The sequence below is a fragment of the Ochotona curzoniae genome, unplaced genomic scaffold (assembly GCF_017591425.1).
Source record: "Ochotona curzoniae isolate NIBS_2020 unplaced genomic scaffold, NIBS_Ocur_1.0 scaffold_461, whole genome shotgun sequence".
Taxonomy (NCBI): domain Eukaryota; kingdom Metazoa; phylum Chordata; class Mammalia; order Lagomorpha; family Ochotonidae; genus Ochotona; species Ochotona curzoniae.
In genome coordinates, this window is record NW_024467120.1 from 818991 (window position 1) to 942759 (window position 123769).

Below are 123769 nucleotides of genomic sequence, written 5' to 3' on the forward strand. Positions count from 1 at the left end.
TGTACGAAGGAGACAGCTGAGAAGCTTTCAAATGAACTGCTCAGATAAGCTTGCAGTCACCCTGGCCCTCTCAGCCTGAGAACTATCTCTGTAAAATAATGGTGGGCTGAGTGATGAGGGAAGGCCCTCGAAGGGGCCACACAGTACTGGGAGCAGGCAACAGACCCTACTGCTGAGTCTCTCACCAACCCAGAGAAGCGAGCCCCTGCAAGGTGGGAAGGACTGAGCAGCAGTTTTCCCTGGTGTTTAACGGGGAGCATGTGGATAACTTGCCTGGATCACCGAAGCCCGTTCAGTGAGGAACTTGCCATGTGCCCTCTGTCCACAGCCAGGTCAAAGCACTCCCTCCCTGGAACATTAGCATTCTCTGTGACGTTTATTGAGCAGGAACTGAGGGGATCCACCTGCGGACAGGCTTCTGAAGGCGACAGACCTCCAGGGTTGGCAGGTAACATCCTTCAGTAGATGTAATCTGAGGTATTCAATGTTTGTTTTAGTTCCCATGAATGAGACTGCTTTTTTTCCTTAGCAAGTTGGCTGTGGGTGTATTTAAATGCTGCTGATGAGTTCTCTTGGAACCTCTAGGTTGTATTCTCTAAAATCACATAAAAATGAAGAAGGGATTCTGTTTCATTCTCCCTGTTTGCATGCCTTTCCTTTCTCTGGACCAAGTGCTAAGACTTCTGGTGCTATATTGAATTGAGCAATGACGATGGATCTCAAAGACTTTCAGCTTTTCCCCGTTACATATCATGATGACTATGAGTTTGTCACAGATTACTTTTCTTGAGTGAATACATGTTCCCTCTATACCTAATTTGCTCAAGGTTTCTTGTTCATTTGTTTTGGTTTTTTAGTCATGAATGTAGTTGAATTTTATGTATGTTGAATGTTCCTCCACCCTCACATCTATTGAGTCGGTCATGTAATTTTTTTTTTGGTCCTTTCCTCTGTTGATGATCACATCAGCTTCCTGTTTATTGGCTTGCCTATACTAACTCATCCCTACTCCCCTGGGATATATCACACTGGGGCAAAATGAGTGATCTTGGTTAAGTGTTGTTGGGTTCGATTCGCCAGTATTGTGCTGGGTGGCTTTTTGGCACTAAGTATTCATCAACAATGTTGGCCTACAGTTCCCTATACTGTGCCTCTGATGGGTTTGGGGCCCAAAGAAGTGGTGTGTGAATGGGTGGAAGACAGAGTACTTCAAGTCGCAGGGTGCTGTGTCTCAAGCTGTCAGGTTCACAGCATCGCACTTGGGAAAATGCGTTTTTGCCAAGCCTCTTATCTGTACCAAAGACAGAAACAACAGTGGCTGAATTTATAATGATGCTTTCATGCACAACTCCTGGGTGACCATGAGCATCTCTGGCATCAGGAGCTTCAGCCTTATTTCCGCGATGCTTTCCACAAGGAGAGGATAGGAGGCCAGGAAAGAGTCTATCCACTGGGAGGCAGACTGAGGCAAGAAACCTTTCAGGTCCGCCCAGGAGAGAACTCTGCTAACTGAAAAAAGGACATACAATGCACCCTGTGTTTAGCTTCTGGGGCTCACAAAAGGAGAGGCGTTCCCAAAGCAGCCAGCTGCCCGCCGGGAAAGGCACCAGGAGAGGGCGCTGCAGCTCTGTTATCTGAGGAGCGTTAACTTTTTTGTTGTTAAATACATAGAGAATTCTTAGCACTTCTTAACTGTGGAGGTCAATGACATTCAGTGCATTCACGTGACTGTGCAACCACCACCACTATCCATCTCCAGAACTTAGATTAAGAAAAAAATGAGAATCTTTAAAGGCAGATTTCATAAGGCTATGGGAATTTATGAATGAGGACCATATACGTTGATGTAAAAAGATGTTTAAACCAATGACTTACTAAAAGAAATAGGGCAAGTGTATATGGTATATCCACGGTGTATATGTGTGCATGTGTGTTTGCATATCTAAACTTCAAGAAGGGGACAAAATGCTCTGCTTGGCTTACCTATAGCAGGAAGATTGAGGGGTTGGGTCATGCGGGATTCAAATTTTCATTGTAGACAACTTTTTACATGTTGAGCTTTCTCGTAGACGTCCATGGTGTGTGCATTTCTTCTTTTTTTTTTAAGATTTATTTTTATTATTTTTTCATTGGAAAGGCGGATATACAGAGAGGAGAGACAGAGAGGAAGATCTTCCGTCCGATGATTCACTCCCCAAGTGAGCGCAACGGGTCAATACTATGCCGATCCGGGGCCAGGAGCCTCTTCCGGGTCTCCCACGCGGGTGCAGGTTCCCAAAGCCTTGGTCCGTCCTCGACTGCTTTCCCGGGCCACAGGCAGGGAGCTGGAAGGGAAGCGGGGCTGCCGGGATTAGAACCGGCGCCCATATGGGATCCCGGGCGTGCAAGGCGAGGAGGACCTTTAACCACTTGCGCCACTGCGCCGGGCCCATGGTGTGTGCATTTCTAAAACTCTGGTCACCTGTCCTATCTAAAGATGAGTTGACTGCTGTGGAGTGGTATTCCAGAGCTGTGTAAGCTGGGATGGCCCTTCGGGTTAGCTACATAACTATATTTGGGAAGGAGCTCATGAAGTGAGTTCTGCTTTTTCTCCAGGTGTTGAACACCTTGCTTAGCTTTTTGGCTCTCAGTGTATCTGTTTAAAGCCTTTGGATCGCATTCACTGAGCAGTAGGAGGATTTTCTCTGGGGGAGCAGGCTCCTGTGAAGGGTGTATCAGCTAGACCTGGAGGCTCTGCTTCCTCCAGGTTGTTGTGTTTGCTCTGTCAGTCTGCTGAAGTACAGGACTGATTCTGGGAATCGTGGTTCCTTCCTCTCTCCAAATAGGGTTTTACAACGTGTAAAACAGCATTCTGTGGATACAGAGTAACTGATCAGAATATAGTTATCCCCATCTTCAAGAACTGATAGATCCATGTGTGAACTTTTTGTAATAAAAAGTGGGTTTTTAAAATATTTTTTAATTTATTTTTCATGATACAGTTTTATAGGCATAATAGATTCATCCCTTCCCCTCCCCTTCTCCCATCCCCATTTTCCCCTCCGACCATTTGTCCTTGTGTTGTCATCACATTAAGACCATCTGTGCAAGGTACAAGCTTAACTTTGCTATTTAAATGTATCAATACATGGTAAATATGGAAAAGGTAGAAACCCTAGTACTGTAATGTAAAAGTATATTTATAAGTTTCATTGGGAGTCTTAATTTTAGGAGTAAAGACGCATACGGTATAGCACCTTTTCTTCTTGATATGCTAATCACTCTTGTACAGTTCACATACATACATGCACGCATATATACAGATTTTGTACTCTGTGCACTAGCTGTCTTATCAGACAATACGATATTTGTTCTTTTGGAATTGACTTATATCACTAAAAATAATGGTTTTCAACTAGAATCATTTTGTTAAATGGTAAGATTTCATTCTTTTTATGGCTGAATAGTATTCCATAGAGTAGATATATCACAATTTCTTTATTCCTCAGCTCATTGGCATATGGTTTGTGTCCATGTCTTACCTATTATTTTTTTTAAAGATTTATTTATTTTTATTGCAAAGTCAGATATACAGAGAGAAGGAGAGACAGAGAGGAAGATCTTTCCTCTGATGATTCACTCGTCAAGTAATGGCCACAGCTGGTGCTGCACCAATCCAAAGCCAGGAGCCAGGAACCTCCTCCAGGTCTCCTGGCACACGGATGCAGGGTCCCAAAACTTTGAGCTGTCCTCAACTGCTTTCCCAGGCCACAAGCAGGGAGCTGGATGGGAAGTGGAGCTGCTGGGATTAAAACTGGTGCCTATATGGGATTCCGGCATGTTGAAGGTGAGGACTTTAGCTGCTAGGCCATTGTGTCGGACCCTTACCTGTTATGAATGGTCTGTTACAAGCATATGGCTGCAGGTCACTCTCAGAGATTTCATTTTGTTTATATACATTCCTAGAGATAGATCAGCCGGGTTGTACGGGAGACTGATTTTCAGTTGTCTGAGAACTCTGCATTCTGACTTTAACAGTGGTTGTACCAGTTTACATGAACACTAACAGTGCATTAGCAAACCTTCCCCCCACCCACCCCATCCTCACCCAATTGTCTTTGGTTGATTTCTGTATGCAGGCCAATCTCATTGGAGTTAAGTGGGAACTCATTATGGTTTTTATTTGCATTTCCCTCATAGCTAGAGAATCTTAGCATTTTTTCAGCTGTCCATGAGCCTTTTAAATTTCATCTTTGAAAAATATCTGTTCATGTCTTTCACCCATCGCTTAACAGGATTGTTTGTTTTGCTATTGTTCAGTTTCTGAAACTCTTTGTAAATTAGTCCCCTACCTGTTGTGTAGTACATAAAATTTTCATCCATTATACTGATTGTCTCGTCACTTTATTGACCATTTATCTTGCCGTACAAAAGCTTCTTACTTTGATTTAATTTTTGCTTTAACTGCCTGTGCTTTTTGCTGTCTTCTCTAAGAAGTTTTTGTCCACATCTACATCTTTAGAGTGTTCCCTGGCTTTCCACTAGTAACTTGATGGTATCTGGACATAGATTTAGATCTTTGATCCATTAAGAGCTAATTTTTGTATAAAGTGAAAGGTAGGGATTTTATTTCTTACGTATGCAAGCATATATGCGCTTTTCCCAGTAGAATTTGCTAGAGACTATCTTTTCTCACTGGGTTGTTTTCGGTTCACTTGTCTAAGATTAATTTGTTACAGATGTGTAGCCTCATTTGGGGGATTTCTATTCAGTTTCATTGATCTTCTCTGTTTTTGTGTCAGTATTAGGCTGTCTTGATTACCACTGTCCTGCACTATGTCATGAAGTCTCGTATTGTAATTTCTCTCGCTTTGTTGTTTTTTATGATAGCTTTGATTATTCACATCTCTTGTGTCTCCATATGAATTTTAGCATCACTTGTTCTGACTCTGAGAAAAATGTCATTGGAATTTTGATTGGGATCACATTAAATTGTAGATTAGTTTCAATAATACAGGCATTTTGGTAATGTTGATCTGACCAATCCACAAACATGGAAAATTCCTCCATCATTTTCATGTATTTTTCTTTCTTTAATATGTTATACTTTTCATCACAGAGGTCTTTCGTGTCTTTGAGTAGGTTTATTCCAAAGATTTTCTTTCTTACTGTTTGAATGGGATTGATCTTAAAAGTTCCTTCTAAGACATGAAGTTGCCTATCCTAAGAACATCAATTTATGTGTATTGATTTCATATCCTTTTAAATTTATGAATTTGAATAGTGTCTTTGTGAAATCTTTTGATTACCCTTTACAGAGAATCAATGTAGTCTGTAACTAGGTAATTTAACTTCCTCATTTCTAATTTGTGTTCCTTTAATTGATCTGTCTTACCTAACAGCACTGGCTAGGACTTCAGTATTATATTGAATAGCAATGGTAAGAGTGGGCATCCTTGTCTGGTTTCAGCTCTTAGTGGGAAAACTTCCAGCTTTTCCCATTCAATATGGTGCCAGCGCTGGATTTTTCACATGTTGCTTTGATTGCATTGAGAATGTTCCTTCTATGCCTAATCTGGCTTAGATTTTGTAGAATGAAGTGAAGTTGAATTTTAGCAAATGCTTTTTGTGTATCTGCTGAGGTGACATTATGGTTTTCATTCATTTGGTTGATGTGCTGTATCCCATATGTTGATTTGTATGTACTGAAACATCCCTGCATTCCAGGGATAAATCACACCTGGTCTGAGTGAATGATCTGTCTGATGTGCCGCTGAATTCTGTTGGCTAGCATTTTATTAAGAATTCATTATTCAGGCCCGGCATCATGGCGTAGCAGCTAAAGTCCACACCTACAACGTGCTGGGATTCCATATGGGAGCCAGTTCTAATCACAGCAGTTCCGCTTCCCATCCAGCTCCCTGCTTTGTGGCCTGGGATGGCCCAAAGCCTTGGGACCCTGCACCCGTGTGCCAGGAGGTTCCTGGCTCCTGGCTTCAGATCGGCATAGCACCGGCCATGGCGGTCACTTGGGGAATGAATCATCGAACAGAAGATCTTCCTCTCTCTCTCTCCTTCTCAATGCATATCTGACTTTGCAATAAAAATAAATCTAAAAAAAAGAATTTACCTATCTATGTAAATCAGGAATATTCATCTATAGTTCTCTTTTGCTGTTGTGCCTTTTTCTGCTCTTGGAATTAAGATGATATTGGCCTCATACAAAGAATTTGGAAGTATTGCCTTCCTTTGTATTGTTTTGAATATATTGTAGAAGATTACAGTTAGTTCTTGGAAAGTTTGGTAGAATTTGGAAGTGAAGCCATCCAGCTCTGGGCTTTTCTTTACTCGGAGGGATTTGGTATTACTAATTCAACCTCAGTCATCGTTTTTGGTTTATTTAGGTTTTCAGTGCCCTCATGTTGCAGTTTTGGTAAATTGTATGTGCCCGAAAATCTACCCATTTCTAGGGTTTCCAATACGTTAGCATATAGTTGTTGATAACAGCTCCATATGATTCTTCGTATGTTGGTGGTATCCACTGGTATTTCTTTTCTCATCTCTAATCTTATTGACTTGTATATTTACTCTTTTTAATTTTTACTTTTTTTTTTTTGGATTAGATCAGCCAACAGTGTATCTAGTTTAAATTTTCAAAGCATCTCTTCAATTCATGGATTTATATTTCTTTTGGTTGTGATTTTGTTCATTTCATCCCTAATTTTCTTTCTTTCTGCTAATTTTAAGTTTATCTTGCCATTGTTCTTCTAGAATCTTCAGTTATATCGTTAACTTGTTTACCAGCCTTTCTAGTTTCTTGATATAGGCACTAATTGCAATGAATTTCCCATTGCTTATGCTGCATCCCATAGGATTTTGTATGTTGTGGTGAAGCCTTCATTCATTTCTATGAATTTTATTATTTCCTTTTAAAATTTTACTTATTATATTATTTCATGATACAGTCCCTTAGGAGCCCATGATTACCCATATCTCCCTCCCCAATTCCCATCTACCCCCACTAGCTTTCCCCAGGTCATTGCAATAGTATAATGCTTCACAATCAGTCATATGTCCATCATTCTGCTATTTAAGTGTATCCTGACACTGTAGGCAGAGAGCTTAGCAGCATCTTATTGTCAAGATACATTCAACAGTTTCATTGGGAGTCCATCTGTGATTTGGAAGTAGAGATGCAAATTGCATTGTATATTCACATCTGTATGTGATAATCTCTACTACACAGTTACTATGCATCCCTTTAAATGAAAAGCCATAAAACAAAATCAACAACAAAGAGAAAAGTAGAAATAGAAAATTGACAACAATATGAAGTGAAATAATATGCTGCTGAATGACCAACATGTCACTGAAGAAATGAGAAGGAAAATCAAAGACCTTCCTGAAGCAAATGATGCAATTATGTGACTTGTAGGTCAACAAGGAAATTAAGAAGAAATACAAAAACTTTGTTTTGAATTAATGAAAATAAAAACAAAATATCAACCCCCCTGAGATGTAGCAAAAACAATATAGGAGGGACTGTTGATTTCATATTTTACATGAGAGATCATTGTTGGATCCTATTGGCTAGTATTTTGTTGAGGATCTTTGTGTCTCTGTTCATCGGGGATATTGGTCTGTAGTTCATCTTTTCTGTTGCATCTCTATCTGGCTCTGGTATTAAGATAATATTGGCTTCATAGAAAGAATTTGGAAGGATTATCTCCCTTTTTTATTGCTTGGAATATCTTGTGAAGAATTGGGGCAAGCTCTACTTGAAACCTTTGGTAGAATTCTGCATTGGCTGGGAGATATTTAACTACTGATTCAATACCAGCATTTGTTATAAGTCTATTTAGATTCGTAATTGCCTCATGATTAAATTTTGGTAGATTGTATAAGTCCAAAAATATATCCATTTCTTCTAGGCTTTCTGATTTGTTGGCATATAGTTGCTTGTAATAGTTTCTAAGAATTCTGTGTATGTCTGATGTATCTGTTGTTGTATTTCCTTTTTTGTCTCTGATAATATTAATTCATATCTTCTCCCACTTTGCTTTGATTAGTTGGGCTAGCAGGGAATCTATTTTGTTGATTTTCTCCAAGAACCAGCTCTTTGATTCATTGATCTTATGCACAGCTCTCTTGGTCTCTACTTGCTTTATTTGCTCCGTTATTTTGATTATTTCTTTTTTCTGCCTATCTTGGGAGTGTTTTGCTGCTGTTTTCTAGCTCCTTTAGTTGTAAGGTTAGCTCATTTACTTGCTGTTTTTCTAATTTTTTAACATAAGCATTGATTGAGATAAACTTTCCTCTTAACTCTGACTTGATTGTGTCCCGAAAGCTTTGATATGTTGCGTTGATGCCTCCATTTGTTTCAAGCATTTTTAAATTTCGCCTTTGGTTTTCTCTACAACTCATTGTTCATTTAGCAGCATATTATTCAGTCTTCAGGTATTTGCATGTCTTCCTGGGTGTTTTGACTTCTTGGGCTCTAATTTTACTTCTTGATGTTTTGGGAAGATTCATGGTATAATTTTGAGGGTTTTTTTTTTTTTTAATTTGCTGAGGATCTTTTTGTGAGCTATAACATGGTTAACCCTGGAGAAGATTGCATGTACTAATGGAAAAAAAATGTATTCTCAATCTGTAGGATTAAAGGTTCGATAGATGTCAACTAAGTCCATTTGCTCTGATGTCTGGGTGAACTCTGTTGTTACTTGCTGAGTTTCTGTCTGTTGATGTTAATGGGATAATAAGTTCCCCGGCTATTATTGCATTGGAGTCTATTTCTCCCCTTAAATCCATCATTGTTTGTCTCACATAACTACGTGCCCTGGCATTTGGTATGTATACATTTATTATGGTGATCTCTTCCTGCTGAATGGATCCTTTGATCATTATGGGGTGTCCTTCATCTCTCTTAATGTTTTTCACACCAAAATCTGTATTATCTAAGAACGGTTACATATTCTCATTTTTCATTTCCATTAGCTGGGAATATCTTTTTCCATCCTTTCATTTTTAGGTTCCACCTATCTTTGTTGGTAAGATGTGTCTCCTATAGGCAGAAGACAGATGAGTTCTGTTTTGGATCCAGTCTGCTCATCTCTGACATTTGATTGGTGAGTTTAAGCCATTTACATTCAGGGATAATATGGATATGTAGCATTTTTTAAAAAAGGATAGGTAGTAATTTGGTCCTGTCATCTTAGCTATGAGTTGTTCATTGTTTGATTTAGTCTTCTGTTGTCCTTTTACTGGGATATTCTTCAGGTTTACCATTGGTTTTATTATGTGCTATTCCTTCTCGGTTGAGAAAACATCTTTGAACATCATTTGTAGAGCAAATCTGAAAGAGGCAAATTCTTATAGCTTCTCTTAACTGTGGAAGAATTTTATTTTTCAAAGACAAACAAAGGAGACCTTTGTTGGTAAGTTATTCTGGGCTGTCAGTCTTTCCCTTTAAAATCTGAAATATGTTACTCCATTCTCTTTTGGCCAGAATTTTCTCTGAATAGTCGGCTGTGAGTCTGATTGGAGTGACTCAAAATGAAAACTGATTTTTTTTTCATGTGCATATTTTAAGGATATTTTCCTTATGTCTGACTGAAGAGAGATTGATTATCATGTGTCATGGTGATGTGCTGGGGTCCGTGTGATGGGTGTGGAAGACAGGAAGGTGTGAAGAGTATCATTCTATTGCAGGCAAGGTCGCAAGGAACTTCCCGCTGTGTGGCAAGGCCTGGCGGATGTCTCTACAACACCTGAATGCAGCTCTGCCTCCCTTTGCATGGACACCGTACAACCCCACTGAGTATTCTGTAATCTATGTAGGCATTGCCTGCCTCTGCGGAGTTACTGTTAAATATCAATAGGAACTTAGAAGCTAATGTTGCTGGTGCCGTTTTTAGCCAAAGAGCTATTATCGCTGTTAGGGCTGCATCCTGTGGCAATATGTTAATCAAGAGTGTTAAATCCCCCTTTTGATCCTATGCTAATCAAGGGTGCTAACCACCTTTTTGGTCCTATGCTAATCGAGGGTGTTCTGTCTTCAGGTGTAGTGGGAATCTATTCTTTCCCTCTTTCTTTGATCTTTTAGGTCCCTTCCTTCCTTGACTATCTCAAGACCAAGCTGTAAAGTAATTGTGGTAGGAATGTGTTAGTGACTGATATGCACCATCTATTGAGAATCTTTTCCTAGCCAGACCCAGGTGCCAGGCACCAGGTGGTTAACATTCTAGCCTTAGGTGAAACAAATGGCAGAGTTATCTTTGGAAACACCCACTTGACCATGACGTAAAAAGTCTGAGCCAGAGTTTGACTGATTTTGTATAAATAAAGCGGACAGCTTTTGTGCGTGGTCCATTATGATGATGAAGAGTTACTAGTGGTCCATCTCTTTCTTTCTCTTTCTTTGCACCTCATCCACGCACCCTTCGCGAGTTCTGAACTCAGCTGGAGCTGGACTCCAGCAGTGATGATCACTTTTGGTTAACCCAGTTGAGAGTTCTGTGCCCCTGCTGTATGTTGTTTCCTAATAGGGAATTTTTCATTCAATATTTCATTGAATATATTTTTAAATCCAGCTTCTCTTTATGTGCCTTCTGGAACTCCCAGGGCTCTTACATTTAGCCTTTTAAAAGTGTCTCTTAATTCTTGAGTACTTTTTTTCAGTCAGATTAATTTCTGATTTTTTAACTGTTTCCCCACTGTGGCAAGAAATATCTTCCAGTTCTGAAATCTTTTCTTCTGCCTCACTCATTCCATTATTGAGGCTTTACACTGAAATTTTCATTTATTGCACTATTATTAATTTCTAACATATCAACTCTCAATTAATTCATTGCTGCTATTTCCTACATAACATATTCCTTAAATCCCTTGAACTCCCATATGTGCTTCTTATTGTTGATAAGAAGCTTTATAACAAGTTTTTTAAATCCTTTATCACCCATTTCCTTGATGTCTTCTTCAGTTTACTCTGGGGTTTATAAAGTCTTTTGCTCCTTTGCAGTGGAGGCATCAGTAACATTCATTGTGCTTCTGGCTCCTCTTTTGCTCTTGGTCATTGAAATTCTGGTTAGCAGATTCCTCTCCTTAGGGCTGGTTTCTAAGCTGTGTTTCCCACTGGTTTGCAGGTCAATCTTATTGATTACATTTGGTACCCTGTTCTTCATTTGCAATCTCTTGCGCCACTCCCTCCAGCAAGTTTAAGTCCAGTTCTTATGCTAGGCTTCTATCATGATCTCCGTAATCCCAGCTCCTGGCTCTCCACTCTCCAGCCCATGTGATTCCATGATGTGGCCACACTCTTGCCTATACAATCTTTCTCCCATTGCTGGCTCCAGCAATGTCCAGGATTAGAGAGATACCAGCTGTCCTAAATCATGGGGTGCTGGTCTTGCTAAAGCCTGCTGGCTTTTAGGTGTGAGGGCCACCCAAACAGATTTTCATTGGAACCTGTAGGATACCAAATCCATAGTGATTTCCCTGTGGGACCAATGCAATGTGCTGAGCCAGAATTGATTTTGCTCCTGGCTTAGCACTTATGCAGCTTGCTGTTGTCCCTTCAGTCCCTCAGCTTTAGCCACAGGGCTTCTGATCACTCCTGGCTTTGGACATGTGCAATTCACTGAAGTTTTTGCCACAACATGATGCCTGATGTGGCACCGGTGGGGTTCGGGCCATGAAATCCACCTTGTTTCTGCTCCATCTCTCGGGGTGTGCTACTCTGTCTCTGCTCATGGTTTGATCACACAAATCACCAGGCCAGGCAGTTCTTTGCCTTGGTTCACCTCCTGATTTTGTGAACTCCCCTTGCCACCTGGTCATCAGTAGAGTTCTAATCACCAATTGCCAACAGTGACACTGCTAGGGTATCTGGTCACTGCAACATCATTCCATTGTGTCTGTTGTTTCACCATGTCTGTGGGTCTCCAATGTCCCTCTACCATAGGTCTGTCCCCTCCTATTTCCTGAAAGCTGTCCTCGATGCTTCATTCTGGCTAATTATTCTCCATCAGTTTAAACCTATCCTCATCCTATACTGCCATCTTGAGAACCCCCCATTTCATCTTTTTCTTTTCTTATTTCCTTTTTGATTTTTTCTATGACCCATTTTTGATTCAGAAACATTTTGTTCTGTCTCCAATTGTTCGCATATTTTCTCGAGCCTTTTAACTTGCTAGTCTGATGGTCTGAAAAGATAACAGGATATAATTTTGATCCTTTTGAATTTGATGGACCTTACTTTATGTCCTCTCATATGTTCTACCCTGGAGACTATTCCATGCACTAATGAAAAAAATATATATTCTGTGTCTGTAGGATGAAATGTTTTGTAAACATCAATTAAGTTCATTTGACCTATGGTATAAGTTAATTCTGTTGTTTTTTTTTTTTGAGTTTGTTTTGTTAATCTGTCCCATGAAGTTAGTGGAGTCTTAAGACCCCCCACTTATTGCAGTGATAAATAATAAAAATATAGTTGTGATCACTTTAAAAGAGTGATAAATCTATACTCTTTAAGAGTATAAATATAGCTTCAAAATATCTGTAAAACCATCAGTGAAGTCTGAAAATAAATGTGATTCTGCTAAAGTCACAGATACTACCACAACAGTTATATTCAATGTCCTTGCTTTCAGAACATGTTGAATTTAATTTTACATTCATAGAAAGTAGTGTGCATTTCGTATCCCACCTTCCCCCATCTTAAATTTGGAGACCCCCCTGAGTTCATACTTATTCAGATGCATAGCTGAAGGACAGTGAGGAAGAGCCCAAGCAGCAGCGAGAGGTTCTGGGTGGTGAGGAAGGTATCAGGAGGGAAACACAGCTCTGACTCAGTTTCCCCATGCAAGGATGAGGCAATAGGTAGATAGAACATATATTAGGCAATCAAAAATACAGGTAGAAAAGCTCATTCCAGTGACCTCAGTTTGAAAGAAGGGATGACTGAAAGCAAGAGGTGGTTGTGAGAAAGTGAAGGAGAAACCCAGATGTCCCAGAAAATGAACTGAGAGAGAGGAGATAAACTGGGGAAAGGACTAAGCCAGAGAGTTGAGGAAAGCATAGGCCAGGGGCTGGTGGAATCAGTGAGCACCCACTTCTCTGGCAAGCCAGCTTACCCAGGAATGTTTGCACATGCTATGCTGTCGGAGGAGAAAAAGCAGTTGGTGGTCTTTTGGGCCAGGTCTTTGAGTCCTGACAGAGGTGGGAGCTGCCATGTACATACAAAAACAGAAGGCTAATCCACAGGAGGTTCCTGAGTAGAGAGCCCAAGAAGGGACCAACAGATGGCAGCTCTTGAGTGCACTTTTGAGGTTTGCAAATAGGAAGAGCAACAAGAAAGAAGTGGTCCAGTATACAGCTCTCATCTCACCATGGTGCTTATTTAACACAGTCGCTGGCATTGAAACGCAGCAAATACCAAAGTCTGGTAGCTTTGGACAAACCTGGAAGTGAATCAGCCAGATTGTGAAAGTTCTTGTGAGCATCCCTCCCTCATTCTTTCTCATCTGTCATCTTCCTATTTCTCCTCCTCCTATTTCCTCCTCCTCATACAACCTGTTCCCAGAGTGCAGATTTAGCCTGTCAGCCACTGATAGCTCATGCCATCTTTATTTACCTTCAGAACCTTCCATATCAGCACATAGCTGTCTGACCTTTCATCTGGTTTGGTTTTTAGCTTTGTTTTTTTCTTCCATTTTTGCCCTTGGTGTGAGCTACCATTGTTGTTATTACTCTCTCCTCCCCTGCTGTCCCTTAACTGCCAGATCCTTCCTCTGTCTCCTTTCCTCCCACTCCTTCCCTCACTCTTGCCTCCTGTCAGGATTAATTGAACAGAAAACAAGAAGAAGCTTAACAGAGAAATGATTCTATTATTCTACACTGCAGCCATCATCCACATTTTCAGGATGACACACTTTGAGAATACAGAGACTTTTATACCCCAAAAGAATGCAGATGTCACACAAAGGCTTTCATTAATTCTTATGTGAAGCTAGCAATTCTTAATTATTCTTATGTTAGAAAAACTAAAAAAAAAAGTAAGAGAGAAAACATTAACACAGCATCTTGGTATGCTTTGGTCTGTTATTTACAACTCAAGGAAAGCATAAGAAGAGATAGTATTGAGGTCAGGGACACTCTCTTCTGTAATTTTTAACCAGAGGGAGGCACAAAGGAGAGATAGCACTATGGATTTTGGTCTGCTACTTGGTGTTCCAAGGTTAGACACAAGCCCAGGTGTTCCTGGCTTGTGAATTGCTCCTTGTCCACTGATGCACTCAGCTCCTTCACCTCCTCCACCACCCAAATGGCTTAGCACCTCTTGGCCAGGATGGCAATCTTCTCCCTTTTGTAGATGAACACTGCCTTCTGCTTCACAGCATAAAACCTGAAAGGCAAGTCTAGAGTCCTTGGTCCAGCACCACAAAGGGTCAGCCTCACCTTTTAGCTGCTGCATCCTAGGAAAGTGATCTTGAAAGATCTAGGAGGGTGATTGAGGTCCTCCTTAGTATCCCTCAATCTATGATGCCTTCTTGGTCTTTGACTTTTAAGGGATCTGGAATGATTCCCCATCCCTGAGGAAACTCAAACAGCCTCTGAGAACTCTTGGTTTTGTCTAAGAGACAGTTAGTGACTTGGGGGAGCCCAAGAGCATGAACCTGAGATATTCATATACTTATTGTGATGTACATGTATTCTGTACATCAGCTGCAGCCACTAAGGCCTTCCTGGGGATTATTACTCTTTCCTGTACCCTGATGGCCAAAGAGGAGCGAATCAGAGATAATGGAGTACACAGATATCTGCTTTCAAGGCTGTGTTCCTGGAATAAAGCCCATCAGTAACCCAGAGCTAAATTAGTCCAGTTTAGTGATATGTGATTCATATCTGTGGGTTCCATGTTACAAATGCAACCAATTGTGCATGCCATGAAAGAATAACCTAAAGGACTTGCTGTGCAATTGTCATATTTTTTCAACACCAGTTCAGAGACCCTGAATGCAACCCCTGTGACTTGGTAGGAGGTAGTGAAATCTCTGGTGTACAAAGCAAGAAATTGGCTTAAATTAGGAGAAACCAACTTCCCAAAGAGAATCTAAAAGCTGTGAAGGAACAATTACCTCCTGGTTGGAGACTTCATATCAGTACTCCAGAGATCTGAGCCTTGCATTGAGCATTGACTGATTCCCAGGTCACTCTTTGGAGAAAATCTTCGAGAACTGAATCTCAATACAATAATAACTTTTGTTTTAGGTTGTGCTATGACATAAACATGGTTTGGCTTCTGAATTCATGCAGATATTAACCCTCAAAGTCATAGGTTAATGGTACTAAGTGGGTAGGAAATCCAATTATGCTAGATAGAAGGAAGGCCTGATAGGAAATCCTTCAGTCATTTGGGAGATGAGTCACGAGAAGGCAGTTCTTGCAACAGGGTTGGTTATTAAAAGCTTAGCCGCTCTCTCTGCTCTCTACCTTGCTATGTCATCCTCCTTCTAAACATGTTCCACTATTGTCATCCTCACCATATACCTAAACCAATGGGTTGCATCTGATTTTGGTCTGGGAACTCCCTAAATCTAGTTTAAATTCCTTCTTGAAATTCCTTCTTAAGAGTGGGTCTTCCTTGGCTTCCTCCAGGACCCAAGAGAGCTCTTCCCTCTGGGCAAGTACACCACGAGGGAACTTGGGAACTGGATTAAATACCTAGCTCCACCCTGCCACTAAGATTTTGTGGCACAGTGAGCCTGTGAGGGGTTCGGGCCTTGGGGTTGGGGCCAAAGGCAGCTCCCTGCAGTGTGGTGGCTGTGGGGGTGGCCCTGCCAAACTGGACCCAATGCTTGGGATTCAGGCCAAAGACACTGCTGGAAGGCAGTGAACGAGTCGTCAGCCTTGGGTGGCCAGTTCACCAAGTGGTGCCAGGCTTTGCCTGCTGGCCGCCCGGCAGTGAACTCCAGGGTTTTTAAGATATGTAGTTGCAGCCTGGGGACACCCATGAATAAGGCCAGTTTTAGCATAGATGAGAGATAAATTCTGGGTGATTCCCAGCAACAGAGTCATGAAACTTTTGGGCAAGCATGGGAACTGAGACCTGGTGGTTTGGAGGGAAGTATCCATAAGAAAATTTGAGTCAGACTGATTCACCAGCCCAATTAGGAATCCTGAGATGGGCTACTGGCATAGAGCATCACTGACTGCCACACACCAGTCCACACCAAAGCTATGGATGGGGGCCTGTTTGGCATGGCTAGGTACCATTACCAGACTGGGTGGTGGAATAGTGGACTGGTCTCATTTCACATGGTCAAGACACTATCCAGCACGTGAGAGAACTTGGTCTGGAGATAGAATCTGTGGGGTTGTGTGGGCCCAACCCTATGGAAATACAAGTCTTGCTGGTTAGCTCACAAGCTGTGGTTGCGCTGGACTAAACTAGGTGTGACCATGGAAACTGCCATCACTCATGGGTAAAGGAACCCACAGCAGTCTGGGCAGGTCAAGGCAGCAGCACCCAAATATACATCCTAATACAGGATGTGGGGTGGGCCAGGCTGCAACTGGAAGGGGGAGGACTGGGCAGGGCTGAGCAAACTTTAACTCACGAGAAAGAACAGAAATCAGGCTGGAGCACAGGTCATGCTGAGTAGGTATCTGCGTGAGCCAGGGACACTAAGCCGCAGCAGCTAAGGCAGTGGCCAGAACAGGTGAGGGGCTCTTCCAAGCTGAGTCAGAGCAATCACTGGCCTGCACATAATCTAAGGCTGGGAATAGGCCCAGTTGTGGAGCTAAGGGGACACCAAAGCTGGGTTGAGGTTCCCACCAAGGAGCACATGGGCTGGAATGGGGGCTGTGTTCTGATTAGGATATAGCACAAGTGTGGATGGGGACTGGACGCACCAGGCCAGGCCATATCCAACACCTTCTGGTGTTCTGGAGGACCAGGATAGATGTGGGACAGATTAGGCTAGGTCTCAACCCCTACTGAGCCATGTGTGAGCTGTACTTGGGTGTGGACGAGCCATGGTTGGGCTGAAACATCCAACAGCAAGAACCAGATTGGGTCGAAGGCCAGTCAGGAAAAGCCACTGTTCCTGTTAGGACAAGAGGTGAACTGAGTAGGGCTGGCTCATGGACCCACTGGTATGTGCAAAATCTGGCATTGCGAGAGGTTCTAATGGAAGAGCCTGGGCAACCCCTCTAGCAGGACACAGACCCAGCAGGTAAGTGCAAGCAGTACAATAGGAAACAGCCCAGAACAGGCTATGGAAATTATCCCACTGGCATACATTTGGCATGGGTTGGGGGCAGACCAGGTTGAACCTGTTCACCCGCTGGCGAATTTCAGCACCAGAATAGAGTGCAGGTCAGGCCAGGTTCAGTTGTAACACATACCAGTGCACATTAAGGAATGCCAAGGTGAGATGAGCTGTACCAGATGTGGTTGCAGCACCCAACCAGCACAAGTGAAAACTGGAGGGAGAAGGCACAGCCAGCAGGGGAACGTGGGCTCCCCTGCTGGACAACCACTTCCATTGGAAAGCGTGAGTCGGGATGGGGGCAGACCAGACCTGGCAGGGCTACAATACCTGTGGGCCTCATGTGAGCTAGATTAGGGAAGGGCCAGGTGGGGCTGACTGTTCCGACTGGTGCAAGCAAAAATTAGAGTAGGTGAGGGATGGTTGGGCTTAGCCACAACATCAGATGGCAGAGACTGGCACTGGGAGCTAATTCCGTCAAGTTAAATGCCAGAACCACCTGGAGAGTGCAAAATCCAGAAGTTGGAGTGGCCTAGAAGGGAGATAGTGGGCACCTCCCTCGTGGGTTACCACTCCCATGGGAGGGCATGAAAACCAGGACAGGGATAGGGGTGGCTAGACAGAAAGGCACCTGCCAGTATGTGTTTGGGATGAATAGTAGGTTGGTTGGGTTGAACTAGGCTGATTCGGTGACAGACTGTGCCAGACCCAGTATTGGCAAGCACACACAAGAATCAGGCCTGGGGTCACCTCAGATAAGGTATCTTTGGGGATTTCTGTCTCCACCCCCCGCACCCCACCATTCCCAATTGAACCACTGGACTCAGAATTCTAACCATGGAAATAATTGCATTTTTCGTGATCTGACCATCGAGTACATGTGTCAGAGCTAAGCCTCTTCAGTGGCTTAGATGGAGCAGTAGACAGTATGTCCAGCTGAACAAGGAGGATACGGCAGAGTATTGGAGCCTGCAGAGGACACCTGGTACCATAACAAAGGACAGAGGACAGAACAAATTGATCAACTACCCTGAGTGTTTGCAGTAAATATCTGAGCAAACAAAGACTCCAAGGTGAATTATATCAGCCAGTGGATTCTGCAGAGATTTCATCATGACTGGAGAAGAAGATCGGTAGTAATTCAAAACTGTTGAACTATCAAAATCACTTTAGCAGGACCTTCAGAACATGCCCCACATTGGGGACGCTGGGATGATTGGGAGACTGGACATGGCTTCTCCCCTATCTCCCCTCTCCCTCTAGATACAGGAAGGAAAAAAAAAAGAGAATGTGGAAATAATGGTCTCATCTATTTTCCTCTAGCCCTTGACCCTTCACACTTTAATCAACTATGTAAAAACCAACAAAAAAATTTTTTTTTTTAAAAGTTGGTCTTAGGAAGTTCATGGTGGTAATGAAAAGCTGTTAGGGGTGGACAGTGTTTTGAGCTTTGACAACAAACTCTCTTGTTTTGCTTAGCACTAATTTTATATCCCACTACAGAACCCTAAGGTATATGCATGTTAGATGTGTATAGTAATAACTTGCGTACACAAAGTATTGCTGTAGTTTCATATCATTACTTGATTTTGAAGGCATTAATAGGAAAACCTGCCCACTAAGGCAATGAGATCTCAGGTTTTGTAACAGTATTGGCTTTTAAGTAAAAGGAAAGTATGAACTTGGTGTGCATTCTATTAAGACTCAGCAGACATTAGAAAGGCAATGCTAGTTCTTCCCTCTCTCCCCTACTCCACCATCCCTCCCAGTGTATATAAACTCCAAATCAGTGTGGGCTCAACTGAAGAGAGTTGACAAACACTGCTAAGAAATAAGCAGAGAAGTTCTTTGAAACAACCAAGTGAGCCTGACAACAACGAATCTTTCAATGTCAGTGTTAGCCATTGAGTTGCCATCTTAACATAATGGAGAGTAGATGTGTTCCCAAAGCATAGTTATTTTGTTATCCCTTCTTTGCCTGGACTAGCATTTCTACACACTGTGCACACTCACACATGCACACACACACATATTCTTTCACACAGGTACCAAAGGTCTTAGGCTGATAGTTCCTCTCCATTTCTATATTTTAAAAATGAGGATATGAACCAAACAATGATGAAGTGCCTCTGGTCTCATGTTCAGTGGTTCTCAGAGGCAGGAGGCCAGTAGATTCCCACTGCGTAGTTTCAAGGACGCTATCACATGAACACTCCCTCCGGACAACACACACACTCTAGCATTCACCCAAAATGCTTCAGGTCCCACAAGTGGTCAGGGGCCTAAATAGTGAGCATCTCAGTCTAGAAAATCAGAAAGAACCAGCATCGTTATCATTTAAATATTTATTTGCCATTTTCATTCTTTTTATCCCATCACTACAAACTATGGAGAATGGCTGGAAGCCATGTGTGAACATGCAGCTGGCTGAGTGACACCCATGGCTCAAGCAAGGCAGAGGTCACAGTGAGCTTAAGCTGCAGAGTCTGGAACGACAGCAAGTGATCCATTGGAGGATCTCAGCAGAGAAGGTCACCTCCCAACTCCCAGTCATTTTACCTTTAAAACACTAAAAACTGCTACATTCAATATCTTTTTTTTTTGCTCTAATAATAAAAAACCAAAACCTTCTATAATTTATAGGTTATCTTTTTGCTATCTACATTATATATAAAATATAAGACTCTGTTTACTTTATAACATACACCTTTTTTCCCTTGATAAATAACTCTTTAAAATATCTAGGATACATGCCTTGACTTTTTATATATGTTTGGTTTTATACATATATTTACACACACATATATATACTCATGATTGTAAAACAATAAATATATACTCAACAATGACAACCAAACCAATGCAATTTTGGTTTCAAAGCACAGCAAAGTAAAAAAACAAAAATGAAGTATGTTAAAATCACCAGGCAGTAAACAGGAAGTTGTAATGACTAGAAGCTTCTCCCTCCCCTGGCAAAGCGTAGGGCAAAACACTCAGTCTGGATGCCTGAAAGAGAAAGAGGGCAGCAGAGGGGACAGGGAAGGTCACAATCTCTGTCCTTTAATCTGAGGTCTAGTCTCAGCATCACAAAGAAGCTTGAATAAGGGGCAACAAAGTGGCTCATGCACTAACTTAGTCCCTGTGGTGGCTGCTGAAACATGGATGGGGAAAGGAGACCAGTTATTGAGCCTCCACAGACTAGCTGCTAGTCTCTGGCCAGGCAACCTTTGGTTGCCATGCTAAACATCAGGCCATTGTGTGTAGTATTTCTTATCACTCTACTTCCAGCTGATGCAAACAGAAAGGAGTGCACCCCATTCAAGAGTGGTCAGTAGTGTAGTATCCAAGCTTCTACAAGCCTGAAGGAGGCTCCTCAGAGGCTTCTCGAGGGTGCCAGCAAGTAGAGACCATGATATACCAAGAGAAAGCTAGTGGGCCTCTGCCTCCCACTCCTAACAGATATGATCACTCACCCACAGTACTGTTTCTCCTCTGGATTCCAGTGGGACCATAAAACCAATCACCTTCTGGAGATGCACTGGAGGTCTTACCTCCTTGGAAAATCCCTAGTCAGTCTGGCTGTCCCAAACCTCCTGGTCCCCCACCTGTTGGCTCCTGTGCCTGGGATGACACTGATGGGCATATGCACAACACTAGAATCACACTGCACATATACTCATGGCTCTATCACCCTCCTCCTGCTTCCAAAATGGGAAGTGAAATGCAAGGTTCTGAGGTTGCTGTTTGTTTTGTTTTTGTCAATAAGTTCCCCGATGTCATGGCCTCTGTCCTATTAACTTCAGGGCTAGAACGGACAAAGAAAGTAGACGGTGGGGAGGCCCAACACAGTACCTTAGCAACTAAAGTCCTTGCCTTGCTCACACTGGGATCCTATATGGACGCTGGTTTTACTTCCGGCAGCCCTGCTTCCCATCCATCTCCCTGCTTGTGGCTTGAGAAAGCAGTAGAGCACGGCCCATTGTACCCATGTGGGAGACCTGGAAGAGGCTCCGGGTTCCTGATTTCAGATTGGCTCAGCTCCAGCGGTTGTGGCCGCCTGGGGAGTGAATCAGTGGACAGACAATCTTCCCATCTCCCCTCCTCTCTGCATATCTCACATTCCAATAAAAATAAATCTTTAAAAAATAATAAGTAGATGGTGGGAGTAACTGGAGTTGTAAAGTAGTTGGAGCCTAATTTTGTGTATAGGGGTAGAGTTTAGTGGGAAAGAGGCAATAGAAGTATAACAGGCCTCAGGAAATTCCATAGATAAAATCCGAATGTTTGCACCCCACTGGAATCCTTGCCAAATAAAATATAAATTTGAGGCCAACATTCACCTCATAACAACACAGCATTTTAAATAGCTACTTTCCTGAATATCGTCAAGGCATAACTGGTTTTGTAATACATTTATCTTCTCAAAATGACTGGTTTGCAACAGCTCAGAGGAATAGTATCCCGCAGGTATGAGTTCCAATTCCAGCTTCTCTACTGACAGCCTAGGGACAAGCCATTCTCCTTGGCAGAGCCTTCTTGCCCCACCCAAGTATGCTGAAGTTGCTGTATGAAGCAAGGTACCACGTGGAGTTAGAGAACTCGGCTTGTCATCCAGGATCCCCCTATGAGAACCAATCCTGGTGATACACCAACAGGTTCCCTGGCGGGGGTGGTAATAAAACTGAAAGGAAAGCATGAAGACTGGACTTTGAGGCACATTGCCATGCAACTGGATTTATTTCCCCTCCAGGAACTGTCAGAATAGAATCCCCTTCCCCGAGAACAGGCACGTTCCTATGTCACATCCAGGTGGCCCTAGCACCATGTTCCAGAGACCACCTACAGCAGTCGCCCAGCAATGTTTCTGAAATCCCCAGCCCTGAGGTATGCGTCATCACCTGCATGTTAAATCCATTTTAAGGAAGCCAAGTGGTAATTTCATTGTGGAAGGGGAAGGAAAATTGACTGCTTCTCTTGGAAGTCCCATAAGGAAACTTGCAGCAGACAGGAATGGGAACCATGTTCTGCGGGAGAGTGTCAGTCAGCTGTGTGGCACTGCAGTCTCTGCTCATCCATACCCTATGGTTCCATGAGGGCGTTAGGGTAGACTCCCTCCCTCTGCACCAGCATCTGATGAGAAGCACGCATTGAGTCTTTCCTCTTGGGAGGCAAGTGTGATTTGGAGGAGTCAGGGTTCAAGTGACCAATCCCCCAGTCCCAGCTTCTGGTGAATAACTTCTGTGCAAGTTATTTTTCTCCTGTGTTAAAGGAGAATAACAATACCTGATATTGCGGAGTTGGTTCATAGGCAGAAGGAACAGACTTTAAATACTGTATACAGAGTAAATGAGCTTTGGAGATGGCCAGTCTCACAGTGGTCACAAACTCTGAACTGCCTGGATAAGTGCAAAGCATTCCCAAGTGGACTTTAACCAACGCTGTCACTGAGAACTTGGAATTTAGGCCAGCTGCTACGGGTAACCAAGGGCATGCACACATGATGGGAATAAGGGAGGAAACTCATGAAGAACTAAAATGCTGCCTCAGTTACATCAGGCCTTTGAATACATTAAAATTTCTGTGATTCAACTTGATGGCATCACAGCCCCCGAAGGCACAACCAGGGGTGCTGGCCTCAACAAAATCCCTCTGCTGTGTGGTGCTGACAGCTCATGATTTCAGCTTCCTGTTTGCAATCAATTCCACTTTCACGCCGAAAAATGTTGGAAAACAAAGGCAAAAGAAGCACTAGAGAAATACTGTGCATCTGTTGACTATGATTTCTTTTTAATATTGAACAAATTAACTGCCTAGGCCTGTCCTTATATTCCTACATCTACTTACCACATGCATGTCAGCAGGTAAGAGTTTAATACACATATTAAAATGTCTCATGCTTCTCAAAGAAATCTATCCCCTTCCTGTCTACCCTAGTCCCACATGAGAATATTTGTTTTACACGCTGCATATTTATCACTGCACTGAGAGGCATTTGCATGGGAGAGAAAATCCTCCAAAGTGGTGTGGCTAAAAGTACAGAAAAATATCCTCATTTGTGTTTTAATTGACTCAGAAAAATAAGCCTCCTTGACCTTAATTACAGTCATGAAGGCTAGCTAGTAAAAAAACAACCATTCTTTCCACTCACTTTTCACAGAAACCACTTCTGCAGAGAATAGAAAAAGAACCACAAGGGCACAGGACAGGACTTCCTGTCCAGTGCTAGGAACCTTCCACCCCATTGAGCCTCCTGTGTGGAAGCAGCAGTGGCAATGCTGGGACACTGAACGTGATGTCTGCCACCAAGTGAGGGACAAGAACAGGCCAAAGAGTTTCAGCTCTCGGGCCCTCCCATGTGACAGGCAGACAGGCAGGACATAGAGCGAGAAGTGGTTTCTCCAAGGAAGCCTGGAAGAGGACACTTACACCTCTCTGCTAGACACACGTATCCAGCAGTCGAGGTATGTGTCAGACACACCTCTGGGTAGCCAAAGGGAGGAGGATATGATTCGTGGGACGTTTTGTTCTCAGATGTCACCTACTGTGAGGCTGGGGGACAGGGGACTCCAGATATCTCAGATTCCCTCTAGTTCTATATGAAGATAAGTCTGATTTGCAGCTGCCTGACTGAAAACCATGCAGGCAGACACAGGAGTTACGCTGCACTGGATAACAAAAGGCTCACTCTTCTTTCTCAAAATGGACCTTATTCATGTGTTTAAGTCCCAATTTTTTTAGAGAATGCTTTTAGGGATACTGGACCACAAGACCCAAGTGTGTGTATGTGTGCGTTTTGCCATCTGCCTTTGACTGCCCTGGCCTTCTACTTCCCCATCCATAATGAAAGCTCTGTAAATAGAGGGTGAAAAGACAAGTGAGACAGGAAAACCAAACAGAATTGTTGTCTACCATCTGCCTTCTAACCCTAAATGTACCCTTGCTTTGCACACACTGAAAAGTCACACTCATGGTTATCCTTCAGTTTTAATACCTATTCACAAAAGTGCAGGCTCCAGAACCCTGAAAGCAAAGGCCAACCCAAGAAAAAATATATTTGTCTGTCTCTCTCTCCATGAAAGAAGATTCTGTCGAGTGTAACAGAAGGTTTCCCTTTTAAATCCACATTGATGGGTATGTCTCATCAGAACCCTCCAGCGTAGTTAAGAAAAGATGGGTTAGTTAGTGAACACCACCAGTACTGAGGGCTACACCATCCTGCTTTTGGTCTTTCTGTTCACTCTGTAACACTGAGGCATGGGATTGTTCCCAGCCTGGTAGCCTCCTTGCTGTGGCCCAGAGTCGCCTCCAAGCTTCCACAGCAAATCCCTCTGCACCCAGTTCCACCCACCCTGTGTATTGGGTAGTTAAGGGGGTTCCTTGCAGGTGCCCACTGCTAACAAGCTCAGAGGCTAGCTTAGTCTCTGTCCCACCTGTTGTCACACGGCCCATGCTTGCTGTCACCTTTGAGCTTCTGAACCTTGCTCATACTCCCAGACCCATTCCAGAGGAGAGGTGGCAGGTCACTGAAGCAGGGCTTCCTTAGAGGAGGCCCAATCTATCACGAGAGCTGTACGCTTTGCTGCTTGGCGCTTTTCCCTTCTCAGACTTAAAGACAGCTATAGAGGTAGCTTGCCCCCTCCTCCACCTCTTCCCAGATGGGCAGGCTTGCACAAGGGAGTGGTGGCTGACCCAGCTCCCACTGAGTGCCATTTGATCTAGTGCCTTGACCTTACAGAATTTGTCCCACTGTGTGTGGGTGGATGAGGTAGGGAGGGAAGCATGCCCTCCTTGCTTCTCACAGTAAAGGGCAGCAGAAGCAGCTAACCTACCTGTAGGGTGTGCACACCTCCTACCCTGCTGTACTCCCAAGCCAATAGCCTCAGCTTGCCTTCCCCACGCACTCCTGTCATCACCCTCTTCTCTGGGCACCCCACGCAGGAAGTCCCAATCCCCTCCCCAGCCAGCATCAGCAATAAAGGGACATCCGGCTGCGGCGCATGGCCTCGCTGATCAGGTAGGCAGGGCTCAGATCAGGCTCCTCAGTCATGACGGCAATGTTCTGCCACTCCCCGGTCTGGCTCGACCGCTTGATGGTGTCCACCACACACAGAGCATAGAGGCAGTCGTCGAAGGTGGCGGCCATGGTGAGCGGCCGGCCATCCCACGTGCGCCTGTCAGCCTGATCCTGGAAGGCCTGGCGCACAGCCTGCATCATCTTGATGGTGCCTCGCAGGTAGGGTGACGGGATGTCACTGAAGGCCTTCTCGGGCAGCAGTGAGTTGCTCACCGGCGTGGCATCCTGTAGCAAAAGCTCCTGGGCGGGGGCACTATTGCGCTGTCCATATAGGTCAGTGCCCATGGCCAGCAGGCGCCCAGCCGAGCCTACCACTGTCACGTGCTGCTTGAACTCACCCGGCACGTTGAAGTTGAGGGTGACAGTGCAGCAAACGCCACCCTCCAGCACCATCTGGAAGGTGCAGAAGTCATCGCTAGTGATCTGACGGATGCCCTTGATATGGTCCGTCTGCTTGACAAAGGTCCGCAGTAGCCCATGCACCTTGACCGCCTTCTGGCCTGTGAGGAAGGTAAGCAGGTCGATGATGTAGGTGCCCACCGAATGCAGGCCGCCACCGCCCATCAGATCGTCGCAACTCCAGTTGTACTTGGTGCCCAGCAGGCTGCCACTGTGCACCTGCACCTCGCACACCAGCAGCTCGCCCACGTAGCCCTCCTCCAACAGCTGCTTCATGCGCACAAAGGCCGGCAGGAAGCGCAGCACGTTGCCCATTATGCTCATGAGTTTAGGGTAGTAGTGGGCAGCCGACATCATGCGGAAGGCGTCCAATGGTGTGGCTGTGCGGTCACAGATGACGTTCTTGCCGATGCCTGCGGGGAGAAGGGGGAGGAGAGAGAGGGTGAGTGAGGCCGACACCCCGGTGCCTGCTGCTTCACAGGGATCAATCACCTCATGTCGCTATAAGCAAAGCCCACATTTTAGGCATTTCAGTGTTAACTGCTTAATATTTCTATCCATATTGAGGAACTTAGACTCTCACATCTAAGTAACCCACACGTGGGGACTTTAAAAAATTGGCAAGAAGATGAAGTTTTGTTTTGTACCCTCCTCCCCCACGTACATTTTGGAAGACCCTCCCGGGATGCATGGGTTTCAGGATTGAGGAGGGAAGAGTGGGGTGTAACCAAACTAAACTTTTAATTCTGCTTTCCATTGATAATTTTGAAGTGATCTCAAACTTTACAAGTGTGTTTTTAAAATATTTGCCAATATTTAAAAATATATAAAAGGCTTCATTTGATAACTATTGACACCTATGGTATCTTAGTTGCAAACATGTTTTCCTTAGAAAATATTTCAACTTGCATCACTTCTAGGGCTTTTTAGCTAAGATAAAGTGTAGTATCTGTTATTAGTTTAATATTTCATCTATTAATATTTGTTAATATTTTATATGTAATTTACACAATGTGTGCAATTATGTTTTATTTCATAGGCAAACAATTTTATTTAAAATGTATTAATATATGAGATAAATATGATATGTATAGCATATGTACATACATTATTTCATACTAGCATATATACATATATATTGTACCAAATATGCTGTCCATATCTGGACAGAACCACAATACAATACATAGTTTAAATACTAGCCAAGGGGAATGTGACTTACAACAGAGAAGAATGTCTTTATGATAGCTCCGAAGCTCTAAGCTGTTGGCTGTTTTATTCCGCACCCTCTCCTCTCCACCTCCCAGGAATGTATTTTTGAGTGTTATCTCGTGTTTATTTTGCATTCTGGATTAGGGCTGGCAGAACAAGGATGTATTTGTTTGATGTTTTCCTCAAACTTGCCTGCCTCTGAGAGGGTGGGCAGCACCTGGTTCTTCCCCAACTCCCCCTGCCCCCAGCGTGGGATTTGCTGCTCTTGGCCCACAGAGCTCAGATAACATAAACATTAGTCTAACACCGTAAAGAGTAGATAGTATACAGTCCCTCATGAGGCAAAACAGCTTGGAGCCTGGAGTGAATGGGATCAAAGGAAAGGAGGGTGGCAGGGAACAAGGGGACTTATGCTGCAGAAGCTGGAGAAGCAGGAGAGAAGGGAAATAGCTCTACCTTGACAGAGGACCCCTGGAACTCAGAGGTAATAATTACAGATTTTCCAGCAAGCCACAGATGTTGGATACTAGAGAAGACACAGGGAGCCATTGAATCCAGGCATGCACCATCCATGCACTCACACAGACCCTCTAGCTCAGACCTGGGTACTCCAGTCACAGATGAGAGATGCCTCAAAGGCTACATATCCCTGCTGTACCCAATCAACAAAATCCATTAACCCCTGCAAGAAGCTGAGCTAAGCTGGTGTGGTGGAAGCTGCCTGTCCAGGGAAGGTGCCTGGACAGGACCGCGGCCTAATACATGGCAATCTCATTCTCGCATTGAAAGAGGTGGCACTAGCAAAAGTGACAGAAAAGAGACAAACCATGGCCATCTATTTTCATGTGCACTTCTAGTGCTGGCCCTGAGCACAAGGTGCCAGTGGCTACAACAAAACCCACATCCCCTTGCTGCCTCTTCTTTTATTGGGACAGCATGACCATGCATGAGCTATGAGCAGCTCTCTGAACTCCAGCAACCAGGTGATAATGGAGGTTCTGATAGGGGGTGAGGCGTCACAGGTTTGCATTGCCAGGACAGACATGTACCTGCACCAAGTAATGCTCTAGTAGCAATGATCTGAATGGCAACAGGACAGGTAAAAGGTTTTTATGTAAATAGACTGGTGTTTCACTGCAGGTACAGGTGACAGGTACTGCCAGTATCTGCTTGACCCCTGATGGCTTTAGGCTACTCTCTGTGACACCTTACCTCAAGGTCTGCATGATCAAGATGACTGACTCCATCTCCTTAGTGTATTCTAGTGGTCATATTACTGGCACTTGTCTATTTTTTCCATTATAGATATAGATTATAATCTCTTGATATCTAATTCTTGATCTCTCAATCTCTGTATTTTTTATGCAATAATATCTGCCTCTTTACCTCTCCATCTCTCTCTACATATATAATCCATAAGTCTGGATTTATTATACATATAGTATCTAAAATCTGTAGCTCTGTCTATATCTTTCTCTAGAAAGGGAGATACAGAGAGTGAGACAGGGGTAAAGGAGAGGTGAAGATAATAGAGAAGGAGAGCAAGAGACAGATGGATATGGAGACAGAGAGAGCGAGCTAAAGAAAGATACAGACAGAAACAGAGCAAGAGAGCCAGGCAGAGCAAGAACGCCAAATAAAAAGATACCGAGACAAACAGATAATACAGTGAGAGACAGATGCAGAGAAAGACACAGCGACAAGCACACAGTGCAAGGACAGAGAGCAAGACGAGCTAGAGAGAAAGGAGAGATACACAACAAGAACACAAACAACACACAGAGACAGAGTGAGAGGGTAAGACACAGGAGTACAGCGACAGATATGCCCCCTCCCAACAAGTAGCAGAAAGTTTCTCCTAACCCCAATTCTTTCTAGGCAATCTTTGCAATATCCATGCTACAGAGATGGGACCAGAGCATATATGACACACTCCAAAATCATCTGTGACTTCCAGGAATCTATCTCAAACAAGTCACCTAAAACACAGGTGCAGCTTCTTGTCCAAAGAGCTCAACCATGCATTATTTATTAAAGCAAAGTGAACAGTGCAAATGCCCAACAATACAAGAATGGACAAGTGAAATGCCCACCAGCCCTATAGTAGAACACTGTGCAATCAGAGAAAATACTTATGAAGATGGGGCCAACGGCAAGTAGGATGACACTCATGTCATATTCCATGAGAAGGGCTCTATTCATAAATATGCTATGACCTCAGCTCTCTATTAAAAAAAAGAAAGAGAGAAAAGAAACAAACAAAAAAAGCCTGGAAGGGAATCTCTCAATATGTTTACAGTGACTAAGGAATAAAATCAATTTTTCAATTCTCCTCGATATACTTTCTCTGTATTTTCTGTTTAGATTTTTGCAAAGGGGAAAAAAAAAATCAAAATCCTTGGATTAAAAAAAAAAGTTAGGAACATGCTTCTTTAAACGCAGCATTCACGCTGGTGGTTAAAAGAGCTGCCATGGTCCAGGAGATAGGGGAGAAGAGGATCCCCATCTCCTGTGTCCTGGGGAGCCCGCCACCGGCCCAGCGCATTGTGCATCCAGTGGCTTAGGATCCCTTTAGGATCTGGGTGGCAGCAGTGGCCTCCCTTCAGCACATGCAATTCACACATACATACACCCCACTTAACCCCCAAGTTTCTTTACAATTTGAGCTACAGGCATCTCCAGTGTCCTTCTTAAAGCTCTTGGGACATGGTACTAAGCTTAAGTCAATGCTCCCAATTCAAAGGACCCTGTCAGGAAGCACCAGCAGACCCTTCACAAGTTAGTAAGGCAAAGTTCTGCCTTCTCCTTGCTGTATAGACCATCCAGCCAGCCATGGTTCTGGCTGTGCAGGATTCCTGCACCGAGTAGCCACTTGGATTGTTCCTGGAGGAAGCAGACAACTGTTCTGTGTATCACCTATCATGTTCAGCCTGGGTTCTGGAGCTGGCTCCCTAACAGATACCAGGGGTCTTCAAGACTCTTCTGTCCCAGCATGCTGCCTTTCTTGCCACCACCAGAGCAAACATTGCAATGGATTCTGTTTCAAAACCCCTATCTCTATCTCTAGCACTGGACAGAATTCAGTCAGGACAGTGTTACCCTCCCCCCCAAAGCACATGCTGTGACATTTCTAAGGCAGGAAGGTTGCTAGGTTCCACCAGGGAGAAAGAAAATGAGGGGTCCTGGAAGAGGCAGAGAGCTGCTGTTATGAGCCCTGGGGGAAAACCAGGTCTAATTCCCAGTGGGGGACCCCAGAGGAACTCGCCTTGCCTTAACTAGAAGCTACCACCTGGGCTCACTGTGTACTGTCACGGGGGAGAAAAAATGAACTTTCTCACTCATGGATGTACACAGTTGCCAGCAGAGACAAGCACACGCCTCTGACACCTGCAGCCATGTACCCATTAGAGTGCCAAGCCAAACAAATGGTTCTGGATCAGACTCGTGTCCTCTGTGGCTAAAGATCCAAATGGCAGTATTGAAATTGGAAGTAAACAAGAGATGGAAAACGTTCAGGCTCTAGTCCACTCCAGAGTGAGCCCATGAGAAGCACAGGGGAAGAATGAGTGTGAGAGGGGGGCCCGGCACAGTAGCCTAGTGGCTAAAGTCCTTGCCCTGCATGCGTCGGGAACCCATGGGTACTGGTTCATATCTTTGGCTGCCCCACTTCCCATCCAGCTCCGCGTTGGTGCCCTGGGAAAGCAGTCAATGACAGCCCAATGCCTTGGGGCTCTACACCTGCATGGGAGACCCAGAAGTGTCTCCAGGCTCCCGGCTTCAGATTGGTTCAGTTCCAGCAATGGCTGCCACTTGGGAAGTGAACCAGTAGACAGAAGATCTGTCTCTCATTGTCTCTGTAAATCTGACTTTCCAATCAAAATTTAAAAAAAAAATCTTAAGGAAGAAAAGAAAAGAAAAGAAAAGAAAAGAAAAGAAAAGAAAAGAAAAGAAAAGAAAAGGAAAGGAAAGGAAAGGAAGGGAAAGGGAAAGGGAAAGGGAAAGGGAAAGGGAAAGGGAAAGGGAAAGGGAAAGGGAAAGGGAAAGGGAAAGGGAAAGGGAAAGGGAAAGGGAAAGGGAAAGGGAAAGGGAAAGGGAAAGGGAAAGGGAAAGGGAAAGGGAAAGGGAAAGGGAAAGGGAAAGGGAAAGGGAAAGGGAAAGGAAAAGAAAAGAAAAGAAAAGAAAAGAAAAGAAAAGAAAAGAAAAGAAAAGAAAAGAAAAGAAAAGAAAAGAAAGAAAAAGTGTGAGAGAGATTCAGTGAGGACCTCTGCTGCTTGCTGGGGCGAGGAAACTCCAGAGCTTCTCTGGGCACACCCAGAACACTGCAACCACCTATTGCTTCTATCCAGGGATTCTGAGCCATTGTCCTGCCACTCCACACTGGTGGATCTGTCCCTGACTCCAGAAATGGATGTCTTGCAATGTTGCCATTTTTGTTGACATGTTGGGCAGCAGAGAACACATCAAGGCTGATGAAGCTTTCTGAAGTCTCTGTTGCCACCCAAGTGGGCACTGATCCCTGTGCACAGGGCAAGAACTTAAGCTGGGTGTTCTGGGGACCTCAGGGCTCGAAGTAACTTTAAAACTATGACCCTGCGTCCAGCATGGTGGTGTAGAGGCTAAAGTCCTAGTCTTGCATGTGTCAGGATCCCATATGGGCATGGGTTCTAATCCCGGCAGCCCCGCTTCCCTTCCAGCTCCCTGCCTGTAGCCTGGGAAAGCAGTGGAGGACAGCCCAAAGCCTTGGGACCCTGCACCCGTGCGGGAGACCTGGAAGAGACTCCAGGCTCCTGGCTTTAGATCAGTTCTGCACCAGCCATTGTGGTCACTTGGGGAGTGAATCAGAAGAAGATCTTCCTCTCTGTCTCTCCTCCTTTCCGTATATCTGACTTTTCAATAAAAATAAATACACCTTTTAAAAAAAAAACTATGACCCCTTGTTATCAAATGAAGCAGGAACCACAGGTCCACATTCAAATGGGACCAACACCTTCCCAATTGTGCTGGTTGCGGAGGAGGAAGAAGGATACAGAAAGAACTCTGAGGCAGGACACTTGCTCTCCAACTGAGGCTTCCAGATGATAACGGTTTACTGCCTCCATGAAAAGTCCCCTGGAGAAATAAAACTCAGGCGCCTCCCCTCCCAAAGCCTATCATGTGTGCCACGGAGCCAGAACAGCCCTGTCAGTGCCATGGGGGGCAGGCATCCCCAGCCAAGACACCTTAAGACCCTTTCAGGTTGCAGATCCACCTTCTGGCACAGGATCGCCAAGCAGGGGCCTAGAGCCCAGTCACACAGCTATCGTGTTATCACCAGGAGAGACCAGGGCTTCTGCAGGGGTGGGAGGGTTAGGGGAGAGGGGTGCCCCTCTATTTGAGCCAAGAGGCATCTTCCAGGAGCCTAGGCAGTGACTTTTCCACAGACCGCTTCTTAGGAATGAAAGAAGCTTCTGCTGTCTCACAGAGCAGGTGTCTTCAGCTGCCCTTGATCAAGAAACTGGTCCCTGGGTACCCCGGAAGATGGATGTCATGCCAAGGACAGAGCCCTCCCCATTGGCTTCCTCGGCCCGAGAAAGCCTGCACAACTCCATCATTTATTACCTTATCTAATCCTAGTTGGGATCTGGGGCTGGAGCTACTTTTCCTCCCACTCCTTGCCCCACTGTGTCGACAGCCCCATGTCTTCAGGACATCAGAACAGATACTCGTTCTGCCACCTGGCACAGTCCCTGCAGTGTCATCAGATAATGCTCTCTGCCTTTCAAAGCCAGAGGCTCCTTTTCACACACATTCTGTTCCATCAGCACTTGTGTGCAAAGCTCAGGGACACAATCCAAGTACGGAAGACCAAGGCGAGCTCATCACGGTTTAGCAGGGGAGGCCACCCAGGAAATGGGTGACAGCAGCATGCAGACCAAGCAGCCAGGGACGAGGAGAGCTGGGAGGAGGGGCTACCCGGCTGATCGGGAGCTGGCAGAAAGCTCTGCAAAGCAAGGTTCTGAAGTCTGTGCAGGAGTTGGCCCATCCAACATTTAGAAAACAATTTAAAACTTCATCTGGGAGACCGGCATGCTAGCTTAGTGACTAAAGTCCTTGCCTTGCATGTGTCAGGATCCAAACTGGGTGCCTGCTTGTGTCCTAGCTGCTGCACTTCCCATCAAGCTTCCTACTTGTGCCCTGAAAAAAACAGCTGGGGACAGCTCAAAGCCTTGGGACCCTGCACCTGCGTGGGAGACCCAGAAGAGGCTCCTGGCTCCGGGCTTCAGATCAGCTCAGCTCCAGCCACTGGCAGCCACTTGAGAGTGAACCAGCAGGTAGAAGATCTTTCTCTGTGCCTTTCCTTCTCTCTGTAAATCTGACTTTCCAATAAAATAAGCAAATCTAACAACAACAACAACAACAACAACAACAGCAAAAACCTTCTTCTGGGGATCTGAGAAGCTGCAAACCATGGACTCTTCATAAACATTATCTTTCAAAACTTTACTTGGCAAGACAGACACAGAGGTCCCTCCTCAACCAGTTTACTCTCCAAATGCTGGCAATAGCCAGGGCTGGGCGAGATGGAGTCCAAAAGCCTTAAACCCAATCTGGGTCTCTGCTGTACATGGCAGTGACCCAATTACTTGAGCCACTACCTGCTGCCTTCCAAGGCACAGATTGGCGGCAAGCCAACCAAGGCACTCCAATATGGAATACAGGTAATACAAGCAGCTCCTTACCCCATGTACCAAATATTCACTGTTGTACGTATGCATCTTGTTCAGCAGTTTTCTCAAAGGGTTCCAGAGCAATCTATTTCTGGGCCCAGCACTGTGACATAGTAGGTTAAGTCTCTGTCTGGGGGACCAGCATTCCATTTGGACACCTCTTCATGTCCCAGGGCTTCACTTTCAATCCAGCTCCCTGGGAAAGCAGCACAAGATGGCTCAAATCTTTGGGAACCTGCTCTCATGTGGGAGATCTGGAGGAAGCTCCTGGCTCTGAATTGGCACAGTTCCAGCTGTTGTAGCCATTTGGGGAGTGAGCCAGCAGGTGAAAGACCTCCCCTCTATCTTTCCTTCTGTCTCTGTAACTTTGCATCTGTGTGTGTGTGTGTGTGTGTGTGTGTGTGTGTGTGTGTGTGTGTTAGTTTAAAACAGAATCTGTTTCAAAAAAGATCAAGCAGAACTGGAGTATAGCCTGAAAAATAAAACAGGTCCAAGACAAGTATGGTTTGACCAGAACTAAGCATAGTACCAGCCAGAGTCACTTAACATTCCATCCCTGTTCCCCAAAGACCAGGGACGCTGAGGGGGGGGGTCTACCCTCTCCTTGAACTGCAGTTCAATCCAGCTCTGTCTCCTTCCTCAGCTCCCTGCCCTTGCCCAACACTCACACTCATTCCAGCTTCACACAGAATAAGAAGTGGTAGGGGCCACAGGGAGGCTACTCCTAGTCTGTCCTCCAGCCTGCCTCCCATCCCTCATACCACATGGGAGGAGGGCCCCGTGATTGAGCTGAAATCCACGATTCTTGCCTATTTCTTACATAAACACCAATTTCCAATGGAAAAGACAGGTGTGATCCCTAATAGCCACACACTTAAGACAACAGCAATAGCCATAGTGGAACAGTTATCTTGGATCAGAGGAGGCTGAGAATCTTGAATCCATTCCTATGTCTTGGTCCATACAATCCCACGAGGCAGCTACTATGAACCCTGTACCCATCTGAGATGTAACTCTCTTACTGCCTTGCACCTGTGTGCCCCAAGAATGACACCCTAATGCAGGCTCCCATTCTCACTGGCTACAGGTGCCTGTGTGTACTGGTGTCTGCAGCACACAGTCCAAAGAAGGCCCTGCACCAGAATCCAGTGCAAGCATCTGACATCTCCAAGCTGCTTGATTAAGTTTCTGTCCTGATTTCAAATGTGAACAGAAAACAGGTCAGGGTAACCCATATTCTTCCTCCCTTGCCAACTCCCCCTGGTCATCAGTGGGCTTAGAAAGTGGGTCATAAGCAATGCAAGAAACACAGTCTTGCTGGCAGTGATAGAATGAGATACTGAACTAGGTTAGCTGTTCAATGCTTTCAGCATCCAGGCCTCCCATGCGGCCTACCCCTGTCCCACTGAGCCCCATGTCTCCAGGTCCCTCTTGAGCTTTCCTTTTGCACAGGGACCCCTCTGAGCTCTTGGATATTCTCAAGCAAGTCCATTGGTATTAGTACTATCTAATGACTGAGCCCCTCACATCTGCAATAGGGACTGTCCTTGTGAAACACTTTTTGGTAAATCCAATTAAGTAATGTCCATCATTGCAGCTCCTACAAGGCTCAAGTTGAGAAGATGTCATTCTGGCAGGTCACTAAATCAGCTCCTCCCAACACAGGGAAAAAGTAGGGGTGGAGGTTTAGAAGCAGCAGGTAGGGATATAGAAACCAGACACAATCCAGGCTATATACCTTGTTCCCAGGTAGGAAGGCCAAGAGCAGAGCTTCACTGCACCAGGGTGGCACTTACAATCTTAACAGCTATGAGTGTCCATGCGGGCATGCAGGTGTTGGTTGGGTACAGGGGGCCAGGGTGACAGTGACTGGGGACAGAGAGGACTTAAGAGCCCCTGTAATCAGGCTACCCTCATCCAGACACTCACCTACCTAGCAAAGACCCAGGCCCAGAAGGAAAATTGGGAGAGGGTGCCATCTTTGGAGTCTGCCTAACACAGGTAGCCCAGCCCAATTTGCTCATTTCCAGGACGTGACCAGGAGATCCAGAAAGCCTGACAAAAGAGGAGGAATCCCAAGTGTTCCTGACATACAGGAGCTCAGGCAAATATCTATACCTCCTTAGCCCTCCCTTTGTAAGTAGGCTCTTTCACTACTTCTTACTGCATTGAAAAGAATCAGTGAAGTCCTCTAAGGTTTTTTAAGCATATTATTTGTCTCCTTGTTGCCAAGGAGATTGTGTCCTCAATTCTGGACTCTGTAGTAGGAGCAGGTACAGGGCCAGTGCCTCATCTCTGGGGACCAGAGAGAACACAAGAAATGAAAGAGGAATTAATGTGGCTGCATATCTGCTGTATATCCAGTCAGGGACTTTCCATCGGTCCATTTAAGAACCACACCAGGGACTGGTGCTGTGCCATATTGGGTAAAGCCACTGCCCATTCTGCCAGCATCCTGTATAGATGCTGCTTTGTGTCCTGGCTGCTTGACTTCTGATCAAGCTCCCAGTTAGGAAAAGTAGCAGAAGATGGCCCAAGGACTTGGACCCCTACCAACTGCTTGAGAGACCCAAATGAAGCTCCTGGCTCATGGTCCAGACCCTGCTGATGTGGCCATCTGGAGAGTATATGAGCAGGTGGACAAATAAAAAAAAAAACACACTCTTTCTCCCTAACTCTGACTTTCAAACAAATAAATTTTCACAAGAGTAAGAACCATACCAGAACCATTGTCCTTATTTCTACAGAATGGGGAGACTGGGGTTTTGAGATTACAGGAACTCAAGATGAGGTATGTGTGACAGGTCCAGGCTGACAACTTCATTGCTACAATCCCAAAAGCTCAAAGAACTCCTCTTTCATCTACAGCATGGCTACCAGAGGAAGGACACAAGCTACCAGATGGGTTAGCACTGGGGATTCCTCGGACACTGTATTGAGAAATGACTTGGGATGGCCACCGAGAGTGCAAAGGTGACGTGCATGGAGACAGAAGAGCTAGAGAGCAAGAAAGGTCAACCCCATGGAGCATGGGGCAGTTGTCCCCTGCAAAGGTCAATCTCTGCTCCACACTGTGGCAGTGCACCAGCCAGAAACTATAAGGAGCTCTCCAGCAAGGCACATGGCTGGGGAAGCCAGCCACAGTGGAGTCAGCTGTCTTGGCTAAAGATACTGGGTGGCAAATGGCTTGCCACAGGCTTCACTGCTACGAAGCAGGGTGTTGATGGGAAAACACTTCAAAGTTATGCTTGCCATACATTGGGCATCCCAGGTATGCAGACCCTTGGTGGGTGGCAAGGATAAAAAATACCCTGGATAGTCAAACCCTGTCCAAGAAAGAAAAGCAGCCCAGTACCCCAACCAACCAGGTGATGATCAGAATCAACTGCAGTCGGCAGAGTTCAAGTTCCAAACGCTTGATAGCTTACAGCTGGTATGTTCCAATAGGAGTGGCAGGCCTGCCTTCTCTAACTGCTGACCAGAGATAATCTGGTTACCTAGCAACCAAGCAGCAGTGATGGGTGTCAAGTGCTGGGAGGCCAGCTTTGACTGAGCCCAGGCATGTGCCAGTCTCTCATGTGCATGTGTGTGTGCGTGTGTAACTTACAATGGGATAGGCAGAAGAGATTCCACCTCGACACTGCCTCCCTGAGTTCTGAACCTGGTAACCTGGAGATGCTATCAGCAATCTGCAGGGGTCACTGGAAATGACATGAAGCAGTTCACGGAACAGTCATGTCAAAAACTAGCAAATGATGATGGTGGGAACATGCCCTAAACATTCACTGGTTTGCATAAGGATGCCAGGATGGTGGGGGTCAATGAGAAGCTCCCACATCTGCTAGGAGAGGGTAGGAAGCTCTGAATCCTATTTCTTTCTCAGTACAACAAGTTGAACCAATTCATCAGGTTCAAGAATCAAGGAATCAAGGATTGCCTATGTGGGGGTTAATGTCTACTAGTGACAGGGAGGGAAGAATGAAAAGGAGATGTAAGGGGGAGAGCATCAGGGAACAGTAGGTTAAGTCAGTTTTTGTTGTTGACATCCCATACTGGAGACATGGAGGGAGTTCCTGGCTCCTGGCTTCAGACTGACCCAGCCTTGGCTGTTGCAGGTGTTTGAAGAATGAACCAGTGGATGGAAGACACTGTTTCTGCCTTCCAAGTAGGGTGTAACACCCCCTACCTTCTCTAGTACAGGTCCAATGGAATGACATTTGGACTTGACCAAGTTACCTGTGATTTACCTCCCCCAAGAAGATCCCCCATTTCTTTTCCTCAGTCAGCTTCAAACAGGTCATCCTCCCCAGGCACATTCCCACCCTCCTCACATATCCACTCCCTGTTGTGTTGTACTAGCACCACCATGCAGGTCCAGCTTAGGTCCTACCTCCTCTTAGACTTCCTCCCAAGGACCCTAACCCATAGAGCTCCCTGCTTCTCTTTCACTCGCTGCCTGAGCCCTCTATGGCCTACTGTGCCTTTATCACAGAACACTGGGAATGCTTAGTTATATATTCTTGTATACAGTAGACACTCCAAGCCACTTGTGAATTCTGTGACAGCAAGCAAGCTCCCCTAGACCTGGGCTCCAATTCATTTTTTGTTTATATAAAATAACAGTCATAATAGTTGGTGGGGCCATTGAATGAGACCATGTTGAGTTCCTAGAAGTGCTATATGAATGCCAGCTAAGACTAATCGGGTGGATAAACCCAATTAGGATACTGTCTATGAGTTTCTTAAAAATCTTAATGAGTTAGCTAATTAATTAGAAAGGGCATCAGCAGAAAAACAAGAGCAAGTGTCCATTCCCTGATTCACTTCCCACTGCCCACAACAACCAGGGATGGGCCAGACTGAAGCCAGGATCCAGCAGCTCCATCCACTTCTCCCACATGGGTGGCAGGGACTCAACTCTATCTTATCCTTTATCTGCTCCCTTCCAGGCACATGAGCAGGAAACATGTTCAGAAGTGGAGGTAAAGGTGGGACTCCATCACAAGCACCGTGAAACAGAATGCAGGTGTCCTACGCAGAGGTTTTAACCTAAGCCCACAAACCTGCTCTGTGTTTTCAAGTCCTCCAATGACCTAGCACAATGACCACTCAATACATCTTTGTCATTTGAAGTTAGCCCAGCAAAGAAAGGAAGAAAGAAATCCAGAGAAGGATCAAAGGCTTACTTCATTATCATGGTTTTCAAGGATATAAAGGGTTATTTCACAAAGGTTGGTGGACTTTGAGATTCTTTTGTTTCTTTGAAGGCAGAAAGTGTGAAAGGAGCTTAAATGTCAACAGTTTTGACTAGAACTTCCTGCTGGTGCCAGCTTCAGTAAAGAACACTGTCACAGGCAGGGAGCCATATCAACAGCTGAGTCTTACTTCAGAGTGTACACAACCATCATGGTTGTGTAGCAGGTAAAGCTGGCACAATGTACACTGGCATCCCAAACAGGTGCCACTTCACAGCCCAGCTGCTCCACTTCCAATCCAGCTCCCTATTAGCAGTCAGGGAGAATCAGTGGAAGATGACCCAAATGCTTAGGCCCCAGTCACCCACATGGAAGACTTAGAAGAAGCTCTTTACTTTAGCCTGGCCCAGCCCTAGCCATTGGAGCCATCTGGGGGTAGAGTAGTGGATGGAAAATCTCACCTGTCACTCCCTTTCTCTCTGTATAATTCTGACTTTCAAATACATAAGTAAACTTTTTTTTTTAAAGTTCCACCACCTGTTCAGACAAGTAACTTGGCCTCTCTAAACCTCAACTTCCCCATCTTCAAAATGGGTGTCAACTTGAGAACCACTTGAGAACTTAGGAGTCTGGCATATAGAAGTGAGACATTGTGACCAATGGAGTTGGCAGCTAATAAACAGTGACTTGTAGGAGGAACTGTTGGGCATGTGGGAACACTATTTGAAATTCAGAAATCCATTAGTCCAGAAACCACTGCAGAGAGCATAGCTCCACCACTGACTGGCGTGGCTCACTGCTCCTGCTCCTTTAAGGGATGCTACTTCTGGTCAGTGTGCTTGGCTCCCCTCCAGGAACTGACTCTTGCTGTGGCCTTATTGGGGCAGTTGGGACTGAACAAATGTGGTGGTGGGTAGGAGCTCAGAAGTCAGGGAATGAGGTGGCCATGCCCCCAACCTGCCATCTTGGTGAAAGGCACCTCGAGCTGGTCCGGGGGGCAGAGGGGTACCTGAGGCAGGGTTCTGTGCCTGGGGGTCCCTCTGATCAGTCTCCTCCCTTTCTTGAGTCTTTGACACCAAATTTAATAAAATCTGCTTGCTGTTTGTTTTTGAAATTCATTTGAAAGGCAGCCAGATGGCTCCCATCCATGGGTTCACTCCTGAAATGCCTGGACCAGGCCAAGATGGAAACCAAGGACCTCCAGCCAGGTCTCCCCAACGGGGTGGCAGGAACCCAACTACTTGAGCCTTCAACTTGCTGCCTCCCAGGGATGCCCCCAGCAGCAAGCTGGAACTGTAATCAGAGCTGGAACTCAGAACCTTTCAAATGGGATGGTGGCATCCCAACAGGTATTTTAACCGTTGTGCTAAACATTTGCTGCTGAAATATTTCTTCTGAATAATGTTAACCAATGCTTGAGTCTTTCAAAACTATAAAGTCACTTGAAAACAACTGTCCTTATTTGGGGAAAAGGAGATAAGAAGTTACTCAACTAATTTGGACTCCATAAAATAGCACATTCTCTTCAGCCAACTTCCTTTTTAAAGAGTTATTTTTATTGGGAAGGCAGATCATATTTATGAACAGAAGGAGAGACAGAGAGAAATATCTTCCACCTGCTGGTTCACTCCCCAAATGGCCTCATAGCCAGAGCTGAGCCGATCTGAAGCCAGGAGCTAGGAGCATATTCCAGGTCTCCCACACCAGTGCAGGGTCCCAAGGCTTTGGGCCATCCTTTACTGCTTTCCCAGGCCACAAGCAGGAGCTGGATGGGAAATGGAGCAGCCAGGACAGGAACTGGCACCAATATTGGATCCCAGAACTTGCAAGGTGAGGATTTAGCCATTGAACCATCATGCCCAGGCCCTTTAGCAAACTCTTAAAAAAATCATGTGTAGGTATTTTGATAGCCATCTTACTGACAATGTCAGGTCCAAAGCTATTTGCCTTCTCATTAGTCATACATTATCTTTTTTGTGGTTTTACAGAAATGATTTAATTTCATGTGAATAAAGGAGAAAACACCAGATGCCTGAAATGCATACCTAACCTACAAGGGGTGGACACAGCCCAACGTACATGACACGCTCTCTCATCTGTTAGGAAGAAAGACAGCTGACTCATATTTGCCTGTGTTTCTGGAACACATTTCTGGCAGGGAACCATGATAGGAGAAAGCCAGTGGAAAGGCCCTTGCCACTCTGAACCTGCTGATGATGCAACATGACCTACCAGCTCAAAACCAAACAGAATTAAAATTTGCTTTGCAAAAGGAAAGAATAAACCCTTGTAGTGTTCTGTGGGTGGGGAGTGGAAGTCCAAGTCGCAGGAAGGAAATCTGGCTGGAGGTGCCCAGGAACTGCTGTACCCAACAGACTGACAGCAGCAACCTTTGCAGGGCCCTCTCCCACAGGCACTGGATCTGGGAGAAGCAGCCTATAAGACATCCATGAAGCCCAGGTATGAAGAGGTCTGTGTCTCACACTGCAGAACCCAGTTCTGGCTCCAGCCCCTGATTTCAGATCCCCACCAGTGCAGTCATTGGGAGACAGTGGTGATAGCTCAAGCTCCCATCCATGTGGGTGTCCTGGGTGGAGTCCACAGCTCCTGATTCTGACACTGGCCCAGTGCCAGTCAGTGTTGACATCTGGGAAGTGAATCAGCAGATAAGAGCTTGTTCTCTCCTTCTGCTCCCTCTTCCCCCTAACCCTCCGCCTAGAAGCAGAAACTGGAACTCATATGTCATTATTTCACTTCTGATAGGGCAGTCTGGTTTTCTGTTTTCTTACATTACAATAGAGATTCGTGAATTAGCAAGAAATTTCAATACTGTGGTGTCACAGAATGGTCGGCTTAGGTGATGGTAAGATGCCAGACCTGCTCCAGTGGACCATGTGAATGCAGATAAGCGCTCTCCTCCCACAGTCCTTGCTTCCTCTTCAGCAAGACATGGACATCCTGATGTCAAGACAAAGATAATGCAGATAAAGTAGTCAGCCTTCGCATGCAGCCGTTAGCCCCTCCTGGCTGCAGTTAAGCCCCACAGCCACCCAGTAAACTTCCTGGTCTCTGCTTCTGCTGGAGATACTTCTGAGTATCACTCCATCCTTTCAGAGTCATTTCCTGGCAACAAGTAAGAATTCCAAGAATTTCTGGGGTTCTACTCAAGTGTAATCTGAGCAATTCCAGATGCAATTGCAGCTATTCAGTTTCAGGGGGAACCAGACCTGGCACACACAGGGGAACACAGGAGTGTTGCCCTTAAATGTCTCTGTCACCTTCCCTTTCCACAACAGGTTTTGGCATATGGGAGCCTGGGGAACAGCATGTCTGTGTATCATTATTTTGTATAAGGAATTTTGAAGACGCCACCCAATGTGCAAGCTAAACGAGAGACAATTTTCCAATTATAACTGTCCCTTTTGTTTTTAAGATATATTTAGAAGGTAGAGTTAGAGAGGGGGGAGAGAGCAAGATCTTCCATTTGCTAGTTCACTCCCCAAAAAGGCTGCAGTGACCAGGGCAGTGGCAGACTGAAGACAGGACCTCGTGCTTCCTCCAGATCTCTCATATGGGTGCAGGGGCCCAAGCACTTGGGTCATCCTCCCCAGGTATGTTAGCAGGGAGTTGGATCAGAAGTGGAGCAGCCAAGACTTGAACAAGCATGCATATGGGATGCCAGTGTCAGCAGCAGTGGCTTAACTCACTGTGCCACAGTGCTTGTCCCAGGTACTACTCATTGAGCACCCACAGTGCTGGATGCTTTTCCTTCCATGTTCTCTGCCTAATCAGATCTCTACCTCTATTGCGTGCACACACATAGTTGGTTCATTGAATCTGCATCAAGTGAGTGCTAACAACTGGGTCAGGATCTGAATTCTGGTCAGAGAATCCACATACTCCCAGCGAGTATCACACTGAGTGACAGAACTCTACCAGCAGCAGCAACAGCAGTAGCTCTGGCTAGACTCCATGTCCCCCTAGGCTAGGCAGCTGAATGTCAACATCAGGATCTGTGCAACCCGTCAATGTTCCCTTATACACAGACTTTACAGATGGGGTTATGCTAAGGCTTGAGAGGTGGGGAGATGATCCCGGATTATCCAGGTGGGCCTGATGTGATCACAGGCTCTCCATCAGATGGAAGCACGAGGCCAGGATGGGTAATAACAGCAGCATAGTGGGATGTGGGAGGTGGCAGCGAGCCAAGACAACAAGGGCTGCATCCAGAGATGGGGGAAGCACAATTAGGAAACACAGCACCACCAATATACAGAATCCTTACCCCAGAACTGTTGGCAGGACAAAGCTGTTTTGTTTCATGCTGTTTGTCAGGACAGCAAGAAAGCCCATAAACCTGGGGACATTTTGGGTCTTGACTTCCCAGGAGGACAGTGGGGAGAGATTCTGAAGTGGCTGACAATCACAGGCAGGCATGACTGACTGGACACTACCCAGAGATCTCACAGAGCCACCTGGAAGCAGACTGCTGGGCACTCAGGAGGGCCGTTTAAGGAGCAGAGGAGCAGGCCTACTGGGGAACCCCCAAAGCTGGCCCCTGGCAGGGCTCCAGGCCCCTGGCTGCTCCTCTAGAGAAGTGGACCTTCACCTTCACTGCAAGGCTTGCCACTTCCTCTTTCACTTTCAGGCTTTGTGTCACCTCTGGGGCAGCTTCTGCCTCTTCCTGAGGGGTGGAGACACAGCACTGAATCATAAAACCCAGAAGCAGGCTTGCAGGGGATATCTCAGGCCCTGTTAACCATCTGCAGGGCATACACTTGCTCCGCCTGCTGCCCATGCAAAACAGGAAAGTAGTCCAAGGGGCCTTCCAAATGCCTGTGAGCAAAGGGGAGGAAAAGTCAAGCCAGTGGGGCAAACATGTTTGGAATCAATGCATCATTTTTGCTAATCTGCATTTTCCCTGAGCTTTCTGCAGCCACGTACCAACTCAGTCTCAGAGAAGGCTCTATGGTCATGCAGATGTCTGGGGAGAGACAAACTCACCCAGTTTTACCCTGCAGCTTCCCTTTACTTGGGAAATTGGGAGAAGGGGGAAGAGGATTTTACACCAACCATACTTTATAAGAGAATGTGCTTGTGTTTACAAACACATTTAGAGCCCAAAACACATTTTTGCACTCATTTTAAAGGAAGAAATTTCCAAGTATCAACAACACTCCCAGTGCCTGGCTTCCAGAAAATGCATTTCCTTTTCTTTGTCCTGAACACAGACGTTAGAGGAGAATTAGAAAAGTTGGGTTTATAGAGAATGTAGATGCTGCAGGCTCTGCAGTGAGTGTGACCCCAGGAGACCTGGATGGAGTTCCTGGATCCTGGCTGCAGCCTGGCCCAGCTCCAATTCTCACGAGGCACTAGAGAGTGAAACAACAAATAGATGTCCCCCTTGCCAAATCCCTCCCTTGGCCTCTTCCTCTCTTTCATCTCTATGTGTCTCTCTGTTTTTCAAATAGATAAACTGAAAAACAAATTTCATGGGAAAATGGAGTTAAAGGGTTAGTATTGGGGGGCCAGCGTTGTGGTGCATTGGGATAAGCCCATATCAGAGCACTGGCTCCAGTCCTAACTGCTTGGCTTACCACCCAGATCCCTGCTAATGCATCTGGAAAAGCACCAGAAGATGGCCCAAGTACTGAGGTCCCTGTTACTCCCATAAAAGACCCGGGTGGAATTCTGCAGACCTAGCTTTGGCATAGCCAGGCACTCCTGGTCTTTGAACAGGGAATGAACCAGTGAAGCAGCAGGTGGGAGATACTGACTGCTTTCAGTGTCACTATCTGCCTGTCAAGCACCTAAATAAATCTTTTTAAAATGATAAGCTTGTTTTGTTCTCTAAGATGCTGAATATATAACATATATATTATATATGATTATATATATATATATATATAAAATTTTTTCCACAACAAGCATTTTCCATAAACTTCTTACAGACTCTTGTATGGGGGGGCCCAGCACGATAGCGCAATGGTAAAAGTCCTCGCCTTGAACGTGCCAGGATCCCATATGGGTGCTGGTTCTAATCCCGGCAGCTCCACTTCCCATACTGCTCCCTGCCTGTGGCCTGGGATAGCAGTTGAGGACAGCCCAAAGCTTTGGGATCCTGCACCCATGTGGGAGACCTGGAATAAGTTGCTGGTTCCTGGCTTCGGATTGGCTCAGCTCCAGCTTTTGCAGCTGCTTGGGGAGTAAATCATCAGACAGAAGATCTTCCTCTCTGTCTCTCCTCCTCTCTGCATATCGGCTTTTCCAATTAAAAAAATAAATAAATCTTTTTAGAAAATGACTCTTGTATGTGTATATTTCAAAAATGTTTACCACTAGAAAAAATGCCTTTGTTAGTACCATTTTTCATTACTTTTTCCCAGTGCCTTCCTCATGCATGGCTTCCTACATGAGCATCTCTCACATGGCTTCTTACTTTACTATACTTCTTAGTTACTGTGCATTACAAATGGAAGGTTTCTCAGAAACCTGCCTTGAGCAGGTCTATCAGCATCGTTTTACCAATAATGCTGGTGGTCATTAGCATCTTTTTAGTAATACAATATTTTAAAATTAAGATATACACGGGTTCTTAGTCATAATGCTTTCACATACTTAACAGGGATATGGGATTAGCATTATTTTTATGGGTACTGGAAAATCAAAAGCATACATGATCTGCTTTATTGCAGCATTTGTTTTATTGAGTGGTCATGATATCTTGGAATATTTCTGTTTGTGGCAGTGATTACTAGATTAATGGTATCAATAGACATCTGATTAGGATCTATTGTAAGGCTCTGTTTCTAGGCTGGGCAAGGATCAGGAAATTACACAAGTCCACATGGAGTCTTCTTCTCAAGTATAGCCCTTTGAAATGTTCCAAATCTTGCTTGGGTATAGACATCTACTAAAACTCAGTAAATTGTACATTTCACTGTATGAAAATGAACCTCAATAAAGTTATATCTCCAAAACATTGCCCCTTGGTCCTCAAACTCCCATTTGCATATTTAACTCAGACTGTGCAGGTGTCTAGCTTTGAGTGAAATTAGGTGACCAAGCTTCCCCTAAATTTGAGATAGAATCAGTTGCCCAGAGGCAGGATGCCGCCAATGTTGAGCCTTCAGGCCTTCCCAGGCCTTTCCCCTCACAGCTCCCAGCCCTGATTCTCAGACAGCACTGATTACTCTTTCCAGGCAGCCCAGAGCAGCACCCCAGGAGCCAGGAGAGATGTGTGCAGCTCAGAGCTACATATATATAAAGCTTTATATATATGTGCACATATATAGAAACAAAAACAAAACACTTTCTTAGTTTCATTTCATTGGTACCTGGCCTTCCTGGGTAAGGAAATATTTCAGATAATCCCTACCCTAACCCCCCCTCGCTTCAGGGACAACACAAATCAGGCATGAGCCACAAGCATAGTGATCAGAAAAGCACTCATTGGGCTCAGCCGGGTAGCCTAGTAGCTAAAGGATCACAGTTACCCAGCGGCAATACTGCCGTGCACGCACCAGGATCCCATATGGGCACCGGTTCTAATTCCAACAGCCCTGCTTCCCATCCAGCTTGTGCTTGTGGCCTGGGAAAGGAGTGGAGGACGGCCCAAAATCTTGGGGCCCTGCACCCACATGGGAGACCTAGAAGAGGCTCCTGGCTCCTGGCTTTGGATCGGTTCAGCTCCAGCCCTTGTGGCAACATGGAGATCAACGGACAGATCTTCCTCTCTGTCTCTCCTTTCTGTATACCTGACTTTCCAATAAAAATAAATAAATCTCTAAAACACACACACACGCACAGTGTCAGAACCAAGGGCTGCCAGGGGAAACAGTGCAACTCCGGGCAAGTGTTCCATTTCTGGGCCTTTCACTGACCCTCCCTGCGGACTTGGGGTGAACCTCCAGATCAGCACAAATAAAGTTTTGGAAAACCAGAGAGAAGACTGGATCTGGTGGGCCAAGGGGAGTAAGTGAGAAAAGGAGAAGTCCTGGAGAATAAATTCATTTTTAGGGGTGGAAGAAACCAGTTCTCCACCCTACTGAGAAAGGAGAGAAAGCCCAGAGCCCTGTCCATTGCTTTGTGTGAAAATCAATCCTTGACATTCCAGAATGCTAAGGGAGGAGAACCCATCAACGCTGCTCCCTCCAAGGTCTCTGCAGGGCTGTGTTGTCCCCAGCAGGTGCTTGGGGAGCCAACCGCAGTGCCACACACTGGTGTGCACCCAGGGCCTTCGCCGGAGGAGATCCTTACTTCAAATGTCTTGATATGAAACGAAGGAGTGATAACAACTGCTGAATGAGCACTGACAATAGAGAGTAATTCTTTGACTCCTGATTCAAGAAGGTCAACTGTGAGGAGAAATCTGAACTTGAACTGTGCAGTAGAGCAGAGCAAGGGCTTTTTTGTTCATTGCCACAGCAGTGTGGAGCTATAGAAAAGAACAATAAATCCTTATCAGTGAGGAATGCTAGCTTTCATGTTTACAATGCAATGTCACATAAGGATTGAGAGAGGGTGTGGCCACTTACAGTACTATAAAAAAAAATGAGCAACTTAAAAATTAGGTGAACAAGTTTACTTACAAGCAGTATCCAAATGAACAAAATACTTTCTTAGAAATAAAATTATGAAATGTAGAGTTTATAGTCTGAACACTAAAAGAATTGTTGAAACGAAAAATCTAAATAATTGGAACAATGTTCTGAATGCAAGTCTTAATATTGTTAGGATAGGAAGTACTATAATCAAGAGTAGGGAAAAAAATTTTTTTAAATAATAAAAAATAAGAGTAGGGAAGAGGGTCCAGCGCAATAGCATAATGGTTAAGGTCCTCACCTTGAACACGCCCAGGATCCCATATGGGCACCGGTTCTAATCCCAGCAGCTCCACCTCCCATCCAGCTCCCTGCTTGTGGCCTGGGAAAGCAGTCGAGGATGGCCCAAAGCTTTGGGACCCTGCGCCCGTGTGGGAGACCCGGAAGAAGTTCCTGGGTCCTGGCTTCAGATCGGCACAGCACTAGCTGTTGCGCTCACTTGGGGAGTGAATCATTAGATGGAAGATCTTCCTCTCTGTCTCTCCTCCTCTCTGTATATCTGACTTTCCAAAAAAAAAATAAATATTAAAGAAGACAGACTAGGGAAGAAAATACTTGCAAATTACATATCTGAGAAGGAAACTGTATCCAATATATGCAAATAACTTTTTCAAGTGACTAATAAAGACAGCTGACGGGGGGGGGGGGGGGGGGGGTGAAGGATCTTATTACTACAGACATTTCTCCAAAGAAGACATATAAACAAGCAAAACGTACAGAAAAAGATGTTTATCATCATCAGCCATTAAGGAAATACAAATCAAAATAATCAAAAAGACAAAGAACAGCAAGCTGTGAGATGGATGCAGAGTAACTGGGATCCTCCAACATTACTAGTGGGCATATAATATGGGGTAGTCACTTTTAAAACATTCTGGAGCCCGGCAGCGTGGTCTAGTGGCTAAAGTCCTCACCTTGAATGCCACAGGATCCCATGTGGGCACCGGTTCTAATCCTGGCCACTCCACTTCCCATCCAGCTCCCTGCTTGTGGCCTGGGAAAGCAGGGCGGCCCAAAGCTTTGGGACCCTGCACCCGTGTGGGAGACCCAGAAGAGGTTCCTGGCTCCTGGCTTCAGATAGGCTCAGCTCTGGCTGTTGCAGTCATTTGGGGAGTGAGTCAGCAGATGGAAGATTTTTCTGTCTCTCCTCTCTGTAAATCTGTCTTTCAAATAAAAAAAATGAATAAATCTTTTTGAAAGAAGTATTGATATGCTACAACATGAAGGAAACTTAAAAACAAGACCTGTAAAAGAAGTCTCACAAAGATCATTTATTTATATGGAATTTCCAAAACAGGTAAATCAATAATAACATTAAAAGTAGGGGTTGTTTAGGGGCACGATGGGGGAAGGAATGCTAGCTTTAATGTTATATATACGGTTTCTAACAGATATATGTGGTTTCTTTGTGGGGTAAGGAAACATTCTGAGGTTGACTGTATGATGGTTGTACAACTGAAGTATATGTCATCTTTCAGGGAAAGAACTGGCAATATAATAGAGGAAACACAAATATAAAAATGTTTGCATGCTTCTTTGTTTTTGCAAGGTTAAAAAGTGCTAAGTAACAATAGCCTAATATCAAATTTTGGTTTTTTTTAAATTTATTTTTCAAGGTATATTTATCTCATTTGAATGGTAGAGTTACAGGTGAGAAAGAGTGAGATCTTCCATCCACTGGTTTACTCTCCAAATGGTCCCAATAGCTGGAGTAGGCCAAAGCCAGGAGTCTGAAACTCCATCCTCAACTCCCACAGAGGCGCAGAGGCCCAAGTACTTGGGCCAGCTTCTGCTACTTTCCCAGACACATTAGCTGGAAGCTGGATGCAATGTGGAACAACCAGGACTTGAACTGGCACTTGTGGGATGCTGGCATTTAAGACAGTAGCTTGGGCCCAGTGCGGTGGCCTAGCAGCTGAAGTCCTTGTCTTGAAAACGCCGGGATCGCATATGGGTGCTGGATCTAATCCCAGCTGCACTGCTCCACCTTTTTCATTAGGTAGGGCATGTTCTTACATGCCCAGTCCAAGAACCTGGACCAGGTATCCCAAGCATTGATGGATTCCCCACTCCTGGGGTTCACAAGCCCGACACATCCACCTAATTTGTGGGCCCTAGAACCCAGACCAGGAGACCCAAGTCCCACCAGATTCACCCCGGGCTTCATGGAAACAACACCCACCTAGAAGGCAGACCCCAGGATCTGGGCCAAGTGACCCATACCCCACCAGTTAGTTCCCCTGTCCCTGGGGCTCAGCAGCCCATCCTCCATCAACATGTGGGCCCCATGGCCTGAACCAATCTATCCAAGCCCTGTCAGATCCCCTGTCACTGGGATTCACGTACCTTGGTTCAGGCTGGCATGCCTTGCCACACCTGAGCTTCTACAGTCTTACTGCACTGCCTGGCCTAGTCTAGTCTGTTCCCTGTTCCAGCTTCTGTTGGTGGGTGCTATAGCCCAGCCTGATTGCTGTCCCAGGCCTAGTGTAAAACTGGCTGGTGATGCGGCCAGATCTAGCTCCTCCTGCCCCCTGCCCTGATTCTCAGATCTGCCAGTGTGTGTTATGTGCTGGCCCAGACTGGTCTGTCCTCAGATCTGACTCACATGTCTGCCAACAAGAACTGTAACCTGGCATCTTCTGGGTAGCTCCTTGCCTTGCTGCTTGCTCTCTCCTGCAGGGTCTGCATCTCAATGAAGGAGTTTCCCAAGTTCCTCCATCGAGTCTTCTCCAATGCCAGTTCTCACGCAAACAAGTGGGTCGTTGGTCCAGGTTGACATTGTCCATCTCCTGTCCTAACAAGAACAGTGGCCTTGCTCAGGCTGCCACACCAATTCTGGTTTTTGTTGGTTTTTGTAGCCCAGCACTACCTGGTCCACACCCAGACACAGCTTTCACTATTTCTGCAGGAGTTAAGACCTAGTCTGGCTGGTTGTATACCAAAACTGGCTCTCACAAGTACCAGTGGGGGTTGCAGTTAAGCCCAATCTGTCGCTCCACCGTCCCAGTACACACCCATGTCAGTGCAGTCTGTAGCCATGTACAGCCATGCCTGCTGCATTCAATCCTACTCTTGTTTGTTTTCATCTTTTGACCCAGGCAAAGATGAAAGATACGGGCATCTTAACTGCTAGACCAAATGCCCATTCCAAAGGCTAACTTTTCAAATAAAACCCAGAATACATTCCCAGTGGTATCTAAAATATGGCCTATCGTTTTAACACATGCAGAACACAACTGGAAAGGACTTGACAAGATGTTCTAAGGCAGGGAACCAGTCCCAAGGGTGGAAGTCGAATCCAGGCTCAGCCTTTTGTTGTATGGACTAGGAAGTAACAAAGTCACAGACTTACCAAATAGTCATCTTAGGCAGATCCTGCACAGAATTGAGGGAAGCCAGCAAGACTGAAGGACCAGCCCTAGCTTCCTGCCTTTTAGAAAGTTTTTGTAACAATCAAATGAGACAATGGGCAGCACACAGCTGTATAAGTCCTTTGGATTGTGGTTTTGGAATCCAAAATACATGGCCTTGAAACTCTCCTGCCACTTTCAAGCTGTAGCTGAGTGACTGGTTTTCTCAGAGCTTCCCTAAAACAGGAAGAATCTGTTAGAGAAATACATTGAGTTTAATTCAGCACACACAAAACTTCATTAGCACATAGTCATAAAAAACATTTAAGACAAATTTACATGTGTCTTTCACACTCAGTCAGTAGAGCTCATAAATATTGTATACTTCCAGTCTGTCTCTGCTGGGAGATCAATGGCCACATGTGGGTATTGGCTCCCAAACTGGACACTGCATATGTAAACAACCAGCTGCAAACCATGCCCCAGGAGAGCCCAAAGGCCAATGAGTTTACTATAACAAACTCAACATGAGAAATTTCAGTGGCCTTGCGGTCATGGTGGTGACTACGGGTGAGATGAGACTTGAGACACAGTGTACCTTGCATCACACCAGTTCAGCAGAAAGGGGAAATAGATGCTACCCAGAGTTTTCTGCTTGTATTCTCTATCCTCTTTGCTACCCAATCTGTACTTGGGGTTGGGACAGGGCAGGGTTACAGACAAAAGGAACAAAGAGTCGAGTGAAGTTGAGAGATGATGCTGTTCCTCACACATCTCTTGCTTTGGGCCCTGGCCTCAACCCCAATGGCCTTAAGGCTCCCTGGGGCCTGAAGTCCGACATGTCCAGTGGGGACCTTTCCTCTGCCTCCTGCCTTCCCTCCTCACTGCAGAGGCAACATGCTCGAAAGAACAGGCCTCTCATCTCCACTATTCAGGAAATGTTTTGTTCTCCCAACTGTGATATTTTGAGCCTCTCTGGCAGATGGTGGGCATGAGCAAGAGTGGAAAGCACTTGCGCGTGTTCTCCCAATGAGGAAAAGACAAGGGACAGGCCCCAGGATCCGGCTGACTCCAGGGACGTCATCATAAACCCACTAATGCTAATTGCTTTCCCGTCTGTTTTCCCTTGCTTGTGGATACTAAATGCCTCTCTGGCTAATGGAAAATGAAATGCCTGCTTGCTGTTTGTTCACTGCATTAGGTAAGATCTCTTTGAGCTGCCTCTCCTAGCCCAGTCCCCAGATCAGGGTACTCCTCCATCCTAAACAGATGGGAGGGAAAGGCAGAAAGAACAGGAGGAGGAAGGGTAGGAGAGGAGGAAAAACAGGAAGGAGAGAAGGAATATTAATCATTTGAAGGTCATGCTTGCAGGGATATTCTACTTTTCCTTTTTTTGATATGAACACAATGGCCCAGAGTAGCTAACTGAACTTCAACTTCAAAATTCAGTTCCCCCAGCGAAAAAGGAGAGATCCAATTCCAACAAGCATCTAAAACAATAGACTCCCAACCAATTGAATCTAACACAGACGTCTTTAGGGGACACTGCTGGCCCAGCTGGCTGTCTGCTTCCCTCCATATAAGTGTTCATGACACAGAAAGTAATGAGAGCAGCAGCCCCAGCCTGTCCCTCCCTACCCAACATACTCCCCACCTCTCTCTAGAAGTAAAACTACTAATTTTAGCTGGTTGCATGAGTGCCAAGAGTAGAAATTCACCTCCTAGATCAGATTCCCTCCCCATACACTAGGTATGGCATGTTGCTAAGCTCTGACCAATACAGTGTGAGTAAAAGGGGCATGTAAACATCCCACAGGGCAGCTCACCATTCCTCCCCATCCTGTGTTAACACTGACAGGGGGAGGCCATGCAGGCAAGGACAACAAGACAGGGTTCTGGATCCTAGACACTGTGGAGCTACCAGACTACCAAGGGAGGGACAGGCATGTGATAGAAAAATGTGGTTTGGGATCCATGTAACAGTAGCAGAAATTGTAAGCTTGGGGTGTATTTGTGGGGGAAAAAAAGAAAGGAGGCAACCTCTGGCATTCCTCCTTCTTTTCCTGATGAAGAATGCTGCTTGCCTTCTTTTTATCTCCATCTGCCTCTATCTGTTACGTACTCCACAGCTGGACACAGACAATCATCCCTGGCCAGCCCAACCCCAACACCTGATGCAAAGGCCCATGTTCAAATCAAAGCCTTGGGGCCAGCATCGGTAGCACAGCCTGTTGAAGGCTTTGATGCTGCCAGCTGTGGTGCCAGCATCCAACATCAGATGGACAGTACATCCCACATCAGAGGTTCAGCTGCTCTTTTTCTAATCCAGTTCCTGCGAATGCACCTGGGAAGGCAGCATTGGTTGGCCCATGTTTACAGATCCTGGCTTCATTCTGGCCCCGTCCCAACCACTGCAGCCATTTGAGGAGTGAACCAGCAGATGGAAGACATCTCTCTCCCCCTCTTCCCTACCCTCATCACTCTGCCTTTCAAACAAAATAAGTATGTCTTTTTTAGAGGCCTTTTCCTTGGAATGCCTTTGAGAAATGTGGTTACAATAGCCAAGAAAACTGTTCAAAAAGGCCAAGTTCCAAGGGTTTCCCCAGACTCCAAACCTTCTTCAAATCAGAGATTGACTTTTTGTGTAAACACCGCCTTGTGCCTTAGGCAGGAAATTCTATGGAACAAACTTTGGGGAATATCTGAGAGCAAATAGGGCTCAAAGGATCAGCTGTTACAACATAACCATGTCCAATGTCTTTTCCTGCGTCACTGGGTTTCATCAGCAAAGAATCACAAACACAAACCCTTTGGTCAACATAGATGGTGATGAAATACATAGGGTGACTTTGACGCAACCGCTCCCCACACCACATCCACTCAACCCACTCCATAGACATTGCCCAAGAAGAGAGCAGAAACCTACACACTACTTCTCCTTAGGTCCACTTCCTAAGTATTGGAACGCTTGGCCTGGCTCCCAGATCTGGCCTGGGATCTGGCCAAGGTATGTAAGAAAACACACCCTTTCCTGGTGAACACTGCAGAGGCTGGCCCAGAGCCCAGTGAGAGTAGCATGTACCCTCCACATGGAAAGCACTTGGGAGCTGACAGGTTCCACTTCAGCTCCAGAAACAGCCACCTTCTCAGAACATAATTGAACATGACCTTGAGCCTGGCTATGGCAGGCTGAGGTTAATTTCCTTTCTTTCCTTGGCCAGGACCCTGTTTGGATTGTTCTGCTCTGCCTAATTAAATTTTCTGCACAATAGAGCGAAGTGCCTTATCTTGAGCAACCTTCCCCTAGTTCCTCCTGGGGGGATTCAAGTGAAAGTTCAAAGAGGGGCACCCGTGGCTTTAAAAACCAGCACTAGCAGGCAAGTACTTTCTCTACTGGTGGCTGCTACTCTTACTCAAGTAACACCTGTAATGGCTGGGAGGACCTCCCCTGTGACCTCGCAGAGAGAAAAAAAAAACAGAGCTGGAAATGAACTCAGATGAACAACTCAGGACCTGCCAGAAAGTAGGCCAGTAGGTCAAGATAAAGTGCAACCACGAGCAAACAAAAGATTTAGTTCACAGGAGATAATCTGCTGTCTGCTCAGGCCTCATGGGGATCTCAGGGCCGATGGTACAGCGCCCACCTGGTTAGCACAGCAGAGTGCAGCACAGCGGTATTCACTTCTCTCTTCCTTTTCCTCAGCAAAACTTACTGCCTTTAGAGACTTTTTTTTTTAAACTTAGGCAACACAGAAAATTTTGAAGAAAGTGAAACTAGCTTCCAGACTCACCACCATCAAATATCTGCCGTAAGATAATGCTGTGATTTCAGCTACCTCTTTATACACAGACTGGTGTAGAGATATGTATAAGTAGAAATAACTTTAAATGGATGGGAACACACACTTTTTATAAAGATCCGGTGTTTAGGAATCCAAAGAGCCACCACTGCTGCCTTCTGGACATTAGCAGCAAGCAGGAATCAGGGCCAGGACTGCAACCCAGGCACTCCAACATGGGATGTGGGCATCTTAACCAGCTTCTTAACTTCTGGGCCTAATTTCTATCAATTTACACCCTCCACACACACCCATTTTCAAAACTACCAGCTATATAGTGTGGTAAAACATCTGCACACAGAGCCATTCATGTTCATGTCCTATGGGGCAACAGGAGGAAAGAATGCAATGGGCTTAAACACCTGCTCAGGGACAAGCACTGTGAGTGCTGGCCACCTATTAGCTAGAAGTCACCCTGTTGCTGACCTCCACTTCTCTGTCCTGCCACCATAGGCTGTGAGCACAGCCAGAGCTAGCATGCACGATGACAAGTGATGATAAATATGAATTCCTTGTCCAAAAGGTAATCAAAAGATCAGCCTGATCCAAGAAAAACCAATACAATCCTTTGTAATGATTTTTGCTTCCAGCAGGGATGGGAGCTCCCAAATTGCTTAGAATTTAGCTCATTACTGTCCTCACCCAAGGTAGCCATGGGTGAAGGAGTCTGAAAAAAATGTCACAGAATGCCTTGGCCAAAAAGCAGGTAGAGCACCACTCTGAAGCCAGCACTGATCCGCTCCTCTCTGTGGCTGCATCAGCTCCCAAAGCCTGTACCACAGGGGACAGCCTGTGTTGACTTCCAAGACCAGCCCTTGTACATACAAAACCCCTGGCAGATACAACTGAGCTACCCCAGACTGATCTAGCTCTATTGAGTCCCATGCTTTGCACAGGTCTGTGTGAACAGCAGTCACCCCAGAAGTCACCCTAGTATCAACAGGCCAGTATGAAATACACAAGCCAGCCAAGGGCCTGCAAACACTCAGAGTCAGGTTCTGGATTGTATGGACAATGCCTCCCTTGGCTCCATGGCTACCAAAGCAAACCACTCCTGAAGGAAGATAAGGGATTGTTCCCGCCAGTCTAATGTGGTTCTGTACGTGCACACGCGCGCACGTGCGCACACACACACACACACACACACACACGCCAGGCTGAGTGCCAAGTGCCCTGGGGAAAATGGAGAAAAGGCCCCCAATCCTGTGACTTGCAAATTGGATGAGGAGAAAAGACATGCATATTTGGAAATGAATTGTGATGGCAGTGCAGTCACACTGGATGCCAGGTCTGTGATGACTCAAGAATTGGCAGCATCAGCCAACCCCACTGAATTCCAGCCAGCTGAACACAGCTCACCAGCAAAGGCCCCAGGGGCTTGGAAGCTGAGCTGCTTGGACTAGGTGGGGGTGTGACCCCTTTGGAGTCCAAGGTCATCACAAGCAGGAGCACAAAGCTGATGAGCATGAGCCCTGGAGCCACACCGCCCAGGTTCACTTCCTGCCATGGCCTCTGGGGCCTCTCACCAGATCTCGCTCTACTTCCAGAACCCCACCTGTAAAATAGAGCCCAGTCACCAGGAATTACAGCATAGTGCTTGGCAATAGCTGGCTGGGATCAACCTGGATATGGACTCCTGAAAGGTTTCCCATTGGTTTAAAGCAGGAACCAGAACACTCAGTTTATGTAGAAGAGACAGCTTATTCAGTACAAAATGATTCTGGGGGCTGACCTTGTAGTGCAGTGGGTAAAGTCACTACTGGTATCACTGGCATTCCTCATCACAGCACCGATTCAAATCTCAGATGCTCCTTTCTAACCCAGCATCTTGCTAATGCTCCTGAAAAGGGAGCAGAAGATGGTCTAAGTGCTTGCTACACCCATATGTGGGAGACTTAGAGAATTCTGGGCTCCATGCATTAGCATTGGCCTAGTCCCAGCCATTGCAGTCATTTGGGGAGTAAACCACAAATGGAAACTTATTCTCTCCTCTCCTCCGCTTCTCTTCTCTTCTTTGTCTTTCTCTCTCCCTTCCTTTTCATATCACTCCCTATCAAATAAGCAAAGAAATCTTTAAAAATGATCATAGACCAGGACACTGGCTGAACCCAAACACCTACTTTCCCAATACCTTCTTAGAGCCAATCAAAACTTGCTGCTTCTACACTTTCAGCACTCCAGCACACAGGTCTCCCCCGGAGAGCAGCTGGCCTGGCCTGGGGACATGGTTCAAGGAGATCCACAGAGCTCATCATAGTTGAGGTTTTAGCATGTGACGGCCATTAACCTAACCACCCATTAGCCTTGTGATCTATGTGGGCGTCATGATCAGCATTTGGTTTCCTGTTCATTCTTTCAGCATACAGTGACTGTGCCTTTCCAGTGCTGACCTTGTGACCCTGCACACAGCAAAGACAGACAGGGTTCCATCCCTCAGAGAAGGAAGAGAGCGCCAATAAATAAGTAAACTAAGAGCGGAGCCTCATTTGGGATCAGAGTGGTGCTACGACACAAGCAAGCAGAGTCCATGATAGAAAATAACAAGTGGGAACTCAGAGGAAAGGCCTCTGGGGTTGGGGGGAGACATGCCAGAATGGGAAGGACAGGATTTGAAGAACCAACTGAGGGGAGGGACTTGAAAAGTCTGAATACTCGAAGACAGCCATATGGCTGATACCTTCACCAAGGGGAGATGTAAACCTGGTGGGATGTTTTCATTCTATCCTCCAGGTAATGAGGCTGTGTAAACATTTCATCCGAGGTTGGTAGCTCATCCTGATGCACCACCCTGTCATCAATGTGTCGCAAAGAGCCTTTTGTAAACATGTCTGAGTGAGCATACCCTGAGAGCTTGCCTCTGAGCTATCAAGTTTACACTTGGTAACCAGGCATGGCCTGCCAGAGCTGGGCAGTGAAACGACAAAGAGTGGGGACAGGTCCTCAGAAGCACAGAAAGGACCAGAGTGTATCCAAGCTTTGCTGAGGGCATGTAGCGGACCCAGGGAAAAATCCAGTTCAGACATTGCCAAACGTGCCTCAAACAGTTACCATCACCACCACCATTATCATCTCAGACTAACCCACCAACACCACCTGCATCCTCATCAACAGCTCCCAGAAATATTATTGCACTGAGTAACACCTTTAAATCAGTTCCTGTGACCCACTGGGACCAGTGCCATGGTGTAGGAAGCTAAACAAGCACCTGTAGCTCTGGCATCTCCTATGGGTGCTGGCTCTGGTCCTGGCTGCTGCAATTCTGGTCCAGCTCTCCACTTATGGCCTGGAAAAGTAGCAGAGGATGCCCGAGTCCTTGACCCCAGCACTCACATGGGAGACATGGAAGAGGCTCCTGGCTTCAGCTGGTCCCAGAGCTAGCCATTGTAGCTATATGGGAAATACAGTAGCTGACGGAATATCTGTGTATATCTCCTTATCTCTGTAAATCTGCCCTTCATAAGCATTTCTAAAACATCAGTCTCTCTCTTTCTCTCCACACACACACATACACACACTCACTCTCTCGCTCTGTTTTTATCTATACATACATAACTGTAGCATAATTTGATTTATAGTGTGTGGATCCATTGGCTCCACTGGATAAAGGGATCATTCATATCCTGTGAAGTCCCAGGGAAGAGTGAGACAGCTGGTCTGAAATGTCATCACACTACCCCATGAAGACATGCAATTTCCAGCTGATGAGTTGTTTATTTCTGGAATTTTAAATAACTTCAGGCCACAGTTGATCATGGTAATTGAGATTGCAGTAAGTGAGGCTCAGGCTAAGAATATATTGCTGTACTCCACAGAGAGTAACTAAGGTGCTTCTTCATGACCCACCTCCAAAGGACTCAGTCTGGAAAACTTCCCCAAGGAATCTGATTTGTTGCTAAACAGTCCAACGGATGGATGGAAGGTAGCCCAGGGGAAAACATGAAAACAGAGAACTGACTTCAAGGCAGAGTGCTATTGCTGTTCACCAGCTACAGAGGTGCTGTTAACAGATGGTCACGAGGCACAGCAGGGCATCTCTGGAAGCAGGCAAAGACCCAGACAATGGCAGGTTCAAAGCAGCAGAGCCCAGAGCCCAGCCTCATAAACACAGCAGGAAAAGAATAGTCGGAACCCGGATTCTTTCAACTACAGCACGAACAGCAATATCATTTCCCAGAGGCATCAGGCAAACAATAATGTGTGACCGGACTCAAAACCTGCCAGGAAAAGATTAGGCTGAGAAACTGTGGTCAAGCCCTCTCGTTTTAATAAGAATGTATTCTGGAAAATACAGGCCACTGTCATTAGTGCACATATTTCCCAGCCACACACAGTGCTCAGAGAGAACATGATAACAATGGGGACTTTCTAAGGGCACAAGCCTTGGGTCTGCCCTCCCCCTCCAATACCCAGAAAGAACTATTAATGAAAAGGAAGAGGGAGAAAGGTAGCAGACTGTCCTGACCTGCCTTCAGCTTCAGCCCTAGACTAGGGATGCCACTTTTAAACCTTGTTCCCAAGTCACTACTTGAGGACAGGCTGGACTAAAAGTCAGTGGAAGAGGAGAAAAGGACGTTCCTCCACCCCACCTGCAAAGGGAGAAAAAACAAGGAAGGCTGGAAGTGGGGGAAACTGAGCTATCTCTGGGTGTCTCTTGAGATGCAAAATTCCAAGCCCAGAAACCTAATCGGATTGGCACATGAGGGCTCAGCAAAGTCTTCCTGCAGCATGGACAGCCCTTGGGGAAGGTTCACCTTGCACAGGTGGTTTTATTTTCTCATCTCAGCCTCCTGTGTGTTCCTCTTTCCCTTATCTGAGTGCATCAGGTCACACAGCCTGGACAGCATGACAGTAATGAATATGTACCCACTGGGAGGCATCCAGGAGCCTGCCATGACCCAGGACACCCTGGACAGGGGATCTCCGAAAGCCCAGATCATTGGTTTCATCTTTGCCTCTGCTCCTTACATCTTATTTGTACTCTTAGCTTCCATCATGAGATGTTCCCCTGTCAGGTGTTCTTAGAAATCAAGTTGCTAGGCTCAGTGCGATAGCATAATGGTTAAGGTTCTCATCTCGAACGCATTGGGATCCCATATGAGCGCTGGTTCTAATTCCGGCAGCCCCACTTCCCATCCAGCTCCCTGCTTGTGGCCTGGGAAAGCAGTCGAGGACAACCCAAAGCCTTGGGACCCTGCATCCACATGGGAGACCTGGAGGAAGCTCCTGGCTTCAGATTGGCTCATACCCAGCCATTGCGGCCTCTTGGGGATTGACCCATCAGATGGAAAGTCTCCTTTCTGTATATCTGCCTTTCCAATAGAAATAAATACCCTTGTTTAAAAAGTATAGAAATCAATTTGCTTAGGGCTCATATGGAACATGAAAGCACAGGGTAGGTGTTTTGTAAAAAGGGCCAAGACACCACTGAGGGGCCAGTACAATACCTCAATTGCCAAATTCTTCACCTAAAAGTGAAAGTATCTGACACTCATGCTGAATCTAGCCCAAGCTGCTCCACTTCTGATTATCTCCCTGTTTATGGCCTGGGAAGGCAACCAAGGATGGCCAAATCCTTGGGACCTTGCACCCAGATGGAAGACTGGAAGAGGCTCCTGGCTTCAAATTGACTCAGCTCTTTCCATCGCAGTCATTTGGGGTGTGAACCAGAGGATGGAAGATCTTTCTCTCTCCCTCTCCTTTTCTCTGTAAAGCTGTCTCTCCAATAAAAATCTGTAAATCTGAAAGAGGAAAAAAGATACCACTGGAACACCTGTGTCCCGAGTGCTCAATTCAAGTCCTGGCTACTCCACTTTTGATCTAGCTTCCTGCTAAATGTCCCTGGGAGGCAACACTAATGGCTCATGCTCCAGGGTACTGTGGAACCCTCATTGAGCTCTGGGCTCTTGTCTTCAATCTGGCTCTGCAGAGGGCATCTGGGGAATAAATAAGAGGATGGGAGATCTCTCTCCATCTTCCTGCCTCTGTTTTTCTCTCTGGTTTTCAAATACCTACATATATATATATGTATATAAATATGAAGATGAAGTTTCATTAAGGCCATGTGGTTGAACACAGCAGCAAAGCTGGGATGAAAATCAAGGTCTCCCAAGCACAAGTCTGGAGAGAGCCTTCCCATCAACCTGAGACACATTTCCTGGCCTTGTCCACAAATACTATGAAAAGCGTGCTTCCCGGCCAGGCTGCAGAGCTTGGGAGCACCAGCACATGGTTCCCGGTTTTGCATTTCTGGTGAGGTTCCCACCTTGTAGAAGACTCAGTGCAAGGAGAAGCAGATAACTTTTGCAAAAGCACGTGTGGCCCTAACACATTTCTACAAGAAAACAACAGGAAAAAGGAAGATGTGCGCCCATCAGAGAAGCGAGCACCTCCCCTGAGGGAGATGGGTTAGGGCCAACTGCAAGTCATGACCAAGACCTGGAGTTTAGGATTCCTGAGAGAGAACAGACTTCTTGAGAAGTTTCTGCCCTTCCTAAGGAAGGGAGGAATACCAGAGAACTGTCTCCCAAGGGACTGAACAAAACAAATGGCATCCCATCTCCCTAGGGTGTGTATTCCCCCTGGCCACCTGTCACTTTCCAAAGCAACACCATCCTCTCTCACTAGCACCACGGGAGTAGCTGCTGGTCTCCTTGTTTCTACCTCTGAGACTGCTAAGCCAGGGCCAACACTAAACTTCCTATAATGGGACATCAGATCCCGAGACTCCCCTGCCATAACCCCTTGGAGGACTCAGCAATACAAGTATCTCGGCTATCTACCACCTGCCTCCGGCCTCCTGCCTCCTGCCTCCACAGCCCTAGGCTATAAACCCCAAGCTGCCAGCCCTGTGACTTCTTTCCATCCCTTTCTCCCTTCCAGCCCACTGCTTGCCTCCCTGCAGAGGCACACACACAAGTATAGTCCTCACCTTTCTCATGCCTGCTGAGCTCCTGCTGCTCCCTGGAGCCTTCAGCTCAGCTTCCCGGGATGTCTAGTAATGCACAGGCTGATGCCTCAACTTTCAAGAGGAGTGGATTCTTACAGGCCTCCGAGCAGAGGGCAGCATAGGCTAGTTCCTCCCGGCTATGGAGTCTGCAACACAGCCCCAAAGACAGGCTGCAACATGTTCTTAAAAATTCCATGCCCAGTGACTGCACTCAGAGGAATCCACTTTCAACAGGATGTCATAAATCAGACAAGAAGTTATATGCAAAGCTATTCATCTAAACACTATTTATAACTGAGGGGAAAAGTTGAAAATAATCTAAGTGTCTAAAAAGCAAGAAGGATAACACATAAAAATTTCTTAGGCCAGCACCTGCCACATAGGGAACATTCAGTGAGTGGCCTATAAATGAATTATTAAAGGAAATACAGTGTGAGCCTATGGATGCCCATCTATATTTTCAAGGGAAATTTAAAAACTACCTTTTCACATGACTCCAACCTGTGTATCTGGCAACTGCACAAAACACAGACATCACCCACCAGATCTATCCTCTCCACCCTGGGGTGGGCACTGCTGTCTTCATTATCCTTCCCTGAGAGGCAGGTGGGAGTGGTGCGTGGAAACCACACTCTAATTCAGTCAGCCCTTTTCAGCATCTGTGTATGCCAAGCCCTGACTAGGCTGAGCATCCCAGGACCAGTCACCCAGATGAGGGCTGGAAGCCTAACCCATCTCAGCAGGGTCTCTAGTGAAGGAACACACAGCCTTTCCTCAGGGCCATCAATCAAATACAGATAGCAACCAGCAATGTACACAGTCCTCGGCTCCTGCCCCTAGGGAGACATCATGGAGCCAATCCCTGAAAGTCTTTTGAGGAAAAAAAATTAGGGAAGGAGGAAAATCAAACAGGCTTATAAAATCAGATGGGGTTCCTTTTCACCTACACACACAGACACACACAGGTGCACACATACAAATACATACTAATGCACAAGCACCCATACATGCTTTGGTATATGCACACGCACGAATCATTAACATGCACATACATGGCACACACACATTTCCCTCCTTTCCCTCTAATTAGGTCTTTCTGTTGTTAAGGCTGCAGTGCCGTCTTCATTTGGGTCTCCCATGTGGGTGTACAGGCCCAGGGACTTCTGTTACTTTCTCAACCATAAGCAGGAAGCTGACAGGTGGGACATAAACTAGCACCCACAAAGGATGTTGACATCACAGGTAGAGGACTAGCCCGATATGCCACTGCTCCAGTCACCAAGGCTGCCCATTCTACCATCAAAAAGAAAAATCACTCCCGTCTTGGTCTCTGACAGTGACTTTAGGAGAGCACATCCCTTCTGTGATTTCCAAGCCCCTGCCCCAGCCTAGCCCTCTCCTGCAGAGCCATGAGCCACAGTCACTTTGAGCTGTGAAAGCCAGGGCCAGGAGGAAACAGGCAGTGCACGTAAGTGTCAGCAGGGCCCTGCGGCCAGCCAAGGAAACACAAACTTGACGTGTCCACCTCCCCATTACCTTCTGAGTTCAGGAAGCCAATGTGACTGTACCACTACCTGTTACATTCAGCAAGAGTACAGCCCCACTTCAAGAACAAAACTTCAAAGACTGGAGTTCCTCTCTCCTCTGTTAAGATCTTGTCCATTTCTTTGGAAGGCAGAGTGACAGGGAAAGACAGAGATCTTCCATAGGCTGATCCACCCCCCAGATGAGCTAGGCCAGCCTAAAGCCAAGAGCCCCAAGGACCATCTGGATCTCCCATGTGGTTGGCAGGGGCCCAAACATGTGGGCCATCCTCTGCTGTTTTGCCAGACACATTAGCAGGTGACTGGACTGGTAACAGGGCAACTGGGACTTGAAATAGTGCCCACATGGGAAGCTGGTGTTCCAGGTAGGGGCTTAACCCACTGTGCCACAATGCCAGCTCCAGGATCAAGGCTCTAAATTACGAGCCTGAGGGAATCTAGCAGTGACTCCATCTCCTGTAACCAAAGCAATGCAAACCTTCCATGAGCAGAGCCCCAGGCCCCCAAACCATCATCTATACTTCTGCCCCCAAGTGCCTCCCCTTCCCTCTTACACCCCTGCAGCCTCATTGTCAGCTTTCTCCTCCTCTGTAGTGGAGGACTTTCTGACTTCCTGATTCTGATAAAAAGGTTGACTAAGAACCATAAGATACAGAGCTTCCCGCACAGTTCATTCCTAATTAAGAAGCCCCGTATTAGATATCTTCTTCCTTACCTCACAGTGGGATTTAGTATCTCAGTACCCAAGTCCCTGAACACGGCAGCTCACTGGACTCTGTGAACCTGGTTCCCTGTAGTCCCCAGATGAAGCCTGGAGGAAAGATCCTGGCTGCCCTCCGGGGTTAGGGGAGAAACCTTAAGCCCCATGGAGGAGAGAGAAACCTACGGTCACCTCCTGAGTGGCCTTTGCACACCACCCAGCCTCCTGCCTCAACTGCCCTTGCTGGGAATGGCACAACAGAGCCCAAGTCCCATGTTCCTTTCAGAAAGAAAGTCTGGCACCTCCTGCTGGCCAAGAAGGAGTTGTCCAGGGACTGCTGGTGGAAAAAGCTAGGCCACAGGTGGTGTTGGATGGTACCCTGAGTCTCAGGGCACGGCCCAAATGCCAGAGTTTGTAAAGGTAGAGCTTTTCCCAGGGCTGCCTGGAGAATCCAGTCCATGACACAACACCACAGCAAGCCAGGGAAGCAATGAGCATGTGGCAAAGGGCAGCTGCCTTTAAAGCATAGAAGAAGAAAAGAAACACATCACATGAAAGAAAGGAAAAGCTTGATGAAATCTTATCCTTATTCAGGTGTGTGAATATACTCAAGTAATTCTTAACATTTGTTGTTTCTTTTCATTGAGCTGAAAGCTAGAGGGACAGTGACAGAGATCTTCCCTAACCTGGTTCATTTACTCCCTAAATGTCCACAACACACAGGGCTGGACCAGAAAGTTAGAAGCTCAGAACTCAATCCAGTTCTCCACATGGATGACAAGGAGTCAATCACCTGAGCCATTACCTGCTACCTCCCAGGAGATGCATTAGCAGGATGCTGGATTAAAAACAGAGCCAGGAAGGAATCTCAACTGAACTTGAACTGTGGTTATGCAGCAAGATGGAGGAATCCACTATGGGGGGAGGGTTGTGGGAGGAGTGGGGGGAATCCCCAGTGCCTATAAAACTGTATCACATAATACAATGTTAATAACAATTAAAAAAAAAAAAAAGAGCCAGGACTCAAACCCAGGTAGTCCAATACGGGATGCAGGTATGTTAACCACGGTGCCAAGCATCTGCTTCATAAATACGCTATTATCAGTAACTCCTCTCATGCCTTTTTCCAGAGCCCTGCCACTCACTGACGAAGGGGTGGAATCCATGCCTCTCTCCTTCAGCGCAGCTGAGCCTTTGCGATGGGCTAATGAAGAAAAAGCCCGGTGCAAACAGCCTTTTGTGACTTCCATGTTTTGCTCACAAAAGATCACAACGGATTCTGTTTGCACGGGCTTTCTCTAGGGATGTTTGGCACCCAACCAGCAATCCTGTGAGGAAGCCCAGGCCACATCCAGTTGTTCCCACTGCCAGCTGGAGCCCAGGTCTCAAAGAAGAGTACATACCAACTGTCAGACCCAGGACAGGGTAGCCTTCCAATAACCCCGCCTCTCACTTTCTTTAGAGCTACAGGAATGACAGACCAAAGCTGAACTGACCCCACCAACCTGGCCCAAATTACAGAGCTGAGAACTAAATGTGTGTATGAGTATCCGTGTTTCAGTGATAAAAGGCTTTGGGGTAACTCATCCAACAGCCACAGAGAAGCAGAATCAATGCGCTGCAATATAAAACTTAGCTTTTACTGTGGATCATATTAAAAAGAAAAGTCTGAGAAACAGTGAACCAGACCACCTGTATGAGCAAGACTTGAAGATTATTCATTCATTTGCTTAATTACCCTATAAATACTTACTGGGTCAGACAGGGACTATTCTGGGCACACACACCTGTCAATGCTTTGGACTCTGCATGTCTGAGGGTACCTATCTCATTCTTAATCCCACTTCACAGAAAGTGGGACTCTTCTTCAAGGTAATGGACAAATTCTTAGTCCTACCCAGGACACCAGCAAAGAAAGACAAAGAAGCGGGGAATGAGAGCAGACCTTAGCTGGGGAGACAGAGCAGAGAAAGGTTGCTTCCCAAAGGAGCTTACACAGAGACATTTCCCAAGAACTCACATAAGTAAAAATTCAGAAATTATCTAACCCATACTTTCTTTCTATAGATGAGACCCTGGATACCAGAAAACAGTAGCAACATGCCCACAGTTACAGAGCTAAAAAACAGCCACAAGCAGGCACCCACACCCACGTACAGCTACATGTCCCAGTTCCCAGGTGAGCAAGCGCTCTCTCAACCACACTTTCCCCAGGTCTATGATTTGGTTCACAGACCAAAGTAATTTTCTTCTAAGAGAAATGGAAACCACACTATGGTCTGTTGATCATCAAGAATTAGCACAGAGAAGAGGTTTGCCATGTTATTATCCAAGGTCCCAGCACTCCTATTGCAGGGCTCTTACGTGCAATGAGGAAGACAGCAGTAACAAAATGAAATTCAAGGGGTGGGTCCTGAGCAGGGTAGTTAAGACCTGCTTAGGGCATCTGCATCCCATCCCAGAAGGCCTGGGTTCGAGTTTTGCCTATGTTTCTCATCCCAGCTTCCTGCTAATGTCCACTCCTGAAGGCAGCAGAGAAGCTGGGCTCCTGCCAGCCATATGAGAGGCCTAGATGGAGAAACCAGGTCGCAGCTTTTGTCTGATGCAACCCTGGCCATCGTGGATATTTGGGAATATACTAGCAGAAGGTATATCTTTCAGTGTGTCTCCATCTTTGTCTTTCAAACACAATGCTTTTTAAAAAATGTCGGTACCTCTTTTTTTTTTTTTTAAGGAAATGAAAAAATGAATTTCAGGAACCCTCCCATTTCAGAGTAGATAGGGCCAGGAGTGATGCTCACAGACCCCAGCATGGAAACCAGGGGCATCTGTTGTCTTGGGAAGCTTTCCCCTGGTGGGGGCTTCTTCTGCTTCCAGACTCATGGACCTATTTATCCTTAAGCAAACCAAAGCATGAACCAAGAGATAAAGACGTGTGTAGCAAGTTCAAACAGCTGAAAGTTTGGGATTGGGACTGGATCAGAGCTATTTGACTTTGCCTGGATCATTCTGAATCACCAAGATATATTCTGGAAAGCAAAGGGAGCTAGAAAGGGTAAGTCAAAGGCTGTGGTGGTGCCTGGAGGTGAAGATGGTGTTGATGATGGCGGCAGTACCTGCTTTGCCACACTTTGCCACGTGGTCAGGGTTTCTGATCTTCACCTTGTCACTCACTGACATAGGCAAGTAAGAACCACAAATCCTGCTTGATTTACAATGGAGTTGTATCTGGATAAGCTCATTGGAAGCTGAAAACCCCACAAGCGAAAACTGCAATGCAAGTGCCTGACCTCCCCCACATCCTCACTCAGCAAAACAGAGTGTGCTGCAGTGTTTGGGATTTCCCTTCGTGACCACAGGAGCTGCGCTCACTGCTGCAGCCTGACAGCACCAACTGCAGCTGGACTGCACAGCATCAGCCCTAGCCAAGACCCCAGCTCCACAACCCAAGTTGTGCTTTCTACTGAGTGCACATCACCTTCACCTAGAGATGGCCTGCATAATTATGGCCTGCTTTGCAGAAAATAAAAAATTAAGGTTCAGAAACATTAAGAAATTGTTCCAAAGTTACTTAGAGTCAAGATTCAATCTCACACCTCTTCCCTCTCTACCACAACTCATGTCTTCTAATCAACCAAAACAGCATTCGTCCTTGACCAGGCAAGTTTTCACACCACTTGCTTAAGCTTCTATTTTCTCTCTTTTCCTCACCTAATGTCGCATGTCTCCTGCTTGTCCCAGACCACCACACATCTGTATCACACAGAGGGCAATGGCCCACTCACAGCCCACTCCCAGACTTCCTCCTGAATTCTAATCCTATGTGTAAACAGGGACTCTTTGAATGACTAACAGGGACAAAAGCCCTTTTTACTATGGAGTTTGGTGGCACTTTTGTAACTAGGAATAACAACAAAAGCAAAACAAAGCCCTCACCTACACTCTTCTCTTTAAGCTGGACTCTAAGCAGCATTGTGCTAATTGCATCGTAGAGACACAGCTTCGCATTAACTATCCCTCCCTCCACCACAAAACTGAATCACTATTCACAGTGAGCTCTGAGGCTGCCAACTAAGAACCTCTAAACTTGCCAGCTAAGAATCTCTAATGTGGGCACAGTGCAGCAGCCTACTGGCTAAAGTCCTCGCCTTGCATGCACCAAAATCCCATATGGGCATCTGTTCTAATTCCGGCAGCCCTGCTTCCCATCCAGCTCCCTGCTTGCACCCTGGGAAAGAAGTAGAGGATGGCCCAAAGCCTTAGGACCCTGCACCTACATGGGAGACCTGGAAGAAGCTCCTGGCTTCGGACTGGCTCAACATCAATCATTGAGGCTACTTGGGGAGTGAATCAATGGATGGAAAATCTTCCTCTATGTCTCTCCTACTCTCTGTATATCTGATTTTCCAATAAAAATATTTTTTTAAAAAATAGCCTCTAATGCAACTCTCCTCCCTTAAGTCCTTCCTCCCTTTGCTTCAAAACCCAAAGGCTTGTCGAAGCTATTGATCCTTCAGAGCTTCCATTGGCTTATTTCGTGAATCATCTCTGTCCACTTTCTGTGATCCCTGAGACCTAGATCCGTTTCCCCAGCAGCACCCTCTGTCTTCATGGAACTCAAGGCAAACAGGCTCCACAAAATGTAGCCCCATCCTACCCAACCCCCACCCCCCACCCCACCCCACCCCACCCCACCCCCCCCCCGCCACGCTGCACAGTCAAACATCCCAACAAACTACAAGTGCTACTGCATGGACAGCCCAGAAGACGGACAATTCCACTTCAGCAGTTCCTGGTTAAATTATGCCCAAAAGAGATAAGAATCTTAGAAGAAAAAAAAAAGAAAGAGGGAAACAGGTTGAGAACCCTGTTTCCACAGGAACCAACGATAACACTTCCACTGAATTGGAATTTCAGGAAAGGTGGAGTCAAAAAAATAAGGTGGCCCTATTCAGTGACCTCCCCTGCCTCTAATCAGGACCCCTTTCTGCACAGTGTCCTGGGGGTCCCAGCTCATCAAAGGCCTGTGCATGCCCCACCTGTTGCTGCTTCTACTCAGACCTTACTCAGCCTCCCATGTGTCTTCTTGTCCCACACCCTAGCCACAGGACCAACTAGACTTGGGTCCAAGTAATAAAAGAAAATATCAGACATCAATCAACAAATCAATTTGCCCTAAACCCATTTCTCTCCTGTATGCCAGGTCATAAAGCACAGCAGGGTATCGCTGTCATACATATGTATAGTTAGAAACATCCAACATATACAGCCCCAGACTGTGTAATCATCACATGTTAATTCTGTTTGATTCAGCATTTCTCAACGGCAGTGCAACCAATATTCTGGGCTGGGTTGGCTGTTATAGCATGTTCAGCAACAGCCCTGGCTTCAATTCACCAGACACTGGTAGTCACCAGTGTGGACAACAGAACACATCTCTAGACATTACCAAATGTTTCCTAAGGGACAAAACCTCCAGCTGAAAACCAACAGGTTAGCTTCAGAGGGACTTCTTGGGGCACAGTCTTGCAGGGGAGCTTTCACACAGTCAGGATCCCATAAGGATACCGATTTGTGTCCCAGCTGCTCCACTTCCCTTCCTTGTGGACTGGAAAAGCAGTAGAGGATGGCCCAAGTGCTTGGGACCCAGCCACTCACATGGGAGACCTGGAAGAAGCTCTTGGTACCCAGCTTTGGGTCAGCTCAGCTCTGGCTATTTTGGCCATCTGAGGAGTGAACCAGTGGATGGAAGATTTCTCTCTCTGCCTCTACTTTTTCTCTGTAAAAATCTTCCTTTCAAACGAAAATCAACCATTTTTTTAAAATAACCTTTATTGTTTCCTCCAGTACTCACAGACCACCTGCCCCAGTTCTTAAGGTATTGATTTGTAGACCTCTGACTCAACAAACATTTTCAAAGTCTTCTTGGATGGCCTGCACTAGGTCCCTGAATACCATGAGAAGCAGGTACTAAAGGTATCTGACCAGACAGTGCTAGAGCCTGGTGCAGGGTACGTGGGGAACATCTTTGGAACACCTAAGTCAAATATAGAACATTACAGAAACACAAAGGTCAGGTGCAGAGTACTGTGGGAACACAGAAGTCAAGCAACCAGCTCTTGGACTGGAGGGAGATGGGGAAGAAATAGACACCCAGAGAAATGCATGCTCAAGCCCAATCTTGGCAGATCAGTAGGAAAGACAGAGTAGGCAGCCAAGCAGACAGAGCAGGGAAAGCATGTAAGGTCCTCAAGGACAGCAGGCTAGAAGCCAGAGCCAGAAGAGTCAAAAATAAATTCCAAGGCACAATGAAGACATTTGGAAGGTGTAGAGAAAATAGCCCAAGCAGGAGCATCTCTGATCAAATTCATCACACAAGCCACTGGTAGCAGCAAGGTCACTATCCAAATCTGCACATCCTGAGGGGGCCATTCCAAACCAAATGCAACAGGAGATCATCTCAGAGCTGCCTCCATCTAGAGGTTCTCTCCCAGGTCACAACCAAGAACTTGGTCACCCCTCCTTTCTTCTCCTCGCAGGAAGGACACAGGCCTGCAACCTTGGACCCCAGTTACCAGCAAGAAGATAGCACCTACAAAGACAACCAAGGAACTGAGCTCCAACACAGAGGAACAGAGGATCCACGAAGGCGGTGGGAAGGATGGCCAAGATACCAGTCCTCACTCAAGTTGTGAGAGACCCCGGGGACAAGCCTCTCATCTGAAGCACTGTCCCTCCTCACTTCCACCTTAATCTCCTACTTTGCTCTCAAACAAGACCTCCAGTATTCATAAACAGTTTCAGAACCTGGTATATGCTCTTATTTTCTCTTCATCTTGTTATAATTGTAATCCCACATCAACTACATGTTTCTTCAATCCTAGGCCATAAGCTTCAAAGAAACAAAATCCACATCAGTCTAGAGGTACCACCTCTGCAGGTGAATTTGCTCTGGTGAAACCCTCAGTGTCATCAAACAGGAAGTCAAACACTTGAGATCCTTCTGCCTACTGATGGATAACCAGCCATGGTTCCAAGGCCACCACCTGCCTTCCCCTGGACCTACACTCACCCCAGACTATCACAGCTTTTATAACACGGCCTGTGAACAAGGGGCAGGCCCTCACACTTGGCTAGCCTGGCACTCTGAACCTCTGCTTCCATCCATGACTAGTATCCTTGGAACAGTTGAGCTTCTTCCCCAAGAAGCTTTCCTTTTAAAAACTGCGTGTTAAAAATATAAGACAAGCAGCAATGAGCTAAGGGGATGTTAGCATTTCTTATCAGCTTATAATTAGAAATGAACTTTAAGAAACATCTTTGCACACACATAGAATGCATCTTTATTATGATTTGGATGTAGATACAATCCCTCAAGGATTGTGTGCTAGAAGCTTGGTCTTGCATGTGACAGTGCTGGCAGGGGGCAGAACCTTTAAGAGCTGCAGCCCAAAGGTTACACAGGGTACCACGCTCAGAATCCATGAATGTACTACCAGTGGACTCAGTTAGCACCTACAAGGACAGGATGTTATCCAAAAAGCAAGCCTGACCCCTAAGTCTGAGGCCTCAAATCTTTCTATTGCAGTTTCTCTGGCTATGGTGATGTCACACACCACTGTGAAGCAAGAACCATGATGCTGCCACCAAAGACCAAACAGTTGAAGACATAAATCAGATCAGTAGATTGAGTCCTGGGTACTCCAGTTACAATCTAGATTCCTGCCGATGCACCAGGGACAACAGCAGAAAACGGTCCAAGTACTTGGACCCTTGCCATCCATAAGCGAGACCTGGATGGAAGATTTCTCTTTATCTCTCCATCTGTGTCACAGTGCCTTTCAAACAAAACAAATCCTTAAAGTTGGTTTTAAATTTAATTTAAAAACATGAAAGCATGTAAGTCAAATTTAGTCTTAAAGTAAAAATGAAATGTTCTTTTAAAAGATCTAATACTTCAGCAAAGAAATGAAACAAAAAATACATTTTTCAGTCTCAACTCTTATTATCCCATATAAAATTATGAATTGTCTCAAATAGTCTCCTGTAATATCCTTTAAAGATAATGAACTGGAATTTATAATGCTGACATTCGATTTCACACCTTCATATTTCACTTAACATGTATTAGAGATCTTTCCAAAACAGCATATTAAGTCTTCAGTACAGCTTTACACTTGATCTTAGCCAAAAGGCCGAGAAGCCATTCAGTACAGCTTTAAAGGCTGCATCATAGAACATTGGATTAATATAATAAACTTAACCCACTCCCCAATCCACAGACAGAGGGGATAACTGCTTCCAGTTGTTCAATGTTATAACGCTGCAATAAACAGCCATGTAAATCTAGCTAAATAAACTCCCAGGAATAATCTGCTGAGATGTTTAACTCTGGCCGAGTTGCCAGGCACATACCTAAACATTCTACGGCCTTCATTTCTCCATTTGTCAGTCAGGAAAATACTAATGGGCTATCAGGTTATGCCTGTGAAAGGCTTGGCTAGCTTCAGCAGTACAAAGCAAGGTCATTGTGGACAGCATTGTGCGAGTGTTTGGGCAAAGCTCTAGCTCAGGGCTTTTGCCTGTGTCCAACTTGCCCAAAGGGCTTCAAGCCAGGCTGCCAGCCCAAGGATCAGGGCCTCCAGGGCTCTGGGGGGACAGGGCCACACACTCTGCGAATGAATCACAGGTCTGTCACATATAGAAGGAGTGTATGTTCACCTCCTGGGTTCATTTTCAGAAAAAAAGAATGCTATCATGAGCAAAGTAGGGAGCATAGACCCAAAGGAGTACATCATGATATAGGCAGTGATGAAAAGGCAAGGGGAGTTCCCGGTGCACGGCCCTGAACTGGTACTGAATTTCTATACTGCTTTCACCTCTTCCCAGCTCTGCCACCAAGTCCAGGGTGGGAAGTGGGTGGAGGGAGACATGCCCAGCTCACTGAAGAGTTTACCTTTGAAAATGTATTTCCATCCTTCCTGTCATCCTGGTAAACATAGGAGGCAGGCTCAAGAAGGACCATCTCCACTCTCAAAGATGCCCTAAACTCTTCCCTCCCTCCAGTACAGTGTTACCAGTCCAGCAGGATTTTCTGTGATGTCACAATGGCACCCTGAGCTAGTGAATACACAGGGAAAGAACCCCTGAACACTTGGGGTAGTTGCTGGCTACTGTGCTGGGTGTAGCAGCAGCAATGTCCCCTAAGGACAAGTGCTCTTTTAGTCCAAATCTCTCTCAACCTGTCCATTTGGAAGACAAACCAGCTGCCCATGTTAAGTCACTCCTTGCAATTGCCAATATCAATATCAGTCAGTCAGTTTGTGTCCTAGCGGCTCTGCTTCTGACCCAGCTTCTTGCTAATACAGCTGGGAAAGAAGCAAAAGATGGTCCTGCCATCCCATGGGAGAGACCTAGGTGGAGCTGCTGGCTGCTGGCTTCTGGCTTCAGCCCAGCCAGCCCAAGTTGGCTGTGGCCATTGGTGGAGCGAATCAGCAGATGAAATCTCTTCCAATAACTCACTCTCCCTCCTTCCCTCCAACCCTTTCTCCCTTTCTTTCGCAGCTCTGACTTGCAAATAAACAAATCTAAACAAAACAGATAAAACACCCTCCAATTATCACATTGTAGAGGCACATTTAACAACGAGATCAACTATAGGCCAAAGTACCAGTCAGGGCCATTTGACACAGGTCTCATCCAGTCTCACACTCATGGGAACACACTGGCTCACTTAGGTCTATGAAACAAAAACTGTCCTCATTTACCTTCTGTCCAAGAAATATCCAGCAAAGCTGTGCTGTTCTGGGTAGCAGAGTCATGGAGATGCTGAAGGAGTGGGTCAGGAGAAGGGGAAGGAAGCAAAAACATATACATTCCCCTCAAAAAGTTCACAAAAAAAAAAAAATTTAAACATGTTTATTTTGGTGAAAAAGAATATTGAAACGTATGCATAGGTTTTTTCATAATACATATTTTGCATGAATATTCCAAAGATCCCACATAGCCACAGATTTCCAACATTTTTTGCAGCAAAATACATCTCTTTTTCATGTCCCTCTGCTTATTTTCATACATACATGGACAGAAAGAGACAAAGCCAACCCACATGCTATGTGTTCTACAAGAGCTTTGCAACGTGTCATTTCATTTGCTGCATTTAAAGTATAAGATTCAGAAATGCCAAGTGACAGTGACATGACTGAGGCTGCAGCCCCATGTGCCATTTTGCAGATTTAATCCTGAGGAACTTGGTCCTGGACAGCCTTGGGCCCACAGTGGTGGCCACGCTGAGGAAGCCCAAGATAAAGGCACACGACACTTGCGTAAGACCAGAAAATTCACTTAACTGAAAAGCAGAAAGGCAACAAAAACGTTGAGGCCCTGTGAATGTTAAGTCCCTTCTTCCCAAAGCAAGCCCAGGGAAACGGATTACACCCAGACACCCACTACGCCTCAGGTCACTCAGGCCCCAGGTCCAAGTCTGACAGGAAATTCAGTGCCACCTGCAAATATAAAATCATATACCTCCTTGACAATGAAGGAGAAAAAAATCAAAAACCATGAGTTAGTGGCTTCTCACTTAGTGCTACATTAATATACAATAATCTGTACTACTGAGCACTTACAATGGCACTGACACATGGTATTTATTATTTCTAATCGTCATTGTCCATCACCCTGCAGAATGAGTCACCACCACTTCAGAAATAAACCAAGGTTCAATAGCTAAGAATCGACTTAGGATTCTAATCTCGACTTTCTAAGGTCTGAAGTACATAGGCTAGCCTGGTAGCAGATGTCCTAGCACCCCATCATGTCAGCAAAGGTCCTTGGACAAGGCAATCAATCTCTGCTGCAACAGGTACCAAGGTCAAAGTAATGTCCAAGAGTGGAACTGCCAACCCAGGCACAGAGTACTTTTTAATTAATGTTTATGGGAGCAATATAGCAGAATGATTTTCATGTGTGTTTATCCTTTGCACGGAGAAATGATATAACACACACACACACACCAAAGCCCATGTTCCTGACAGCACACACACAGTCTTATTTTTAAAGCTTGCTTGGGGATGCAGCCCATCCATGCAGAGTTTTAAGAGTGCACCGGATGATTCTAACATGCGGTCAGGGTGGTAAAGCCCTAGACAAAAGCAAGTAGCACAAAAGAAGCATCAGAACACTTGTTTCCCCAGGCCCAGCACCTGAGACGATCACTGCTGAGCCCTGCTGCCCTTTACACTGAAATTAAGACTCTGGGTGCTGACCAGCAGCAACTGTTCAAGCAAACTCAGGCTAACCCATGGCTACTATTGCAGGTTGCCCAGGCCCTCCATGCAGTTCTAGTTCTTTCCATTTAAGGGCTGAGTTGTTTGTACACTCTGTCTGAGGCCAGGCCTGGAGGTAGACAGTTATTGAATGATAGCCTGACAGTCAGCAGCACTCCTATCGTTAGAAAACCAGGACTCCAGACTTTCTCTCTTGCCTGCACAGGCTCAATCTCCTGACAGCAAATTTGCTCACCAATGTTTTCCAAAATCAAAACTAGATATGTGTCCTATTAAATCAGAGAGCAGCCTTCAATACTAACAGGACTTGGGTTATTCCCCAAAACATCCCTTAGTTTACTTCAAAACAACCCAGAGCCTGTTAATAGACATGATTTAAAACAAGCACTTTCAGGCCTTGAGCTTGACCGGTGCCAAGATTAATGTCTGTCTTGCTCTTCTCTTCCTTACTGCTCCCTCCACACACAGTCAGCAACTGTTGTCCTAACTTGCATATGGCGATAGACAAGAATGTGGAGCATGGATCCCACAATGATTCTGCACCTGCTTTTTAGAATTAAAACCTTGGGAAGGGATCCTCCGACAACTCTCACCTGCCAGGGCTGTTATACCCACATCATGTCACATGCATTTGACAGTGTGTTCTGCTCCAGTAGCCCCAGAAGAGCCAAGGGCAATGCTGTGCCAACAGAGGGCCTGGGTCACCATTTATGGATTCTGAGCCCTCTCCCTCCTTGCCTGGCAGACAGCTCCACAGCTCCGTGAATTCAACCATGGACATCCATTCTTCCTCGTGCTCCCACATCCACTGAAGAACCAGGAGGGTCACTGACACTCCTGGTTTCTAAACAGGGAGGCTTGGGGGAAAAGGTCCCTGGGAAACAGCACATCTAAGACTCAAAGACAGACAGCTCTGTGAGTGTCTGAAATGAAAAGTGTCACCCAGGACTGACCTTTCCCACAGGAAAAGAGGAAACATATGAGTTTAGATTTATCTCCAATTTCATACCTTTGTGTAAAACATGCACCTTTTTCTGAAAATTGCTAAAATAATAGACCTTTTAAAAGATTGATTCGTTGGGGCCAGCACAATGTCTCAACTGGCTAAGTCTTCACCTTCAAGCTCCGGCATCCCAGTGGGTACCAGTTCATGTCCTGGCTGCTCTATTTCCTATCCAGCTTCTTGCTTTGTGGGCTGAGAAAGCAGTGGAAGATGGCCCAAAGCCTTGGGACCCTGCACCTGCATAGGAGACTCAGAAGAGACCCTGGCTCTTGGCTCCAGACTAACTCAGCTCCACCCATTGTGGACATGTGGGGAGTGAACCAGCGGACAGAAGATATTTCTTTCTCACCTCTCTGCAAATCTGCCTTCCTAGTAAAAAATAACGAAATCTTTTAAAAAGCTTATTTGCTTATTTGAAATACAGACTGATGGATAATTTATTTTATTTGTTTGTTTATTTGCAAGAACAAGAGAGAGAGAATGTTGCAAGGAGGAGTGGCAGGAAGGAGAGAGCACGGATCTTACATCATCTGGTTCACTCCCAGGATGGTTGCAACAGCCACAGCTGGGCCAGGCTGCAACCAGGAGCCTGGAATTCAATCTGGGGCTCCCATGTGGGTGTCAGGGGTTCAAGTACTTGAGCCACTTTCTTAGGCTTTTCCAGGCACATTGACAAGGAGCTAGATCAGGAGTAAAGAAGCCAGGACTCAAACTAGCACCCCCATGTGAAATGCTGACTTTATAAATGATGGCTTAACCTGTACCATAACACTAGTCCCAAAGAATTTTAAGTGCTTTCACCACCAAAAAAAAAGCTTAAATGTAAAGTGAACATATATAGATGTTAATTAGCTTATTTTACTAAACCCAATATTATATGCATATTCAAAAATCTTAGGAAAATGGAATTAAAACATAAGTTTATTTTGATTCATAAACAGGATGACACTATAGGATGAGGCGTATGCAGATGTGAAGGGGAGAAGGTGATCCAAGATTACAAAGTGATTAACTACAGGACCACAGTAAGCAACAATGCATGTCGCAAAACTGCTATAAGGACAGATGTTCAATATTTCCACTATAAAATAATAAGTTGGTAAGGCGATATGTTACTTCATTTGGTTGAATCTTTCTGAAATGAATACACAGATGAAAATATCACATTGTACCACACAAAACTATATCATTATTATTTTAACCTTTGCCTTAAAATGCATGTTGTAGAGTGGTCTTTTGGCCTGGTGTTTGAATTCAATTCCTGGTTCCAGCTTTGGATTCCACCTTCCTGCCAATGCAGACCCAGATAGCAGAAGGTCTAACTAATTGGGCCTCCCAAACGAGTGAGTTCCCAGCTCCCGGTTTTGCCCCATCCTAACTGGACTGTTGTGAACATTTGCGGAATATAACAGAAGGGTCTGTCTCTACTTCTCAAATAAACAACTAACATTATATCACAATAAGATGCATCATACACTTTCAGCCATTAAAAACAAAAAGAAGGGGCAGGAATTTGGCATAGTAATTAAAACGCCTCTTGGGATGCCAGCCTCCAGTCTCAGAGTATTAAGACCCATCTCTGATCCTGATTTCAGCTTCCTGATACTTCATTCCTTGGGAAGAAGCAAGTGATAGCTCAAGCCCCGGTCCCTGGGTGGAGACTGGATAGAGTTCCAGGCTCCTGGCTTCAGCATGGTTCAGCCACAGCTGTTGCAGGCATTTGGTAAGTGAATCTGCAGATGGAAAATCTCTGACTCTCTGCCTTTCAAATACAAATAAGTAAATAGTAAATAAATGATTGTTTAAATTGTGTATCACAGCTGCACTATAAAAATCCACTCCCTCTATTGATTAAATTAATAGAGCCTGATTAACAATGCAAACACCAGTCTGGCTATTAAGAGCAATATTCATTGCCAGGTATATAAGTAAGGGATCAGCTTTTGCACAAGGTACAGGGAGCTGAACATAGCAAAAGGAGGGCTCAGCAGCTCCCAGCCCACAGGTGGCATGTGAAGAGTGAGAAGAAAGCAGTCAGCGTTCGGGCGAAGGCGTAGCCTGGCAGCCTTCCAGGTTCACAGATGCTCCCAAGCTGACACTCACGCAGTGCCACTTCCCACGTGCTTATTTGAATATCACAGCACCACATGCATCTCAACCAGGTGACGAGGCCACCCACACCATAACCTCACAAAGGGTAACGGCCTTAATATTTCTGCGCTTGCACTGGACTGTCAACCCTTGAATACCACTAACAGAATGGCTGTAGAAACAAGTTCATTTCCCATTTTCACAGAGCTCAAGGTAAGCAGATACTGCTCCTTAGAAAACAGCGTCTTTCAAAGACTAGGGTCTGAATGCAGAAAAGATTTCCGGGCTAATGAACCAGGAGGAATAGTGTGCTGGGCCTAGCACCTCAGTTCCTCAGTTAGCACCAAGATTGCTGTCCTAAAAAAAAATCAGCATGTTCTCTTACTACTGCAGAGTCAAGAAGCTTAGTCAATAACAAGAAATCTCACTACTACAGCCTACAGGATGCACCAACATCATGGAATGCAGATCTGACTTTTCACGGACCACTGGCCTCAGGATACTTGGGACAAAGGTTCATCCAATGGAGGGTCCAATCCATCCGTCCACACCTTGGCTCTCCTAAGTCTCCTGACCTGGACACCAAGGCTAAGGGCTAAGCACGTGTCTTTCCAGGGAGCCAGAGGACGTTTGTAGCCTTGGGCAGAAGGGTGTCAGGTGGCCAAAGGTAGGCTGGACAAGGTCTTGTTTGTCCATAAGAGGAAGAAAGCAACACCAACCAATAGAAGATACTGAGCAAAGAAACAGGGATGTCACAAGTTACAGTATTGGAGTGTGGACCTACCATCATGTCTCCTTACTAACAAGGTCAGCCCCATGCTGAGCTTATTAGCAAGGCCAAGTACTAAAGATGAACACAGTTGCACGCATGGGGCCTGTAACACAGCAGGGAAAGGTTTTGGAAATGGAATTTATTTCAACTTCTCCTTAAAACCTCAAACACAAATCTATTCAGAGTGACACCCACAACCGTCTGTCCTATAACATTCCAGGTTGCCCAAGGAAGGTAAAGACAACATCCAGATAGTGAATGCTTGGGTCTAGAGGGAGAGATTACGAACTGTCATCCACAAACACTGAGCAAGCACTAAGCAAGAGCCTGCTACAGGGTGAGGAGGAACATCCAGCCCAGGAAGAGCAGACACAGGACAGGGTGAAGAGAAGCTGGTGGCCACATTCAAGGGTCCCAGCAGGCCAGCTGGGGCCACCTGCCAATGCCAGTGTGGCCTGCTCAAGCAGTAGCACACACGGCCCATACACATGAGTAGGCCACAGCTTCTCTCCCAAACTCAGGAGAGCAAGTAGCAGCCAGCAAGAGTAGGGACAGACTCCCAAGGAAATGGGGATTCTGAGTAGAAGAGCAAAGGATGGCAAGATCCTGCTAAGCCAGTCCCCTGGCAATGGAAAGGGAGCCCAGAGAACGGGAGCACCTATTTGAGCCTTTCCTCATTTTATCAGCAACAGCTGCATATCGCCACCCCCATCAGACTCCTTCTCCTTTCCTCACCCTTTAGGTGCCTAATCATAGGTGATTTCCTGAATTCAAGATCCATTTGGCCCTTGGTGTGCACGATTTATTGGTGAAAACGTACTACCATGAAAGGGACACCATTGGAACCTATGTGTTCTTCAAAATCTTAACCCCCAGATTTTTCCACTGCAGCAAAAGATCAGAGTAGAGTCCATGGGTAGGCATTGTGGTACAGCAGTTCAAATCACCACCTGGGATGCTGGCCTCCTACATAAGCACATGTTCTAGTAAGCCTGGATGTTCCACTTCGTAGCCAACTCCCAGCTAATGCATCCGAGAAAGCAGCAGCACTTAGCCCACATGGTTAACCCCTGGCAACCACATGGGAGACTCAGATGGAGGTCCTGATTCCTGGGTTTGACAGAGCCCAGCTCAGATACTGGGGTCATTTGAAGAATGAATCACCAAATGTAAGATCACCTGCTCATTTTCTCTCTCTCTCTCTCTCTCTCTCTCTCTCTCTGTGTGTGTGTGTGTGTGTGTGTGTGTGTGTGTGTGTGTTTCTAACTCTGCCTTTCAAATAAGCAAATACTTTCAACTTTTATGAAAAATGGACTTGAAAGATACATTTATTGCATTAAAAAAAAAAACTGAAAGTTGTACCTGTCTGTAAATGCCACTGTAAAAAGGACCACAAACTGGGGACTCAAACCACAGATTTAGTGTCTCATAGCTCTGTAGGCTGCAGCCCAAGATCCAGATGTGAGCAGACAGCTGTTTCTGAACTGAGAGGAAGAACTTGCTCCATGCTTCACCACAGCTTGGGCTACATGCCTGGCCTTGCTCAGCTCATAGAAGCATCAGCATGACCTCTACCTTCAACTCCACATGGCATTCCTCAAACACGTGTCTATATCAAAATAGCTCCATTGTAGGACAGAAATCCATCTGGAAGAGGGCCGACTCTAGTGGATGCATTTGAACATGATGACCCTATTTTCAAATTAAATACAAATGATATTTTAAAATTCATGGAAAACAAGTATTATGACAAAACTATGCATGAATTTCAAAATTTTAATAAAATAATTTAAAAGGCAGAGTGACAGACTAAGAGATCTGCTATGTACTATTCAACTCCCCAAATGTCCATGACAACAGAGGATGGGTGAAGACAGGAGCCAGGAACTCCAGCCAGGTCTCTTATGGAGTGACAGGAACTCAACGTCTCGAGCCATTACCTGCTGTTTCCTTTATCAGGAAGCCAAAATCAGAAGCAGTGGCAGAAATTGAACCCAGGTACTCTATATAGGATATAGACACCCAAAGTGACCTAAACATGGCATCAAATGCCTAACCTTTAGGTTACTAATGCCTTAGCAAATATATTTTTAATCCCGTTTGTCCATTAACTTTTCCAAGTCCTCTTACATTCTGAAGTGCTGGGGGTTAAGATTCCTATCAACAGGAATGTTTTTGGATGTGGGGCCACAACAGATGGAATGTCCCATTCAGGATTCAGGAATTTCCCAGATGTATTTTATGAACTCCAACTTTTACAAATGCCCTTCAAAAAGCAAATTATTAGCAAATTCTTAAGGCAGGTGTTATGGAGCAGTGGGGTAAGTCACTGCTTGCCATGTCCACATAACATAGTAGAGGGCTGTTTAAGTCTGCTGTGAGTCCAGCTTCCTGCTAACATACCTGGGAAGTAGCAGAAAATAACCCACATGCTTGGGTTCTCCACCATGCAGGAGACCCAGATCGAATCCCAGGCTCTTAGCTTTGCCCTGGCCCAGCCCTGGCAGGTGCAGGCATTGGGGAAGTAAACCACTGAATGCCACATATATCTTCACCAACCCTCTTTGCACTAATAAAAACAAGTAAGTTAATAAATGTGTCAAAATTTTCTGTCAAAAAAAAGAAAAAGGAAATTCTCTAGTCCAATGAAAATGGAAGAAGACCCACAACTAAACACAAGTTGTAGATGTGACTATTCTAAGCCAAATGCAGAGCTCTGCTCTGAGACTCCAAAGAAAGACCTAATTGCCACTGGGCAACAAGGCTATTGGGAGGAGAGGGGATAGAAGCCAGTTCCAGCATCATGTGGTAGGAGTCATGATCAATGAAGGCCAGATTTCCATGGGACCCAGAAAGCAGTGATGGATCTTAGCTTTGGAGAAGAAGAGGAGAGAGAACGAGGAAAGTCCTCCAGCAGATGAAATCAGATTGTGTATGTTCTCTATGTGGGAATCTTCAAAAATGTACTTTATCTTTTGTTATCACATGATATTTTCCCATATGAGATACAGTATGACATTTCAATTCACGGGTATAGGTCTTATAATCAGATCAGGATAAAGACAATCTATCACCTTACATACACAACCTTTCTTTGTTTTGGGGACATCCAAAACCGTTTCTACTCAGTGTTGCAGTATGAGGTCTTCAAAAGCTATGTGGGAAACACTTATTATGGGAAAAAAAAAAAAACATGGATTCCAAAAGTTTTTGTGCCACAATGAATTGATTTGCTAACTCTATTTTTTATGAACTCTCCAAATACACTTGTCAACCATAGTTTCCCTACTGTGTTATAGAATATTAGCAGTAGTTCTTCTATCTGAATACCCTCTGCAACCAGCCAAACACACTCTTTCTAGCCCCCAACCAACTCCCACCCGGCATCTGGCAACCATCCATCTATTCTCTACTCTTATGAGACCAAGTTGTTTGGTTCCACATACAAATGATGTCATGTGGTATTTGGGTGCTTGCCTTTCTGCACTGGCTTATTTCTCTTTGGCATATCATCTTCCAGGTTCGTCTCTGTTGTTGTATAGTTGAATGAGTTTGAAAGAGTTCATATGAATTTTCCACTCAGTCACTAAGGAAAAGGCTTTCTTAGTCAAAATAGCAAAGAGCGGCTGGCACTGGGGTAGCAGGTAAAGTTGCCATCTGTGGTCCTGGTACTATGGCTCAACTGGCTAATCCTCCTCCTTGCATGCACTGGGATCCTACATGGGTGCTGGTCCATGTCCCAGCTGCTCTACTTCCTATCCAGCTCCCTGCCTGTGGCCTGGGAAAGCAGTGGCAGACGGCCCAAATCCTTGAGACCCTGCACCCACGTGGAAAACCCAGAAGAAGCTCCCAGCTCCTGGCTTTAGACCAGCTCAGCTTCAGCTGTTGTGACCATTTGGAGAGTAAATCAATAGATGGAAGATCTTTCTCTCTGTCTATCCTTCTCTATAAATCTTCCTTTTCAACAAATCAATATTTTGAAAGTTTTTGTAAAAAAAATTAAAGTTGTTATCTGTAACACCAGCATCCTATATGGGCGTCATTCATATCCCAGCTAAGTCATCTCTCCAGCTCCCTGCTAATGCCCTGAGAAAAGTAGTGGAGGATGGCCCAAGTGTTTGGACCTGGGCCACCCACATGGGAGGTGAAGCTCCGAGCTTCAGCCTGGCCCAGCTCCAGGCACTGTGACCATTTAAAAAGTGAGCCAGCACATGGAAAACCTCAGTCAGTCAGTCTCAGTGTCTGTCTGTCTGTCTCTTTCTCTCGCCCTGTTTCCCTTCCTCCCTCCCTCTCTGTAATTCTGCCTTTCAAATACAACGTTTTTTTAAAGTAAAGAGAAGAGCAGCATGAAACAGTATGCTTTGGAGACCAAGTTACAAGTTCAGCATGACTCAGTGAAGGAGGACAAGGCTAGCAGAATAGGAGTGAAAATAAAGGGACATGAGGGCATGAACTCCACCTGAGAACAAGTGGCAGCAGTCCCCCCCCCACAATCTGCATTCATACTATCTGTGGTCTCGGTTACTGGTGGTCAACTGTAGTCCCAAAACAGTACATGGAAAATTCCAGGAGCAAGCAATCACAAAGCTTAAATCATCTGCTATTCAGAATAGCATAATGAAATCCCACACTGTCCTGCTCTTTCCTACTTAGGATACAAGCCATCCCTCTACATCCATGGCATATGCACTGTCTGTCTGGTAGTCTCTTAGCAGCCATCATGGGTTACTGCATGGACAGGTGTGTTACAGCAAGGCTTGTGCAGAGGGCCGGTACTATCTGTGGTTTAGAATACCTACTGTGCTTCTTGTAACCTACCCCCTGTAGGAAAGGGTAGACCTCTGTACTATAGGAATGGCAGAACCAGAACCAGAACTACATTGGAAAAGGCAAGAACAGAAGCAGAGAAGTCATGGAGAGGCTGTTGAATATATGTCCAGGCTTGATGAAGATAGAGAGATCACAGTGAGAAACCCACTGTTTTGCAGCCCCTATAATGAAGACTGGAAAGCTAAGCAACATCACAGAGTGCTAATCTGGGAAGAAATCCTGACAATGAGCCACTCTTAAATCATGTCTCTCTCAATTGCATATGAGTTACAATGGAAAAAAGTAGAAACACACAGAGGAGAAATGGAACAGCACCTTGACCAAGTGATCAGAATGATAACCAGCCACCCACGCTGGGCAAAAGGGTGACCTAAGCATTCTAACCCCTTAGGTCCTACCTCTTAAAGGCACAGCCTCACATGACCACACTGGGGACCAAACATCAACATGAGGTTTGGATGGGGAAGCGCCACATTCCATCCATAGCAGCAGCTGATGCAGCAGTTCATGCTCTTCACCATTTAAAGACTCGGCTTCTACCAGGGAAACAGTGCTCTCTGGGCAGGAGGAGGAATATGGTTTCTATCCAGAGTTCACAGAAGCAGTCTGTGTATACTGCTGGAACTTTGCACTACTTCCTTTCCAGTGATCTTTCCTCCAACAGAAATTTGTTCCTAATATATAAGACCATCTGGCTTTCCTAACTTGGTGCTGAAGCAATCTGTGAGGTGTCTTTCCTACAGCATACTGCTGGAGCTGCCAGAACTGCTAGAGTGAAAAGACACGCCAGCCAAGTCTGTCCAAGAGAATTTCCTTCATGTTCTGGAACGTTAAGCAAGAGCAAGACTTTCTTGCTGACTCTCAGACCATATCAGGGATGTCAACAGACAGCACAATATTTGGATCTAGATAGGACTGATGAGGATATGGGTCCTTAGGATACAACAGCCACAGACAGCTTAAGCCGAAGCTCCTGCTAGAAGCGACAGAGGCACCCTCTAGTCTGCACCATGAGCTGACCCTGGTGAATGGCCCAGGGGGTGGGAGGAAAGTCGATGCCTGTTTTCAGTCACTGCGGGCGCACCTGAGCACATTAGAGACTCCATAGCCACCTCTAGTTGGCTGAGCGGTGACAGGGATAGAGGACTCTGCATGCAGTTGTACGAATGGCTGAGAGTTCTCCCAGCAAACAATGATGAAACACAGCTGGAACAGAAAGGTACATGGGGTAAAGTCCAGATGAAACTGGGTCCAGTGATCAAGAGTCCCCTCCCAGGGCAGCTGCACAGGACCTGTTCAGTTGTGACCACAGATGTGGAGCACAGCCCTCCATAAAACCTGTGAAAAACACACTGCTAAGCTTTACCTGGCCATTGCAGCTGCCCTCTGCCCTGTACCCAAATCCCAGTCTCCCAAAAGGGGAAGCAGGTGCTTTGTATTTATCTGCACACATAGTTGAGATCTCTCTGATTACGCAGAGAAACTTTTATATCAGTGCAGAAAACTGTTTGGCCATCGAGTTTCCAGAGACAAAAGAGGGTGAACCTGGCTAGCAGGCCTGTGAAAGGACAGCAGCCTTAGGCCTACACAACAAGGAATCCAAGATTTGGATGAGGGCTGCGACTCTCAGACCACAGCTGCCCTGTGACCATTCTGTGTGCTGGGCACCTAGCACACTTCCAGATGTGGGCTGTCACCCCTGGGCCAACCCCGCTGCATGGACCGGATGCTGCGATGGTGCACATCCTTGGTCACCTTTTGGAAGCTTCTGTCAGTTCTAGGAGGTCATGGCAGAATTTCTCAGAGTCCAGGTGCCTAACAAGAACAGCTGGTTCACTCTTGGGACAGAGAGGACAAACCAGACACCCCTCAGGGAAGGTTTGGAAAGCCCAGGAGAAGGCTGGCTTTGATAAGCATTTCTCCTTTTCCAGATCCCCCCTGGGGGCAGACTCAACAAAGGGCTTTTTGAAACCAATCAGGCCTTAAGTCCTAGCCTGAAAGAACAGGACAGTTGAGTGAAGGTCCAAGTCTCACAAGTGGCCCTGCTATGCTAGAGGGCCTGGAGAGAAGCCCAGGCATGAGGAACAAGGGATCATAGCGAACACAGGCTTTAGGACCCCCACCCTATCACAGCTGGAGTTGCCGAAAGGCCTCATCAGCAGTGTTACAAGGAGTTGTCAAGCAGATGACAGCAAGGTAACTCTGGGGGCCATCTGTGTGAACTTGGTGGCTTGGGGGAAACAAGTAGGAAGGGCGAACCAAAAGCCAAGCCATTTGCCCTGACCCAGGGAACCAGAGTACAAACGAAAAACGGAAACAGAAAGGGTCAGACTGAGCACTAACAATCAAGGTCAGGGGAACATTCACCCCAACACACAATGGATCCGGAGTTAAGGTCAGCGATCCAATAGTCCCGAGTGAAGCCCAACCATGTGGCAAGGGCCTCTATGGCCTCATATGGCCTGCGTCTTTTCCCTGACTAGCCCTTCATCCCCCTTGATTTTCCATTCTTACACAGAAGGGAAGCAGACACGTGGGAATCTGGGCTGGAAGTGATTCTAGCTCAGTCTCACACTCTTAAATCGAGGTGATTAGAGTTGGGATTGGGATCCACCAGAAGTGCTCTGAACAAGAAGCACAAGGAACCAACAGCTGGGTGCCCTCTGCTCCAGCCCAGTCCTCCTTTATGCGGCTGATCCAGGCTGGTCTGAGCCTGTGAGCCTCAGGTGTCTCAACAATGCTGATTCATCACAGAGCAGAACAGGCTAGGCAGCTCCCTGGGGCCCACTTCACAAGGGCCCTGTGTGTCCATTTGGGGCTGCTATACCAAGATACTTGGATCATTTATAAAGAGTAGATATTTTTCTTGTAGTTCAAGAGGTTGGGAAATCCAAAAGCACAGTGCCAACACCTTGCAAAGGCCTTCTTGCTGTGTCACCCCACTGTAGAAGGGGGAGGGCAAGAGAGCACACGATTGTATGAGTGTCGCGCCCACGTGTCTTACCGCCCAGCAGTAAGAGGCAGACGCGAGCGAAGCCTTCTGCGGTAAAGTTTATTGCGCACACAAAGATGAGGAAGAGGAAGGGGGCAGGGGAAGGGGGCCCCAACCCCGGCAGGCTTTCTACTCTTATGTGCTGACCGGCCCCGCCTCCGCCGATGATAGGTCGGCGTCATGATCACGCAGGGTCCTGGGCGACCGGATTCGTCAGTCCCCAGTGTTCACGTGCCGGCCACGCCGCAGCTCACTGCGCATGCCCTAGGCGCCTGCGCAGTACCGCGAAGGCTACGTGACTTCCACCACGCACGAAGGTGTGGCTTCTCCGGCCGGCGCCATTTTAGACACAGCATGTGGCCAGTGCATACAGATGCGGCTTGCAACATATGAGCAGAAAAGAAAAGTACAAAACTCATTCTCACAGTGACCAGCCCCATGCTGTGACATCATCCATCTGTCCAGGGGTCAGGTCCTCATTTCCCAAAGCTTTCCAATAAGCCCGACCTCTCAACAATATTGCCTTGGGAATGAGGTTTCCCACACATGAACTTTGGGGAACACAACCAAACCACAGCTGCTATCAATCCAACCTGAACACCTCCAAAGGCTAACTCTTTGCGATGAAGGAAGACTGAACTAGGTACCAACACCAAGACCACAGCACCCCATGTCCCCATGTCTCCACCCTAACTCACCCCAACCTGGAGCTGGTCCCTGTGACCTGCAGGCTAACATGCTGACTAAATACTCACGGGACGGGCTTTGCCACACTAGTGGAGCTGGCTTCTTTGCCCTCTGTGACAAAGAAGCTGTAAAAATGCCCCAAATCTGGGCTGGCAAGCACAACAGGTGGGACAGCAGTGACGATGTTTGCTCACAGGGACTGAGCTCAGGGTCCCAAGCCCAGCAGCAAGGCCCTGGAGCCAAAGCCACTCCTCTGAGACATGCGAGACTGAAGCACCCCCCCCCCCTTAGATCCTCTGAATCATAGTGCTCTGTGGCCAAAACATCCGACAGCAGAGGCTGCCCATGGCCCCTTTCCTTCAGGGCCTGCTTTTCTGCAGAGAACTTGGTGAACATTTTCATGATGTGGGAAAAAAAGGCAACAGCTGAGCAAATCAGTTCAGCTCAGGTTGGCAAGTAACTGAGTTTGCACCAAACTTGCCAAAGGAAAAATTCCATTTTCACGGTTCTTTATGTTATGGTTTTGTTTTTCAATTCAAAATTAAGTGCAAAGACCTATATCCCTCTCCCTAGTTAATTCTGAAGATGCCATGGGGTTATACCTGTGTGGTACTTTGCAGAATGCCTCTGACCTCCCACTGTGACCTCTCCCTCTTGGCTTCACCATCTGTGTATCTGCCTCAGCACCTGGCAAAGTGTTTTGTGCATAGCGAAGCTTGAATGAATGTTTATTACAGGAAGAAACCTAATTTCACAGATAATTCTTTTTAAGTTTTTATGCAAACCTTTTTAAAGTTTTATGCAGAATCCTCACAGATTTTCTGGAGAAGACAATTTCTGAGTCATCTGAAGACAGATAAATGTGGAAATTCAGGCAGTAACATCCTACTCCATTCAATCTCTCTCTCTTTAAGGCATTCCCTATAACTTCACGTTCTGGTCACTTAAACCAGAGTAGAGGTAGTAGCAACACCAGCAGAAGCAAGTCGAATTTAGTGAGCTTTACTAAATTTAGTGGGCCTAGTAGTATTTAGAGTGCCTTATGTGTATTAACTTATATGAACATGACAACTACCATTTTTCTTTTAAGATTCTATTTATTTTTAATGCAAAGTCAGATATACAGAGGAGAGACAGAGAGGAAGATCTTTCATTGATGATTCACTCCCCAAGTGACAGCAACAGCTGGAATATGCCAATCCCAAGCCAGGAGCCCAGAGCTTGTTCCGGATCTCCCACGTGGGTGGCAGGGTCCCAAGGCCGTCCTCGACTGCTTTCCCAGGCCACAAGCAGGGAGCAGGATGGGAAGCGGGGCTGCTGGGATTAGAAACAGTGCCCATATGGGATCCTGGTACGTTCAGGGTGAGGACTTTAGCCACTAGGCCACGCGCCGGGCCCACCATTTACTTTTTTATTACTTGTCTATTTATTTAAAAGGAAGACACACAGAGAGAAACAAAGACAGACCTTCCATTTGTTGAGGCCCTTAAATGCCAGCAACAGCAAAGGCTGGGTTAGGCTAAAACAAGGAGCCAAGAATTCAATCCAGGTCTTCCACATGAAAGACAGACAGTACAGGGTAGCTGTCAAACCCAAGTCAACAGCCTGTCACCTCTGCTCCTTGGCCTCTCATAGTTGGTGAACATAAACCCTGTGATAGTGACTTGGGTATCCAAATGATGTCGAAGCTCTAACCCTCAAAACAAGGGAACTTCAGGCCCGGCGCGGTGGCGCAGTGGTTAAGGTCCTAGCCTTGCACACCCGGGATCCCATATGGGCACCGGTTCTAGTCCCGGCGGCCCCACTTCCCATCCAGCTCCCTGCCTGTGGCCCGGGAAAGACAGAAGATTTTCCTCTCTATGTCTCCTCGCTGTATATCCACCTTTCCAATAAAAATAAAATAAATCTTTAAAAAAAAAAAAAAAACAAGGAAACTTCAAAAAGTTCATGGGAAAATATAAATGTCAATTAAATCATAATGTGCATTTTCCATGAATTTTTCAAAAAATTTATTTACCTATTTGAGAGGCAGAGACACAGAATGGAATGAGAGAGTTCCTATACCATGGTTCACTTTCCAGATACCCACAATGGCTGCAGGTAGGCCAAGTCAAAGTCAGAAGCCAGGAACTCAACCCAGTCTTCCACATGGATGGAGGGAACCCAGTTACCGAAGCCATCACATCACTGTCTCCCAGGGTCTTCATTAGCAAGAAGCTGGAGTCGGAGCTGCAGCCAGGAATTCAACCATCCACTGTGGGATGCCAGCATACTAACTGGTGTTTGTTTTTTTTTTAAGATTTATTTTTATTATTTTTTCATTGGAAAGGCGGATATACAGAGAGGAGAGACAGAGAGGAAGATCTTCCGTCCGATGATTCACTCCCCAAGTGAGCCGCAACGGGCCGATACTATGCCGATCCGAAGCCAGGAGCCTCTTCCGGGTCTCCCACGCGGGTGCAGGTTCCCAAAGCTTTGGGCCGTCCTCGACTGCTTTCCCAGGCCACAGGCAGGGAGCTGGAAGGGAAGCGGGGCTGCCGGGATTAGAATCGGCGCCCATATGGGATCCCGGGCGTGCAAGGCGAGGACCTTTAACCACTTGCGCCACCGCGCCGGGCCCCTAACTGGTGTTTTAACCATTCAGCCAAGGGCCTACCCTGATTTCCATGAACTGTTTTGAAGTCTCCCTCATCAGAGAATATGACCTTCTTTGAAAATACAGTTAAAATGAAAACATTTGAAAGTTGGTACTGTAGCACAGTGAGTAAAGCCACTGCCTGCAGCACAGGCATCCAATAAGGGTGATAGCTTGAGTTCCAGCTGTTCCATATCTAATCTAACTCCCTGCTAATGCAGCTAGGAAAGCAGCACATGACAGCGCAAGTTCTTAAGCCCCTGTATCCATGTGGGAGTCCCATATGAAGCTCCTGGGTCCCAGCTTCAGTCTGGCCCAGCCCTGGTTGATGTGGTCATTCAGATGGTAAATCAATCAGTCGATCGATCACTCAATCAATCTCTCCCTCCCTCCCCGTCTCTTCTATCCGTAACCTTGACTTTCAAATAAAAGTTTTTAAAGAAAAAAAGGAGGATGTCATTAAGCTCCAATCCAATACGATCCGAATCCTTATAAAAACAGAATTTGAAACACAGACACAGACCACCAGTGGTCACAGAAGCAGGGATGGAGTGATGTTACAGCCTGGGAGTGGAGCTGTAGGAAAAGGCTCATGCCAGACTCTCCCTCACAATCCTCAGAAGGGAAAGGCCCCTTGCCAACACCTTGATAGCTGAGACTTCTGAATTTCGGATGCTTAAGTTTCCTGGTCTATGTGCAGCTCCTAAAAATGAATAAGTCTACCACACCACTCTTAATATTTCAACAATTGTTTTAAAAATTAGCTGGAAACAGCAGCACCAGTAGTAAGTAACCACACAGAAGCTCACCCATAAGAGTCACTTGGAGCCCGGAGAAGCTAGAGCAGTGGTGTAGGACATTAACGCTTCCTCCCAGCTGGCCCCATCCCAAATCCCACTTCCTGGCCTTGCAGTGATGCTGTGATTACTTCTTTTTTTTTACAAGCCAAAACAGAACCACAAGAAGATCCACTTCAGTGCTGCCAGCAGCGCCTTGGTAGCCACTCCCCACTCCCCGTCCCCGCCAAGGCCTGTCCAGGAGCACAGAGCATTTCATCTCCCACTTCCCATCATGCACATCTACTGGCAGCAGCGTACGCATCTCTCCCACACACCTCTCTGGAGTCACAGACAATAGTTGGCAGCTTGCGGCGGATGTCACACTTCCCAGGCCCATAGGCTGCCACAAAGAGGCAGGTGGCCCCAACACGGAAATTGGAGTGGGGTCTCTGGCTGTAATTCCCAGCGAAACTGGTTGTCTGATATGAAAATCTCAAACAAGCTACAGAAGTGCTTGGATGAGATGCCTCCACCAGCTGATGCTATGACTGCTGCTTGAGTTTGGGTTTCAGTCATTAGAGGTTCTGTGATCTCCTGATCTTCTCTCTCTCTCTCTCTCTCTCTCTCTCTCTCTCTCTCTCGCCATGTGCACTTGTCACACACATGCCCACACAGCTCCAGCTCTTGTCTTCACACAGGCCTTGGCAGAAGCACAGACTTCCTGTGAAATACAGGAATCCTGGCAGCAAGCACGTACACCCAAGAGGTGCAGGCAGCTCAGGTTTCTGACCTGATCACAAGTTTCCACCCAGGTTCGTTCCTTCAGAAGTCCCTATCACTCAGTGTCCGTGGTAATTCCAGATGCCCGTCAGGGGTTTTGTTTCCTGACAGGAAGCCAAGCCAAGCTCACCAAAAGAAAAGAGGGCCAACAGTCCTCGGCAGGGAGCCTGTTGGACAGGGGGACTTCTGAAACTGCAAACAGAGGTTTACCACTGAGGCGGAAACATTGCAAAGCAGAATCCTGCCGCAGCCATCAGCAGCACCCCCCACAGACCACTGGGCATTCTACTGTTTGAATCTTGGAAGTCTAATCACAACAGATACAAATGGAGTGGGTGAGGGGCACAGAAGTGAAGGCATTGTTAGGATACACATGGCCCATTTGGGGATGCCTGATTAAAGACTTTGCCCCCTTCCCAATTCCAGCTTCCTGCTAATGCAGACCCTGGGAGACACCAGGTAACAGCTCAAGTACTTGGAGTACTGAGTACTCCCACATGGGAGACTCAGACTGAATTCTCAGATCTGGATGTTGAGTGCATTTGGGGAAGTAAGTCAACATACAGAATCAATCAATCAATCAATCAATCTCTCTCTCCCCTCCTTTGTGTGACTCTGCCTTTCAAATACTTTTTTTAAAGATGCCTGAGCAGCTCCCATAACTCTTATGTTCGCCAATTTACTGTAAGGAATATAAACACAGAGAAGCTGAGGGATGGCACAGGAATGGAATGGAGCTCCCACACCCTCGCTGGGGCTCATCCCCAGCAGCATCACTCTGTTCACCTCTCAGGAAGCTCCCTGTCCTTTTGGGTCCGGATTGAGGATCCATCATTACACAAGCATGATTAATGACAGTATTAGCCCCTCATAACCAATCCCATTTGCAGATGTTGGAGAGTGGGCATAGGAAGCCCCAACCGTCTAATACTGCACTATTCTTTCCTGTCACCAGCCCCATCCTGAAGTTACTTGCCTTCTAGCCATCACTCTCTTCCTCAACACATGAGCAGAGTCTGAGGATTCTGTAAGTTGTGTGTCAACAGCAGGGAGACAGGTCATTGGATCACAGCTGCCTTGCACAGCATTTCCAACCAGACGAGACAGGGTTTGTGGTGGAACTGTTCCTCTAGGTGGAGTGTACTCCTAGCTGGTTAAGTAGGCTGGGGGCTCTTCCCAGTCAGCCCAGTTCAGTCCCTGACTTCATGCTGTTTCTTTGCACCACCCTCCACTAAGGGATACCTGAGAAGAGAATGCTCTGGCAGGAATGTCCAAGCATCCATCTGCTAACACTCAGGGAGTACATGCCTGCACATCCATATTCCCATGACCCACATGTCACATTAGTGGCACATGTGGGAAGAATCAAAGATGTGGCTTTCTTCGCCAAAACCAGAAGCAAATCAGCCCTGTCATCTACAGCCATATAAAGTCATTCCAGCTGTGGCCAGCAAGGAGACTGGAAAGGACAACTCACCAAACACACCCTTCCCCTGACAATCCTGCAGGCCTGTTTCCGAGGGGATCAGCCCTGCACAGACCCTTACTATATTGCCATCTGGACCATGTAATAGCTCCCCAGTTGGCTGTCACAGCTGAGATGCCTCCCATGCAGCCTCATCACCATCACCACAGCCCTGGCAGCCAGCCCCCGCTTATCTCTGCAGGCACTGTCTAGCTCACACCGCCTACCCTCCAGAACGTGGTGGGACCACTCTGCCCCCACACTGCCTGAGTCTCCTACAGCAGCTGGTTCCTGTTGTCCTCACCTACCAAGTTGCTGTGACTGTCTCCCCCTTTCTGGGATGTGCCCTAGGGTGCGTTCTCTCCTTCCACACAGACTCCTTCCCAGCGACTTCAAAGACAAAGCCAGCAGGTCCATTCTCCATCACTCAGCCAGGCCCCAGAAAATACACATGCACCAGGCATGGCCTGCCACGAAAATCCAGCGTTCAGAGGACCGGCATCTCACTTCTTGGGGCAGTGGGTGGCAGGCATGGAATAGTGATTTGCCAATCCCCTTAGGGCATCCAAGTTCCTCTTTGGGCCATGGGGCCCCAAGGAGGAGCAATCTGACAGTTTAACAGACCAAATGCGAGGTTCAAGTTTGGCTCAGCTGGTTCCCTGCTGTGCAACACTGGGTAAGATACTGCAGGGGTGGGGCAGGCAGGGAGGTCCCCGCCCCCTCTCCAGTCTTTAGTTGGCTTGACTGACTGCCAATACACAAAGCAACAAGAGAAGCAGCACCATCATTAATACACATGGAGCATCAGAGGCAGCTGACAGACCAATGACACTCAAACTTACACGCCCTTCTCCCTAGGGCAGAGGGAGATGGGACCCAATAGGCAACTTTAAAGAGTAGCAAATTACTTTCTACCCATACATGAGGTCATGAATGGACCCCAGGAAGACATGATGGGGGTTTGTCAGTTTCTTTGGAAACTGACAGGGCTCCAACAGCAGGCTAAAGCTGGTGACAGCCTATTCAGCTATGTCCTCCCTCTAGCACTGAAACTTACCCTCCCTGGTACTTCAAGGCAAAGTTCAAGGCAGTCACTTTGCTTTTGGAGGGGCTTGCCTCAGTCAGGTTCAGAAACCTTGGACAGCAGTCCTCAGCAGTACTACTCCAGCTTAGCAGATAGCCACACTTTGGGATACCATCTTCTAAGGCTCAACAATACTAAGTCTCCCTAGTTCATTTATTGGTCAATGAAAGCAATCAATTCTTGCCTTCAGGGGTAAGGACCAAGTGAGATGCCTGGCACAGGGCACACACTCTACTGTTAATAAAAGGTTTGCAATCATGTTGGGGGTGAGGGCTGATGTAACCCCATCTTCAAAGCTATCATTGCACCATTTTTTTAAAACCTTCCTCATTACCCATACACAGCAAACAGGAAGCAAAATAAGCCGAAAATGTACAACAGCTCTGAGTCACTTCATTCCACTGGGGCTGGTTATTTTTGTACCCAATTTCTGACAGGCAAAGATAAAGGAATTTCTTTCATTGCTCCTTTCCTCCCTAGACTTCCCATTGGAGCTAAAATAAATTATCAGACATCTCGGATTACTCCTGGCCTGAGCACTCAACCATCAGCACTGAGTCGTGCACCCAGGAGGCCAACCATGAGTGCCCAGGGTTCAGGGGGTGGAGGAGAAACAGCCATCTGAAAAATCAAAATCACCAAGCAAATCCCCACTCAAGCCACCTCCTTGTACAAGGTTGGCGGCTGCTACTGAACTTTTCAGGGAGTAAAGATGAACCTCTCCTGCCCCCATCCTTTCCTGGGGCCCTGAATTTTTTCCAGCAGGCTACTGAGGTCAGGGAAATAAAGGGTCTTCTCCAGCTGCAACTGCTGGAATTTAAACAACTTCTGTCTGCCAAGCCTCAAACTGGATCTCCGGCTTTATAAACAAGATACAACAAAGACAAACCAAAGCCAGCCTGGAGGTTAACCTGTGTGCCCACATTCCCGCTGTCAGCCACACACAGTACTCCACCCCAGCTGGGTAAAGTGCTCCTCTCTCCTTGAGAAGCAAGAACCCAACCCAGAAAGCAAAACATCCAACCCAGAATCCTCACATGCCAGGGCAGATGGGTGGCAAAGACTTCATCAAGCGGGGAGCCTCTGCCTTCTCAAATTGTCAAGACATGCCAGTGGAAGGAAAGGAAAGGAGGAGGGGTAGCGTGGGTTGCTTAAGGAGCATTCAAGAATACAAAATTCGGACACTTCTTCAATGCTGAACTCCCACAGAACAAACAAGCCGGGGCTTCCAGACCCCAGCATGCACAAAGGTGGAGCTGCTTCCCCATGAGGTTTGCACTGGGCCTCCCAGTACCCAGATGCTGCCTGCCATTCAGCTCACCACAGGAGCACAGCTAGGGCCAAACCTTATATCCGTGCTTCCCGACACGGGGCTCCTACGTGAAGGAAAATGAAAAGACGTTTAAAATCCCACTCTTGCTATGCAACCGCAGTTCACAGGCTCCATGCCAGCCACAGGGTGCTGTATCTCCAACATGCCAAGCTCCAGGCAGAACACATACCCATTGATTGTCACAGAAGCTGCAACTGGGCAGCACAGGTCACGAGACATGGTAAGAGTTTTCCACAGCACCGAGGCCCAGGACTGCCATCAACCCACAGGCACATCATGAGATCAGCTCGGTGTGCCACATTCTCCTCCTGTTGTGAATAACATAGCAGACAACAGAAAACACCCAAGACATCAGGCACCAATAAAACAAGGGTAGGCATGCTGCTCATTATTTATATAAGCAGGTATTTGGAGAAGTTTGTAGGAAATGGCATTAAACGATAAGATAGTTTGGGTGCAAAAAAAAAAAAACTGTTGTGTGTTTTTTTTTAATCTCTATGTATAAGAGACCTTTAAAAAAAAGCTGTGGAACATGATTATCATGAAAACACTAAGTACAGCTTTCCAAAATTTTTCTGCAGAATGAGCTCACCTTTTCATATCATTTTCTCCATGGAACTTTTGAAGTGCCCTTGTGTGTGTGTTTGCGTCTGATCTCTTTTTAAAATAACTATATAGTTCTATGACTGACTGGGTCCCTACCAGTGAGGCAGGGTCAGAAGAAAGCAAGACTCTCCACACCCCCACAGTGATTTGGGCCCCATTCATTCTCCCTGTTTCTGGATGACTAAGATCACGAGAGTATGAGACATACCTATTCCATGACTCAAGCACAAATTCTCCTCCAGAGCTGACTTCCCATGTGCTGGTCCTGTGAATCCACTTCCTCTGGGCACACAGCCAGGCAAGCAGAGGCTGGAGACCCAGGTAGGCACCAGTGGCCACAGCACAGGCAAGGACAGACACTCCACAGGTGGGCTGACACCAGTTCTGGAGCTTGTGAAGCCTGCCTCTTCTGCATGCACAGCAGAACACAGACTTGCCCTGTCAGAAGACACCCAGCAAGGATGAAGTGGCCAGCAAAGGATGCCATTGTGACGCTATGTATTGTCTCTCCAACAACACTGGCATCCCATGTTGGAGTGCTGGTTTAAATCCCAGTTACTAAACTTTCAATGCAGCTCCCTGCTGGTGAATAAGGAACAATAGAGGTTAGTAAGTTTTTAGTTGTAGTAGATGATGAATAGTTAGTAGGAGTAGAGGAGTATTAAGTAGAAGTAGATTATAGATTACTAAACTTTCAATGCAGCTCCCTGCTGGTGAATAAGGAATAGGGTAGATGATGGCTTAAGTACTTGGGTCCTCACCAGCCACCTGCGAGACCAGGATAGCGTTTGGTCTGGCTCAACCCTAACTATGTGTGGCCATTTGGAGAATGAACCAGTGGATAGAAACATCTGTCACTCTGCCTTTTTTTTTTTTAAAGATTTATTTTTATTGGAAAGGCGGGTTTACAGAGAGAAATAGAGGACAGAGAGAAAGATCTTCCTTCCATTAGTTCACTCCCCAAATAGTCACAACAGTGGAAGCTAAACCAATCTGAAGCCAAGAGCTTCTTCTGGGTCTCCACAGGTGCAGGGTTCACGGCTTTGGGCCATTGTCCACTGCTTTCCCAGGCCACAGCAGAGAGCCAGATAGAAGTGGGACAGCTGGAACACAAACTGGCATGCCAGAGTTTACAAGTGGAGGAGTACCCAGTAGAGCCATTGTGCCAGCCCCCAATCTGCTTTTATAATAATTAAAAATAAAGCATTTAAATCTAATCATGTTTCCCCTCCCAAGCCTCTACCCCAAACTTTACTGTTCACAAACGTCAGAAGAAATTGGAGAACTCCTTTGTTGTGATGGTTAATTTTATGCACCAACCAGGCTAGGCCACAGTAGCCGGATGTTTAGTAAAACATTTTGTGAAAATATTTTTCTATGAGATTAACATCTCATCTTGCATTGCCTGGGCGGGCCTCATTTAATTTAAAAAGATGACAACAACTGTTGTCTCCTCCAGAGGAGAATTCTGCCAGCAGACCGTTGTCTCTGGATGTGAACTGCAGGACAGCCCAGCCCTGCCTCTTAGCCTGTGCTCGCACATGATGAGGGGGACGAGTGGATGGGTGGATGGATGGATGGAAACATACATAATGTATTAAGACATCTGTATACACTTTGGACTCTGTTGAAGAAACAGCAATTTCCTTGACTAATACCTTCCACACTCAAGCCCCTCTCAGGTTATCACCTCCTTTGTGCAGGCAACCCCAATTTCCTGTGCCAGAAATAACTGCCCCTTCCTCTCTACTCATTGCTATCATATATTGCTTGTGTCATGCATGTTATACTTTCTAGTATTATTAGCTGATCATCGGATTCCTCGAAGCCTAGTCCATGAGCCACTGGCATCAGCATTCCCTGGAGCTGACTAGCAATGCAGAATCAGAGGCAAGCAGTCGGCACAGCAATTAAAGACACCACTTAGCACTCCTGCAACTAATACTGCAGAGTCTGAGCTCAAGCCTCGGCTTTGTTTAAGGGTCCAGCTTCTTAGTTATGCACAGCCTGGAAGGCAGGAGACGATGGCTCAAGTGGTCGGGTCCCTGCCACCTATGTGGGAGACCTGAATGAAGTTTCAGGCTTCTGGCATCAGCTTGACCCAAGCCTGGCTGCTGTGGGTATCTGGGGAATAAACCAGAGGGTGAAAGATGTACCTCTCTCCTCCTCCACGTTTCTTCCTTTTTCTCAAATACAAATTTAAAAAGAAATGCAGAATCTGAGGACGCAGGAAATCAGAGCGTGAGTCACCCAGGGGATCTGCAGGCACATGAGAGCATGAGACGCACTGTTAGAAGCAGGTGAGCAGGAGGTCGCTAACTTTATGGAGTACCAGCACATGCCCACGCCTAGTTCCTCACCAAGCAATGCTAATGTAACAGAGGGTCAGCCTCGCACTGGGAAGGATGAGACCTTGCAGCTGTTCCCGACGTGCAGCCAAGCTGAGAGCCATCGTCAACAAACCCCTCGTTTCATAAAGGCATCAGCATGGCTCGGGGGATACGTAAGGGCCTCCCACCTCCATTCACATGCTTTAAAAAAATCACCTGTTTGAAAGTCACGGTGACAGGAAGAGAACAATATTCTACCTGTTGACTCACTCCCCAAATAGCCATAATGGCTGGGACAGGACCAGGTTTAAGACAGGAGCCTGGAGCTCCACCCTCCTGGGTGGACTTCTCCCACATGGGTATAGGGACCTAAACACTTGGGTCATCTGCTGTTTTCCCATGTGCATTCGCAGAGAGCCGGATCCTAAGTGGAGCTGCAGAGCTCAAACTGGCACCCACATGGTACTATCTAAGCCAGCAGTTTAACACTCTGTGTGACAGTACCAGCACCCTTAAAACCACATGCCCTATAAGATAATCAATAGCAAAACCTGGGTTGTCCAACTCCCAGTTGGTAAGGGCCATAGCCATCACATCAAGTGTTTCCTCTGTAAAAACTAACGGGATTGTCTATCAACAAAAATAATGACTCAGGATGGCCCCTCAGCCTAATAGTTAAGATACTGTTAAGAAGCCCATGTGCAGGGGCTCAGCAGCGTGGCCTAGCGGCTAAAGTCCTCACCTTCAATGCACCAGGATCCCATATGGGTGCTGGTTCTAATCCCAGCAGCTCCACTTCCCATCCAGCTCCCTGCTTGTGGCCTGGGAATGCTGTCGAGGATGGCCTAACACCTTGGGACCCTGCACCCATTAGGGAGACTCAGAAGAAGTTCCTGGATCTTGGCTTCATATCAGTGCAGCATTGACCATTACAGTCACTTGGGAAGCGAATCATCGGACGAAAGATCTTCCTCTCTGTCTCTCCTCCTCTCTGTGTATCTATCTGACTTTGCAATAAAAATAAAATAAATCTTAAAACAACGAAGAAGCCCATGTGTGTCAAAGTACCTGGGTTTGACACCTGACTCTAGCTCCAGCTTCCTGCTCATTTAGACCATGGAAAGCAGTGGTGACAGCCCAAGTAATTAGGTCGTTGCCACCCATGTCAGGGACCTGGATTGAGTCCCTGGCTCCTGACTTCCTCACTTTCCACCTCTTTCTCCTGCCACTAAAATAAAGAATTCCACAGTTTGGATTTGGTCTTAGGAACCCTCCTCATTTTTGATGGCTGTCAGACCCTGAAAGGATGTGGAAAACTCCATAACAGTAAAAATATGTGCCACCTTGTCCAAAATGACCCAAAACCATGCCACACGGATAGAGATCATCTCCTTTGCCCTCTATGGACTCCAAGGCTCATCAGCTGGGTCATTTCTTTGCAAGTTCAAGAGGATGAACTCATATTCTCTCCATGCTGCCACACAGCCTGGATCTTTATCCCAGTTAGGAAAAGACTGGAAGAAAAGATGAGAAGAGCAGCAGATTTCTTCTTCTCTCCAGATCCTCGGTCTTGGTCCTTTCTCTACTCTGGCTCAGTGAAACCTACTAGTTCCTGTATCACAGCCACAGTCAGCAGTAGCATCTTCCTGCCCACAGAAAAGACTAATGCCACATCTGCCGCCTTTTAGCAGGGTGACTGTACTCTGTAGGGGAGACCCCAGCCTCAGCAGGTAGTCACAGGGAAACAGACGCAGCTGACACCACTCAAGTGAGACAGGGTAGCATTCTCCACTGCCTCCCTCCCAAGGGTATCCTAAACACGGTCCATAACACAACTTTGAATGTGGAGCTGCATGTAACTTACGTCCCCTGGGGCAGCCATCAAGAGATCAATATTTTTCTGTGGGCAAAATGGCATCTTCATGCCACAAGGCACCTGCAGAAGAGGCTGACCCTGAATGTCCACTGTGCTGGTGAATGTATGACCAGAGATTATGCTCACTTCAACAGCACACTCAGTGGTCAGGAGGAGTAGTTTACCCACACAGATGTGTTCTCCGCAGTGTCATGAAAGCAAAAATGTGCACATGCTCACACAAGTACACACAGGCACATGGGAATATCAAAGGGGGAGCAGAAAATGAAACAAAGAACTCATCTTAACGCCAAACAAAAATCCAAAGTCCATGCATAGCTTTCCAGTAGTACTTATCATGAACTTTTCAAAAGACCCTTTGTATGCATACACACACACATTACTGGCAAGCAGCCCTCTTACTAAGCCCCACTTGCCATGCTATCTGGCATTGGAATGCATCCCTTGCCTGGCAGATAAAAGAAAGCTTCCTGTGTAAAGCAGAGTTGAGCATGTTTGTATAAATGATAAAAAAAAAAAAAAAAAAGGCAGCAACAGCCAAGTTCATCAACCCCTGTGACAGCACTTAGAAATATTTCCCAAACCAAATAATTTGGCCCTGTCAGTGCCAAGCTTTTAGAGTTATGGCAACAGACATAGAAAGTGGGGAAATCGAAAAGATTGTTAAAAGCCAATGCTGATGCCTGTATTTAACAGCTAAGGCAAGTCTGTGGAGGCAAGGTCACTTGTCCAAGGTCATGCAGGTAATTAGCTGTGGTGCTGGGACAAGGACTATCTGGCCAGACCCCCAGCCTGTGCTTCCTGGGCTACATAGCACCTTACACAGGCCCCAGAAGGAGCTTTGAGCAGATGGCAATTCATTTTCTTAGAACAAGGTCTTTAAAATGCTAAACATTTACACCTGCATGGGCTTGAGTGAAAGGAAATTTTTCCGCAAAGAAAAAGGGAAGTAAGATTTGGAAACACTACAATGAAATGAAATGTCTGGGCTGACGCCGACTGGAGCGTCTCATTCCAGCCTGGACAAGATTAGGAGGCCAAGGAAAATGATAGGACCATGTCAGCTGTTTCCAACAGGGTTTGGGTTTTGGCCACACATGCTTAGAAGTATGAATAAATTCCCTGGGCCCTACGTCATGGTGCAGCAAGGTAAGCTGCTGCCTGAGACACCAACATCCCACATGAGCTTCACTTTGAGCCCTCACTGTCCCACTTCTGGTCCAGCTGCCTGCTAATGCTCCTGGGAAAGTAGTAAAAGATGGCCCAAGTGCTTTAGTTCCTGCACCCCTGTGGCTTTGACCTGACCCAGCCCAAGTTATGGCCATTAGGGGAGTGAGCCAGGAAAATCAAGCTCACTTGCTCTCTCTCTCTCTCTCTCTCTCTCTCTGCATGTGTCTACCTGCCTTTTAGGTAAATAAAAATTAAAACCTTAAAAAAGAATAAGCAAATAGGGCTGGCACAGTAGCCTCTCCTTCTTTGCTGATATCCCATACGGGCACTGGTTCATGTCCTAGATGCTCCACTTCATCCAGCTTCCTCCTATGGTCAGGGAAAGCAATGGAAGATGACTCAAGTCCTTGGGCTCCTGCACCCATGTGGGAGACTAGGAAAAAGTTCCTGCTTTCTGGCTCCTGGCTTTGTATCAGCTCAGTACTGGCCACTGCAGCCATCTGTGCAGTAAACCGACAGATGGAAGACTTGTAACTCCCTACCAACTCTCCCTCTCCTTCCTTTAGCAACTAACTTTGCCTTTCAACTAAAAATTTAAAAATCAATCTTTTAAAAAGGGACTTTTCTTTAAAAATATAGACGAAAGCAATGCCCTCAGATCTTTCTTTAATTTCTTACACATTGCAGAAGACTGTCTTTTCCCTCTGGCCAATCACATACTTACACTTTGCTCCAAGAACACATTGTCTGGGAATAGCCAATCCAGATCCACAGGGTCACAGGTTTGCATGGTGAGGGCGAGAGGGACACTTAACCAAACCAGCTTCCCCAGGTCTCTTACCTTCTTTAGACAATTGACACAATAGCCTAGTGACTAAATCCTCACCTTGCATGTGCTGGGATCCCATAATGGTACCAATTCATATCTTGGCTGCTCTACTTCCCATCCAGCTCCCTGCTTGTGGCCTGAGAAAGCAGGCGAGGATGGCCCAAGGCCTTGGGACCCTGCACCCACATGAGAGCCCCAGAAGAAGCTCCTAACTCCTGTCTGGATCAGCTCAGTTCTGACCATTGCTGCCACTTGGGGAATGAACCAGCTGATGGAATATCTGTCTGTCTCTCCTTCTCTCTGTAAAACTGGCTTTCCAATAAAAATAAACCATTTTTAAAATCAACTTATCTCCCACATATGAACATATTTTTTAAAAATTAAAAATCCAGAGAAGAAAAAAAAATGTCTACAAATCCCACAGTGTTATAACAGAACACTAGTGCCTATCAGACATTCCTTTTCTGCGTGAGGGAATATGATGGGGAGACTAACCATATAACAGACTAATACATCTGTGTTCTCCCCTCTAATTACATAGTGAGAACATTTACCATTTGGCTACAGGCTCCCATCCTGTAATTCCCCATGATTATTCACTATTTGATCAACTGTCTGTACCATATTTCCCCAGGGATTCTACTCCTGTGGCTCATTTATGTTTGTTTCTGGAGTTTGCCTCATAATAGATAAGGCTTCCTGGATGCTGCCAGGCACAGAGGCATTTTCAACGATATTATTTTAGGTTCCTTCCTTAGGAAAGGCCCCCACAAGAAACAACTCCATGTCCCTTGCCAGAGCAACCCAGGCCCCAAGTGATTCAGCAATGCAGAGTCAGAGGTGCGCTCTGTAGAGAGCTGGGTTTGATCCTGATGCAACCATCAGTGACAACCTCGGAGAATACAAGCCACTCTCAACCTCCGGGACTCGGGTGCTGGCGCCAGGTCCCTCCACGGCCTAATCTGGGTGTTCTGATCACCAAAGGCCAAGCAGCTTCCTGCCCGAGACACTTACCACCTCAGTAAGTTTCGCTTTTCTCCCCTGCCTTTGACATTGGCTGCTGTGCAATGATTCTGTGTGGATCAAGTCCACACCACATCTCCCCAAATCCAGGACAGCCGTGGAGTTCAACAGACCTGGCTTCTCAGCTGCAAGAGGTAAGACATCGTGGCATTGACAAGCCATGCAGGCTTGCACTTAGCGACCTCCTAGGCCTCAGCTCTGCAGAGACAGTTGCTTGTGGCACCTACGATCGCCCTCCAGGACAGAAAGGTGGCCAGTGGTCACATCCCTGATGAACCTGGCATGCAAAACCTTGTCTTAGCACACAACACACCAGAGCAAAAACAGATATACATCACATTACCTATCTCTGTTTTTTTTAAGATTTGTTAATTTTTATTGGAAAGTCAGATTTTCCAGAGGAGGAGAGACAGAAAGAGCTTCCATCTGCTCGTTCACTCCCCACGTTGACCACAACAGCCAGAGCTGAGCTTATCTAAAAACAGGAGTCAGGAGCTTCTTCCAGGTCTCCCACGTGGGTGCAGGGTCCCAAGGCTTTGGGCCATCCTCGCCTGCTTTCTCACGCCACAAGCAATGAGCTGGATGGAGGCAGAACAGCCAAGATATGAACTGGTACCATTAAGGGATCCCAGTACACGCAAGGTGAGGATTTAGCCACCAGGCTACTGCACCAGGCCCCATATTACCTCTGTACCTGATTCACATAGAAGCTTGGCATTCAGCTTGACTTTTTAAAAAAATGAGTCATGGGGCTGGCAGTAGCACATCACATTAAACTGGCATCGTATATAAGCACCTGTATAATTCCTGGCTGATCTGTTTTTGATCCAGTTCCTGTAATGCACCTGGGAAAGCTGCAGAAGATGGCCCAAGGGCTTTGGACCCTGCCACCCACATGGAAGACCCGGATGGAGTTTCAGGCTCCTGGCTTCCATCCGGCCCAGACCTGGATATTGTCAACCATTTGGGGAATGAATCACCAGATGGAGAATCTCTCTCTGCCTCTCTCTGGCTTTCATTCTGTCTTTCAAATAAACAACAACAAAATAATGTTGAGTCATAATCCACAGAGAAGAAAAGGCAGTAACATTATCTCAATTGTTCAACAGAGACTTCTAAAAGCACATGGAAACATGGAATGAAAAGGTAGCTTTATCTGGATAGAAATGTCTTGAAATCCACCATAATTTCTTTGTAGTCTGTTTTCCACGAGCTTGTAAAGAGCCTGCATCCGTGCACCTGTTGTGTCCCCAGTCCGCTGCCCCCTTGGTGACAGAAGTGGATGGCACAAGCTCAGGCCCATCAGGTCCACCATCACTTCCACACGGCCTCTGCTCACAGAGGCCACTGATCTCACAGCACCTCGGGCTGCAAAACACACATGCTTTAAAGCCAGGCCACCCTCACACACATTCTGCCTCTGCTGCCTCTGAGCAGTGTGAATTTGATAAAATATCCAATTTCACAGGCCCCAAGATGTTACTACAAGGACATGCAATTATCGTCTTACTCTGGAGAAAGAAAAGCCTTTTAGGGCCTACCCGGAGTTGAGATGCTAAAATGTGAACCAAGCATGTATCTCAGACTCAGCGACACGTGACCTACAGCCTCTCTCATTTGTACAGCAGGAGGTACTGGACATTCACCCAAGGTTGGCTGGGAGAAGAAAACGAACAACAATTGGACTACGTCTGGCTCCGGACCTGGTATGCACCAAGGGCTCCTTAGAATATTCATTCCTCTTCTCTTTTCAAAAGCAATCTAAAGACAGGAGTTCTAGAGAAATGATACGATTCAACATGAACATTCTATCTTACTTCTCTGCCCTCTTCTTCACCCCCATGACCTAGACTATCACCTTACAGCTGATCCGTGAGTAGAGCTGTCCAATTAGTGTGGCAACTCCTACGTACCCAGGAGGGGAAATCTCCCTGGAGGATGTGCCAGAGCAGTGCAGAGCCCCAGGACCTCAACACAATGTAATCCTGCCCAGTGCAGGGCGCTAGGAAGAACAACCAGGCCGACGCTCAGGCTCAACCCTCCTCTCCTGCAACACCCCATGTACACCTGCAGGCTGTGAATGCCAGTGGCTGTGTTCAGCAAGGCTGAGCCCCTGGATCTCAGTGTCCCAACAAATGTGCAATTGAGGTGACTGTGGGCCTCGCAGTGAAGCCTGGCTGCCTCTGTGTCCCGATTGAGAAAGGCATTGCATTTTAAGTAAAACAGGCTGCAACCCCCAGCACCCTACCTAGTTCCCCAGGACTCACCCAGAGCAACCTCTGGGGTGCCAACACATGTCCCACCTGGGTGATGCTGGAGGCAACAGGAAATTCAAACACACAGAGCCACTGACGCTATTCCCTGTGCTCTATTGGGGATGTAAAGGGGAAGGAGGGAGAACAGGAGACAGAAGCTCATTTGTCTAGTGCCTGTTTTTGAATATTCATGTCCATGTGGAAAATGAACAGCAGTTCTCAGGGACACATTTCACCCATACTCCATCTCCTGTCATCTCTCTGCCCTTTAGTGCAGTCAAGAGGCAGGCAAAGGCACCCTGGGCTCATGGGCACCCACACCTGGCAGGTGCACGCTCTCCTCTCCCTGCAGGCCCCAGCTCCCTAAGGAGCACTTACACAGATGGCTATTGCTCTCACAATGTTGATGGGATGCCAGGAAAGAAAAGCAGCAATGATAATTAGCAAAAATAGCACTTATGGATGAGTTGAATCTCCTGCTTTAATATTTATTTAGCCTTTCCATTCAGACAAATAGAAGAGGAGGAAGAAGGGTACAAGCAGAACCCTCATTTCCCTGGGGTCCCAGTCATGCCAGCTCCAAAGGTCAAAGCAACCCAAGGCTGAATTCACACCTCTCTTGGAGACCTCAGCCTAGGTCCTCAGTGTCCCCACATGGGCTCCTGCAGGATTGTGGGGTCTGCGTCCAGGCCTCCCAGCCATCCTTGCAGACTCTGTATTTCTGTGCTTCTGTTACTCCCTGGACCACAGGGTTGGCTGAGAGGCGCCAGGAAGATGTGCCCTGGGGAAAGGGCACAATATCCCTGGCAGAACATCACTGGTGTAATTGCTTGTTCCCAACATCTCATAGAGAACTGCGATCAGACCAACAGCCCCAGATGAGCATCATGGGACCCGGGTTGAGCCTGGCCAGGGAGCCAGTGCAAGTTGATTCATGAAACTGTTCCACTTCCAGTTCCCTGCTACTGCACCTGGCAAAGCAAAAAAGTGGTGCCCTGAATTCCTTGGACCCCTGCCACTCATGAGGGAGACCTACATGGAATTCCTGGCTCCTGGTTTCAGTCGGGCCAGCTAGGCTCAGCTAGGGGGGTATTTAGAGAGAGAGCCGGCAGATGGAAGATTCCTTTGTCTCTCCTTCTTTCTGTCACTGTGTCTTTCACATGAATAAAGTAAACCTTAGGAAAAAAAAAAAAGGGGGAACTTCACTACCAAGAAGGCTGTGCTCAAACCTTGCTAAATGTCTAATGATTTGTTTTGAGACACCTAAAACCCAACATGCAGACTCTACAATCGTATTCCAAGGAGAAAAAAAAAAAAAATCAAACAGACCCAGAGGTTTGGGTTTCTCAAAACTCCATGGTTCAGTCAAGAAGTGACTGCTGGCTCACTGCTGACTGCCCAGCCTTCAAATCAGTGCTGACAGAACTCCCTGAGAGAGGGACACACCTGAAGCTGCCCAGTCCCACACCGAGGGCACAGCTAGCCTCGTATGATCTCTGAATACTAGAAATGCAGTTAGGGAGAGGACTTGAGCTGCTGTTCACTTTATTTGGTAACTTAAAAGACCCTAAGTAACCAAGGGCTATTAGATTGCACAGCACCACCCCATATGGTACCTGGTGCATAACGGTTTTCATTATATGTTCAAGCAAACAATGGGTGGACAGCAGCTCTGATTAGCTCCTGTGGGTTATTCTAGCCCTTCTCCAAGCTATCCCCACTCCCACACCCAAGCCCCAGCCAGTGCCAAAGACATCTGTCACCCCAAGATCTGAGTGGCACTTATTCTCAGAGAGAAATAGCTGCACCATTTTGGACATCAATAAAGCAGAGAGCTGCTCCAGAAAGGGTTACCTTTGAAGGGTTTCTTTCTGTGCCTTCCTTGCCCTTTATTCTAATCCCATCAATTTCTCTCACAAAACTTTGATTAAGGGCCAGATCACCCCAGCTCTGAATGCCCTCACCTTCCTTGGCTGTTGGACAGCATCCATTATCTGCAGGGCCTCTTCCTCAGGGACCACTTGCCTCACACATATCAACTCCAACCTCAAACTCAAGTTCTTTACTCAAGCTTGCCAGTACAATGGAAGCAATAATTCAGCTTCCACTAGACTTAGCTCTTCCAACCCCACCCTGCTGCAAGTATCTCATTCGCACACATAGCATACCATCTATCTATCTATTTGAAAGACAAACAGGACCTGGCATGATGGCCCAATTGGCTAATCCTCCCCTTGCAAGTGCTGGGATCCCATATGAGTATAAGTTTATGTCTTGGCTGCTCCACTTCCTTCCAGCTCCCTGCTTGTAGCCTGGGAAAGCAGCAGAAGATAGCCCAAAACCTTGGGACCCCACGCTGGTGTGGGGACCCAGATCAGCTCAGCTCTGGCAGTTGTGGCCATTTGGGGAGTGAACAAGCAGATGAAATATCTTTCTGTCTTACCTTCTCTCTGTAAATCTGATCTGACTTTCCAATAAAAATAAATCCCCCCACAAAAAAAAGAGAGAGAGGAAAGAGAAAAGGAAGGAAGGAAGGAAGGAAGGAAGGAAGGAAGGAAGGAAGGAAGGAAGGAAGGAAGGAAGGAAGGAAGGAAAGAAGGAAAGAAGGAAAGAAGGAAAGAAGAGACCTGGAGAAAGTTCTTGGCTTCTGGCTTTGGTCTGGCCCAACTCTTCCTATTGGTTGTTTTTTTTGTTTGTTTTGTTTTTTGTGCTTTATTGCAAAGTCAGATATACAGAGAGGAGGAAAGACAGAGAGGAAGATCTTCCGTCCGATGATTCACTCCCCAAGTGACCACAGCAGCTGGTGCTGTACCAATCTGAAGCCAGGAGCCAGGAACTTCCTCTGGGTTTCTCATGCGGGTACAGGGTCCCAAAGCTTTGGGCCATCCTGAACTGGTTTCCCAAGCCACAAGTGCGGAGCTGCATGGGAAGCAGGACCACCAGGATTAGAACCGGTGCCCATATGGGATCCCGGCTTAAGGTGAGGACTTTAACCACTATGCTATCACGCCAGGACCCCAATTCTTCCTATTGTGACCACTGAGGAATGAACCAGTGAATGAAAGCTCGCTCGCGCTCTCTCTCTCTGTAACTCTTTCAAATAAATAAATCTTACACACAGACACACAATTCTAAAACTGCAAACCAGGCCCAGTGCAGTGGTCTAGTGGCTAAAGTCCTAGCCTTGCATGCACTGGAATCCTATATGATTGCCGGTACATGTCCCGGCTGCTCCATTTCACATCCACCTCCCTGTTTGTGCCCTGGGAAAGTAGTGCAAAATGGTCCAAAGCCTTGGGACCCTGAGCCCATGTGGGAGACCCAGAAGAAGCTCCTGGCACCTGGCTTCAGATCGGCTCAGCACTGGCTGTTGTGGCCACTTGGCGAATGAACCAGCGTGTGGAAGATCTTTCTGTCTCGCCTTCTCTCTATAAAATCTGACTTTCCAATAAAAATAATAAATCTTTAAAGCTGCAAACCAATTTTATTTGATGGATTTTATGCTGATTAAAACACATGAATGTCCTGAAGGCTACTACAACTAGAAATTGGAAACCTAAAAAAAAACCACATTATCTTAAAGTTATGTTTTTGCACTTAAAAATATTGTAGAATGGGCCCGGCGCAGTGGCGCAAGTGGTTAAAGGTCCTCGCCTCACACGCCCGGGATCCCACATGGGCGCCGGTTCTAATCCCGGCAGCCCCGCTTCCCTTCCAGCTCCCTGCCTGTGGCCTGGGAAAGCAGTCGAGGACAGCCCAAAGCTTTGGGACCCTGCACCCGCGTGGGAGACCCGGAAGAGGCTCCTGGCTTCGGACCGGCATAGTATCGGCCCGTTGCGCTCACTTGGGGAGTGAATCATCGGACGGAAGATCTTCCTCTCTGTCTCTCCTCTCTGTATATCCGCCTTTCCAATGAAAAAATAATAAAAATAAATCTTTAAAAAAAAAAAAAATATTGTAGAATAACAATTTCCAGGGGTCGCATAAAGCCCTAAGGCACCCTAGGTTTGCCCAAACCTTCCAGACTAGCTTCCTGCAAGAAGGAGAAGTTAACTAGAAGGGTACAGGATAAACTATCAATATGGCTCCCAGCAGTAAGTTGGGACAACCTTCTTTCCAACATTACCCTTAACTTTGAGCCTGAAGCACAACAAATTTTCACCCTTAAGGTTTTCCTGCATCAGGAACAAATGTTTACTGCAATCCTGGGGCCACCCCTCTGGCAAGGCTCACTGGAGTCCTCCCTCCGCCAAGTTGTTCCATTTTCACACTTGGGGACACAACCTCCACAAATCCTGTCACTCAGCTGCTGGGCCAGGAGACCTTGACCTTGCAAACCCTGTGCCTATCAGGATTCCCCAGAGACACAGAACCAACAGGACATGCAGTTTTTTTGTCTTTTGTTTTTTTTTTTTTAATTGAAAAGTCAGATGTACAGAGGAGAAACAGAGAGGAAGATCCTCCATCTGATGATTCACTCCTTAGTGACCACAACACCCAGAGCTGAGCCAATCCCATGCCAGACGCCAGAAGCTTCTTCTGGATCTCCCACGCAGGTGCAGGGTAGGGTCCCAAGGCTTTGGGCCTTCCTCAACTACTTTCCCAGGCCACAAATAGGAAGCAGGATGGGAAGCAGGGATGCCAGGATTAGAAACCGGTACCCATATGGGATCCCCGAGGACACACGGTTCTAAACATAGGAACACTCACTGACTTGGGGTGGGGCTGGTGGCTGACTTGGAAACCCCACTGGATGCAGCAACATGGCTCACACAGCATAAGGGTGATTCCGCTTATGACTACTGCTGCTGCCATCCATGCTGACCCTCACCATGCTGCCGAGGACGAAATCCAAGTTCAACATTCCTAATGCTAAATGTGTAAGGCTTCTCCAGCATCATAAGCCGCACCACTGAATGTCAAGGTTGTCTCTGAAGACAGAGCTGAGGCATTTGGTTCACAAAATGGTGGGTTGAGAAGACCAACATCTACAGGGAGGGCCGGTCAGACAGAGTTCTGAAACAGCCCGCAGGGGAGCAACAGGCAGGAAGGCACTGTGGAGGCAGACACCCTTCTCCAGGGCCTGAGGCCTGACTCCATCAAGGGCCCCAGCTACACGCAGCTCCCTGACCTGCCACTCACACCATCTCGTGGGTCCTGGCAAAGCTCCGCAGACCAACCACCAGTGCCCACAAACCGCAAGCCGTGGCTCCACTCCTCCATTTTCCCATTGCACGAGGAAGTCTCCTTTATTAGCAATTTCACAAGGTTTCAGTTACTGTAGTATACCCCACCCAAAAAATACCACATGGAAAATTCCAGAAATAAGCAATTGAGTTGTGGGTAAGTCACGAATGTGTCCTACACCATTCACCTCACTTCCTTCATCTCATCATTCACAAGAAAAGGACTACAATAATGTGTTTCCAGAGAAACACCATAACCACATAATCTTACTACACTATGTTAAAACTACTCTAGCCCATAATTACTTATTGCTGCTAATTTCCTATAAAGCCAATGTTAGCATACTTGTGGATGTATACCAAAATATAAGGCAGTGAGGGCTCAGCACTGTCTGTGGTTTCACACATCCCCCAAGAATCATGAAACAAACCCCTCACAGTTAAGGGGAGGCACTTAAAACTATATGCACCTTGGGCCCGGCACTGTGGCCTAGTGGCTTAAGTCCTCAGCTTGAACAAACAGGATCCCATATGAGCACCGGTTCTAATCTCAGCAGCCCCACTTCCCATCTAGCTCCCTGCTTGTGGTCTGGGAAAGCAGTAGAGAACAGCCCAAAAGCCTTGGACCCCAGCATGCACATGGGAGACCTGGAGGAGGTTCCTGGCTCCTAGCTTCGGATTGGTACAGTTCCAGCCGTTGCAGTCACTTGGGGAGTGAATCATCAGATGGAAGATCTTCCTCTCTGTCTTTCCTCCTCTCTGTATATCTAACTTTGCAATAAAAAAAAAACAATAAATCTTCTTAAAAGTAAGAAAAAAGTAATTATTCTCTGAATCCAGCAGGAGGGAATCATCTCCTAACATTATGCACAAAAAAAAAAAAATTACCTTCAAAAGCAAATAGACTAAAAAAAACCTGTCATGTAGGCAAAAGTCAAAACATTTGATAAAATCAACAGGAAGAAAAAAAAAAAGAAATTGTCTTGTGGCTTTTCACTTAAGGGAATGTATAGTAACTGTGTAATGCAGACTATCACATCCAGATGTGAGGATACAATGTATATCTCTACTTCCAGACAAAGATGGACTCCCAATGAGACTATTTACTCTATCTTGACAATAGGATGCTGGACCCTCTGTTATTGTCCATGCCCACACAATGGTGGACATATGACCGTGTCTGAACAACTGTACTATAGTAATGATATAGGAGAACTCAGTGAGGGGTTGGGAATTGGGGAGGGGATAAGGGAAATCCCGGGGCCTATGGTATTGTATCATAAATTGATAAATATAAAAGGAAGTAAAATTGAAACATCATCAACAACAACAAACCTAACATTTACCAAACTGATACATATACGTGTGTGGTGGGGGCAGCCATGGGCTAGATCGCTCCTTATATTCTTCCCATTTTAATCCCCACATGAGCCTTCTAAGGCAGTATCCTTGACTCCATTTTATGCATGTGAAAACTAAGACTCAGGAAAGATAAGTATCTCTTCCAAACTCACAGAACGGAAGAGAAAGGGAGGGGAGGAGTGGAGAGAGCATGGGAAGGGAAGGTAGAGGGAAGAGAGGAGAGTGGAGAGAAGAGGGGAGAGAGAGAAGACAGGAGGGGCACATGGACAGAGATCTCTCATCTGCTGACTCATTCCCCCAAATGACTGCCATAGCCAAGCTTGGCCAGGCCAAAACCAGCAGCCAGAATCAGTCCGAGCCTCAGACCTGGGCAGCATGCACATGAGCCATCATGTGCTGCTCTCTCAGGGTGAACATCTGCAGCAGTCTGGAACTCGAACCCACACTCCAGCAGAGCGCAGGGTTTTCACCACTGTGCCAAACACCTTCCCCTGGTTCCTGGTTTCCTGAAAGAATGGAGTCTCATGTAATGATGCTCTTTGCTGGGCCATGTTTATACTGAATCAACACACATAACTGATGCCCAAGTACTTCTTGGCGAAATCCTTAAACATGCCATTCACTTCCACTTTATGGTTGCTCTTCTCCCATTTCAGCTATCAAAACGTCCAGTTTCTTTCCATAGCATCTTCAACCCTAGTTTCCATCCCTGCAGGATGGTCCATGTGCAAAGCCAGATACCATCAGCAGCATAATTACTCAGCTGCGTCTAATCTTTGAATGAGACTGACTACGCTGGAATTGTCCTAGCAGAAAACGGAGTAACTTCTTTCATTTGTATAAATGTCCAAGGATGTCCTCAACTCCATACCAAATTGATAGACCAAAGTCATTTCAATCATTTTGCTTGGTCCTTGGGACCAGAAAGCCAAAGAGGAAAAAAAAACCTGCCAGTCACCTTTTCCACATAGCATTAGCACAGGAGCAATTCTAGGTGACACCCCAACGAAGTGGAAGTGCTGGGTTTGCTGGGATTTCAGGGCGAGTCTGTAGCCACATCTGCTTCTGCAGCAGAAAAAACCAGCAAAGTCCATCTCAGCCCACTCCTGCTCGCTCCCTCACCTCTGCTGCTGCTCTCTTCCACACAAACCGCCTGCCGACACCGCAAAGTGGGTCGTGGAAGGGCAGTTGGCTCCAGGTCCTCAGCTAACAATGCCAAACGAGTTGGGGCAAGTTTGTGGTGCAGCCTGACTCACCACTCCAAAGAAGCCTGGGTTTCCCATGGAGAGATCACCACCAGGAACACGCTACCATCTCACAAACCAGGACAGGGATGATGAAAACAGATGTTGCCATGCAGGGTACTGAGGACAATCTTCTCTTGACTCTAGTGTCCGACTTCCTCATTGTGGCACTGAATCTCAGGTGCCACCCAGACATCTCCGTTTGGAAAGGCAGCAGGCTACTACTCACAGGACAAAAATGTTGTGTGTTACTGGACACATCCTGTTTATAAGCTCTTGCCTTCCCCCACCGCAAATGCATCCAATCGCCATTCACCAAATATTTACAAAGGCATCTACTAGGTGACCAGGTGCCTGGCACTGTCTGGAGGAGATAAGGCTGCCTTGGTGAGCAGAGCCAGTGAGGGCCCCACCCTCAAAGAATTCACCTGTGTAGACAAATCAGAGAGAGGACCATAGCCAAACCAGTGAAAACCAGGAGCTTGGCAAATGCCATCAACAAGAGACTGAAGGTAACTGGGACTTCCTGGGAAGGTGGGTAATCTTTGGATTGGAAGGGAAAGGGCCAGACAGCACCCCACCCCTCCTGCCAATTTCACTTGAGCTGGGACTTGAGAACAAACAAGCTATTCCAAGAAATCACAGGGAACCTTGCAGGATGAAGGACAGGTGCATGCAAATGCCCGTTGTCAGGGAAGCAGCGAAAATGCCTGAAGAGCAGACCAGAGCCCCACGTGGCTGCCTGGTCACCAGTCCCAGGAGAGGGTACCACAGTCAAAGAGGGAAAGCAGAGTGACATGGCATGAGACACATAAGACACTGCAAGAAGCACATGAGGAAACAGAATTGATTTTTATAAAAATACCTGTTTTTAAATCTATACATAGATTTTGTTTTCCATGCACCTTTTTTTTCTTAAGATTTATTTTTATTAGAAAGGCAGATATACAGAGAAGAGGAGAGACAGAGAGGAAGATCATCTGTCCGATGTTTCACTCCCCAAATGACCACAACAGCCGGTGCTGTGCCAATCAGAAGCCAGGAGCCAGGAACTCTTCTGGGTCTCCCACGTGTGTGCAGGGTTCCAAGGCTTTGGGCCATCCTCACCTGCTTTCCCAGGCCACAAGCAGAGAGCTGGATGGGACGCAGAGCTTCCGGGATTAGAACCGGCGACCATATGGGATCCTGGCACGTGCAAGGCGAGGACTTTTACCACTACGCTATCGTACACACCTTTTTTTTTTTTTTTGCCCTTTCCCATCCATGCACTTTTTGAAGATTCTTCATCTGCATGGAATTCAAAAATTACCTGCATCAAAATAAACTTCTTACTCCACTTTTAGAAACTTTTTGAAGTACCACTGACTGGAGAAGAGACAGACAAATAGATATAGCTGGTGTCCACTGTTTAGAGAACAAACTGCATTATAAACAAGATGGGCTCACATGGCTTACTATGTTAGCCTTGGAAGGGTGAACAACTGGGAGGGGAGGCAAGTTGGAGATGGGGAAGGGGGGTTTCACTGACCTCAACAGCCGGCCGGCCCTGAGTCCCCAACTGCTTTGGACACGAAGGCGAGCAAAAACAACCTGGGTACTTTCAGGCACCCAGCAGTCAAGCAGCTTACAGAGCTACAACCACACAAGAAAACAGGCGAAATGCAACGTCATTGCAGATGTCAGTTAATGTGGCAACATCTTTGTTCAGGGAAATGAACACATACCCTTGAACCAGCTCTTGGTTCACTGCACAGGTCCCAGACGGCCTGGGCTGTGTGCAAAAACAGATGTTCACGACGAGTCAGTTCACCTGAGTACAAGAGCAAGCTTAGAAAGGAACTAGATGATGAGTCCCAGGGAATCAGTTAAATAAGTGTTGACTTATCCAACAAAATATTCACCAAAGATGGGAACAAGAATGTACCTACATATTGAGTTTCACACACATATTTTATGCATATCAAATATATTTCATTTGTGATATATACACATCTGTATATGTATATGTATATGTATATATAATGTCAGTTATAAGAGATAACACTATAATTGTAATATTTATAATTTTTCAAAGTAATATCATGACACAACAAAAGCCACAAACATTTCAGTGTGACTAACATGCCATTAGTGCTATTAAAAAAAGGTTTTAGAAATTCTCACACATGAGCTTAACCAGTTGCACCTCAAAACATCTTGAACAGCAGGTATAAAACCCTGGGATTGGTGCGTGACTCCAAACTGAAAACCAGAACCTTTTTATGGTGAACTTCTATAGCATTTCAAGTTTATACTAGCACAGTAGATTATGCCACCACTTGCAATGCCAGCATCTCAGGAGTGCCAGCCTGAGACCTGGCTGCTTTATTTTCCATCCAGCTCCCTGTAAATGTGCCTGGGAAAGCAAGGGAAAACAATTCAAGAGCTTGGGGCCTGCTGCCCAAAAGGGAGATCCCGACGCAGTTCCAGGCTCCTGATTTTGGCCTGATCCAGCCCTGACTATCACACAGATCCAAGATCAACAATCTCTCTCTCTCTCTCTCAGTCCTCCCTCCTCACCCTTCTCTCTCCCATTCTGCCTAATAAATAAAACTCTTTAAAAAAAAAAAAAAGAAAGGAATGAAGTAAAAAAGAAAGAGAAAGGAAGAAAGGAAATTACGAAGGAACAAAGGAAAGGAAAGAAAAGGAAAGCCCACAGCAATGGCTCAGTGGCTCAATCCTTGCCTTGCATGCACCGGGATCCCACATGAGCCAGTTCATGCCCCAGCTGCTCCACTTCCTATCCAGCTCCCTGCTTATGGCCTGGGAAAGCAGTAGAGTATGGCTTAAGGCCTTGGGATTCTACTCCCATGTGGGAGATCTGGAAGTAGTTCCTGGCTCCTGACTTTGGATCAGCTCAGCTCTGGCTTTTGTGGCCACTTGGGGAATAAACCAGAAGATAAAAGATCTTTTTGTCTCTTCTTCTCTCTGTAAATCAGACTTTCCAATAAAAATAAATAAATCTTTAAGAAAAAAAAAATGTACCCGGTGAATATAATACCTTGTTCATAATAATGTATTAAGACTACTTTGATTTCAGACACATACACTAAACACTTAAAAAGGTGCTAGAAATGATGAGGTTACCAAGTGCTGAGGACACAGATGAAAGGCCGGGCAGAGATCCCAGGAGGTGGTAATCCTAGGACTGAATCTCCAAGGAACAATCACCAGTGGTACCCACGGGGAGAGAAGTATTCCTGACAGAGGCATGGACACCCAGTGGGACCATTCAAGCAAACCCAAGGGACGCCTTTGCTGAAGCTCGCAGGGTCCGAGTGGCTGTCAGGACAGGCTCCCGACTGTTTAGGTTCTGCAGCCAGGACCTTTCCTGGAAGCACTGGGGAACCTCCGAGAGAGGGCAGCCCTGGAGTTTTCCAATGTCACTGGCAACAGTATGGTTGGCAGATGAGAGCATGGCCAGCCATGTACCTAATGCAGAAACTAGGTTAAGGACCTAAATCTCCCTAAGGGAAGCAAAACTATGGAAGCAGGAACAGAAACAGGAGATTCAGGAGGTAGCATCACAGCTAGGGAGAAGGAGGAACAAGGACAAACCCAACCGTCACACTCACTGCCATGCAGGAGCACGCTTGGGAGCGGAACTTAAAGTAAGGCGGCAGGCAGAACGGCAGGTCCCAGGCCACAGCTCCATGTCCTTGAACATCTCAATCCAGGTGTCTGAGTGTCAGTTACCTGTTCTGTAATCACATCAGTCATGAGAAGAAATGCTCTGAACAAAGCACACAGTAGGCACACAGTACCTGGCGCACAGTAGGGATTTCATCACAGGCAGCCCCGGATGGTGAGAAACTTAATGCAGTAGAAACAGCTCCACAGCAGACTCGTCCAGGCCACTAAGCAGAGCTTTCAAGCAAACTTGGAAATTCAGGGTTGGAAGTGGAGACAACCGATTGAAAATCTCACTCTTGGGCCCAGCGGCGTGGCCTAGCAGCTAAAGTCCTCACCTTGAACGCGCCAGGATCCCATATGGGTGCCGGTTCTAATCCCAGCAGCTCCACTTCCCATCCAGCTCCCTGCTTGTGGCCTGGGAAAGCAGTCCAGGACGGCCCAAAGCTTTGGGACCCTGCACCACCGTGGGAGACTTGGAAGAAGTCCTGGATCCTGGCTTCGGATCGGCATAGCATCAGCTGTTGTGCTCACTTGGGGAGTGAATCATTGGACGGAAGATCTTCCTCTCTGTCTCTCCTCCTCTCTGTATGACTTTCCAATAAAAATAAATAAATCTTTAAAAAAAAAAAAAAGAAAATCTCACTCTTGAAACTCCTTAGATCAGCCCCACCCCCGCAGAGGCCTGTGACCTGCACTGAGGGCCACCAATCCGGTGTCTTCACTCGGCAAGAAACTCAAAGCACAGGCCTTAGCTAAATGGACAATTCACCAGAGCTAGGCAAAATTGGCTCATCTCAGCTCCAGGCAAACACTTGCGTCTATAGATGCTCAACAGCCAGGCCCGCCTGAGAAGTGTTAGGGGTTTCCTGTGTTGCAAGTGCCACATGCACCAAGACAGACACCCCCTCACTGCATGCAAGCAGGTGCAAACAAGGAGAATCTCAACCAGGAATTTCCCAATAAAGATGAAGTTGAGAGTGAGACTTCAGTCCAGCCACGTCTCCATCCCCTGACCTTACATTTTCCGTAATTACCAATTACCTTTAAAAACCAGCAAGGACCAGTTGTTGGAAGAGGCAAACCCTATTCCTTAGTCAATTATGTTTCTCAAGTTTGGTTTTAAAAGGGCAACTCACATTAGTGTTGACAATAAAAAAAAAAAAATCACAGAATTTTAAGCATATATATAGCATATACTATATATATATACATAGAATATATATATTATGTTCTGGCCTAATATGTGTAAATATTCTGTTCATATATATATTATATATATAGTCTAATACTAAATTAGGACAGAATATAAATATAACAGAATATAAATATACATATTTGTGCGTATATATAGCACATATATATGTGTATATGAACAGAAATGGTGACTCCACATGATGCCTCACTGAAGCCAGAGACCTGAAATACATTAAGGATCAAAATGTGAGGAATGACCAGAAACAAAGTATCCTCGTACCCAAACTGGTACTCCACTCTGGGATTGCTGTGTGTGAGAGAGAGAGGCAGGTTGCCAGGGACCAAGGAAGCGACACTGCACCAAGGCCTTTCCCATACAACCCGTCCTGCACACCCTCTGTTACAGGAGTGTTAAAAGGGCCAGTTCTACACCAACTGCCCTAAGAGATTTACGCCATGCGATGTTTATAATCTACTTGATATGCACAGATCCCATGTAAACAAGAGTTTACATTGGCCAGCACATAAGTTACAACAAACAGAAAAGAAATACTGGCCAGAGTTCAGTGTCATTCTATTGAAGGCCAAAGAAACCAGGCTAGAGAGACCAAGCGCTTCGTAAAATGAGGGTCAAAGCCGACAGTCTCAGACAGGGGCAGCCTCCTTAGGAATCGAATTACACATCCACCCCACCTTCTGGTAAGCTTTGCCTCTTCACCCAAAGCAACAAAGGCTCCAGCTTTCAAAGGTAGGCTGTTCCGTTTTCGCAAGCGGAAGGCGTGTGCAATCTTCCTGGGGTTGCTTCAGACATGTGGGGACCTTGATGGGGATACTCTTGACGCTGAGCATGGTAGAGTGGCGGATTCTGGGCCTGGAAGCTGCTTACCCCAGGTGGGTGTGGGTGAACGGCCACTTGTCAACACCACACCTGTGAACAACACCTGGGGGGAATGGAGGGCCTCATGGCCGCCGCCCAAACGAAACGGCCCGCATTTGATCTTTCCCGGGACAAAGCATCCACGGTTTTAGAACTACAACGGCCATGCCTTAAAACATCTCGGATTCGTTCCAACAAGTCGGCGCGGAGAGCAATTCCTGGGAGGCAGCACGCACAAAGTAACCCCCCCCCCCCCCCCGGGTTAAATCCTAAAACAGTCTCTCCGAATCTATGACACCCGGCAGCGTTCTCCCAGATCATCTCATGCAACCACTCCCACCACCCCAGCCTCCAGCTTGGACAAAAATCCACCCACCCCACTGTCGACACCTCTAACCTCACACTGAACTCGCTCGCAGCGGAAGCGAATGACTCCAGGCAGAGCCCTAAAGCAGCAGCGGGGTACACCTCCGCCCCCCCCCAACCCGGGAAAACCGGGGACACGTGTGCGGCCCTTTATGCGGGCGTTTCTGGCGCGCGCGCTCGCTTCTCCCAGGCGCGCACGTACGCACACACTCGGGCACTCCACACGCAGCTGGGGACCATTTCCTCTCCCTTAGGAGAAACCCAGCCCGGATTTGGCATGTTAACCTCCTGGTTCCCATCCCCCACACTCGCTCACACGCCTCCTCCAGCCTCGGCTCCCGCACGCACGTGGAAGAAGTGCGCCCAAGGTGTGCCAGGAGGGCCGAGGGAAATGCAGAGGCAGAGACAGCCGGGGAGAAGGAGGAAGGAGCTCCAGGTGGGATCTACACTGTCAGCTCCCCTGAGGCAAGACAAATGCAAGTCCTCCCCTGGCTAGTGGGAGAAGCAACCGGGAATGAAGGGACAGAAAGCTGGTGGGAGGAAGGGAAGAAGTCGGGGTCACTCACCCAAGGTTTTGACGGCGATCTGCCGGGTGAGGGGCGGAGGTAGGTTGATGCACACCAGGTCGACATCCTGGTGCAGCAGCACCTCGTCGATGCGGCTGGTGTAGAAGGGGACACTCATCTCCTTAGCCAGCTCCTCCGCTTCTTCCTGCGTGCGGCCCCACAGCGCCTTCACCGCGAAGCCCTCGTCTTTAAGCAGCGGGATGATGACACGAGCCGTGAGGCTGGTTCCGAACACGCCCACCCCGGGAAGCATGGCTGTTCAGGTGCTGCGAGCTGTGCTTCTGCCAGAATCTCCAGCGGAACAAACGCGCGCACGCTCTTCCAGCTGGTCCGGCCACCGACTCCCGCAGCCGATCTCGCCGCGGCGCGGCAAGCCGTCGCGCATCGGGCAAGGCGCCCGGCTGTCCAGAGCGCACAAGCTGCAGGCGGAGTCGGCTCCCACCCGGTGCCTTAACACGAGGCCTGCTGCAGTATCCCGTCCTTCCCGGAGACAGTAGCAGCGAGGCTCCGAAGCCCCTCGGAGCTCTGGTTCAGGCGGCGCTCCCGCTGCTACACGGGCCGGCTCCATGAGTCCCACGGAGACCGCTCCATTGCCGGCTCATCCCAGCGCCGGTGCCACGGCAGCCGGGAACCGGCTGTCTCCCGCTTCGTTTCAGCAATCGGCGAGTCGCACACACGAGATTCTACAGCCTACCGGGAGCACGGACCCACTCGGCGCCAGGGTCCCCTTTCTGCGCCGCGCCGCTCGCGTTCGGTTCCCAGTGAAATGAAACAGCGGCCACCAGGAGGCCAGCTAAAGATGCGGCTCGCAGTGAGCCAGGCGCGGATCCCGAGCTACTGCGCGGCAGCGGCGGCGGCCACGACCCGGCGCCAGCCTCCTCATTCTGCTGCCATGTTCGCTTCGCAGCGCTGCTCGCGCGGCCTCGGCCCCAGGCCGGTTCGGTCTCCGGGTTCCCGCGGGGCGGAGGGCGGAGTTGGTGACTTGGACTGTCAGCGGCCCGGGTTCCTGCCCCGCCCCCGCCGCTGCGCCGCGCGCCGTTGGCCGGCGCGCATCGAGTCACCCGCCCCTACCCCACCCGCGCTGCCGGCGCGCGCTGCGCCCGGGGCCCGCGTGCCCAGCTCCGCTCCTCCCCGGCTCCGCCTCGCTCGCCTCCTGCCAGCCTCGCGTCTTCCCTTTCTTTGCTCTCACCGCCCAATGCGCCTCCTCGCGGCGCTCTAAGCCCCGCCCCGAACGAGCGAATCCATCCAACAAGGCAAGGCGCGCCCTCATAGGTTGGAGGGGAAGAAGGGGGCCGTCCCCTGAAAGACGGCAGCGGACGCCCTGGCCCCTGGGAGGCTCGGACCCGACGAGTTGTGAGCAGCGGCTAATTATGGCCTCCGCTGCGGGAGTGTTTCCTACGAGCCGGATACCACGCTAGGGAGGCTTTCCAGGCATCCGGCCTCTACATTCTCACACAGACCCCTAAGGTTGTTGGAACCCCCTTGGACCAATGACGTCAGTAAGCCCGGAGGAGGCGAGGGACTTGCTCAAAGTGATACCCACAAGCAACAGGGCCTGGGATTATCATCCACCTCCCAGGTTCACCATCTCATGTCACACTGGGGCCGCACACAACAGCCCCTGACACAGGCCCTGCAGACCGTGGTGCACCCAGCTGGCACAGCAAGCCCTCTATGTCCAAAACTTCATGGCTCATGCATGTCACAAAGAATGTGTGACCCTTACCAGATGCCACACACGGTTCTCTGCTTCCTCTTGGGTTCCCCTCACTGCACTTACCACCACATTTACTGCCCCATCCCACCCCCACCCCCCCGGAGTTAATTCCCTTTGGCCCTTGAGGATTCTCCAAAGGCAGAGGAGAGATTTGCCCCAAGCCTTGAAGTTGTGAGGCTGGGCAGCTGTCTGGTGGCCTGCCTTGTCCTCGGTGCCAGTGGCCCCAGTGGCTCTCAATGCACAGGAACTGAATGCAGGAATGTTCACCAAGTGCCCGTTTGTCGCCCACTTGACCCAGAGAAAGGCAACAGGTCCCTGGATAAGTCAAAGGTGATGCATCACATCCCTGTCTTGGCTCGGTGCTCAGTTCAGCGAGGCACTTGTCACAACTGCCAGGGAGATGTGGTAAGTTGACACGGCAGGATGCTCAGAAGGCCAGTGTGACCATGAGGCCAAGACTGATCTCAGGCCATGAAGAAAAAAAAATGCTTTAAGTAGAGAGTGCCCAGTGACGGGTGGCATCCTGCACAGGGCTAAGAAACAAAGGGGGAGCTGCCATCCGCCTGACCGGCTCTAGAAGCAGCAGAAGCGGCTCCTTGTGAGAAGGAGGCAGGTGCAGGTGATGCTGTCCACAGACTGAGGGAGTAGGGGGGAAAGTTCACCAGGCCCAGCCAAGTGTCTCGTATCACCTGGCCCACATATCCCTGGCTGTGGAACCTGTGCAAATGACTTCTCTTCTCTGTGCAAATGACTTCTCTTCTCTGGGTGCAGTTCTGCCTGTAAAATGAAAGAAATGCCAGTAAATAAAGCAGCTTCAAAAGTTTGTGGAGAGGGCCCAGCAGCTAAATTCCTTGCCTTGAATGCACTAGGATCCCAATTGGGCACCGGTTCTAATCCCAGCAGCCCCACTTCCCATCCAGCTCCCTGCTTGTTGCCTGGGAAAGTAGTAGAGGATGGCCCAAAGCCTTGGAACCCAGCGTGCACATGGGAGACTTAGAAGAAGCTCTGGTTCCTGGCATCAGATTGGCTCAGCTTCGGCTGTTGCAGTCACTTGAGGACTGGGTCATCTGACGGAAGATCTTCCTTTCCTGCTCCTCTCTGTATATCTGACTTCGAAATAAAAATAAATAAATCTTTTTTAAAAATCATGGAGAATGGAATGAAAATAGAATGCACTTTACAAAAAACTTTTCAAAACCTTCTGCTTATGCTGCAGGGTGTCTTATAAAGTCCTGACAAGAGTACTTGGTCCGGCTATATGAATGCTCTGTGTGAATGTACGCAACCTACACCTCCACTTTTTAACATTTGAATGTATTTGACAGGGCGAGAAACTGAGATGGACGGAAAGCCAACCCAGGTTTCCCACTTGAGTAGCAGGTACCTGGTGAGTGAAGCTGGCACCACTGACTTCCAAGGTCCTTACTAGCAGGAAGCTGGAGGCAGGGACCAGGGGCAGACATGAAGCCTCAAACAGAGTCACCTAAACTGATGGCATGCTAACTGCTGGGCTAAATGCCAACTTCAGCCTGATTTTTTTTTTAAGATTTATTTTGCGCCCAGCTCCATGGCCTAGCAGCTAAAATCCTCACCTTGAACACACTGGGATCCCATATAGGCACCGGTTCTAATCCCAGTGGTCCCACTTCCCATCCAGGTCCCTGCCTGTCATCTGGGAAAACAGTAGAGAACAGTCCAAAAGCCTTGGGACCCTGCATGGGAAACCTGGAAGAAGTTTCCAGCTCTTGGCTTCGGACTGGCACAGCACTAGCCGTTGCGGTCACTAGGGGAGTGAATCATCAGATGGAAGATCTTCCCAAAGCTTTGGGCCATCCTCAACTGCTTTCCCCTCCATCTGTGGTCCCAGCATCCCATACGGTTGTCAGTTTAAGTTCCGGCTCTTCCACTTTGAATCCAGCTCCCTGGTGGTACC

The 123769-nt window shown here is 46.8% G+C and overlaps 1 protein-coding gene and 1 pseudogene across 4 annotated transcripts; one reads left to right on the forward strand and one right to left on the reverse strand.

Moving 5' to 3' along the window:
- Window positions 1–21481: 21481 nt before the first annotated feature.
- On the reverse strand, window positions 21482–121139 carry GFOD1 (glucose-fructose oxidoreductase domain containing 1). 4 transcript variants are annotated; one of them, XM_040967634.1, is made up of 8 exons: window positions 120120–121139; window positions 87573–87582; window positions 80329–80344; window positions 75802–75842; window positions 56859–56881; window positions 55412–55433; window positions 32577–32587; window positions 21482–26141 (listed from the first exon to the last, which is right to left on the reverse strand). In XM_040967634.1, the coding sequence occupies exons 1-8, from the start codon at window positions 120370–120372 to the stop codon at window positions 25222–25224; spliced, it is 1296 nt and encodes a 431-aa protein (XP_040823568.1). In that variant the 5' UTR covers window positions 120373–121139; the 3' UTR covers window positions 21482–25221. The 4 variants fall into 4 exon arrangements, with proteins under 4 accessions (XP_040823568.1, XP_040823567.1, XP_040823569.1 ...); XM_040967633.1 differs by lacking the exons at window positions 32577–32587; window positions 55412–55433; window positions 56859–56881; ... (1 more) ...; window positions 80329–80344; window positions 87573–87582; XM_040967635.1 differs by lacking the exons at window positions 32577–32587; window positions 56859–56881; window positions 75802–75842; ... (1 more) ...; window positions 87573–87582; window positions 120120–121139 and having other exon boundaries at window positions 50798–56018.
- On the forward strand, window positions 26638–26741 carry LOC121147835 (annotated as a pseudogene).
- Window positions 121140–123769: the final 2630 nt, after the last annotated feature.

Excerpts from the sequence above, each read along its gene's own strand:
- GFOD1 (XM_040967634.1), bottom strand. The coding sequence starts at position 120,372 with ATGCTTCCCGGGGTGGGCGTGTTCGGAACCAGCCTCACGGCTCGTGTC. Across the intron at positions 56,882-75,801 it reads AATGGTGACCCAGGCCCTCT|CTCTGTGGATCTCCTTGAAC; the intron begins GTTGGCACAGCA and ends AACTATGATGAG. Across the intron at positions 55,434-56,858 it reads TGTGGATCTCCTTGAACCAT|TCAACACAGGCTGTCCCCTG; the intron begins GTCCCCAGGCCA and ends TGGTCTTGGAAG.